Source organism: Martes martes, assembly GCF_963455335.1.
Source record: "Martes martes genome assembly, chromosome: 8".
Classification (NCBI taxonomy): Eukaryota; Metazoa; Chordata; class Mammalia; order Carnivora; family Mustelidae; genus Martes; species Martes martes.
Window position 1 is genome coordinate 20,904,620 of NC_137895.1, and position 144,179 is coordinate 21,048,798.

General features: G+C 38.0%; 2 protein-coding genes across 9 annotated transcripts; both read right to left on the minus strand.

Annotated features, from left to right (window-relative positions):
* Positions 1-802: 802 nt before the first annotated feature.
* On the minus strand, positions 803-36,884 carry GAS2L3 (growth arrest specific 2 like 3). The gene is made up of 9 exons (XM_080811923.1): positions 36,825-36,884; positions 23,367-23,414; positions 17,924-18,092; positions 16,281-16,396; positions 14,120-14,261; positions 9,039-9,102; positions 7,987-8,125; positions 3,667-3,774; positions 803-2,121 (listed from the first exon to the last, which is right to left on the minus strand). The coding sequence occupies exons 2-9, from the start codon at positions 23,388-23,390 to the stop codon at positions 814-816; spliced, it is 2,070 nt and encodes a 689-aa protein (XP_080668049.1). The 5' UTR covers positions 23,391-23,414; positions 36,825-36,884; the 3' UTR covers positions 803-813.
* A 7,862-nt stretch (positions 36,885-44,746) lies between these two features.
* Positions 44,747-111,627, minus strand: NR1H4 (nuclear receptor subfamily 1 group H member 4). Of its 8 annotated transcripts, none has more exons than XM_080810328.1 (11): positions 111,491-111,627; positions 99,055-99,185; positions 98,221-98,342; positions 82,185-82,550; positions 66,797-66,937; positions 64,750-64,883; positions 62,988-63,086; positions 62,555-62,654; positions 58,447-58,593; positions 47,276-47,389; positions 44,747-45,361 (listed from the first exon to the last, which is right to left on the minus strand). In XM_080810328.1, the coding sequence occupies exons 3-11, from the start codon at positions 98,297-98,299 to the stop codon at positions 45,123-45,125; spliced, it is 1,419 nt and encodes a 472-aa protein (XP_080666454.1). In that variant the 5' UTR covers positions 98,300-98,342; positions 99,055-99,185; positions 111,491-111,627; the 3' UTR covers positions 44,747-45,122. The 8 variants fall into 8 exon arrangements, with proteins under 8 accessions (XP_080666454.1, XP_080666451.1, XP_080666456.1 ...); XM_080810325.1 differs by having other exon boundaries at positions 66,785-66,937; XM_080810330.1 differs by having other exon boundaries at positions 66,785-66,937; positions 98,221-98,376.
* Between the last annotated feature and the right edge of the window lie 32,552 nt (positions 111,628-144,179).

Here is a 144,179-nt window from a genome sequence, read left to right on the forward strand (position 1 = left end):
TGCACAGCATCCATCTAAAATATAAGGTGTAGATTCTTATAAATAACATATAAAAAGTCTTGGGTTTGTTTTTCATTTTTTTACCAAATTTCAATTTATATTTCAATATCTTATGGGTTTTTTTTTACCAAAAATATTACAAATTATTTTTAACAAAAATATAATAAAATATTAACAACTTTAATATAAGCCAGTTAAAAATCAGTTCTTTCTGATTTGGAAAGCTTAAAAAATGTTAAGTAATAGGATTCTACCAACCCTAGAGTAACATCAAGCTAATCAGCAGCAGCCATTGGTACTTAGTATTGTTCAATCAGGTAATCCTGATCAAAAAATTAAATTAGGCGCCTTTTGTAAGACAAGTGCCAAACCGTTGCTATTTTATTAAAATGTGATAACTAATATTAAGAGCACCACTGTTGCTATTAGCCAGCATATAAACTCCATATTTAATACATATTCAAAAATTCAACAACTATAGTTATAACCCTAGTAGTGTTATTTAGCTCTACATTTCCCTTATAGGGCAGACATTAACAAAGATGCTATGTATTAAAAACCATATCAATATCTATTATTAGTAAGAACATTTTGATGATTTTACAACTGTCTGCCTCAAAAGGGTACCTCTGGCGAATTCAGAAATGTGAATTCTGATGCACACTCTACCCATCCCCAACCTCCAACCCTCACCTTCCTGTTCCTAATATCTGAACCTATTTAGACAAACACCCACAGGAGAAACTTTTAAGATGTGATGCTAACATATTTCACTCTCTTCTTTTCCCGTTTTCTTAAAGGATGCATTTGTATTTATTTTCTAGGTTTCTTACTTCCAGTCATAACAAAATAATGGTCATCGTCTTCCTTTTTCTTTGCAGTGGGTTTTTTATCTCCACTAACTGCTTCCTTACCAGATGAGGGTGGTTTCCTGGTTGAAGCTGGGGCTTTGCCAGTTTTTGGAGGCCCTTTAGCTGAATACTGGCTCTTAGTGGCCATCTGTGCTGACTTTGATACAGGTTGTGTCTTGACGGAGGACTGGGGAAGACTCATGAGAGACAGTGGGGTACGGCCAGGGGACTTCAAGGAGCTGGGTCCTATCTTCTGGGATGGACTTTTATTCTGGGGCTGCTTTTTGGCAACTGAAACCATATTCTTATCTTTTGATTCCTGTGCAGTTTTTGTAGGTACAACTGAGGATACGGACAGTGGCTGGTTTAAATTTAAGGCTGACTTAAGCTTGTGTGCTGGCATTGCCCCAGCTTGTGGGGCTCTATCAGAGGGCTGAGACCGCGTTCCTAGACTTGTAGGTGTAGTTTTGGAACTGGATTTTGTTATTTTTGCAGGGGAATGGAGAGAGGGGGAAGGTTTAGGCCTTACATGTATATTTGCCTTAGGTGGCTTTGGACGCTTTGACGATGAATCTGAATGTGCCGCTGAATGAGACTCTGCATTATCCCTGGAAGATATAGGAGTGTGTTTCAAATGCTTTGGTTCAGTTTTTCCAGAAGACTTATTTGGCACAAGTGCAGACTCAGGCACATCTCTGGGCTTCTGGGCCATAACAAGATTGGCCTGAGGAGTATTGTGTGATGAGATAAGTTTTCTCAATGACTGAGATTCACAAGGTGTGGTTCTTGATGAAGTGGGTGAAGAAGTGCTTTTGCCTACTGCTTTGTTTGAAGGAGCCTGTGGTTTCTTTGTGATGCCTTTTGAAGATTTGAGCTTAAGATGAGAAGATGATGTTGGAGAATTTGGCAATTTGGAACGGACTGACACAGAGCCCTGATTCCCTCCTTTCAGGGAAGATGCTGGCAGCAACCCATCCAGTGGATGTACCTGCTTTTCTTTGCTTCTTGGAATACCAACTGGTGTGCCAGGTTTTGATTTTTGTTTCTGAAACATGTTAACAGCTGACAAAGGATTCATTTCAGGAGGCTGAGGTGTTCTGGCAGACGAATCAGGTACATTTTCATTGGAAACTCCTTTTTGAAAGGCTAGAATTTTTTGTTCCAGTGTAGCAAACTGTAATATTCGACAAGGATCATATTTAAGCAAAAATCCTTGAAGAGTATCCCAGCCTCCACCAACACGGACCATGACGTGTTTTCCATGAAGCATCTTTTCCCCCAAAAGAAAGTAAAAAAAACAAATAAACAAAAAGCCCGTAAGGTTCACAGTTCCAATTCATTAGCAGTCACAATCTGTGATGTTTATGATCTATGAAAGTCAGAGTATTTGCCAGCAGCTTCAATATAAATTGATAGCCTATTTCTTACATTATTAAAATTATCAATTTAATTCATACTGAATCGTGCAATTAAATATAAGTCCTCTAATTTGTAAAAAAAAAAATTTTGCACACAACTTGCATCCTAAAAATCCAAATTGCAAATATACAAAATTGCAAAGGCAATATTGTTCAATAAAGAGGAAGAAAAGAGAGAGGAAAGGTGGAAGGAAAGGAAGAGAAGGAGAAATGAGGACTTACAGAAAATATGCCTCATAATAAAGAAAAAAATTATGGAAGAAAGATAAAAAAACAACTAAAACTTGTACTTTGCAATTTAATAAATTACTTATATATATAATTTAGCAATTTAACCTTTCAAAAACCTTAATATAATTTACAATTTAGTTCTTCTTTGCAGACAAGAAAATTATGGCTCTGCAAAGTTGAAGAAATTGTCTCAAATCACACAGCTTAGTCCTGGCTTCAAACATACCAGGCTGCCCAACTCAAATGGCGCTTTTGTGCAGCCAAGATGCATCCTGGGTAGGCCAGCATAGTCCCAGCTGATTTTCAGGCCCCTATCCATTCAGCAGGCAATTCTTCACCATTGTAGGAGATTGCCCTGCAAACATTAACTCCAAATCCCATGCTCCCATCATTATATCAGACTGCCTTAAAAAAACAAAGCTAATTAAAAAACAGAAAGTCTTGGAAATGTTTCTATGTGAGTTGGGCAGGGTGTGAGGAGGTAATGATAATATATGAAATTTTAAAATATGGATGGTGAAATATTTTTAAACATTTTTATATTATATTCCTAGATTGGAAATAAAAGAGCTCTTATATCAGAAGTGGACAGAATGCCAAACAGGTGAAACTTCAATCTCTTTACCAATAAAGGGGACAGTTAATCAAGTGCAGATCACAGGTGGGACAAAGGAAGGAAATGAATATGCACATCAGGATATTGGTAAATACACTGATGCTGTGTCAATGAGAAAAGATTTTATACTTAAGACCCAATCTATACATTATTATAAACTGCAACATTTCGACTTCCTTTTCTTATTACTGATATTTAATCTTATTACATGTATTGTTTTAGTTTTTTCTTCTTATGATGGGAAATCATGCCTTTTTAGAAAATTTGAAAAATGGAATAAAATAGCTGGGGTATTTTTCCCCACAATTATTTTAAATGTCTGAATAGTCTTAGCTATCCTTAGTAGTTTATTGTGTTAAAGGTGTCTACCAAAACTCATATGTACTCGTGAAAGCAAGTATTCCATATTTTTCCTGTACAGTAAAATTCTTCCATTAATAACACTCCCTATTCCAATTTTTTAAAAAGTAAAAGGGAAGCAAAAGGAATTGGTTAAATCCAATTTCAAAATAAGACCTTTATGTAAATAGGATATAAATGGTAGACTTACTCTTATAAAGAGTATTTTATCCCCAAGTCGGTACCGTCCTTCAGATAAGTACTCAATAGAGAATCGATGGGAACAACTACAGGGAGGGTCTTCAGCAATATGTTTAACCTAAGATTAAAAACAAACAAAATTTAGTGCTTATGACAAAAAATTTTAACATTAAAATGCAAGGTTTATTTGATAGATGGGAAATCAAAAGATAAAAATTTAAAGACAGTTGAACCATTTATTATTACCTCTCCTTTACTTGTTGACAAATACTGAGATTAGGATTTTTTAAAAAATAATCTCTACACCCAACATGGGGCTTAAACTCATGACCCTAAGGATCAAGAGTCACATGCTCCACAGACTGAGCCAGCCAGGCTCCTCGACAGATACTGAGGTTAGATATTAACTAATCTAATAAAAGCTGACAGTGACAGCCTTTTTTCTCTCAGCTTTCAAAGTAGGCTCCACACCCAAAGTAGGGCTCAAACTCAGGACCCTGAGATCAAGAGTCGCATGCTCTACTGACTGAGCCAGCCAGGAGCCCTAGGGATGAAGTCTGAGGCTCCCTTTCTCCCTCCCTACCCCACCTCTCTCTCTCCCTCTCTCTCTCTCTCTCTCTGCCTAAGTCTAATCAGGGTCCTAGTGTATTCACTGAGCACTGGAGGTCTGTGAATGTGAACAACAGGGAGGTCAATTCAAAACACATTCATTAAGTCATAGGAAATACATGAGTTTATTATTAAACTTGAATTGTTTTATGCCCTGGATTAATATATCTGTGTCAAGTCAAAGACAGGCCAGTCAGATAAACTTTAAGTAGGAATTCTCACTTGTCCCTTAAAACTATGTTAAACATTTGGAGGGGGGTATCTAGATTGTTCCAAAGTTACTGTTAAAATAACCAGAGGCAAATTTATATCTATTCACCAAGATTGGGTGAAATTCTAAAGAATTCAAGAGGCATTTTTCTAAAAGTGCTCACTTTGTTTTAATAGTCTGCTAAGTAGATGAGAATTGGGGACAAGTCCCTACTTCTATCCCTCAAGGAGCTTACAGAATTTTTAACTGCAGTAAACATCTAAAAAATTACAAAAATGAATACAAAAAGAAGTTTAGGAGTTCTATACTTAAAATATGGAAATTATTATAAACTGATTAAAAAATAAAAACATCTGGGGTGCCTGGGTAGTTCAGTGGGTTAAGCCTCTTGCCTTCGGCTCAGCTCATGATCCCAGGGTCTTGGGATCGAGCCTCCCATCGGGCTCTCTGCTCAGCGGGGAGCCTGCTTCCTCCTCTCTCTTTGCCTGCCTCTCTGCCTACTTGTGATCTCTGTCTGTCAAATTAATAAATAAATAAAAATCTTTGAAAAAAATAAAAATAAAAACATCTGTTGAGATGTTCGAAAAAAAAGTTGCTATCAGTCACCATGGAAAATACTTTGTTTTCCTAAAAATTACATTTTTGGAAAAAGCAAGGCCATGAATATTTTTCTCAATTGTCACACAGACTATATCTACACAAACTCATTAATTGAACTTGCATATTGATGTTAAACCAAAGTCTCTTCAGATATGCCTAATTTAGCTAAGCACTAATAGAAATCCATGACTGTCTTCATTATCTACCCAAAATGAACAGCCACAGGTGGATTCAATAGGACATGATCAGAAGGGTCCAGACTTTATCTCCCCACATCATTTATTTAACAAAATAATACGATCATAAATAGAACTATCATAAGCCATTCAATTATGTTTCTCTTGTTCATAGCCTAGTATATATGCATGTGTACACACACATTCATGCTCTCACACAGCACAGGCATAAAATGCCTAAACGTAAACTGAATGTGGGTATAGAATTGACAATTATTAGAACTATTTACACATGTTAAGCAAAGTAATCTGAAAGGAGGTATCTTTTTCAGTCACTACTTTCTATCAATAAAAGTTATCATAAGCATAAGCAAAAGTATCATAAGCATACAGAAATATAGCTGAATATAGCACTCAAAATAATGAATCAGATGATAATTATTCCTTACATTAAACACAATTGCAAAATCTCTGTAGATCATGGATGTAGACGTGGACATTGAATGTATTCAAATACCATAAACATATTAAAGTCATGTGTTCCTTTTTAGTGTTCACAACAAGAATATAGACATGAAAAGTCACTTGCTTTATTTGTTTAAAATATCCAAATACCACTTACACTCAGCAGTAAAAATTAGGATTAACTCACAATCTAAAGGAAGGAGTAGGCCTAAAAGAAATAAGAGCTATGGATAAAAAAATGTTCTCTTCTGGTTTTATCTACTGTATAATTAACATTAAACAACTAAAGGAAACAGATAAAATAATCTATAAAGGCACTAATCTAACTATTGATTATTTTCCATCTTTTTCTTACAGTTTGTCTATATATACACACTTTTCACAAAATATTTTTCTTGTTGCTACATAGTCTTCATAATGATCACATATAATGATTATTCTGTTAAGATCATGAATCCTAATTCACCTAGCCATTGCTCTGAGAGTATTCACCCTGCTTCTAATTTTCACCATTATATATAGCGCAATAAAAACTTTCATTTATTCTACTTTTTAATTCCTCTTCAATTACAAAAAAATTAAAGAGGAACATTTTTGTGGTACTTGATAACAATTTGTCAGCTGTTTTTCAAAAGTTTACATCATTTTCCACCACTAGTAGCAATCCCTAAGTATAGTTTTACAAAATTTACCAGCACTAGGTTTTATAATTTTAAGAAATTTTACTAATGAGGCAAGTTGTGTATCTTAATTCCTTGATTCTCAGCAAGACTCAACACTATATTTTCCTCTTATGTGAACAACAGTCCTTACGCATTTACCTTCTGGAAATGCTTTTCTTATCAAACTGTACATAGTCTTTCCAATTCAGTAAAAAAATATTTTGCCAATGTTTTCTTTTTTAATTATCATTATTTTAGTTTATATAAGATTTAAAGTAAGTTTTATTTTTTAACCTATTGCATTATCACTGTGTCACATATGGACATTGACAGTCATCATATAAATCAGTAATATAATATAAGTAAGTATATTTTTGCCTGATAAAGAATATTCAGGCTGACATTTTCTTAATCTGTCTTGCAAGGATATCCAAATCTTTTACTATAGACTTTTATTACATTAACAAAACAATCAAAGCAACATTTTCCAAATGTTTATCAGTAATGACTTACTCATTATTTCTTTTTTTTTTTTTTTTTTTTTTTTTTAAAGATTTTATTTATTTATTTGACAGAGAGAGAGATCACAAGTAGGCAGAGAGGCAGGCAGAGAGAGTGAGAGAGGGAAGCAGGCTCCCCGCCAAGCAGAGAGCCCGACGTGGGACTCGATCCCAGGACCCTGAGATCATGACCCGAGCCGAAGGCAGCGGCTTAAACCACTGAGCCACCCAGGCGCCCTTACTCATTATTTCTTAAATAATTTTGTATATTAAGCACTTTCATAAAATACAACAGTCTGAAAAAGACCATAATTCTAAACAACAGTGGAAGCAAAAAAAAATGTTTGCTACTCAGTTCATCTCCATCACTTACTAGACTAGAGTCACTACAGAAGATACAGCCAAGGACAACTGCAGCTCTAGTGACCTCTGCATAACAATGATCAGGTAAAGCTCAAAGACTTCCCAGCTGAGACCCGTCATCTAAAAGTCTGCAAACACTGTCAGGGGAATATTCCCCAAACCCCATCATTTTGCTCTCAGAATTTTTCCTCCTCCTATATTCTCCAAGTATCAGTGTACTATTTACTTAGAAATCTCAAAAATCATCCTAGATTTTCTCCCTCCCTATCAGAATTAGGATTCTCCAATTCTACCTTTTAAATATGTCCTGTTACTGTTCCTTTTACTTCACCTTCACTACTGCTGCTCAAGTTCAGGCTTTCATCATTGTATGCCTGGATTATTACAACAAAACCAATATAACCTCTACATGACCATGAGAGTAATCCTTATAATGTGCAAATCAGATTATAACACTACCATGATTAAAAAAACAATCCATGAATTCTTGTGGCCTCCAGTACGCTTCATGATGGATTCCAGCCTATTTGCCTCGCCACTCCTCAACTACATACACATCCATTCCTCATCATACATGAACAACGCATCACCTTTAACATATAGTGCCCTAAACTCACCAGGGAGTGGTAGTTAATACTGGTGTATGTTCTGAATAAGAAACATTCTCTTTTAAACACAGCATTACCTGCAGCAAACTATGAGACTCTGACACATCACAACTGTGAAAACACAGCGATTACTTACAGCTTCATGCAGCTCTTCATGCTGACAGCACGATTTCGGAATGCTAATGGAATCTTCGGGCCCAGAAGTATTAAGTAAGGTCTCTTCTAATTCGATTTCTTTCTCAAGTTTTACTAATACTGGTGGCTCAACCCCATATCTGAAAACCAGTTAGGAGATCTCATCACTCAAGAAAAGTCCAACTTATTCACTTACCTGCATATCACAATAGGTTATGTTTTATTTTTAAAGTGACGTCTATTTGATTCTCTTCTACCAACTGTTTCACTGCAACATTTGGAAATGCTTTTTGATATCCCACAGACCATCAAAAATTCAACATATAATCTTCACTTTACAGCACATATTGGGATTACTGGATGCTCCAATATTCAACCAGGGATCCTGAAACTCAGCCACCTTTAAAGTTAGCTTGAAAGTAAAGATGGGGCTGAGTTAGGTATGGAGGACACTAAACCTGAGCCTTCTTATCAGAACCTCTTTGTGTCCAGAAGATTTGCCTTGCCTTCAACTGCTAAGAGAGTTTTACATGCTCTTACCTTATTCTTAGTCTAAAAAATTTAAGCAACAACTTTTACAGTTTAATACTAAATAACAACAAGTTACATGGGTGAGCAGATGTTGACACATGACACAGCTCATGAAAACAGAACAAAGTTAGAAATAAAGAAAGAAAGAAAGAAAGGGAAATTAAGTTGTTTTATTTCAATCAAGAATTATTTTCTTTATTTATAAAAAATAGTGCTCTATCTAAAATAAAGTAGCTTTTAGAAAATTAATGACATTGGGGCGCCTGGGTGGCTCAGTGGGTTAAAGCCTCTGCCTTCGGCTCAGGTCATGATCCCAGGGTCCTGGGATCGAGCCCCGCATCGGGCTCTCTGCTCAGCAGGGAGCCTGCTTCCTCCTCTCTCTCTCTGCCTGCCTCTCTGCCTACTTGTGATCTCTGTCTGTCAAATAAATAAATAAATAAATCTTAAAAAAAAAAAAAAAAAAAAAAAAAAAAAAAAGAAAATTAATGACATTGAAATTCTGAAATAATGTGGAATACATACCTCGACACAATTCGACCAATTTCAAGAAGACAAAGATACACCTGTCTTGGATCTTTGTGCAAAACTGTGAAAAAATAAGACCACATATTTTAAAGGGCAAATTAAACAGGGAAATACATTTCTGGCATAGGAGAAGTAAAAAAAAAAGAATAATGAAGACAGTAGGTTTACTTGTTTGGAGACTTAGAAAAGACATTTTCTCTACATATTATCATCATCATCCATAAATTTAAAAATAACTGGCTAATAAGAAGAGGATGAAAATTTAGCATGTACCCTAATTGGTAGCATGTTAAGTCTAAAACACTAAGGGCTTAGTAACTTAAATTATTTATATTTCAGATCTCTCAACAGGAGATATTATTTGAAGAGATATACCACCTCAATTTTATTCTAAACTATCTTTAGCTTAAGACTATGTGTTAATGGCTTTCTCAAACTTTTTCAAAATCAGAAAAGTACTTCCTAACTCATTCTCTGAGGTCAGTATTATCCTGATACCAAAGCCAAACAAATACATCACAAGAAAACTAAAGACTAATATCTTTTATGAATATAGATGTAAAAATCTTCAATTTATTACTGGCAAACTGAATCCAGTAGCAAGTGAGATTTATCCCAGGAATGCAAGGTTGGTTCAACATATGAAAATCAATCAATACAATCCACTATATTAACAGAATAAAGGAAAAGAAATGTGCAATTATCTCAGTAGACAGAGAAAAAGCATTTGACAAAAATCAAATACTTCCTTCATAATTTAAAAAAAAAAAAGCCTCAACAAATTAGGAATGGAAGGAAACTTTACAGGAATGGAAAGAAATCTGAAAATGGAATCTATGAAAAACCCATAGTTAACATCATTCTTAAAGGTGAAAGACTGAGATTCTTCCTCCTAAGACTAGGGAGAAGACAAGGATGTCCACTCTCACCTCTTCTATTCAAAACTGTACGGGAGGTTCTAGGCAGGGCATTTAGGCAAGAAAAACAAATAAAAGGCATCTAGATTGGAAAGGAGGAAGGAAAACTAACTCCATTCAGATAACACTGTCCTTTGTATAAAAATCCCCTATGGAATCTACAAAAGAAAAGTATTAGAGCAAACTTAGTTTCAACAAAGTTGAAGGATACAAGATCAATATACAAAAATCATTTCACCTTATATACCAGCAATAAACAATCTGAAAACGTAATTTAAAAAACAATTCAATTTACAATGCTTCAAGAAGAATAAAGTACTTAGGAACAAACTTTACCAAAGAATTTTATGACTTGTTTATGGAAAATTACAAAATATTGTTGAAAGAAATTAAGTAAGATACAAATAAATAGAAAGACATCCTGTATTCATGGACTGGGAGACATAATATTGTGAAGATGACAAAATTCTTCAAACTGACCTACAGATACAGTGCAATCCCTATCAAAATTACAACAGCCTTTTTTACAGAAATGGTTAAGGTGATAAAATTCATACAGAATTATAAAAGAATAGCCAAAACAAGAACAAAGTTGGAAGACTCACACTTCCCAATATCAAAACATACAACAAAGCTACAGTAGCCAAGACAGTGTGTTATTGGCATAAGGACAGACATATAGACCAGTGACTGGACTGAGAGTCCAGAAATAAACCTAGACATTTGTGTTCAGGTGATTTTTAAAAAGAGTGGCAAGACAACTCAGTAAGGAAACAGCAGTCTTTTCAACAGATGGTGCTAGAACTGAATATCTGTATGCAAAAGAATGAATTTAGATCCTAATTCACAACATATACAAAAAATAATCCAAAATGGATTAAAGACCTAAACATAAGAGCTAACACTATAAAACTCTTAGAAGGAAAAAGAAGTGAAAATCTGTGTGACCTTGGATTAGGCCATAGTATTTTACATATGACACCAAAAGCACAAGTAGTCAAAGAAAAGATAAATTGAACTTCAGGGGCACCTGGGTGGCTCAGTGGGTTGAAGCCTCTGCCTTCAGTTCAGGTCATGACCTCAGGGTCCTGGGATGGAGCCCCGCATTGCGCTCTCTGCTCAGTGGGGAGCCTGCGTCTCCCTCTCTATCTGCCTGCCTCTCTGCCTACTTGGGATCTCTCTCTCTCTATCAAATAAATAAATAAAATCTTTAAAAAAAAAATAAAATAAATTGAACTTCATCAAAATTAAAAACTTTCATGCATCAAAGGACACTATCAAGAAAGTGAAAAGGTAACCCAAACACTGGATAAAAATACTTGCAAGGGTACCTGGGTGGCTCAGTCGGTTAAGCATCTGCCTTCAGCTCAGGTCATGATCCCGGGGTCCTGGGCTCGAGTCCTACATCAGGCTCCCTGCTCAGCGGGGAGCCTGCTCCTCCCTCTACCCTTCCCTCCTGCTCATGCTTTTTCTGTCTCAAATAAATAAACAAAAATCTTTAAAATTAAAAAAAAGAAAATATTTGCAAATCATATATCTGATAAGGGCCTAGTATTCAGAATAAATAAAACTTACAAGTCAACCAAAAAAGACAAATAAGCCCCTAAAAATGAGCAAAAGATTTGAAGACAAATTTCTCCAAATAAGACACACCAAGTGGCCAATAAGCCATGAAAATGCTCATCATTAGTCATTAAGGAAATGCAAATCAAAATCACAATGAGCCACCACTTCACATATCCACTAGGACAGTCATAGGAAAAAAAAAAAAAGTGTTGGCAGAGATGTGAAGTTTTGCACTGCCAGTGGGAATATGAAATTGTGTAGCCACTGTGAAAAGAGTGGTAGTTCCTCAAAAAGATAAACATAGAATTACCATACGATTCAATAATGCCACTTCTAGGTATATCCCTGAAAGAAGTAAAAACATGTTCACTCAAAAACCTGTAAACAAATGTAGACAGCAGCATTATTCATACTGACCAAAAAGAAAATACAATCAAAATGTCCATCAGATGATAGTTTTTAAAAAATGTAGTATATCCATGGGGCGCCTGGGCGGCTCAGTGGGTTAAAGCCTCTGCCTTCAGCTCAGGTCATGATCTCAGGGTCCTGAGATCGAGCCTCGCATTGGGCTTTCTGCTCAGAAGGGAGCCTGCTTCCCTTCCTCTCTCTTTGCCTGCCTCTCTGCCTACTTGTGACATCTGTCAAATAGATAAATAAAATCTTAAAAAAAAAAAAAAAAGTAGTATATCCATACATGGAATCATTCAGCCTTATAAAGGAATTAAGTACTGTTGAATGCAATGACGTAAATGAAACATGCTAAATGAAAAAAGCCAGACACAAAAAGCCACATATAGTATGATTCTATTTATTTAAAGTGTCCACAATATGCAAATCCATAGATGCCATCTATAGATGTGGCTCATCTACCTTTCTGTTCCTGTCCTTAGAGTTAAATGCTCTAGGAAACTTCTGAAACTTAACAGAATAATCGTATGTATGATGAATAACATGCACACTGACTCCCCCAATGGAAATGGCAGTTCTCCTTTGATTTATGAATATTATCTATTATATACCCAAAGCACAAAGTATACCCTCCCAATGCAATAAGAAGGCCTATATTTGAATCTTAAATTCATACCAAAAGGAATCTGTCCTGAAATTTTTATTAAACTTGTTTTTTTAAAAGTAGCTTTTAAGCATACTTTAACCATAGCATACTTGGGGTTTTTTTATTTGCTTTGATTTCCTAGCAAAATGTAAAAATTTAGAGCCTTATCTCTGAAAACCTTTAGTAAGTAAAAATATTAGCTCATCAGTTCAATGCCTAGAAAGGAGTTACTGTTATCGGCAGTGCTTTATTTAGTCCTATGCTGACCATCAGGACAGTCAGAAGATGGCTTCTACTAACAATAAGAAATATACAATTTTATATCCTTTCAGAAACAGTAAACTGGAAACTAGAGAATTCAAAGCATTTCCTCTTTCCTTTGATCTCTACAACCTATATACGCCATTAAATCAACCTCATTGTCAATAAAAATCAGCACACCTGGATTAAAGCAGGATGCAAAATGGGAAGTAGAACAGCAACCCATTACATTTTTTTTAAATTGTATACTGGATAGGAATATCCAGAGGCATATCGAATGGGTAGCAATGGGAGCAGCCAACCCCATGCGCAGGCAACAACACTGTGCACAGTCAGAAAATTTTATTTTATTTTGTTCCGTTTTTAGTTTATTTTGTCTGTTTATGTTTGGTATGGAACTGTGAACACATGGTTACCTAATAAACTGAATCTTTGCTTAAGGCAGTGAACTAGTTACTCCTTTTTTTTTTTTTTTAGCTCAGAGAATTTTCAAACTATAATAATACCACCTAAAAATTTGTTTTTTATTATTGCCATGAACCAGCAATTCTAAACAATGTCAGTGATAACATAATTCTCTCTACCAGGGTATGCTACTACTCTCATGATTTCCACCCACACTTGGTATGCTACTGCTCTTATCAAAATGTTACAAATTCTATACATGTATGTGTACAAATGCTCTAAGGAAATATATATATAGTAGTCTAAAACTTAGGTAGCTTTCAAGTTAGTCACTGCAAAGACAATTCTATTGACTTAAAGAAAACGAGATAATATGTCAATAATTCTTTGGCAGAGCATGACTTTTAAAATGAATTGTCAAAAACATGAATCTGTTTAGATGATCAACTTGGCAACTGCTGTGTACAAGGTAAATCTAAATACTGTGAGTATACACCATTTGACCTTCTGTTATTTCTGTAATTATCCAGTCAAAAAGAAATTGCTAGTAATTTAGACTTTGGTAGAGTAATACTTGATGAAAACATTAATTAGCAAAGCATTAGTCCAGAACCTTTCCTTGGCCAACTCATTTAGGAAGTAAAATATTTCTAGGGCATTCTAAATATATAAGATATTTAACTATAAATGAAAAGCTTAATCTATATTGTTTAGAATCTGATTCTCCAATTGTTTTACACATATTTAAAATATAAGTTTTTCTAGGAAAATGAGATATGGCATTTGAGTCCTTATTTGGGAAAAAAAAAATTAGATGTGAGACATACAAAAATACCCTAATAAACATTAAACACAATGATGACACCAATACTTACCTAAGCCTTCAGATTCAAAGAGGTACGTCTCATCAACCCCAATGTGCCTGCACCAGTAAAGGAAGTTCGCAGTATTATCTCTAGCAAAGAATGAACCTGAGGCAGCATCTTTCTTACAGGGCACTTTTCTCATTGGAAAATTCTGAAAAAGATGAAAGACTAATTTCAAAAACTCATATCAAGGATATTCTCACTAGATATCCATTTTAATACTACTAAATAAATGTTCAGTGTATTGAATCTGACTAAAAGCTACACAACATTAGGAGGAAATGTATCTTCAAAATTCACTTTAAGTATATTCCAGAAAATGACTCCTAGGAAGTCAAAATTAGCAGTAGGATCAAGCATCTCTAACCTCTTTCTTCTTAAAATGACAAAAGAGTCTTAATTAAAACAAAAAATGACAGTCTAATAATTCCAAAGCACATCTCTAAATGTCTCTCCATACACAGTTCAATACAACACAAAATTACTGCCATGTTAAAGGTTAATGGAACACTCATTTTTGCTTACTTCCTTATTTGCAGATTCATAAATATGGTTCTGAGTTTCTTGAGGAGACTGTCAAATAAGGAAGTAGTAGCCCATTCTTAATTCAAGTCTTTGAAATTAACAGTCTAAGTTTTATAGAATCCTAATTTTTTAACTATCTGGACCAAGAATAGTTAGATAATCCTGCTGAGACAGGGGTTTTAGTTCTGTTTTAAATTTTTACTTGAAAAAGTAATTTATGCCTAAGATTTTTTTGCAGTAGGCACAATGGAATATAAGTCTGTCTCCCATCTCTACCACTCAGTTCCTCTCTCTTCCTAGAGATAACCACTATTACCAGTTCCTTATATACCCTTCCTGTTGTATTTTCCAGAAATAAAATGGCCTTGTGAGTTCTTCTAATTGTTAACTGAAATCTTCTCACTTACATGTTAGTGGGCATCTCTACACACAAGGGTACGCATATTTGTACATACAGAATGCTACACAAACACGCTAGTCTGCAATCTGATCTGTATGTGTATGTGTGCATACACACTTAACAAAAGGCTGCAGGCATCTTTTGGGGTGAAAAATAACAAATTAAAATAGTAATTTCTAATGAATAGATAAGCATTCCACTCAGTTTAGGTATCATAATTAATTGTTAACAACTTCTTTATTGATGAGCATTTATATTGTTCTTAAATTTTTCTGCACAATCACTTTTGTGAATTTGTAGTTATTTTCTTAGAATAAATCCCTGGGAGAATTATGTTATGTATCAAAAGATATACTTTACTTTCAATGTGATATATATCACCCACTGTCTCCCAGAAAGATGATAGCAATTTATATTTCTACCAACCCTATGTGAGTATCCAGATGCCACACTCACAGACCCCAGGTCTCATAGGTGACCCACGTTCGATAAAAAGAAAGGAAACCTTATCTAGTTCAAATCATGATTTCAGGGTCAACGGAGGAACACTCCCTAAAAAAAATAATTATTCATTCAATCAAATTATAGAATTTACCACCAAGACAAAATATGGGGAATATAAAGTTGGTGATGATGATGGTAATAATAATAGTAGTAAAAATAATAACTGTCCCAGGAACCATCACAAGCTCTTTTCTCATTTAACTCTCAAAACAAGTGAGAATATGAGTATTGTTCTCAAGGAGATATAACTACTTACTGGATATTTACTTACACTAGGCACTAACCTAAATACCATTTATACATTACTTCATTTAATTTCACTAAATCCTTGCAATTAAATCTGACAACATAAATATTAACTCTCCCATTTTGCAAGATTAGGTAAATTATCTAAGGTCTTATACATAGTTGGGTAGAAGTTTGCAACTTTTCAGATATGATAAGAAATGTACAAAAACAAATTAATATGTACCAAAGTATAAAATCACTGATTGTCAGGGCACCTGGGTAGCACCGTTGGTTAAGTGTCTGTCTCTTGGTTTGAGTTCAGGTCATGATCTTGCTCGTGGTCATGAGATGCAGCCCCACATTGGGCTCTGGGCTCAGTGTTGAGTCTGCTTCAGATACTCTCTCTCTCTCTGCCCCTCCCCCTGCTTGCTCTCTCAGATGGACAGATAGATAGATAGATAAATAGATGATAGACAGATAGATAAAATCACCTCCTGTCAAACATGTTCTTACCCTGGGTTCTCCAGACTCGAAAGTTTTCACCATGTTTTGAAGAACATCAATCAGTTGGCATAATAGTACTCCATTATCAAGTTCTTCCAATAATCTTTCTGCCTTAACTTCAATACCTAAAAACATATTTCAAAGTTAAGATTCTACTAGAAACAGTAAATTCAAACAATATGGATAAATTTAATTAAATGTAATTAGATTATAGCTGAAACACAGGACAAATATTAGATCAGACTCCAAGTATTCATTCTTAGAAGTTATAGTTAAAACAGATAATGTGAAATAAAGTGAAAGACAACAGAAACAAAAATATCTGTGATGGAGAAGAAAAAATAAAATGACATTTTATTTCATTTCTTAAAAACCAGAATATTTAAATTTCAATATTAACTGTTAAGATTAAGTTTTGATTCACTGCACATTACTACTGCTTGCACAAGAAAAAGATTCTCCAAAAATAACATGGCCTTTGTTGTTATTTTAAAATTAAAGATAATAGCATAACAAATGCCTAGGGAATACCAGACTTTTTGCCTCTAAAATCCCTTCTTTAGAATGATTATTATTACATAGTAAGCTTTTAAAAAACTATCCAAATCATCAAACTGATATGAGATAATTAGAGTGTATAGTGTTTTTAATTATCTTGGGAAGGCCACAGATGAAATTCTGTATTTAAAAGAGAGCGTGGGGGCGCCTGGTTGGCTCAGTGGGTTAAAGCTTCTGCCTTCGGCTTAGGTCATGATCCCAGAGTCCTGGGATCGAGCCCCGCATCGGGCTCTCTGCTCAGCGGGGAGCCTGCTTCCTCCTCTCTCTCTGCCTGCCTCTCTGCCTACCTGTGATCTCTGTCTGTCAAATAAATAAATAAATAAAATCTTTTAAAAAAATAAATAAATAAAAATAAAAGAGAGCGTGTGGGGCGCCTGGGTGGCTCAGCGAGTTAAGCCTCTGCCTTCAGCTCAGGTCATGATCTCAGGGTCCTGGGATCAAGCCCTGCATCGGGCTCTCTGCTCAGCAGGTAGCCCGCTTCCCCTTCTCTCTCTGCCTGCCTCTCTGCCTACTTCTGATCTCCCTCTCTGTGTCATATATATAAATAAAAATCTAAATTTAAAAAAACTGTTTTTCTGGGAGATAGTCCAGAGCACTCCTAGTCTAACTGATAAAGAAATATGAAGCCAGATATTCTCCAAGCTGACACTTCCTCCTAGGTTTCACATGCCTTTGCCCCTCAATCCCTCAGAAGTAGCAATCATTTTAATTACAATATATATTCCCCTCAGAATCTCATGCTTATATGAGACGGGGGGAGCACATCAGTAATAGAGATCCCAAATCAGACCTATATACTTAAAAAAAAAAAAAAGGTTTTAACATTAACAGTGAAAATGTTGATTATTCAAAGATTACTATAGACCTTTTTTATTAAGACTCAACCTTTCTTACTATCCAAGCCCTAAGGTTCAGGGCGAATTGAAATATCTCCCCAACAGGAATATAAGCTTGCAAGAAGAAGGATATCAAATATTCCATTCACTAGAGTATCCTCAGCCTCTGGAACAATCACTCCTTAACAAAGAGTAAGATTTTCAATAAATATTTAGTAAATAAAAAACTACAATTTTGAGTATCTTTTCAAGCCTTACCTAATAAACCAGAGAGCCAGATTGACAGATCTTCCTGCATGGGCAACAGGGTGGCTTCATGCCTCACAGCTATCCACTCATCATACTGACAAACATCAGCCAAACCTGGCCCATGTCTGGGGGTCAGAGGACTCCGTGGACTTAGAGGCAGGTCTTCTCCAAACCATACCTTAAGAAAACACCAACCAAATGGATGCAACCTTTTTAAAAGTTAGTGTAACCCACACTTATATTTAAATAATGAATTATAGACCATACATAATATGCACATGTATCAAACTGTGGCAGTTCACAGAAAGGTTATAAACTAGAAGCAAACTATTAATCCAGAAACTCGAGACATTTTCAATATTCAATACTGTGGTAAATATAAATGAATCCTTAATCAATGAATGGATTCTACTATCAAACTACAGGATGAAAGTCAACAAATAATATTTTTCCTTCACTTGTTAGCTAACTTGTTAGCTAACTAATTAGCTAACTTGTTAACTAGCTAACTTGTTAGCTAACTAATAAATTACTTGAACCACAGCTTCAGCCTCTCAGCTATAGAATCAGTCAATGGCACCTGCCTTACAAGATACATCTTTGTAGCAACTAGCATTGGGGCTAACAACGTTTGTTATACAACGGATAAATGAATGAATAAATGCATAAATGGCATCTTATAACTTCTGATCATAGTAACAGTGTTATCTTAAAAAAATTCTAAATAATCTGGTATGTCACCTGATTTTTGCAAGGCTCACAATCTAAGAACGGTTTTTACATGTTGTTATCTAAGTACCTATGTAATAGCCTCAATTTTGCCTACTTACTCACAAAGCCAAGAATATTTACTACATGGCCAATCCCTGGTTAAGAATAAAAATTGACCTAAACATAATACCAAACCAACACTTGCAAAATTTTGAAATACAATTAGAAGTGCTTTAGTGTAAGATTATTTAGAGAAAAGACTTTAATTTCTCAATTCAAGAAGGGGTATTTGAGCCCAAGTGAAGTGATGAGGGATCCTCACTGGAGGGAAGCTTGAAATGGAGGACCAGAACTTAAGTGAGATGAGAGTGTATCCACACATGGGGACAGCCTTGTGCGCAGTATCAGACCCTGAGTAGGATGAGGAGGGCTTCCCCAGGGAAAGATGGGGAACATCCCAGTGCAGGGTGTCAGAGCCCAAACGAGCTGAGAAAGACATCAACTCAGGGAGTGGGTGGTAGCAACAATGGGAGATTGTTATATTCACTGGGATTTATCAAATGGAAGCCAAGTTTCTTACTGCCAGAGAAGAGAGGTCAACTCTTACGGAATAAGAGAAAACTAGAATGAATCCTGTGGTGACTGGAATATCTTCTACCAGAAAGCAAAGAAGGCTCAAAGAGTGATAGGTCAGCATGAAGGGACTTCTTCTACTGGCTAAATCAAGAGCAACTTGAGCATTACACATTGAATAAAATAGAAAACTATCAGTTCATATAGATATAAATATATGAATAAACTGGGATTTTGATGAGAAATGAGATTTGTATATAGTTTCAAAGTATTTCCCCACAAAATCCTTTCACAAAGAGAAGAAAGAGTAATTTTACAGTAGAGAAACCTGACAGACAGCAACTTAAGCAAGTGACAAAGGTAAACACAATCAATAATGGGACAAATCAAAATCACATCCCACCTGAAAGGATGCAGTGAGAAAACACAGTATCCCTCTGTGATATTCCTGCCACATATGCATAACCTGAATCTAATCATGAGAATACAACAGGCAAATCCAAACTGAGAGATATCCCACAAAATAAATGGTTTCTAATATTCAAAAGTGTCAAGGTCATTAAAGAAAGCAAAGATACTATTCTAGACAGATTAAGGGACATGACATTAGGTGGGAATACTGTACCAATGTTAATATCCTGGTCCCAATTATTTCATTGCAGTTGTGTAGGACGATGTCCTTATTTGTGAGAAATACACACTAAAGTATTGAGAGGTAATAAGGTATTAGACTGGCAACTTATTCTCAAATGTTTTGGCAAACAAAATCTCTGTTCTACACTTAACAGCTACATTGTGGGTTTGTGATTACTTTAAAATAAAGGTTTGTTTGTTTTTTTAAGATTTTATTTATTTATTTGTCAGAGAGAGTGAGCACAGGCAGACAGAGAGGCAGGCAGAGGCAGAGGGAGAAGCAGGCTCCCTGCCGAGCAAGGAGCCCGATGCGGGACTCGATCCCAGGACCCTGGGATCATGACCTGAGCCGAAGGCAGCTGCTTAACCAACTGAGCCACCCAGGCGTCCCTAAAATAAAGGTTTTTTAATTTTAAAAAAGGAGGTACGAGTATAGTTAATACCAAGTGCATCTATTCCCTTCTTGATTTTTAAATGTAGATCATTTTCCCTCTAAAATATATTAAACTTATTGGAGTGTATTTAAGGCAAGTCTTACTACACGAAATAAAAATCCATAACACCACTGTTAATCCAGACAAACTTTGGAGGAAAATAAAAAAAAAAAAGAGTTGTTTCCAAGTTCCTATAATGAGAAGCAAATCATTAAAAAAAAAAAAAAAAATCCCAAAGCGAGGGGGGGTGACATGAATACATACCACAAGAGGGAAGCAGAAGTAGCAAAATGCAATAAAAATATCAAGATTATAAATAAATAAATAACTCATTTGAGGGCCATTATTTTAGGAACTAAGAGTAGAGATTAGGGAATGAAATCCTAAATATATAAAGATATTAAAAGTTTTAGGAAAAAGACAAGATGTCTTTTTTATTTATTTCTCTGAATTCTCTTAAAATTATTTCAAAGGGAGTATAGCAAAGATTTACTACTTAAATCTTCCTTTCATAAGTATGTCTTATTTCTGTTAGCACATGGTATTCAGTTAAATATTTGTTAAATAATTGAGGACATTAGCAAATGACTCTTTGCAACATCAAAATCAAGATGCATCTTACAGTTGAAGATATTTTATAGCAAATAGAATGTTATTTGTCTTTTAACAATTTGGCTGAGCTGAAAAAAGGCAGAGCAGTTGCAAATGTTTGTCAAGGAAGGATGTGATACAGTTAGAAGGGTGGTTTTGGAAAAAATTGTTTGTGAAAATGAAGAGGCTAACATTAACAGAAGCCATTCTAATTTCTTGCCACATTAGGGAAAAGAGTACTTGGATTTCTCCTATTCTTGCCAAAAAAAGACAGTAATAACTTGGGCTAGTCAATAGCATATTCATGTTGTTAAAATTTAGATGATAATAGCAAAAACTGTATGTATAAATGTTGTCCTCAAACATGTGAAAGCTGTCATATTGCAAAGATTGCTAATCCACAGGCAATATATAGATGAACTTGAGTACGTACAAAAACTTAACTTACAATTAGGCAAACTTTTTTGCCTATACACAAATGGGCCTTTTCTCAGTTCATAGCTTTTTGTCAGATTCTCAAAGGGGACTATGTATGACCCAAAAGAGATCAGGAACAATTGTTCATTGATTTTTTTAGACTGTATGTTTATTTACTAATCAGAATGAATGATATAAAAAAAGGGGAGCAAGGAAGATCTTAATGTATTAAATTAACAAGAAATCAGCTGATAAGCTATCTACTGAATGTCTCCTCTCCAAGAGGCACTTATGAATAACTACACAACGGTCTAATATAATTAGCAGAGAAAGAGATGAAAATCCTACAAAGTTTTCACACTCATCAGAGAGAGAAGCAAAAACATCCATGACCAGATGTCAAAAGTACTCTTAGAAAAGAATTAATAAAGATGGATCTATAGACTCTAGATCAGAGAAGGTTTCATGGAACTATAAAACAAAACTATAAAGAAAAATCACCAAGCTAAGAAAATATTAATGACAGAGTAGAATGAGAAAAACATTGTCAATACAGCAATTATAAAAAGCACCCAATAAAGAATCAAGAAAATATAATTAACATGAAACTGATGACATTTCTGAGACTTAGATAAAAAGAGAACAAATCAAAATAATTGGATAAAAAATAGTTTTGAGTAATAAAGGAGTTTTGAGCATACTCAATGGGGATTTGAGAGGACCCAAAGAGCAAGCATAAGACCTTTTGGGAGACAGCCATGGACTCCCAAGTCCCAAAAGGGAAAGACTATAATAGAACTCTTTATTAATACAGCTGCATAGCACACATAGGAGGGAGTATAAGCAGGATCATATTCAGAATTGTTGTTAACATTTGATAAATAAATCATCTTTAGTCTTCACCACTGTCATCTTGATAAGCATTCTTTCGAAAGAAAAAGAAAGGAAGGAAGGAAGGAAGGAAGGAAGGAAGGAAGAGTTTCATGACATAGGTATAATCTCCAGTTTTATATGTGAAGAGTTTGGTTATACCAAAGATACGATTAAACTACTTAAGTGTCTACTATGCAACGTACATTCTAGTAGGTACTTTGCTCATGTTCTCTCATCGATTCCATTGATTTCCTGAACAACGACCTCACCTTGGAGGTGAGGATACAGAGGTAAAATAAACTTTCAGAATCTTACAGAGTTGGCAGAACCAGAACCGGAAATGATTGATTCTGAAGTTCTCACTTCACAAAGCAAATTTTATTATCAGCATCTTTATAGGTAGATTTCAATGTGATTTTTATCTTTAAATTAAGATTCAAGCATATTCTAATTCTATCAAAAGAAAACTTTTAAAAGAATATAAGAGTAATATAGCAAATACCAATTCTGGAAATCATTCAAATGTAAGATTATTCTGGTTTGTCTAATTATCTCCATCTTGCTTCCCCTCACCCAAAACAAATAAACAAGCAAAAAAACACTTTAAATTTTAAGTTTTAATGTCTGGTCATTTATAGGCATTACAGAGCACAGGCTTAATTATCTAAAATAATTTATAATTGTTTTCATTGAGAACTCTTTTAATTACAAATACATACTAAATTGTAAGGAGAGGAACATTATAAAATGTTCCAATTCTCTTCCCAGGGTAGTAGAGTGGACACACCAATTCTAAGGAATTTTTGACTTTTTAAAAAATTTTATTAACATATAATGTATTATTTGCTGCAGGGGTACAGGTCTGTGAATCATCAGTCTTACACAGTTTACAGCACTCACCATAGCACATACCCTCCCCAATGTCCATAACCCAGCCACCCTATACCTACCCCCACACTCCCCAGCAACCCTCAGTTTGTTTCCTGAGATTAAGGAATTTTTGACTCTTATAATTTGTATAAGTGAAAGCTTAAAGTCTTTTCAGAACTAGAAAGTTAAAATATAGTCATTTCTGTTATTAAAATTTCATGCTTAAAAGAACTAGTACAGTAAAAACATTTGGGGATAATTCTAATATTCTAATTATTATAATTTTATATAACCTCACATAATTATTATCTCATGATTTAAATACATATTTTCCCAAGAAAAACACTTACTTGAGTTGCAGGTTGCATGGTCATCTATATTGAAATGAAATTGCTTTTCTGAAAATAGAACAAAACATTAATATGCAAAAAATGGTAGCTTTCCTACTCCCCAACCCCCAAATTTTAAGGAATCTGCTTTAGTCTCCTATTTGACTGAAAACTTAAAACTTTTTCTTCTATTTAGAACAGTGTGACTATAGAAGAAATCAATAATCACTCCTAGCTTCTCACTTATGAAAGTATTCCTCATTTAAAAGAGGAAAACCTGAAACAGTTTCTGGCCTAATATCAAGGTAATTCTGGAAGCATCTGGCTAGAAAAATAAAACTGACAATAAAACTTAGCACATATAAAAGTCTCCCCAATATTTCCCCTGTAAACATAATGTAAACTATAACGCAAACACCAACAGCACAACAACTAATACGGAAGTCAAGTATCTCTCATCTGATTTTTATAAAGAGATCATAAAAATTCATCTGGACTTTGCAGAAATTCACAAGCTTAGCCATTAGCCTCTTCTGCCAGACAACAAGGTAGTAAAGACAGATATCAACTTTAACTATAAAACAATACTCAATGCCTTCCCATAATAATTTTTCATAAGGTGTTTTCTACATAAAATACTAAAGACAAAAAAAAGAAACAGCAATTTTAACTCCAAGTACTATTTTTGAAATCTATTGAAAAAAAAATACAATTTTAATTAATTAGGTTAATACAATTATTTAATGTAATTTTAGAGGGAAAAAAGGTGAAGAGCTTAAAAACACTCAGAATAAAAGAGACTATATAAAACCTAGGATTTTTTATTGCTTATGGCAGCATAATATACTAGTCTATTTTTTATTATTAACTACCATTAAAACATTATAAAAAAATTAAAATGGTCTATAATGTTGTCAATTTCCAAGAAAAAGTTACTTTCTCCTCTAAGTTTTGCCAAACATACCTCATGCACAGTATCAACTACACATACGACTTTCCTTTCAGGAACATTTCTTCTGGTACCAAAGTTGAACTTGAGCTAAATCTAACTGAAAAGTCTAATATTACATCACGTTTTCTTTGCGGGAAGGCAAAGGACAGCAGAATGTCCTTTTTGATGTCATTTTTCCTTCTCTCTACCATAGCAAAAGGCCAAAGTACAATTGAGCATTACTAATGAGCTTGTTATGCTTCCCACGAGCTAATTCAGTGGGGAATACATTTTCCTTTGGCATAAATAATTCTTTGTCCTCAACAAAGATCCACAGTAAGAAGCTTCCGAGACTATTTTTTAAAAATGCAGCAAAGAAGCTGCTCCCATTAAAATAAGGAGTCCCACATAATCAGACAAGAGCTTTAACAGTTGGAACTGCCAACCCAAAACAAAAGAAGGCCTAAATTATAAGGCGTGTGCAAATCAAGAACAGTGACACATTCACAAAGAAGCTATCACAAAAATGTTTCGTAGTTGCATTTTATGGAAAATCCAACAAAATTGGTTTTACGAAAGAAATGAAGAATTTGTGCACAACCTTCAGTCACTTGAGCTTTAGCAGAAGAGTCTTTTTTATACATATTTTTCAAAGCATTCTTCTTGTGTAATACAAAGAACTACTTTTAGGATGACAAAAATATAACCATCTGTATTACCTTTAAAAAGAAATCTTCTAATAAATTGTACTCAAATAGGCAATAATGTAACTTCATATATGAAAAACTATCACATATACAAATACATGCTTTTATTGGGAAACTTCTATAAACTGATGAGATCGTATCAGTGAATCAATTAATTAATGAGTACTCATCATGTTCCAGATCCTAAGAGCCAGTTATTGATATTTTCTAATCATTTACTATTCTTTTTCTAAACCATTTTGTGTCCTCAGGTATTTAATCTTCTACAGTTACCCCTATCCCGAGTCTGCACCACAATCACAATTCTTACCTCCCACTCATTTTGTTACTACCTATTTTCCTCTTTTCTATCCTTCCCTAAAAGTCTCAGTCTCTATTTTTCTCACATAAACCAAATATGATGAATCAGCAACACTCCATTTTTGGAGCTGCATTTTAATCAGCAAATTATTGCCTTTATTTTGTTTTGCTTTTGTCTTTCTCTCTTTTGGGAGGAGCCTATTTCAATTCTTTGACAACTTGAGGAAGTCTTTTCCCTTAGATTTGGGCAAAAAGATCTCTGATTTGACCAAACTATACTATAACCCTGCTGGGAATCATTCACAAGACCAGGAATTTATACAGAGATCTTAAAGGAAGAGAACTAAACTTTTACAGTCCGAGGAAATCAGAAACGCAAAAGGCACTCACTCACCCACCTGAAACCTGAACAGGATTTGGACCTAACCCACTCATCTTAGAAACAGTTTCAGTCATGAGGTCCTCAAGATCATTTACGGTTAGCCTCTTCATACCAATTTAACGTAAAATCATGATGGCAGAAAATGCCAACCTGTTGAACAGATCCTTCTTCCCACAGCTGTAGGCTTTGAAACTGAGTACATTTTTATCCCCCACCCACATTATAAGATATGACGGGAGAGCATAAAGTGGAATAGTACATTCCTGGTACAAAAGGGGGAGGGGGAGTTTGGAAAAAAATGACAAAAAAGCAAAGAAACAAGGCAAGTTTTTTCAAGAAAAAAATGCCATTAACTGCCATCATACCACATTTAGCACTCAGACACCAGATTATTGCCAAAATACATAAACTTCAGGGATACGATAAATGCCAAAATTGGGATAGTGGGATAATGCTTACTGTTGAGGAGTGGGAGAAAAATGAGACTGGGAAGAAATGCCCAGAAGCCTTTCAACTGCACTGGTAAGATTTTATTTCAAGATAAATGGTGAGAACACAGGTGTTATTATACTAGTCTGTATGCCTTTCTGTATGTCAAAAACCATTTCATCATTTTTTAATGCTTCATTTAGAAAAACAATCGTAGAAGATATCCAGATTTTTTTCAGGGTGGGGGGTACTTTCTTAGCTTTAAAGTTTGGGCTAAATATTTCCTAATTGCCTAATAGGGAAAATAGAAATGCTATAGTCATACCAAAGATATTTCATTTTTTTAAATATGTACTAAAATAACACATCATAAAAGCACCAGCTCTGGTAGTAGAAAGTAGCAGACACATCTGGTTTGAATTCCAGGTCCAGCACATTAGCTATATGACCTTGGGGTGCTTAACTTTTCTGATTCTCAGTATTCTCATCTGTAAAATGGGATACCACCACCTCCTCCACATGGTTATTATAACAACTAAATGAGATGACACACATGTAGTACCTGACACATAATTACCACTTAACAAATGAGTTGATATGATTAATATTTTGACAAAACATGATTATAGTTCATTTAATATAACTTACCAAATTAAAAAGAGATAAGGCTAGTAATACCTAGAAATCATTAAACATAATATGGGAAGCTTCTTTTACTAATAAATAAATATAGTTATAAGCGAAAGCAAAAGCTTTAAAATAGCCATGTCATCATGGGGAGGATACTCAGATATGAATTTGTGACTCACAGTTCTCTTTGCTAGAATACAAGTCTTCAGGAACTTATCTAACATCAGCCCTTTGCTCCATTCAGTCTGTCTCCTCGTTGTCCTCCCTCAGTTTTGTTCACTTCCGTGGCTACATCACTGTTCAGTCTGCTTTTCCATGGGGTGAACACTCATGCATTGATTCAACAAGCATTTACTCTTCCTCTTTAATGAACTAGGACCACAACCAAGAGACACAGTAATGAACGTAACAGACATGTGACTGCTCTTATGGAACTAATACACCAGTCGGGAAATTTTTAAAAAGCAACCACACAAATGAATACACAGAGTTAAATCTTGATCATTTTACTTTGAAGGAAAAAATGGGGAAGGAAACAGCAGGGCCTACCTTAGACTTAGATCGAATGCTTAGAAATGGTTTAGCTGAAGGGAAAACATGAATGTGAAGAATGGTAAGAGTCAGGGAATGAGAGGAAGAGTTCTAAGTACAGAGAATAATTTTTGCGAAGACTCTGAGGAGAGAACGTGGCATATTCCTAGAACTGAAAGAAGCAGGCATGGCTGCAGCAAGGACAATGTGTGGCTTGGGAGGGGGCTGAAAAGTTAGGCAGCAGCCCCACCCCACTAGGCCTCCTGAAGAAATTAGATTTTATTCTAGGTGCAGTGAGAAGCCATGGGAGAGCTTTAACCAAGGGAGAGACAATCTAATTCCGAGTTTCAAAAGAGCTCTTTGAGGGGGAGAGTGGAACACGGCAGTGAAATAGTGATGGGTTTAACAGAGAAAGGGGAAAAGAAACAGAAAGGGGAGTGGCTAGAGATGTGGGGAAAAGAACCAGGGGAAACAATGAAAGAAGGAGCCATAGAGAGGGTAGAAACAGTGAGACCATATAGGAAATGGGAGCACACAGGTAAAGAGATGGAGAGGAGCCTGGCAGAGGAAGAGTTAGGAAATCTGCAGGACTGCAGTAGTTCAGTGACAAAGTGAGTGAACTAGAACAGTGACATTATCTCCACTTTAGAGAAGTGGATGGAGTTGATACCCACTTTAGTCAGAACCAAGACCTGGTAATGGTTAGAGATGAGGGGTGGAAGCGAGGGATGTAAGGGCAGAGTGAAATGTCAAAAGTGACTCCCAGGTTTCTGACTTAAGCAAATGAGCAAATACATAGTGGGAGCATTTATTGAGGTGAGGATGATAAGAGTGTGAACAAATCGAGGCAGGAAACACAATACAGGCAGGTCAAAAGCACTGTGTTTTGATCATATTTAATTTGAGAAGACTTTAAAGACATTCTAATGGAAGTGTTTGTCTGGCAGATGGTAATACTAATCTAGAGCTGAGAAGAAAATTTAAGAGAAGGTAGAAATTGTTGGAAAATACTTGGGAGGTAAAGCTATTAAGAAGAATGAGATAATTCTTCTTCTGTCTTGAGAAAGAAATGGAGAAAGCAGTAATAAGGGCTTAAGAACAAGAGAAAAAACTGAGAAAATCCAGTATTAGTCCTGAGAAGGAGTTAGCATAGGAGATAGATAAAGAATAGTTGAAAAGATTCTTCATCATCTTAACTAACCCAGGCTTATAATTTGTTTGATTAACCTCCTCCCAGTAGCCCTTCCTGACTGGCCTGAATTACTTCTGATTCTATCTTTAGCTCTTGAATTCACATAGCATTTCCCCAATATCTTGTCTTTACACTAGTTCATACCATCTTGTGTTATTTCTGTGCATTGCTTTGCCAACTATATTGTAAGTTCCTGGACTACTGCTAGAAGCAGTATTGAAAGAGTATTCAAGCCTAAAGTTTAAGAAACACTTTTGGTAAATCTCTAGGAAAAAATGGGTTGTCTCTCTTCTCCACAGTGTTTCTATCGTGGAACAAAATGTGACAGCAGCTTGGAACCAGCGAAATCATAGACACGTATCTATTGGGAGACCTTTTTTTTTTTTTTTAAATTTTTGGTATTCTTTATTATTTTCATGTGACATGAACTGATAAATTATTTTGCCTCTCAGCCAGCATGTCCAAGATGGAGTATGTACAATGGTTACTAGTCAAAGTACCAGCAGGTCAAGTGAGATGCCTGATAACCAAAGGAATCACTAAGAAAAAAAAAAAAAAGAATGGTGTATAGGCAGAGGGTCCAAGTGAAAAGCATAGAATAGCTGTGCCGAGGGGCATGGATTCTGGAAGCAATGAGCTACTTAGGAACTTATGCCTCAGTGAACAAGTACAATTTTATCCCATCTTTAATGAACTCTATTTGTGGTAGACAGAATGGTTCCCCAAAATGTTTACATCCTAATCCCCAGAACCTGTGAATACACTACTTTGTGGGCAAAATGGGCATTGCAGATTGAGTAAATTAAAGACTTTGGGATGAGTGATTATCTTGGTAGGTCAAAAAAATCACAAGAGTCTATGTAAGAGGAATGCCATGGCCAAAATTCCTGATGAACACAGATGCAAAAATGCTCAACAAAATATTAGCAAACTGAATTCAACCATACATTAAAGGGATCATATACCATGATCAAGTGGGATTTATTCAGGAATGCAAGGATGGTTCAAACCCACAAAGCATTCAACATGATATACCATGTTAACAAAATAAAAAACAAATGATCAGCTCAATAGATATAGAAATAACATTTAACAAAATTCAACACCAATTTATGAGACAGATTCTCAACAGAGTTGTTACAGAGGGAACATAATTTAACATAATAAAGGCCATATATGACAACCCCACAGCTAACATCATGTGGTCAAAAGCTGTATATCTTTCCTCTAAGATCAGGAACAAGAAATGGATGCCAACTCTCACCACTTTTATGCAACATAGTATTTGGCAGTCATGGTCAAACAATTAGACAAGAAAAAGAAAAGTATCCAAATTAGAAAGGAAGAAGTAAAACTGTCATTATTTACACATTACATGATATTATATATAAAACATCCTAAAGACCACCAAAAAATCTTAGAACTAACAAATGAATTCAGTAAAGCCATAGGATTTAAAAATCAATACATAGAAATCTATTGCTTCTATACACTAATAACAAATTATCAGAAGAAGAAATTTAGAAAATAATGCCATTTAGAGTTACATCAAAAAGAATAAAATACCCGGGAATAAATTTAACCAAGAAGGTAAAAGACCTGTACAAACTGAAAATTGTAAGACATTGATGAAAGAAATTGAAAAAGATGCAAATATATGAAAAGATATTCCATGCTCTTCAACTGGAAGAATCAATTAAAATGTCCATATTACCCAAAGCAATCTACATATTCAGTGCAATCTCTCTCAAGATTCCAGTGGCATTTTTCACAGAAACAGAGCAGAACAATCCTAAAATTTACATGCTTGCTCATTCTCTGTCTCTCTCTCTCTCTCAAATAAATAAAATCTTTTAAAAACACACAGCATGGTACTGGCATGAAAACAAATACATAAATCAATGGAAAAAATTAGAGAATCCATAAATAAACCCACACATTTATGATCAATGTATAACAAAGGAGCGTAAAATATGTTATAGCAAATGGACAGTCTCTTCAATAAATGCATTGGGAAAACTGGACAACCACATGCAAAAGAATGAAACTGGACCATCATCTTATACCACACACAAAAATTAACTCAAAATGGATTAAAGACTTGAATTTGAATGTGAGACCCGAAACCATAAAACTCTTAGAAGAAAACATAGGTGGTAAGCTCCTTGACATCAGTCTTAGAGATGATTTTTTGGATCAAATTCCCAAGGCAAAGGCAACAAAAGCCAAAATAAATAAGTGGGACTACACAAACTAAAAAGCTGATGCACAAGAAAGTAAACCATCAACAAATGAAAAAGCAACCAACAGAATAGGACAAAATATTTGCATATCTTTTATGTGATAAGGAGTTAATATCCAACTCAACTCAGTAGCAAAACAATCTGACTAAAAAATGGACAGAGAACTGAGGGTTGCTGGGGCCTGTGGGGTGGGAAGGATAGGATGGCTGGGTTATGGACATTGGGGACGATATGTGCTATGGTGAGTGCTATGAATTATGTAAGACTGATGATTCACAGATCTGTACCCTTGAAGCAAATAATACATTATATGTTAATTAAAAAAATGGACAGAGGACCTGAATAGATATTTGTCCATAGTAGACATACAGATGGCCACAGATACATGGAAAGATGCTCAAAATCATTAATCATCAAGGAATGCAAATCAAAACTACAATGAGGTATCACCTTACACCTGTCAGAATGACTTACCAAAAAGCCAAGAAATAACAAGTGTTGGTGAGGATGTAGAGAAAAGGGAAACCTCCTGCACTATTAGTGGAATGCAAATTTATGCAGCCACTATGAAAAACAGTATGAAGGTTCCTCAAAAAATGAAAAACAGAACTACTATGTGATCCAACAATTTCACTTCTGGGTATTTATTCAAAGAAAATGAAAACACTGATTTGAAAAGCTATATGCATCCCCAAGTTCACTACAGCATTGTTTACAATAGCCAAGATACAGAAACAACCTAAGTGTCCACTGACAGACAAATGGATAAAGAAGTGGTGTATGAATACAATGGAATATTACTCAGCCATAAAAATGAATGAACTCTTGCCATTTGTGACAATATAGAAGGACTTAAGGGCATTATGCTAGGTGAAATAAGTCAGATAGGGAAAGACAAATACCATATGATCTCACTTATATGTGGGATCTAAACAAACAAACCAACCAAGCTGATAGATAAAGAGAACAGATTGGTGGTTGCCAGAGGTAGGAATTAGGGGGTGGGCAAAATGGGTGAAGGGGTTCAAAGGGTACAAACCTACAGTTTATAAATCATGGAGATGTGAAGGTCCCCATCACAAGAAAAAAAATTATAACTATGTATGGGGATGGATGCTAGCTAGATTTTTCATGGTGATCATTTTACAATATATACAAATATCAAGCATGTATGTTGTACATCTGAAACTAATATGTGACATGTCAACTGTATCTCAATAAAAATATATTTTTAAAAAGAGGGAAGAAGAAAAGTCAAAGAAGTAGAGAAATAGATTTGAGTAGCATCACTGTCAGCTTTAAAGATGGAAGGAGGAGACAAGGAACACAGGTGCCCTCTCAGAGCTGGACAGGGGAAAGAAATGGGACTTCCCCCTGGAGCCTCCAGAAAGAAGGAAGCCCTAATAACATCTTTTTTTTTAGCTCATTTCAGATTCGTGACCTCCCAAACCACAAGATAACAAATTTGTGTTGTTTGCAACCACTACAGTTGTGGTAATCTGTTTCAGCAGTAATAGGAAAGTAATAGTGGAGAAAGGAAGCTGTGCCCAGAGGGTCAAGATATTTGGCCCCAAGAAAGCAATATGCACCCAGAACATGACTGGAAGATATAGTGATCCAACATATTAAAGCAATGAGAAAAATGGCACCAATCTATATAGTATGCTAAAAGATAAATAAAACCAACCAACCAAACAAACAAACAATGCAAAATTTGTAGGTAAAACCCATTGTGCTATGTGTTCTCTATCATCATCTCATCATCATCATCATCATCACCACTATCATCAAATGGCCCTGCCTTTGTATAACTGAGATTACTTATTCATTTCCTCACTCATTTACATATTTACAAAGGCTTCCTATGTTTATTATTTCAGGGAATAGCACCAACAGTCACCAAGTTAAATAGATTATCCATAATTCCTTCCTCTCCCACACCTTCACTGAGGCCTTGCATTCCTCAGTTAAAATAGTGACCACATCTTTGTTGCTTCTACCTCTAAATTTCCTCTTCAATATCTATGGCCACCCCGCTAATTCAAGTCATCATCACCCCTCTCTCTAGGTTTACTGAAACAGCTTCCAAACAGTCACCCTCACCCAGCTTTGTAAGCCTCCAACCTGTTCTTCATGTGCTGCAGCCAGATTGATCCTTCAGAAACCCTCATCTGAGGATACCTTTCTCCTTCCCTACTTAAAACCCTTAATGACCCTCCAATGCCTTCAGGATAAAGCCCCAACTCCTCAACAAAGCTAACAAAGCCTGATAAATCCCCTCTAGTCTCTTCTCTAGACCCTCACACTCCAGCCGAAATGAACTTCTTTTAGACCCTCCAAGCATGCTCTTTCATCTCTGGGACTTTGCCCGATGATCTATCTACATGCAACAATCTTCCTCCTCCTTTCTTCCAGACTCATTCCTACCTATTTCAGATTCAATTCCTCTATTTAAAAAAATTTTAAAGAAACACCTCCCAAACTCCCTCCCTAATTTAGGTTACACAGCAATATATGCTTTTATGTTACTCTATACTTTCTAAAATAAGACCCTTATAGGGGGAACATTCTCTACTTCTACTACTGTGTAGAAATTAGTGCTAAAATTCGTACCAGAATTACTCCTAAATACAGTAAATGTTTCATTTATCACTAAAGGGAATATGAAACAATAATGAAGTAAATCTGTGGTATACTCATTAAAGGAAAATGCAGCTTCCAAAGCAGATAAAGATTTTTCAAGAGAAAGAAATAAGATTCTTACAGCTTCATAAAAACATCACATGTTATTTGCAAAATTATAAAGACTACTCATTTGTTGGGAGTCTTTGCTTTTCTATTTGAAATTTTCCTTTTGCAATATTTCATAGAGATTCAACCTAAATAATTTTATGTTCAATAGAACTATTCATTCATCAAAAAATTTTTAAAGAACTTAAAACACTTTGCCTTTATATATGATAAACTAAAAGACTCTATGGAAAACATACCCATACACAAACACTAATATAAAGAAATGTAAAAACAACATAAAGTATCTATTAACAAGAAACTGCTCAAATAAGTCGTCATACATTCATACAGTGGATTTATTCAGCCACTTGAAAAAATAATAGCTATATCTACTGATATGAAAAGATGAAAAAGCAACCTGCAGAACAGCATGTATAATTATGTTATTGGGATCACAATGTTTTCTAAATTGGGGGAGGGAGGGTATAAAAAAGAACAACTTCTGAACACAGTCAAACAAGTTTTTCAACAGCCAATTTTATTTTTAGGATCCAAAATTGTAACATGTCACCCATCAGGGGAAAAAAAAGTCATTATGTTTGAAACTACATAAAGTGAGCTCTTCAACCATAGTTAACTGTATACTGTTACAGAAAAGTATATGTTGTGTGATAGTGGGCAGAAATTTCCATCAGTCAGCACTTCAGCAATATCTACCATATGACTAATGGTCATAGTACTATAAATTCCTAAGATGCTTTCAACATCAAAGATGAAATTAATGTTTTCTGCATATGCTACATTTTATTACATTCTAGTTCTTTAGAAATTAGTAATTTATTGATAAAATAAATGGCAACTTTCTGTTAAAACAACCTACTATGTAACAATGTAATAACATTTGTATTTTTAGAAGGAGAAACACTAAAGAAATACAAATGCAATGACTGCCTTATCGTGTAAACCTGTAAACATGCCTTCCGAGGCATTTCTTTATGGCAGTTAAATTTTGATTAAAAATTGTGAAACTGGAAGTGAGATAAACTTACTGACAGACTCAAGTTTCCTATTCTCTCAAATTCTATGTACATGACATGGTTCTTTAGGTATGTAAAGGTGTATCTGATATCAAAGTATAGAAAGCAATAGGTAATAAGGAAATAAAACACATAAACACAGACATACATGGACATGTTACTCAAAGTAAACTATAACAATACATATTAACCTTAATCCTTTACTTCCCTTCTCAACAGTCGGCTTGAGAAAAATTATTGAAATAACTGAACTTTCTTAACTCTAAACTTGAGATTTACAGGGGGATGGGGAGGGGATAATAGAAGAGTGCTGCATAGTAAAAATATAGTGAATACACCAAAGCTAAATGGGAAAATACAAATTAGGAAACATTACTTCTGAACTGGTCAATTCTCCAAATACCATTAGACTCATTTAGTTTTTAGTAATAGCATGTATGTTGCTGACATTCTTCTCTTATCACACACTTTGATCTACCATCACAAATTATTTCTTACTATTTTTTTTATTATGAAATATTCAAAAATAAAACTATACATGGCAGAAATGAACCTGGGCTATACAAACAACTCTGTGCAGAGAAGTTATGTAACACCAGGAATATAAATGAAGGGTAGTGTGACACACACAAAAAACGGGGTGGACTGAATTCTGAGTGGACTCAGTAGGTTATTTACTTTCTCTGAGCTTAAGTTTCCTCACCTATAACGTGCAGATTACACCAACAACATTACAGGATTACTAAGAGGTTTAACATTAAGATAAGTAAAGCACCTAAAACACGTAGCACCATCTAGGTAATAATGTGTTTGATATATAGCAACAATTACTATTTTTAGTGCTTACAGGTATTAAATTAATCAGTGAATAAAAACTCATCACTGTCTTCAGCACTACCTTTACCTGCTGTGCCTCTCAGTCCTTTGGGTGTAGCTTGAAACTTTTAGTCCAAATTAAATAGCAAGAAATAATAATAGCTATATCTCAGGCACCGTACTAAACTATTTACGTGGATTATTTATTTCATTTAATCCTCATGACAGTCCTCCCATCAATAAGGTAGGAGCTATTGTTAACTTTTTTTTACAGATTAGGAAATTTAGGCTTAGAAAAATTAAAAAACTTGCCTAAGGTCATACCCATGGTAAAGCCTGATTTCAGAACCTGCAAGCTTAGCAACTTTGCTATGTTAAAAAGAAATATTACTTTTAATTCAATAATGTCAAAATAGCAGACACCTACTATCCAAAGCCGTTAATGAATTTTTGAAACAGATGAATCAGACAATTTATATCAGAATATATGCTAGAAGATTCTCACCAGTTTCCACTTTTTCATTCAAATCCAACCCAATCTCCTCCCAAAGAAAATCTGAGGTGGCTGGAATTCCAATTCCTAATAATTTAAATCCCAAGAAATGTGATCACATAGTAGCTCACCAACTGCTTATCTTCTGATAAAGTAGTTATCAGCGCTCTTCACGCGAGCAAAACAAAACCCAAAGTGTAACTTGGACTGTGCCTGCAAAAACCCATCTCTTCACTTAAGGACTGGATCAGCAACTCCGCCATGCATACCACAGCACTCTTTTTTTTTTTTTTTTTCCCCCCACAGCACTCTTAAATCCGTAAAATTCAACTTGAAAAGATTAGTTAGGAACCAGGAGTGACTGCGTGAGGAAGGACACCTTCCAAGAGCTTCCCTCAGATTTCCAGGGCAATCTACAAGCCTTCCCTTCCTTTTACCCCGCAAGGCAGCCCTCTAAACTAAAGGATGCAGCTGGGAAAGCAAAGCCCTGCCCGGACAGGAGAGAACAAATAGGAACGAGGCTGTAAACTTTGCCAGACGAGAAAATGACCGTCTGTGTCGTTCTCTTTCCAAGGTCTGTGACTTTATTAATTCTTCCAAAGGGTGGTGTTGAGGAATCAAGTGACCCTATATGCGCTAGGCGCTTGAGGATAAGGGTGCCCCTAGAGACCTTCAACTAGCTTCAGGTTCTGATCTCCCTCTCGTTTTCTAAAGCAGACCAGTAAGGGCTTGATACCTCTTCCCCAACCTACTACGTCCGCACCTGCTGCGCCCCCCGCCCTGCACACCTGTTGCCCCTCGCGCCGCACCAAGGTGGGCAAGACAGGGCTGGCAAAACGTCACCTTGACAGCCCCAGGGACCAATCAGAGGACGCGGCTCCCGCGGCGGGCCAATCGCAGAGCGTCTTGGATTCCGCGGAGCGATCCAACCAAACCAGCGCTTCGACTCGGCGGAGCGGCGGGGGTCCTCGAGCCCGCAGATTGAGGCGCGACAGCCCCAATAAGGCGAGGAAAGGCTCGCGAGGAAAAGAGAAAGCAAACAGGGAAGTACTCACCCGCCCAGGCGCGGGATGGTCACTTCTCCCTGCCGGGTGACATCTCGGTTCATTCTGTGCGAAGTCGGCACGCCCCTGACCAACCGCCGCTGCCTCCGCCTGGTTCTCGGGTCTCGCCGCGGTTCGCCGCCTGTTTCGAAAGGACCAATCAGAAAGCGGAGGGAGGGCGTGGCTGGAGGCCCCGCCCCAGGCCGCGGAGTGCACGCGACCCGCGCGCGCGCTTCAGTCAGCCGGGCCGCCCAGCCTTCCACGCCCTGGAGCCTTCCAAGTCTGGTGGCCAGCCCCGCTTTTCATGGGAAAGGGAAGTGGCTTGGTCACGAAGGAGGTCCCCCCCATCTGGCACCCCGGCGACATCAACAGCCCGGAAATTTGTCCCGATGGGCAGAAGAGGTGAATCAACCTCGCTTGTAAACATCTTGGAGAGTTGCCGGGTAGAGTGCAAGGGTGTTGCCGAGTCGTACCCAGATCTGTGAAGAGCCCCTCCCAACTGTAAGCCACTGGAGATCCGGCTGTAGTGCGGGCGCCACGGTTTCCGGAGACAAACTGTCACCCATAGGAATAGGAGTCCTAAGCAGAAACCTTCCCGAGAGAGGTCCCTTTTCCTGTGAGGTGTGGTGTTGAAAGATGGAGAGCTCCCGGCCACAACTGGAAGCAAACAGGATGTTGGCTCTTACTTCAGGAAACAAGAGACGGGGGAGAGGGGGGTAAAAATATTAACCTCATCACAATGAGGGATGCTTACTAGCTCGGAGGGTTGAAATCGAGCAGGGACTGGACTTAAGTGTAGCAATGAAAAGGTCTCTGATAACTGTAACTGTCATGTGACTTGTTAATTGTTGGGGGGGGGGGGTGGGGCAGTAGTCAAAAGCCTGGAGGCCCAGACCCTTCCCTCCTAGTTCGATTTGGTCAGATCGTGTCACTTCTCTGGCCCTCAGCTTCCCATCTGTAAAATGAGGGCGTTGATGTGGAATGATGTTCTCTCTCTCTAGAATTTATTCCTTCATTCACTCATCAAAATCAATGAGGATGGGGCGCCTGAGTGGCTCCGTCCTTAAGCGTCTGCCTTTGACTCAGGTCATGATCCCAAGGTCGTGGGATCAAGCCACATGTGGGGGTCCCTGTTCAGTGGGGAGACTCCTCCTCCTTCTTCCTCTGCCTGCTGTTCCCCCTACTTGTGCTTGCTCTATCAAATAAATAAAATCTTTTTAAAAAATGAGATTCTGCTGCTGCATTGCTGAGGAGACTAAAATGAAGAAGACAATGCCTCCCTTCAAAGTGCTGAATACCTTGGTTAAGGTTTAATGGAGGTCTGCAAAGGAGGGAACACCTAACAGTCTTGGAAGGTGATGGTCAGAGGTTTGAAAGGAGCTGAGTTTTGAAGGTTGATTAGGAATCTGACAAAAGTGGGGTGCCTGGGTGGCTCAGTGGGTTAAGCCGCTGCCTTCGGCTCAGGTCATGATCTCAGGGTCCTGGGATTGAGTCCCACATCGGGCTCTCTGCTCGGCGGGGAGCCTGCTTCCCTCTCTCTCTCTCTCTGCCTGCCCCTCTGTCTACTGTGATCTCTCTCTGTCAAATAAATAAATAAAATCTTTAAAAAATTTAAAAAAAAAAAAAGGAATCTGACAAAAGCAAGGATAATTGGGAATAAGGAGCCTTTTCCAGGCAAAGAGAACACATGGTTCCAGAGATGTGAGAGCACCTGGAATGTTCTGGGAATAGTAGTTCTTGAAAGACTAAAGACTGGAGATTGGGAGGTAGATCAAGCTGAAAGAGTAGGCACAGATGAAAGGTCTGGTAGGTGCTGAGGAGTTCAGAATTTTTCTTGCAGTCACTTGGGTTTGGTTATAAAAAGGGAATGATATGATGGTGTGTTTTAGAAAAAAAATTTTTTTTCAAGGATTTTTGAAGAATGGAGTGAGATTGGCAACAATTCCAAAAACTAGAATTTAACAATTACCTAAACTAAATTCAAAACGGTTGGAGAGGAAACAGTCTCTGGAGATAACCTGAGAAGCTGACTTATCTGGACTTAGTAAGCATGTGATAATGGTGCCAATCTAAGGAACACAAGGAAAACCACCATTGGAAAAGAAAACTACACTTTGGTTTGCGGTGTGTTCAGGTTGAAGCGTGAGAGGAACATGCAGGTAGAGGGGCTCCGAGGGGTTTAATTGGTTGGTGCAGGAAATACAGATTTGAGAAGTTAATTCAACAAATATTATTGAGTACGTGCCCCACACCAGACTCTATCCTGCACAAAGGGTCCTGTTCTCACAGAGTTTACATTCTGAGGTGGGTAGATAAGATGGTCATCCAAAACTTGACATATAAATGGTAATTGAACCTGAAGCCCTATAGTGGGCCTTCCTTTTTTACTGCAGTTGGTCCCAGAAGCCTTTGGTGCCCTTGGCTACAATAAATCAATTTTTACCTATTGTTCAAATAAATATATGTTTTATAGTGTTTCTGTTTAAAACTAAGGACAATTTGTCATATTCATATAGACAAATTTCAAAGTGGAGTTGTAGCTTTACATTGGGCTTTACTAATATCAAAATCTGTACGCTTCTCTACAGAAATTTAAGAGTTGTTTGATGAGTCATTAGTTAACAATTTTTTCTTACATGCATACTATGTGCCTAAATATTTGAATACCACTTATTAAAAATTGAAAGATGCTATACTTATATATGTATATAAACACTCTCTCTCTCTCTCTCTCTCTCTCACACACACACAACACACACACACACACGCACACACACCCCACCTAATATTTCTGAACTATTTACTGAAACTTTGACAGCAAGGCATTTTATGCTTGCTTTCTTTTTATTCTCATTGTCTATGTAGTTTGTCTTGGTAACTTCTGTACCTTATAAAGATACAAGACAGGAGGAAAGTGAATCTGCAACCAAAAAGTCCAAGCAAATCACTTTTCTTTAAGTCCATATCCCTCACTGGTTAAATGTGTACATTGGGTGAGGAGTTCCTTCTAAATTCTTTGATTCTTGTTGCTTTTCCCTTCTGTATTATAAATAAGAAAGTTCTCTTGTTGCTTTCTTAACCTCATTTTTACATTAGTTCCCGGTTAGTACCCCACTCCTTAAGTGCACTCACCATCTTACCTATCTTGATTTTAACACTACAATTAGTAATTGAGGGTTCCACCTAATGAGGTGAAATCTACTTTCATGTGTAGGTTTTCTAATTGGTGGTTAGGTTAATAGCTATATTTTAGAGGTTCTTACTTTACTTGAAATTGCCACGGTTGCAACATGCAGAGCAAGTTTCACCAGCCTGTTTTCATCAGATGATAAAGTCTATTAGTTACGGCTTTGCCAGAATTGTGAAGATGTGCCCCTATTTTAAGAAAGCACCATGCCTGGAAATCTAAATATTAAGTTATTACATTAGGAATAATCACTTATCTGACAAATCAGACAGAAGAGCCTCTCAAAATCATATACCCCTTCGATGTAGAGATATGATTTGGCTTTTTCACAGCCCTGCAAGAATGCTCTATTGCTTAAAACATACCGTAGTTACAAAAATAAACCCAAAATGTATTAAGGACTTAAATGAGAGACCTGAAACCATAAGACTTCTAGAAGAAAGAACAGGCAGTAATTTTTCTTACATTGGCCACAGCAATATTTTTCTAGATTTATGTCCTGAGGCAAGGAAAACAAAAATAAACTATTGGGACTACATCAAAATAAAAAGCTTCTGCACAGTGAAGGAAGCAATAAAACTAAAAGGTAACACATGAAATTGGAGAAGATATTTGCAAATGACATATCTGATAAAGGGTTAGTATATAAAGAATGTATACAACTCAACACCAAAAAAATAATCCAATTAAAAATGGGGAGAAGACATGAACAGACATTTCTCCAAAGAAGGCATACAGGTGGCCAACAGACACATGAAAAGATGTTCAACATCACTCATCATCAGGGAAATGCAAGACCACAATGAGATATCACCTCACACCTATCAGAATGGCTGAAGTTGTGGTGTCTGAGTGGCTCAGTTGGTTAAGCATCCAACTCATGATTTTGGCTCAGGTCATAATCTCAGGGGTTGAGATCATGCATCAGGCTCCATGCTGGGTGTGGAGCCTGCTTAAGATTCTTTCTCCCTCTCCCTAACTCCTCACCCAAAGCCCCCTCTCTTAAAAAAAAAAAAAAAAAAATGGCTAAGGTGAAAAATGCAAAGAACCGCAAGAAATACAAGAGGCAAGAAGTGTTGGCAAAGGTGTAGAGAAAAAGGAATTCTCATGCACTGTTAGTGGGAATGCAAACTGGTGAAGCCCCTGTGGAAATAATATGGAGGTTCTTTAAAAAATTAAAAATATAACCACCATATGATACAGTAATTACACTACTGGAGATTTACTCAAAGAATACAAAAACACTAATTTGAAAAGATATATCCACCCCTATGTTTATTGCCGCATTATTTATAATAGCCAATTTATGGAAGCTGCCCAGTGTCCATCAATAGATGAATGGATAAAGAAGAATGTGATAGATGATAGAAGATAGATAAATAGGTAGGTAGATTATACACACACACGCACACACGTACACACACACGCACACACACACAGTGGAATATTACTCATCCGTAAGAAAGAATGAAATCTTGCCATTTGCAACAACATGGATGGATCTAGACAGTATAACGCTAAGTAAAATAAGTCAGAGAAAAGACAACTATCAGATGATTTCACTCATATGTGGAATTTAAGAAAACAAATGAACAAATTAAAAAGAAACAAACCAGGGGCGCCTGGGTGGCTCAGTGGGTTAAGGCCTCTGCCTTCGGCTCAGGTCATGATCCCAGCGTCCTAGGATCGAGCCCCGCATCGGGCTCTCTGCTGAGCAGGGAGCCTGCTTCCTCCTCTCTCTCTGCCTGCCTCTCTGCCTACTTGTGATCTCTGCCTGTCAAATAAATAAGTAAAAAATCTTTAAAAAAAAAAAAGAAAGAAAGAAAAGAAACAACCCAAAAAACAGATTCTTTAACTGTGAGAACAAACTAATGGTTACCAAAGGACAGGTTTGTGGGGGGTTGGGTGAAAGAGGTAAAGGGGTTTAAGAATATACTATTCTTGAGGAGCACTGAGTAATATATAGAATTGAATCACTATATTGCACTCTGAAACTAATATAACACTGTATGTTAAGTATACTGGAATTAAAAAAAGAAATAGTTCTTGATTGATTGATTGATTGATTGATTTTTTTTGCTTCTGATGGGTTTATTAGTTGTTTTGTTCTCCATTTTGTGGCTGCTGCTGCTGTTGCATTTAATGTCTTGACATTACTGAGTGTCAGTCTATGGATTATACCTTGTGTGAAGTATTGGATAAAACTTGGGGGCAACAGAGGGCTTGATTAATTCATAATTAACTAAACTACTCATTCAGCCAATAACCTACTGAGAGCCAACTACATTAAAAACAATACTAAGCTGGGGTGCCTGGGTGCCTCAGTGGATTAAGCCGCTGCCTTCGGCTCAGGTCATGATCTCAGGGTCCTGGGATCGAGCCCCGCATCTGCCTCAGCATCCCTGCTGAGCGGAGAGCCTGCTTCCCCCTGACTCTCTGCCTACTTGTGATCTCTCTCTGTCAAGTAAATAAATAAAACCTTTAAAAAAAAAAAACAATACTAAGCTTATCTTAAAGAAATGTTACAGATTTACATTAACAAATATAATGTATAAGTAATTCAATGTTATGGAACTTTATAACAACAGTTGTAATTAATAGTGAAGTGTTATATCTATGTAATGGATTGAATACTGTCCCCTCTCCCCAAAATTCATGTCCATCTGGAATCTCAGAATGTGACCTTATTTGGAAATAAGGTCTTTACAAATGACCCCCTCCTCAATTTTGATAATTTGCTAGTATGGTTCATAGAACTCAAGGAAACAGTTTACTTACTGTTACTGGTTTATTATAAAGGGTACAACTCAGTAATAGCCAAATGGAAGAGGCATGGGGTAAGGTGTGGGGGTGGGGGAGAGGACGTGAGCTTCCACGCTCTCTCCAGCACACTGCCCTCCCAGCACCTCAATGTGTTCATCAACCCAGAAGTTCTCCAAACCCATCATTTAGGTGTTTTTATGGAAGATCCATTACATAGGCATTATTTGATTAAATACTTGGCCATTGGTGACTGACCTCCATCTCTGGGATCATCTTTTTTCCTCAGATTCTGGGAATGGGGCTGAAAGTTCCAGCTCTCTAATCACAGGGTTGATGACTCTAGCAATCACCCCCCATGCTGAAGCATCCATAGTCCCACCCCCATCACCTTGTTAGTATAAACTCAGGCCCAGTTGAAAGGAGCTTGTTATGAATAACAAAAGATGCTCCTTTCACCCCTATCACGAAATTCCAAAGGCTTTAGAACCTCTGTGTCAGGAACTGGGGACAAAGAGCCTATATATATATTTCTAATTTTATCACAGTTTTCCACATAAGAAGCATATTATTTCCTATTATAAGGTCTTCACTATGTGAATAAATCCACACCTACGCTGTAAACTCCTAGTTGTGTCTACAGCGCCCCCTCAGTTCCAACTCAATTCCCATCAATTTCCCTACAGATGGTTTATAATCTGGGCAACACCGACCCACATTCAGTTCCTCAAACTAGATCTCCTCCTTCAGGCATTCAGAAATTGATTTCTCCGTCTGAAGAGTCCTTTCTTTACCACCCCTCTCCCTTGGTGGGCCTGCAACTTCCCTTGGTGGGCCTGCAACTTCCCACTTTTCATTCATTAGCTCAATCCCTAGAGATGGTGGTTGCTGGTATCTTCATCTCACGCTGGCGAAACTGAGGGTCAGGAAGGATTGTGCTAAGGGTTGTCTCTCTCCAGATTATTTGTTCCTTTTCAACAGTTGCACAATTCACCAGCCTCTGCTTTTGCTCCTGCTACCCCTTTCACCTTGAATCCCCTTTCCTCTCACCCTGATCCAAGTCTTAGATACCCTTCCAAGCCCAAGGGAAATGTCACGTCCTCCATGAGAGTGACCCCACAGAACTTGCCTCTGCACTTCTTTGTAAACCCCTCCAGGCAGTTACCGTGTCCCTTTAGGCATCTTGTAATTAGTGAGGACTCAAGTCTACCTCTCTATCAAGTGGAATACAATTAAGGCTAGCTTCACCTTATTCCCTTTTTTACTATATTTAGGACTTTGGGGTTGCTCTAATATTTTAATACAAAAAAACCTTTTTGCATGCTTAGCTAGCTCCATTTTGTCTGATTCCAGGAGAAGGGAACATATAAGTCCATTACATACAGAGGGTATTTTATCTTATTCACCAAAGACTAATGGGGAGAAGAATGCAACAGTATAACAATGAATGAAGGAAATGAACTAAATTCCTGCTTTGGGGGAAGTATACAACAGCTGTGCAGCCAGCTGTAGGTTTGTTTTCCAAAAACAAAACAAACCAAAAAAAAGAGAGAGAGAGAGAGAGAGATTAATTATAAACACTGAAGCCAATAGCGAATACTTTTAAGAGAGAAAAGAGAATATCCCATCAAGGGAGTTGTCTGCATTTGAAAATGCTGCTTCAAGACTCTAACTGCCTGTGAGAGGGTTTGCTTGAGGAAATGCTTTATGTGAGAATCATTAACTTTTCTGCATATTATCTCCTTGAACTTCAAAAAAAAATGAACCAATCCAAGGGCTATTACAAATAAATGAATATTCACCAGGACTTCTCCAGGGACAAGAAAAACACCCTTTGTGTTGTGAGAGTTTATCTTTTTGTAAATTACCCTTCACCCACCCTACCACCCCACCTCCCAGATACACACAAGGCCCATTAGGATGTCATTCACCATTTAAAGAAATGAGTTTGTATATTTCTCACATTTTGTTCCAGAAGAAAATCCTGTTGCCATTATGTTCAGTTTATTGCCAAAATTGAAACCAGCTCTTTGATAAAATGTACGCAAATAAGGTAAGATAAAGAGCAAAATGAAATTTTGCCTATTTCAACAGATAGAGGTAAAGAGTGATCAATTTAATTAGGCAAACAGGGCATGCCAATTAGAATGAAAGAGTCCCTGAAGCCTCATAAAATACAATGTAAAGAAAGTCATCCTATCTAGCTCTATATTTACAACTGTGGAAGTTATGTAATTACTGCATAAATATTTGTCAAAATTCTTGTGTGAGACAAGGTACAAATGAAATAAAAGAAAGTTGTACATAAGATTTATATTATGAGGAAAATCAAGAGCTAAATGCTGTTGCCCCTGCAGTGTTCATCACTGCACATCCCAGATTTCGCAGAGAAGTGGGGTAAACTTGTGGTCATTTACTCTCCAGGACATCAGCATCTCTGCGTGGTGATGATTAAATGTCCGCAGCTCAGTCAAACGGCCCAGGAGACAAGCAAAATGTTGAGGATTTTCAGGCTGATAAATCTTACACAACTTCTGGAGCACATCAAGCAGTGGTTCCTGGAGCTTCTCTACCGCTTCTCTGTCCTTTATGTATTGTCTGTCTGTTTTGAGGTTTAAGTAAAAAGACAAAATTAAAAAGTGGGGAAGTATTAATTTGGCATAATTTTAGCAACAGTAACTTGCTTGCAGTGTAACTTAGAAATGTGCACTTTAAAATGTACAAATTAGGGTGGTGGGGATATGGACATTGGGGAAGGTATGTGCTGTGAAATGTGTAAACCTAGCGATTCACAGACCTGTACCCCTAGGGATAAAAATACATTATGTGTTTATTAAAATAAAAAAAATAAAAAATAAAAAATAAAAAAAATGTACAAATTAAGTGTTTAACTTGAATTTTCACACACACAGGTATGCATGTAATCACAACTAGATCAAGATGTAGAACATTCATTGCCTCCGCCTACCAGAAGCTTCCCTAAATTCTTCCAGTCTATGCCCCCAAAGTTAAACCATATGGTGGACATACACATCATTTCTAGTGGGTATATTCTAAGTAGCGGAATCACTGGGTCATAGAGTATATATGTGTGTAACTTCAGTATGTATGGCCAAAAAGTTTTTCTTTATTTTAATTATTTGTTTTATGGTAAAATAAAGTAACAACTAGCTTCTGTCTTAATATTATGCATAAAAATGGCTTAAGGCTAAACCATGCTTTACAAATCATGAATGTGGCATCTTTCTCAGATAATTAAAATAATCCAAAAATATAGACAAAATTTATGTGCAGAGATATTTGTTTTGACATTATTTAAAACAACAACAAAAAAGGAAACATCCTGAATATCCAAACATAGTAACCAGTAAATGATTGTACATCAATATGATGGATACATATATTTCAACAAACTTTTACTGATATAATTATTATTTTTTTTTGAGAGAGAGAGAAAGTGAGAACACATGCATGTGCACACAGGAGGTAGGGGGAGAGGCAGAGAAAGACTCTAAGCAGGCTCCATACCTAGCACAGAGCCTAACAGGGGCTCGATTTCACAACCCTGAGATTATGACCTGAGCTACAATCAAGAGTCAGATGCTTAACCAACTGAGCCACCCAGGCGTCCCATTGCTAATATAATTTTTAATGACATGGGAAAATAAACTTTAAAAAAAGACAATATGTGCTCTGTTGTGTTAAAAATATGTAATTCCATTTAGGTTCCTGTTCAAATATCAAACCCTTAGAAAAGACCTTCCTGACTACTAATTATAGCAACATCCTGCTGCCACTTTCTTTCCTTATATCCGCATCTTTACATACATATAAATATATATAATATAAATATATTAATAAATGTCTAATATATAATATAAATATATAATAAAGACATAAAACATATATCTTTATATATTTTATATATAAATATTATTTATAAATTTTATACTATTATATACTTATAACTTAATATATAAATTAAATTATATATAAGTATGTATTATATAAAATATATACTTACATATTTTATATATTATATATAATAAAAATTACATGAAAATACATATATAATTATAATTTGATGTATAAATTAAATTATAAAATTTATAATATATATTATATATATTTAACATTACCACCTCCTGAAAATTATTTTTGTCTCCTCATTTGTTATCTTTCTCACCCTGTTGGAATGCAAGCTCCATGCAGCTGTCTCCTGCCTGTTTCTTTACTGCTGTATCCCCCAGTGTCTGGAACCATGTTTAATGCATGGTATGTGTTCAAAATGCAATTATTCAATGAATGAGTGCTATGTTTAGAAAAAAGGTTGAGAAGAACTACACTGAAATATTAACAATGATTTCATTTGAGTGGTGGGATTACAGGCCATTTTCCTTTTCTTTGCACTGCTGTGTCTTCCAGATTTTCTTTAAAGAAACATTATTACTATTACATTGGAGAGGGAGTAGAACAAACAAATGGCATAAAAATAGAAACGTAGCAACAAAATTACCTGGAGAGAGGATAACAATTGCTGTAAGCAGAGCATACTCTTCTTGAGTCATTTTCAATTCTGCAACGCTTTTATAAAAACTAAACATAGGTGTTATGTATTCATCAGAGATACCTATGGGGGAAAGATGAAAAATTGCAGAGGCATAACAAAATTTTTGAATGATAAAAGGTGTAAAACTATAGACACCTTGTATACACACATACATGTTAATATTTATGCACAAATGTACAAATAATGACTGTATATTATGTGTCCAGTCAAAGGCAGGTCATTGCAAAGAAGGTCAATTAACAAAATCCTCAAAATATCACCTAATCAGTGATTTGTGTGTTCCTAATTTCAGCAGTGCCTTTTTTTTTTTTTTTTTTCCCATTTACTTGAGAGGGAGAGCGCGCACAAGCAGGGGGAGTGGCAGGCAAAGGGAGCAGGAGAAGCAGGCTCCACTCTGAACAAGGAGCAATGTGGGACTCGATCCCAGGACTCTGGGATCATGACTTGAGCCAAAGACAGACGCTTAACTGACTGAGCCACCCAGTTGCCCTCAGCAGAGCCTTTGTTTCAGTCACTACTATTTGACAATAAATGACAATATTCTCAAATTGCCCAAAGAATCTCCCAACCATTTTCTAGATACGGTTTAATCTCTTTAATATTAATATCTATAATCAAGGTATAGGCAGCATCTTAAACAAGGAATAAAAAATTATTGTTCTTAAGCCCAGAAGTATAAACATCTCTACTTAATACATCAGCTAGGGTTCTTCTCAGAGTTGTGTTGCCTACTAGGGCATTGGTACTTGGCTGTTCTCTTCAAAGTCAATACATCCAAAATCAAAAATACCATGTACAGAACTAAACTCCTCATCTTCCTCCAAATCCATCCCCTTCCTGGTATTCCCATTCTCAATTACTGATACTGATGAGGGAGCAGGAGGCTGGCTGAGGACCAAGCAAAAGCTGGCACCTTGCACCCCCTCTCCACCCGCTCCCCTTGGTAATATGTGTGACATTCCTCAGGCACCCCTGGCTGCCCTAAAAGAAAAACAAATAGTTAACTTGCAGAGATGACAATCCTGCAAGACAGGAGTCTCCTTTGGTCTACAAATGTCCTAGTGATTTACAACAAAGAAGCTATCTTAACAATAGCCCAGTTTCCAGAGACAAATAACTCAGTTCCTCAAGCCCTAATGTCGCCCTCCCCTCCATAAAAACTGATGGAGGCTGAGGCAGAAGGAAATGTAAATAAAGTTAAATTTCTTCTAAACTTAAATCTCACTAACAAGGACACTTGATGGGAGAAATGTGAAACTTTATCTCTAAACCTCCAAGATAGTGTCAGCAATCATTCCCAAGCATATGACCCACTGATATACATCTAAAAGGATTCACAAGAAGATTTTTTACTAGTAATAAATAACCTTTCTCCCAACAATAGCTAGCCCCTCAAGGTCCTGGAGACCTTGCTTCCAAAATTCCTTAGAGACTAACATCATCCCCTTTGTCCTCACCTACCCAACTCCTACATATATAATCAGCCACTCCTCAGGAGAGCGGGGCAGCATCTCTGTCTGCCCACGGGTCCTGTCCCCGTGCTTTAATAAACCACCTTTTTGCACCAGAGACGTCTTAAGAATTCTTTCTTAGCCGTCGGCTCCAAACCTCACCCCTCCGAACCTCACCTAGGTTCTAGAACTTCATCAACACCTTCACCCACCCAGCTGCCCCTGCCTGACAACTGAGACTAGGTCCTCTCTCTTAGCTCCGGCGGGTGTGAGTCCTATGATTCGACCTGCTCCCTCTCCCGGGGTGCTCTCTCTTCTTTCCGTGGCACCTGGAATTGATTTTGTTTAAGTCCTTATATCTTTTCATTTGGATTACTACAACTGCCTCCTCACTGGTCTTCCTGTCTTCAGTTTAGTCCCAGAATCTTAACATTTAAATCACATTTTGTCCCCCCAATTCAGTCTTCCTAATGCCCCATGAGATAGTCACCAAGAAGTTACATAATTCGCCCAAAGACACACAGTTGGTGAGAGGTGGAAACGGGATTCGAAACTAGCAGGCTCCAGAGTCCTGGCTCTTAGCTTTCACGAAGCTGCCTGACCCTTCTATCACACAGCCTTTACTCCAGCCACGTGTAGCCACTCAGAGCTCCCTAAAGAACTCCCATCGCCCAGTTTTCATATTCTCTCTACTTGGAATATCCTCCTTCTCCTTTATCTAGCTGGCACTTCTTTGTAATTTAAGACTCCTTTGTGTCACTTCCTCCAGTCGTTCAACAAGTATTAATTTTGTGGCTGTTCTGTGCATGGCTCCACTCCAGAAGAGTTTTGACTAGGGAATTACAGAGAAAAGGAGGAGGAAGAGGACAAGGAACAGGAGGAAGAGAAGGGGAGGAGAAGGAGAAGAAGAAAAAGAAAAAGACCGTGGGAATTAAAAAAAAAAAAAAAAGAAAAAAGACTGTGATGTGACTTATGGATGAATTAAGATGAGGATGAATTTCCCAGAATTGGTCCACACTAAAATGGACTCCTCTATTCCATCTCCAACCAGACCTGGAGCCATACAGCTTTGGCCAAACTAAACCAGAACGTAACTGGATTCCAGACCCTAAAGAGTACAACTATCATCTAATATTATGCTTCGCAGAATCAGAAAGTCCAAATCCTTGCCTTTAGAATCATCTAAAGAGTCTTCCCGAACTGAATCCCTGGCCTTTCTCTCTTTAATCCAAACGCCACTCTTCTTTCCCCTGGACTTTTGACTCTTTAATCGACCCCAGTGGGCTCTCTTAACAGTGGTGTCTTTGTTAAGCAACTTGGGTATTGCATCATGTGGAAGATCCCAGCTTTTACAGATTGAGCTGAATACCCATGACTAAACTAGATACAACTTAAAATCCAGAAGGTTGAAGATTGCGAGCCAGGGAATACCAGTCCTGGTTAAGAATTAGTGAGGAGGTTAAGAATTAGTGAGCCAGCTCAGTTTGAAATCTGATCTATGACTCGATGTTGGTCACAATACTTAAATTCCATAAACCTCAGTGTCTTCATCTGTGAAATGTGAATTATAACAATAGCATTATATGAGATAATATATGTGGAGTGCTTAGCATAATGCCTGGTTGATAGCAAACCCTCAATGAATGTTAGAGCAAATACTATTATTGTTATTTAAGAAATTAGATCAATATTAGTTCATTAATTCATTTTTATCTCAGTTTATCTCAATTTTTGTTAGATTTACCTCATTTACTTTTGTGTTTACAAAGCTAAGTTTTTGTTTTATTTTTACATTCTGGACCTCCCTAGAGATTAATATAAATTGGCTGATCAGTGATTTGCTTCAGTGTTTTTCTAGGTGTTAAAGCTAAACTAAGATCTATATTTTCCTGGTCAGGATGTTCTTTTTTACTTTAAAAAATAAAAATGGCAGTCTTTAGGCTTTCCTCAGCATTCAGGGACTACATCCATCATTTGTGGCTACCTGAAATAGTAACTCATGACCATGCTATATTTTAAAATAGCATACAAAGATTGGTGATAATATTAAAGGTGGTTGATTTGAAAATATTTAATTTTTAGAAAACATCTTTGACTACCTAATTTCCTATTTTGTCTTTCTAAATACCCATTAACCTTACAAAAATGTTACCTCCATTAGCTATCTAACTATAGCTAATACTTTTGAGGAAAAAAGAGGTAAAGATATTTGTTATGATTGTTTATATTGTATATATTGTACAAGCTAACAGTGAATATAGTGAAAATATAGAAAATAGTAGAATTAAAAAAAAATTTCCTAAGCATAGATCAAATATAAATCTGCTTTTAGAATTGAAGTTAATCAGAATTAACGGCAGCACCATCAACAAAGGGGTGTTTTAAGTTTTATGAACCAGCAATTTCTAACTTAGGAAATGTAACAATAATATCATTCCGAAGGGGCAATCTTTTCTTGTTTTCCTGCCTCCTCCTTTCTGGAGATTTGCTTTAAGTTTATTTCGTTTTTTGTTTCTATGCCCAATTAGCTGATTTTTGGCCACAAGGTGGGGCTATTTTCTAATTTAACAACAAAGACTACTTTGGAAAAGGGCAAAGTTGTAAAAAAAAAAAGTGTGTTTCTGCTTCTCTGTTTCTTGTTTTACCTTTTTTAGAGAAAGAGGTATGTAACTGAACAATTAATTGTTCAATAATCAGAAATAGTCTTTGAGAGAAAAACTACTTGATAGAATCAAGTTAAGTTATTTTAAGTTATTATAAGTTATTTTGAATGTAAATGTCTTTTATTTCCTAATTAAACTTCCAAATTTTAACTGGGGACAAAAAATAAAGCAGAGAGGGGTGCCTGGTGGCTCAGTGGGTTAAGCCTCTGCCTTCGGCTCAGGTCATGATCTCAGGGTCCTGGGATCAAGCCCCGCATCGGGCTCTCTGCTCAACAGGGAGCCTGCTTCCTCCTCTCTCTCTGCCTGCCTCTCTGCCTAGTTGTGATCTCTGTCTGTCAAATAAATTTTTAAAATCTTTAAAAAAAAAATAAAGCAGAGGGATATGTGTATGTGATACAAGATAGTATATAAGACACCATTCCTGGTATTTTAAATACCTCTATCTGATTTATTATAATTGATGGGATCAAGATAGACCAAGAATCTTACTAAAAATGATGCTTTTTGCTCAAAACCATGTAATTTGACATTTTCCTAGAAAGGACACCACCCCATAGCATAGAAGTTAAGGTATAAGTCTCTGACATGCCCTACAAAGCAATGGTTGCCTTCTGCTTTCCTTACAAAGCTCTCTCCATCCCAGTAGTTTCCCTATGAGGTAATGACAGAAACTCTTGGTTCCTGGAGCGGAATTACATCAGTCTACACTTCTCTAGCTCTCCTCCCCTCCCCTCCAGTGCTATGGCCAATGTGCTATGGCAGAGGAAAAGACAGAAGCTCCAGCCCAAGGTCCAGCTACTGTTGGTATAGTCAGCGACAGTACAATTCGGCCAATGAGGCAAAGGGGAGTCTACTTGGGAGGTCTCAAGAAAGATTTCTATACTCAGGAAGAGGTCATTAATTTCCTTTCTTAAGTTTCTTTTTCCTTTGGGCACTGTTGTCCCTGGATGTGATGCCTGGAAATGCTGTGGCCAGGAAGAGAATCAGCCTGAGGGGTAAAGCCAATACACCAAGGATAGCAGAGCAGAAATTTTGAAAAAGACCTGTCTTTCTGATAACCTGCTGAGCTCCTTAATTAACCAGTTCTGCTGCCACCCTTCCTCTGGGTTTCTCATTTGAGCTAATGTCCTTACTTTTTAAGCCATATTGAATTGGATTTTCTATAATCATCAGCCAAGGGCATCCTAACAGATAGTTCCTCTAACAAATAAGATACATTTTTAGTCTTCATGCTTTTTTGCCTGAAATATAAGACAGGATCCCTATTAGGCTAGGACACACCACTCATGTTTTAAGATGACGCTCAGGGACGCCTGGGTGGCTCAGTTGGTTAAGCAGCTGCCTTCAGCTCGGGTCGTGATCCCGGGGTCTTGGAATCGAGCCCCGCATCGGGCTCCTTGTTCAGCGGAGAGCCTGCTTCTCCCTCTGCCTCTGCCTGCCTCTCTGTCTGCCTGTGCTCACTCTCTCTGACAAATGAATAAAAAAAAAAAAAAAAAAATCTTAAAAATCTTAAGACGACGCTCAAATTTTGCTTCCTCTGTGGAACTTCCCTGTCATAGTGAAGCAGAATTAGTTGTTTTCTTCTCTACGTTCATTTCTAGGTATGTGTCACAATTCATATCTCTACTTCCCAAAGGAGTGTGAAATACCAGAAAAAATCTATGAGAATAGGAACCAACGCCGTACTCCCTGTGCCTGACACACTGCCTGACCACTAAAGGGTGCTCTACTCAGTAATCAGCATCCTGCTGGAGACATGATAATGATGAACAAATGTTTGTTAAATTGGGCAATATTCTGTTTTGTTAGTTCCTTGCAACGAAGGTGACATTGTTGTGAGACATCATGGGGGCAAGGGATGCCCTTAGGACAATGGAAACATTCTCATGGTGTTAAAAGCTTAGACCCTAACCTCTATTTCAACTGCCAAATTCTACCCTGTCAGTCATTTGTGCCATGCTGTTGGCCTTAAGTAAAAAGTTGCCATCAAATTAGCAATTCAAAAAAAATAACTACTTTCAAAATAAAATATTTGAAATGTTTAATAAATAACATGCTTCCCATTAGTCCTAGTGGCTGAAGGTTACTTGGCTAAATTAGATTTCACTGGTGCTTAGGAGTTGCTAGGGTTTGGATTGTCAAGTTCCAAATCATCTCAACAAAATTCACCAATTTTTGCACAACAATGGTGCCCCAGGCACTGTGATAATGCTGGGAATAACCTTCTAGCAGTCAACAGATTAATGGAAGAAATAGATACATAAATAAATACATATTGTCCAATACTGGACAAGTATAAAAGGCTTACTGAATACAGCTGAGAGCCAATGAAAATGCTGACTCCTATATTAATTTAATACTTTCTTTTATTTTGAAAATGCCTTTTTCCTACAGTTCGAACCCCTATTTGTCTATGCCAAAATTACATAATCAATTTGAAAAGCAAAATGTGGTGTTAAGAGCTCCAAATTTTGATTTATGCATTTTACTTTTCTTATAAATATTGTCATTTGTTCTTAACATTTCCAGCCCTTTCTTCAAAATCAGTATCTCAACTGACAATCAGCTTACATCAGCTTCTTTTGAAAAGTTAGTTCTTACAATTGTTTCCATTTGTAGCCGAAGCTAAGGCAATGAAATTGTGTGTAGTTAAAGAGCAGAAAAATAAGCACAGTATAGAGTACACTTGACCATGCTACTGTAAACCAGCTACAACTCCATCATGCTGATAAGGATCTCTCATTTCTCTGACCTCCCTGATTCTGTTCACTTTATCATTTACCTAAAAACCAATTTCAAATAGCTACCTGCTCCTTATTCTCTCTCAACCAAAGGGCAGGAACTGTGTTTTACTAGGTCTTTGCATTCCCTACTAGCGGATAGTAGAGCAAATATTAGACCATGGTGAGTGACAGGTGCAACATATAGAAAGAGCACCGGGCTTTGAGTTGGATCACCTGCATTCATTTTCTGGCAATATTTTGATTGGCTGTGCGACATTGTGCAGGTTAATTAGCTTCTCTAAGCCTGTTTCCTCATCTATAAAACAGGAGTGTAAAACCCACCTTTAGGGGCCATTGACAATACACGTAAGATGATGTGTATAAAAGCGAACCACTGCAAAATCCTAAGATATACTGTCATCCTAATAAACACTTAGGAATTGAATATTTCATTTATGTCTGTTATGGGAATTAAAAAAAAAGCCAAAAAAATATGTTTCAGAGGTTATATTTGAAGTTAACAGAACAAGTTCCATGGTCTGTGAAAAGTTGTTGCTAATTTCCTTAATGTTAAAATGTAAACTCATTCAATGTTAGCAATTTCAGTGCTGTTTTTATGGTATTTTATGGTATCTTGTGATTATTTCTAGTTTTAACAAATATTTCAGCTTTAAAACCTAGTTTGCATAATAGTACATTAGGAATAATATAATTGAGGCACTAGAATTATATAGAAATAACCCAACCACAAGTTATATCAGATATAATATTCTGAAGCTTCAATTAATATAAATAAGCATTATAGCCCTCATTAAGTAAATGTATCTCAGGAGACAGTACTTTTGTGTATGTAATTGGGATTTAATAATAGCAAAGAAAAGAGTATGAATTTGAAGAACAAGAAATGAAATTTCACATTATATTCTTTAAAGAGTTCTGTAGGCATAGTCAGGGCAACTTTGAGACGCTATGTTTCTCTAGAATTAAATGTACAATAGAAGAATGTGTTATATTTGCATAAGAATAAAAAGTTATTCTGAAAGGTCATCTTGCAAGATCAGGTTTTTATGTGGTGTGTGGAAGAGGCAATGCTCTGAAAATCCACTGGGAGAAGCAAATTCATAAATATTAATAAGTGGAAGCATCATTATAGATAATAAAATACAAAGCAGCATGTGAGTTTCGATGGTTTTTATTGTCACAATATGTGGTTGATGTTTGGGTAAAGTAATCTATTTATGAACCAGAGACACGCATAGTTGTTTATATAGTTCGTATTCTAGAAAACTTCATTCTTGAACTTTTCTGAAACTTGCAAAATCACAAGTTCTGAAACCCACATTAATCAAGCAAGTTTTTTTCCCTATTTTTTACCTGTTTTTAACCTGCAAGATCCTCACCATTTCTCACCTAGTTATTGCATTGATTTCTTTATAGACTTGTCTCAATCCCTGTAAAATTTCCTTCATATTACTGCTTGAAAGACCTTTCTACAGTACTGCTATGGTCATGTCATATCTGCTCAGACCATTACAAAGCCTCCTCATTATATAAGAACTACACTAAACTATTTTTGTGGTGTTCAATGTCCTTAAAAACCTAGCATTATTATATTTCACCTTCAGAAATACTATTTTTCAGCAATGTCACAGTATTTGTGGATCCAACACATGGATGCTCTCACACCTCCACATTTTTGCACTTTAAATTTCTGTATTATTATTTAATGGCTATAGCTGTTGGAGTACCCTCCTCAGACTTTTGTGGCTTGATGAGTTCATAACTATCCTCCATGGTTCACTCGTCAACTTTGTAAGCCTTTTCTGACTCACCACGTAGACTCAGGGAAGGCAAGCACATCTTTCTGCTTCAATTTCATTTTGCATATACATCCCTCATAGTCCCTATTACACTGCACATTATTTTGGAATCCTTGACTTATACATCTTCCCCATTAGTTTGTAAGCTCCCAGGGGACAAAGATCATAATTCCTCACCTCCATACCCTCAATAATTGTGCAGTGCTTGGCACAAATCAAGTATTCAATGTACATTTGTTGGATAGAAAGATCTCCTTTATTGTGCCTACTAATTAGTAACTCATTTCCCCCTCCTACTCAATGGGCACAAATTTTCAGTTAAGTGAGATGAATATCTGCTCTACAACATTGTACCTATAGGCAACAATGCTGTATTGTACACTTAAAATTTTGCTAATAGTGTAGATCTCATGTTAAGTGTTCTTATCACAATGAAAAAAATCAAGATACTTAAGTAGCTGCCCAAGTGACTGGTTAACCTAGCAATCAGAAAAATTGATTGGTTAAGAACTAACTAGAACTGGATGGTACTGTGGAGGTTACCTGATTCAACCCTTCTGCCTTACCGCAGCTGCCTGGACAGATGCACAGATGTGAAAACACACACACACACACACACACACACACACACCCACTACATTCCAGAAAATGTAAAATAAAATCTGTCCAGAACCAGAACCCATGTTTCTTACTAATATACTGTCTTTCAAAGGGCGAAAATCTCTGACAATGTATTTCTCAGACTCCTTCCCTTCTCTCCATTTCTTCTGAGAGCACATTCTTGAAACCTCTTGCCTCCTGAGAGGCATCTCCCATCCTGGCTTATTCTAACATTGCTAGAAGATTTGTAAAGCATGACTGGCATTTTTCCTCTCAAGCTCAAAAATCTTTAATGTCTCCCTGTTTCTCAGAAAATGAAGGATAAATCTTTTAGCCTAGCATTCAAGGTCCTCAACCATTTGATTCTGACTTCTAAAAAATTCCATTTCCCTTTGATGTAATCCTTAATCTAACCAAATTCAAATATTCATTCTTTGTGTGCATAACCTGAACTTCCCTGCCTTGGTCCTTTGTTTCTGCTGGTCCTTCTCTCTTGTACCTTCGCTCTGAATATTCACATAAAATATCATTTAAGGTCCAGCTTGCCAATGAAATCTTTCCAGAGCCTTACCAACAAGAAGTCACCCCATCTCATTTTTCTTCCATATTTTATTGTAACTATCAATGTACAGTTCATGTCTCCCTACTAGACTAAAAGCTTCCTGAGAAGAAAGATGCCTGATTCCTCTCACTACCCCCACAGTATCTTGTCCTTAAATATATGTTAAACTAATAAATTAGTGGATTTATATGAATAATGAATGCATCTTTTTAAAATATGTATTCTTTAAATCTAACAATGATGATAATTATGCTTTCAGTGTTTACGAGAAGAAAACACAACAATTATGGGACGGCTGCTTTTTTAAAAAATTATTTTCAATTATTTTCCTTATATTGCAAATGCAGAAGTTCCTAAAAACTTCCCTTTCAATCTCTATTCTAAAACGCTAATTTTATAAATATTTAAACTTGTTCTAGTAATTCATAAAAAGATAATACTTTGGGAAGAAAGATCTTGAGCCATCATTTCATCTCATTCATCCTTTCCTCCCAATCCATATATAAAGTATCTCAGGTAAATGAAAAGTTATACTATTTTAAGACTCAGATTCTAAGACAAATAGCACAGAATTCCTGGAAATTCATTCCAATATCTCTTAATCCTTTCTGTATTCCTCTGTAATAAGTTCAATTCATACTATTATTTCATTTTGTCGCTTGAGAGTCCGTGTAACATAGTAGTTTAGACACATGGCTTCTAAAGTCAGACTTCCTGTCTGTCGCTGGGAAAGTTATTAGGCACTCTCTGTGTCAGTTTCCTTATCTACTAAATTTGAATAATACTAGTACTTATTTCAGAGGACTTTGCAAGGATTTGATGAAATCATATATGTAAAGTATTTAGAACGTGTCTAAAACCTAGTAAATGGTGCATAAATGTTGTTATTAATAATTCCTTTTCTTTTGCTTTGAATAGAGATAGACAATAGTTTGATCCATAGTCATTCATATGTGAAGGTTTAGAACAAATGAATCTTTTTTGGACTGAATAACCTCAGCTCCTGCATGCTGTTTTTTATCAGACTAATTTTCTGAACTTTAAAAAAATTCCTCCTTTGACCTTTAATCTTCATATAGGGCAAAGAGTATTTTTGGTATTTTGCTAATACAACAAGGATTTTTGAACCAACCCTCTAAAGGCCTCATCTATTTAACACATATCTTTTTAGAGCCATTCTCCATACTAATCACAATGGACACATAACTTTGCATAAGACAGGCAAGAAGCCTATCTTGTGGGATGTACAAATTCTTACTTGCAGGAACAAACTCTTTACCATTAGCCAAATCACTTACCACTCTTCCGAATTCTTTCTTCCAATAAGTCAGCATGTCCAGCTGGAAGTTTCTTATTAAAAATCTCAGCTGAACGCAGGAACATAGCTTCAACTGCAGACCCTTTTAGCAAAGCAATTTGATCTTCATGGTCCAAAGTCTGAAATCCTGGATGAAGATGATAATCAAATCAGTATGAGGGAATTGTGAATTCCATATAACAATATTTCATCATCATTATCATTCCCATTGATAAAGCATTTGCATAAAGCAATTTTATAATTGTTTTAAGGTTGGGTAGGTTGAGTCATTAAATGCTTATTGTTCTCTCCCAAATAGATGCTGACTTTTATCTTTATTGAGCAGGATTTGTTGAGTAAATTGGGTAAAAAAGGATGTCAGATCCACACCAAAAATACATATTATGGCAGAGCAGACTGATCCAGATGAAGCAACCATCAGAAATTAAAAGCAAACTGATTCTCTTTGAGCCATTATATTAGTCACATCTGGTGTCATAGAGTTAACTCTGCAGAATGGAAGCATCCACAAAACAGAAAAAATCTTCAGGGGCACCTGGGTGGCTCAATGGGTTAAAGCCTCTGCCTTTGGCTCAGGTCATCATCCCAGGGTCCTGGGATAGAGCCCCACATCAGCCCCACGTGGGGCTCTCTGCTTGGCAGGGAGCCTGCCTCCCCCACCTCCCCCCACCCTGCCTGCCTCTCTGCCTACTTATGATCTCTCTCTCTGTCAAATAAATAAATTAAAAAGAAAAAAAAAGGAAAAAAAAGAAAAAAATCTTCACATATATGCAGGAATTTAAGGGATTATTTTTCTGGCTCATTAGTCAATCTGGAGAATGGGGGAATTTTCAAAAAAAATAAATAAAACAATCAAGGTCATGTAAAGATATCTGCTCTGAGCTCAGCACTCTATCATGCAGGGTAGAAAAAAATTAGAGAAACATGGGAATGAGTTGATAACCTGAAGGAACATGTCCTTATCCTGGCTTATATGCCATAGTCCCCAGCTACCTCTCTGACATCATTTCTTCCTCCTCCTTCCCCTCACTGACTGCACTCTAGTCACACTGACCCCTGGCTCTCCTATGAACATATATCTTGTTTTGCCTCAAGGGTAAATGTCCTTCTCCAGCTATCCTCACGTCTCACTGTATGCAGACATGTACTGTATGCAGATCTCTGCTTCAAGGTAATCCTACTAAAATAATATTCCCCAGAATTCACTGGTTCCTACCTGCTTTATTTTCTATTCATAGAGTTTACCACTACCTCACATAATAAAATTATTCACATATTTGCTAATTGTCTGCCACATCTAATAGAGTATAAACTTCTTGGGGTCAGAGACTTTGCCATTCTCTTCATTTTTGTATTCTCAGTGCCTGGCACATAATTGACAGAATTATCTGCTGAATAATTGAATAACTGAATAAATGGAAAAACAACACAAGCTCCTATGCACATGTATACACACACACACACACACACACACACACAACACATATAAAAATAAACTAACATCATCAGGGTCCAAATGGCTTAGAAAAGTATTAAATAACAGTGGAAGTTTAGAAAAGAGAGTAATGTGAAGGATTAAGAATCACTATCTTAGTGAATCTAAGAGTTCCTTTTGAGGACCGGAGCCAAGCCTGCAGGGTCTCCAGCACCCTGGACAGTGCCTGGCACAGCTTATGCTCAATGAACTGCAGAATGAAACAATTCATCTATCTCTTTCACAAAACCCCTTTCATTTTTGGAGTTACAGCACTATTCTTACTATCTATAATAATGCCATTTCCATTATTTTTGTTAAAATATTAATTTTAACTATATTGTTACTATTGCTAAAACTTCTTTCTCACGAGTTTTGTGTCTTTTATTTCCTTCTGTATTTCATTTTTTTCCTTTTTAAAAAGTTTTTAATTTTTTTTCATTTTTTAAAAATTTATTCTTAAGTAATCTCTACTCCCAATTTGGGGCTCAAACTCAAAACCCCCAAAATCAAGAGTCACATGCTCTCTCGACTGAGAGAGAGCCAGGTGCCCTTGCTTTACCCATTAAACATACATTAACTGTAGTCTTTCCTCCCCTCAGGAACTAGTCTAAGCATGGGGAATAAAGAGATGTGTCAGTTATTGCTGTTGCCTTCAGAGAAGCTACATTCTATGAAGAAGATTTTTTTTCTTCAATTATTTTGTGGTTCAAGACCAACAGACAATTTGAGCTGAAAAACTCTCTTTTCACAAACAACCAAAAACATTATATTTCTCCTTTTCCCCCAATTCCTCCTCCCACACTTTCCACTCCTGTATACACTTGCTTTTGATCAAGACTGCCCTAATTAGCATAAAACAAATTAAGTCCTTCTTTCATTGTTAATAAAGAAATGAGAGAATATTAATGTTAAAATGATAATGAACACTTTCTCCTCACATTTTATGAGTTTTATGTAGGCTTATGTCTATCCATGACACTTTAATAAAATAATAGCATAATGTCAGCAAAAGAAGACAAATTAACCTAATTAAAATCTTACATCAGAAGTTACCTTCTGTAGTTTAATATTACAAGGTTATGCTCTTGTACAAGGTATTAATTATACGGTCCTAGATCACGGAATTCTATTGTACTAATATATTTTTATTTTTTTATTTTTATTTTTTTTTAATTTATTTATTTGTTAGAGAGAGAGAGCGAGCGAGCACAGGCAGACAGAGTGGTAGGCAGAGGCAGAGGGAAAGGCAGGCTCCCCGCCGAGCAAGGAGCCCGATGTGGGACTCGATCCCAGGACGCTGAGATCATGACCTGAGCCGAAGGCAGCTGCTTAACCAACTGAGCCACCCAGGCGTCCCTGTACTAATATATTTTTAAAACACTGAAACAACTTAAATGTATTGGCTTAGATAGCATTGGTAATGTTGCTGGAAGAATTGGGAAGCTGGGAGATAAGAATCTTGAATTCTAGTTTCTGTACTGGCACCATCCAAATGACTACGAATAAGTTCCTCTCCCTCATTTCACAAATATAATTGTTCATTAAGCCCTATCAATTTCTACATCTCTCTTCATTTTGTTTTCTCTTCGGTCTCCCACTGCTGTTGTTTTATTTCAAGCCCTCTGCCTTGACCACTGCAGTAGCATCGTAACTGATCCCTCCTCCTTGATCCCTCCTTATTCAAATCCATCTTATATAAAACTGATCAAGTCATATCTATACAACATAAATCCATAACTTTCCTGTCAACACAAACAACAACAACAAAGAGGCACCAAAAGCTCTCTATAATTCAGGGAATGATGATTTTAATCCTTAGTTAGGCCCTTATCAGTCTGGTACCAACTACATTATGTCTAACCAAGGAACCCACCACATTATGCTGTAATCCCATTGAATTTTCCTCTTTCATCTCTAAAAATCCTATTTTTGTTTATGTCTTATATTTTATATTTTATATTTTCACAAGCAGGTCCTTCAATTTGGAAGTTTCCTTCTCTTCTTTGCCACAAATAAAATTGCTTTATCTTTTTTAAATTTTTTTATTAATTATTTTTATTAACATATAATATATTATTTGCCTGAGGGGTACAGGTCTGTGAATCATCGGCCTACACACTTCACAGCACTCACCATATCCCATACCCTCCTCAATGCTTTATCTTTTACACCCGATTAAAATATTATTTTCTTTGAAGTCTCCTGTCTTTCTCAGATATAATTAGCAACCACTTCCTCTCTGTTCAAACAGCGCTTTGTATATAATTTTTTTTTATTATAGCCTTTGTTTAGTCACCCCCCTGGAAGGTAATAGCTAGGTACTTAGCATGAAATAGGTATCAACAAATGCTTATTAAATGAGTAAATGGATGAATGACAAATCTGTAAAGTCTCAATTTCTTAGTCTATCGATTCAGAAGAATTATTATAAATGATTTCACATATTCACATATCTTATCTGGTTCTAACATTTCATGTCTATAATTGCTAGGCACATTAATTTAAATCAGATGTAAAATAATCCCTACTCTACAATAAACAGACCCGATTCTCTCAATGTCACAAGAATATGACACAGTATAACAAAAAAAGTATCTACATATAAAAATACCTGGCAGTTTTTTTGTGAATTCTACGAGAATCTGTACATGACTAGTTGCCATTTCAGTTAAAATGAGAAAGTTTTCTTCTGCACTGAATTCTTCTTTCAACTAAATTTTAAGGAAAAAAAATCAAATGATTAATAAGTAGATAAAAAGATAAATAACACAAAATCATTAGACTAAAGAACAAGATTTGGATAGTAAAATTTAAATTTCAGCTCATATTTTTCAGATTGTCAGAGAACAATTACTATCACCTAGACAGATATGAGACCTCTTATTCTTTGTTCAATGCTGCTAAAAGTTTAAACATATAAACTAAATTCTCAGCTGTAATCATTTAGAAATAACAAATTCATATATAAATTCTATCTCCAAAATACTAAAAGCTCCAGAAAACATTAACCTTAAACCCATGTATTTTCAGATATTTGTACATACAATTTTATTTGTTATTTCCTGAGGCATCCTCTGTTTGCTGTATGAGTCCATAATATAATGCAGAAGATTCTGTTGATCTGGGGTGAGTTCAGTTTTCTCCTACACTGGCAAAAAAATAAAAGGTGTTAGGGAAGGTGGTTACACGACATCTTTCATATATGTGCATCCATCTGGAATAAACTAATTTCAGAAATTGTTGATTAAAAGCCTTAAATGTGGCAGGAACTATGCATTCTGATATAATGTGTACTGTAATCGCTTACTCTGGGTCCTTGGGCAAGCCATATACCATTTCACTAAATGTGTCCCAAGCTGTTGAATTTTTTTATCTGTAAAATAGGGATAACAAAATATCCATTTCATGTACTTCTTGGGAATATAGGATAGTCTGGATATGAAGTCTATCAAGCCCATTCATAGGGAAGTTCAGTGAAAGTTCAAGGTTTAGCCACTAAGGAAAAGGTCCCACACTTAAGAACATTCATATAGAGCAGGAGTTGACAAACTGTGGCCCATCTACCAAATCCACCTGGTTCTGTGACTATTGGAACAAACCACACTCACTTGTTTATGTGTTACCTATGTTGCTTCTGCAAGAAAATGGCAGGGTTGAGTAGTTGTCATGGAGACCTGTGGCCAAAGCCTAAAATATCTGACTCTTTATAGAAAAAAGTGTTTGCCTAGCCTTGAAGTAGAGTCATCAATCTGGACAGTTCAGACCCTGAACATCCCTTTCTCCCTACTAGCATCTTTTGAAGAGTATAGCTAATTTGTCAACTCTTTGCTTCCTTATATCAAAGTGTGAATGTACTATGGCGAGATAATATGAAAGTATTTTTTTCTGAAGTGAATGTGAAATACTGTACCTGGAAAACTAATTGTGGATGAAGTTTTCCTTGTCAGTAGTATAATAAGCATTAAGAAGAGTGTGATTTAAACAATCATGGATTTTTGTTTTCTCAGCTTATGGCAAATTAAAGCTCCCCTATATACTCTGTGGATCATCACCATGTGTTTAACCAATCATCCAAAATGTTGTTCTGTTCCTCTATTTTGTCTCAGGTTGCTCAAAGGATTTCTTGCATAATTCGTGAGATCTATGGGAAAGGCTTTTCTCTATTGTTCCACAGATGTGTATCAACTCAATTTGTGGGGACTAACCCACAAACCTCTACTGCATACACATCCTTCCCACTTTAAAGTTTCCCTCCTTAATGAAAGAAAAAAGAAAATGGTCATCAGAACTCAACCTGAGGGGTGCCTGGGTAGCTCAGTCAGTTAAGTGCCTGCCTTTGGCTCTGATCATGATCCCAGGGTCCTGAGATCCAGCCCCACATCCCACATCAGGCTCCCTGAGAGCCTGCTTCTCCCTCTCCCTCTGTCTGCCGCTCCTCCTGCTTGTGCACGAGGGCTCTCTCTGTCAAATAAATGAAATCTTTAAAAAAAAAAAAAAAAAACCTTCAACCTGAAAAATCCATTTTCTACACTGAACCATTTCTACTGGGAACCTCTTGGTAGTAGGAGTGGAATGGAGCCAGGGGGACAGAGAGCATTCATTTTGCTTTATCTACTGCTAGTATTTGAATTTCTACAGCAAAGCAGATTTTACTTTCTCCACTAAAAAGAAGAAACGCATTTAATGCACAACTGGAATGAAATTCTGCTTACGGTGGCTCTAATTTTAAAGCCTCTCAGCCAGGTCACTACAGGCCTAGAAGCTCAGTTGCTGTGGGCTTCAGCGGACACCATTGCATGTTATTACCCTGCATGACTTGGTTGTCGAGGTCACTTGTCGCAAATCTCGACCTTCGCTGTCTTCATTAATGGTCTGATCTGCATGCTGCTTCACGTTTTTCCTTAGTCGTTTAGATTTACACTGAATTTCAGTTAACAAGCCTGAAAAAATAAAACACAGAGAGTTCACCCCAGAGTCCTATTGGGCCTGTGGTCATGAGGCAGCTGATGTGTAGTCGGCTCACATCTCTGCAATTTGGCACAGCACTAATTCTATTGCTTCTGAATTTTGAGACTTGGCCTTGAACAAGAAATTTATCCCTCTATGAATCTCAGTTTCTTCATTGATAAAATAGGAAAAATATCTACCTCAAAGAGTTTTGTATAGATTAAGCATAATTGGGTCTTTTTTAAAAAGTTATATTTTATGTAAAGAGTTTGTAACACAAAAGCATTGTACAAATGCATGGTATTCAGTCAATAAAAAAGTGAAGGATACTGTCCCCATTCTTGGTCTAGGGGACCCTGAGAGCTAGTGTTTCATAACATAATGTTAATATTATTTCTCATCCATGTTTATGTAACTGTATCTTAAAAAGTATATTCATGTCACATTAAGCACACATAAGTAAACACATGCTGAGCAAAACAAATGTCAACATCCTTTAGGGAAAATTTTAAATCTCTTCATTTTTCAGTACTGTGTACATTATTGAGAACATAGAGATGAAAATAACTCAAAGGGACTTTGAAATTTCCTTTTGAAGAATCTTATAACATCATCATTAATTTATACTAAAACAGAGCTACAAAAAATTATGCAGAACAATCTTCCATATTCCCATTTAACGTCCTTATCCTCTCAATGTTAATGAAACTAAGTTCTGGGAACTTCTTTGTCCAGGAATTTATTTTGTAAGATCACATGAAAACTCTGCATCTGTTATTGGGCAAGTTTGCATTAATAATAGTATAGACTCTGGTAGGCGGAATCACGAAAAATGTCCTCAGTGCTCCCATTGGAACGAGCTCATATTTAAGTGATGAGCAACATGAACCCCCCAGTATCAAAGTAAGCGTTTCCATTGCAAGATTGGATTCCAGCAGACGTCCCTACTGCAGTCTCTTGTTTCATATGCTAAGAGGAGATAGTGATCATCCACTATAAAACTTTCATCTACCCAGAGCTGGATTATTTACACTGACCTATTTTTCCCCCTCTTGCACACATTATTTCTCTGGGTCCATCCCAGTCGCCTGTACAGTGTGGAAACAATAGAATTGGAGTCACCTTCCAAAGGCTTTTATTCCATGTGGCATTCCCTCCCTGAATGTTATCATCCCCTTGGTGACATTTGTTTGTCATTTGTGTTTTGAGGAGGAATAGGCCATATCTCAAAATCTGAGTGGTCTGTAGAATTTGCAGAATGAAAAATTAATATGTTATATACTAGCATGCATTCCAAATTGATGAAGATTATGGTTCCTCACAAAACCAGCAGTTAATACAGTGTCTCTTTATCAGATCAAAGGGCCAAATTATATTAAAACCCACAGTAGTTAATTTCCTGTGTAAACCTATACAAATTGGTTCAAAGCCGCACTAAGAGAAGAAGGACTTCTAATAAAATGACTTGGTTTAAAACTCTATTTAGATAATTCAGAGGCAGTTATACCTTATAAAACATTCTTAATCTTTCCCACAACTGTGAATTTTTATGCTAATTAAACAATAAGAAAGATATTAAATCAAATTTGGAGAAAATTTTTAGCCTGTTTTTATTCCTGGTAGCTTCTTACAACATGCTATTTTCACTGCAGATTAATGCCATTTTACTCCATATATGATTCCTTGCAACAACGAACAGCAAAAAGCTGCTTCTTTCAGGGGAATAAAATCCTCTTTCGCTGACACTTTGGCCAATTTCAGGGGTTCCTTACCCTTTTCCAGAACTTCCATGGTTTAGGTCATCCCTTCTTTAGTACCATTCTAATCAGACGAGTTACCTGCATCTGCCTCCTTAAGAGATTTTAAGTGGAATTTAATTGCTTGATGTGAATACCTGTATACATACATTCAGCCAACATTCCCATCTCTTTGCATTTCCTTAGGCGACATTCTTGGCACTTTCTTCGCATGTACATGTCCATCACACAGTTGCCCCCGTTTTTACACTTGTACACGGCATTTTTGGTAATGCTTCTCCTGAAGAAACCTGTGGAAGAAACATAGAAAGGAGTAAAAGGACTCATAACAACTCCTATTCAGAAAAACACATTAGGATTAAAGGATGACAGAGCATTTTCTCAAGAACCCCTGGAGAGCATCCAGGCCACCCTTGAGTGTACGGGTTTCAAAGGTACCTTCAACCTCACTTCATCATCCAGAAGATGACTATTGTTAATTTCTGTCTCAAAGACAAAGACATGTTTGAATCATAGCCTCTCTTAAGAAAAATCTTAATTTGTGGGGGGTAGTTAGAGATTTATTTATTTGTTTGAGAGAGAGAGAAGTGGGAGGGACAGAGGGAGAAGGAGAGAGAGAATCTCAAGCAGACTTCCTGCTGATTTCAGAGCCAGACACAGGACTCAGTCTCAGGACCCTGAGATCATGACCTGAGCTGAAGTGAAGAGTCCATCATTTAACCCACTGCACCACCCAGGTGCCCCTTAATTTGTTTTTTAAGGTAGGTTATTTTCCTTATATCTTTATTGGGAGACAACTGTGTGCCAGTGAGCTCAAGGTGCCAGTAGTACAAAGGTGAAGAAGTCATCCCTGCCCTCTTAGAGTTTATAGCCTGGTTGAGGGCAAACCCATGCAAACAACCAAACAAGTGAAATTAAGTCTTCCTGGGCTGGGCTGGGCTGAGGAAGCAAGGAGAAGGGTCAGTTCTGGGTGAAGAGACCAGACCCCGAAGTAAGTGTTGAGCTAAGCCTTGCAAAACAAGTTGCTATTTACCAAGCGTACTGGGAGAGGTCACATTGAAGGCTTCCATTCAGTATTTAAGATGCCCAGCCTAGTGTAATAATAGAGATGCCAATCTTGCTTTAAAAGCAAATATCTATATAGCCACAGCGGCAGCCTACCACAATTAAGCTACAGGCAGGAAGTCCTTTCTCTTTTTCCCCACTTACCTCTTCTACTCTTTCTTCTCCACCTGGCTAACTGTAATTTCTGACACTTCCAGAGTCAAGGTGAAGTGGTGAATAAGGAAAGGATTGTGGGAGGCAAGGGGAAGAAGTAATAGGAAAGTGCTCCGTTGCCTGTACTGCTAGAAGTTGGCTTGTGCCCAGCAAGTTTCTGAAATTGACTCCTTCTCTCCTGGGTTGGGTTCTTTAGAGAATGCCCACCATTGGGACATGCTCCTTTGCAATTCCTCAATGGGGGCAAATACATCTCTATTCTAGCCCATGATTTGTATCCCCTTCTTCTGCATCTAGGAATTTAGCAATTTACCACCATCCTCTTTACTCTGAAGTCCCTCCATGTGGCCTTCTTGTCATGAGCTTAAGATAACCCTGTGCCAGCTTTCTCTGGTGCAGCAAACTGTGGGGTGGGGGGGAATCTCTCCCACTTATTCATAAGCAGTCGCCATACCTCTGGCCCTTTCAGCTTCTCAGGTGAAAGTCAGATGCCAGTCTCCTGTGTTCCTGAGCTGTAGGGGATACTTATCTATCTCCTCAAGCGATCCTGTTGAAGACCCTTTCATTGGGAATGGGGCAGCAGGGCCTCCTTAGTGTATAGATTTCACCTGGGGAAGGGGGGACACATTTTCCTAATCCTCACAAAAGTACCATACTTTCAGTGGTGGTCCCCAAGACAGATACCTGCATCCCACACCCTTCCCCCTCTGCATTGGGGATATGGGATTTATGGTGCACTAGTCACATGCTCCAAAATCTTTAAAGACTACTCTAGAATTTCCAACTCCTGACCACTTCATACCCTCAAAGTAGGTAAGGTTTTAACTATTTCTTAACTACCCACTGCAAGAAGGGCTCACTTTGGATATAGCAACTAGTCTTCAAGAATGCCGAAACTGAGGCAGCAAGAGTCCTTCCTATTTTAACAGCCTGTTGGAATAATAGCTAACATTTATCAAGCACTCACTGGCTGTTGTTCTAACCACTTCACCTGCATTTAGTTATTTAACCTTCATAACAATTTTATGATGAAGATATATTATATATTCCCATATTATAGAAGTGGAAGAGAGGCAGAGAGATTAAGCATCTTAGCCATGATCACATGGTTAATAAGGGGATTAGGAGGATTCAAACTCAGGCAGCAACTTCATCACAGACATGGAGATTTGCACATCAGTTATGGCAATTTTTCTCCAGCAGAAGGCAATAAAAATTGTTCTGGTAAAATAAGTATAATATGACAATGTCCCAATAGCTAGAAATTGAGTGTCTTGAGGAAAAGGCATTATATGGCTAGGCACGGCCCTGATTAATTTTGAGGGGAAATCAGAGAGCACTTCATTAAAGAAGTAGAATTTAGGCAGGCTTTAGAAAATAAGTAGGGTTTTGAAACATGGACTGTGAGGGAGGAAGGGCATTCTGGGAAATGAGAAAGTTATGGAAATACCAAGGAGGGGTAGATGATCTATTTTGGTAGGAGGGTAGAGTATAGGGAGAATTAGTGGGAGGTGTGTAAGAGCATGTAGTGGGACAGAATACGGTTAAATGCCCTTCAACACAAGGCAAAACTGCTGAGTTTTTACCATGCAGACAAAGAGAAGCCATTAGAGGGTTTTGGCAGAAGACGGTAACCTGCATCTTGGGGAAGATCCTTGGTGCAAGGTGAAAAATGTAAAACAGCTGAGAGGTGATTGGTGCCTGAACTAGATGGTGAGAACAGGGAAGAAGAAACGGGAACTCAGAACTTGTTAACTAACTCAACGTAAAAACAGAGCCTGAAGAAAAAGTTAGAGATAGCAAGGTTTAAAAAAGTCATAGACTTGCTTGTGAATCTGTCAGCTGGTATAACTTTCAGTAGGAAAGATCTTACCATTTTCCTAAATGTCAAATCCAACCACACAAAGTCTAAAAAAAGACTTTGTGCTTCAGATCAACATTGATACAGGAAGTGCAAATACCAAAGCATGCATTTTAAAAGAGCCTCTAGGCAAGAAAAGGAAAGAAGGAAGGAAGGAATAGGAAGGAGGGAAGAAAGAAAAAGAAAGGAAGGGAGTGAGGGAGGGAGAGAGAGGAAGGAGGAAAGGAGGGAAGGAGGGAAGGAAGGAAGGAAGGAGGGAAGTAAGTTAGGAAGTTAGGAAGTTAGTTTTCTTCATTGTACCAAATCAGTGAGCTCAATGATGTTCCTTAGTCAACCTGAGTCAATCTTTACATGAATATTTAGCCCCTCCCAGGAATGATTCCGTTTAAAACCATCATGGGGAGTGGTGCCTGGGTGGCTCATTCCTTGAGCATCTGCCTTTGGCTCAGATCGTGATGCCAGGGTCCTCGATTTGAGCCCCACATCAGGCTCCCTGCTCAGCAGGAAGCCTGCTTCTCCCTCTCCCACCCCCCCTGCTTCTCCCTCTCCCACTCCCCCTGCTTGTGTTCCCTCTCTCGCTGTGTCTCTCTCCGTCAAATAAACAAGTAAAATCTTAAAAAACAAAAAACACAGCACAACACAAAACAAAAAAACCCACAAAAAACCCAGCGGCACCTGGGTGGCTCAGTGGGTTAGAGCCTTTGCCTTCTGCTCAGGTCATGATCCCAGGGTCCTGGGATCAAGCCCCACGTCAGGCTCCCTGCTAGGTGGGGAGCCTGCTTCCCCCTCTCTTTCTGCCTGCCTCTCTGCCTACTTGTGATACGTCAAATAAATAAATAAAATGTTAAAAAAAAAAAAAACATTGTAGATACCGATAGCACAATAGTTAACAGAAATAAACCTCCTTATTCCAAGATGAATCAAAGGAACAGTACTAGGACAATTCTGCAGGTTTGTTTTTTTTTCTTGAACTTTGGTATTAACTGAGAAAGAAATCATTATCATCTCAATAGCTAGCTGAATTAATTAGCTTTCATTCTGAGATGGCAACACAATATTATCATTATATCACTTAAATATGGGTACATATACTATATTTATACTTATGCAAATTTATCCATACACGTACCTCTGACTCTATCTTGAGCATATTCAACAATGCCCAGAAAAGTAATTTGAAGATGAATGGAAAGGAAATTCACTGAGGAACAGAGACTCCCTGATAATGAAAGATGAGTAGACAGGGCTGGCATTGTCATCTGAGGAAGGTGTAGCACTAGGGGAATTCCTGTGGTGGCAAGAGAATGTCTATAGGATAGGAAATGGATCCCTCAAGTCTGCAAAATATTGCATATCCTGTTTCTCTGCTTCTATATACAGACATAACTCATAGACCATACCCTATTTCCAATGCATATATACATATATGTGCACACACAAGCACACATGCACACATCAGACTCGAGTGACTGACAGTAACTACTGTTTGAAATCAGTAAAATATTGGTTGTTTAAAATTTTCAGTGTCTCGAGGTGCCTGGATGGCTCAGTGGGTTAAGCATCTGACTCTTGGTTTCTGCTCAGGTAACGATCTCAGGGTTGTAAGATCAGGCTCCATGTTAGGCTCCTTGCTCTGCAGAAAGTCTGCTTGAGATTCTCTCACTCTGTCCCTCTCCTGCTTGCGCTCTCTCTTTCAAATAAATAAATAAATAAATCCTAAAAAAACATTTTCAGGGTCTCTATACTTTTTAAACAGCAACAAATACACATAGCTGAATAACTAGTGATCTTTACATCCAATATAGCCTAAATAGAGTCAGTCTTCCCGACTATCTCAGCACATTGTCAATAAAAAGGACTCCATCACTCACTTACTTAGAACTTACTTTGTATCAGGCACTGTTCTAAACATTTGCATGTGGTGATTCATTTAATATTCATATCAATCCTATGAAGTAGATTTTTTTTTTTTTTTGACAGAAAGATCACAAGTAGGCAGAGAGACAGGCAGAGAGAGAGAGAGAGAGGAGGCAGGCTCCCCGCCAAGCAGAGAGCCTGATGCGGGGCTCGATCCCAGGACCCTGGGATCATGACCTGAGCCGAAGGCAGAGGCTTTAACCCACTCAGCCACCCAGGTGCCCCTATGAAGTAGATTCTATTATTATTTCCTTCTTACAGCTAAGGAGACTGAGTTACACAGAGATGAAGCACTTTGCTCCAAATTCTATAGATAATAAATGGTAGAGCTTAGATTTGAACTCTGATATGCTCACTGGCAAATTCTATGCCTTTAATTAGTGCATTAGGCTATCCTTCTAGTAAGGAGCTTACATTGCTAAAAACTGTCTTTAGACATTAATCATTTTAGAATTTGTTTATAGACTCCTGATCACCTGGCAGAAGCTGTTTCAGACTATTATTTTTGAAAAAGCATCCCTCAAACTTCTGAGATGAAGTTGATGAAATTTACTATTTTTTAAGCTTTTATTTTAATTCAAGTTAGTTAACACATTGTTATATTAGTTTCAGGTGTACAACATAGTGAGTGATTCAACACTTCCAAACAACAGCAGGTGCTCATCATAATGCGGGCACTCCTTAATCCCCATCACCCATTTGACTCATTCCCTAAACCCCTTCCCCTCTGGTAACCATTGGTTTGTTCTCTGTAATCATAAGTCTGTTTTTTGGTTTCTTGATCTATCTCTCTCTCCCTCTCTCTCTTTTCCCTTTGATCATTTGTTTTGTTTCTTAAATTTCAAATGAGTGAAATGATATGGTATTGGTTTTTCTCTGACTGAACTATTTTGCTTAGGATAATACTCTCTAGCTCCCCTCAAGCCATGCAAATGGCAAGATTTCATTCTTTTTATAGCTGAATAATATTCCTTTGTATCCGTATACCACATCTTCTTTATCCATTCATCTACCGATGGACACTTGGGCTTCTTGCATATCTTGGCTATTGTAAATAATACTGCTATAAACAGGGGTGTACGTATCCCTTTGAATTAGTGTTTAATATTCGTTAGGTAAATACCCAGTAGTGCAATTACTGAATCACATGATAGTTCTATTTTCAACTTTTTGAGGAACCTCCATAGTGTTTTCCACAGTGGCGGCCCCAGTTTGCATTTCCACCAACACAGCAAGAGGGTCCTGTTTTCTCCACACTCTCACCAATACCAGTTGTTACTTGTGATGAAAATTATTATTGACTATTCAGTGCCTGCTGATAACTTTGAGGTTTTGAGCCACAGACAGACAAAAAAAAACTTCACCTGACTTCTCTAACACTTACTTTTATCAACTATAATCCATATTGATCTTTTTTTCTTAAATACATTTTAAAAGGACTGACTTTGAATTATTTTGAGAAGTTGCCTAACATCCTCTCAGAGTAGACAAATCTACAAACAACTTAGTAGTCAAAGGGCATTCATCAAACTTCTATACTCCCTTCTGTCAAAAAAAAATACCACAAAATAAGAGAAAAGTTCATGGAAACAGCATAATCTCTAAGAGTTAGAATACAAATACCTCAGTGTATCAAAAATGCTGACTAATCTCTGAAAGCCAGGGAACAGAGTAAATTTGTGAAAAACATGCCCAGGATAGGTGCAGAGAATGCAGGATTAGGAGCAATGGAGGAAACTGAGTTCAGATACAAGATGCTGATGGCCTATAAGCGTTCAGCGGGAACATTGTGTTACGCCAGGAGTTGGCGAACTACAAAATGCAGGGCAAATTCCACCCCCTGCTTATTTCTGCATGATCTGCAACCTAAGAATGGTTTTTACATGTTTAGTGAGTGGAAAAAAAACTCAAAAAAAAGTTATTTTGTGGTATGTAAAAGTTGTATGACATTCAAATTTTAGTGTCCATAAATAAAGCTTTATTCGAAAATAAAGCTCATTCATTTACATGCACATCTGCTTTCACACTACAATGGCAGTCAAGTAGTTGTGCCAGAGACCTTAATACCTACAAAGCCTAAAATATTAACTATTTGGCCCTTTACGAAAGTTCACCATCCATCCAAGCCATGGAGAACAGTGTATTTGCATGTAGTCTCAAGCATTGAATATAAACCGTGCAGGGCAATGCCCAGAAGGAATGGGGAGTCTCCGTGCCTAGAAGGTAAGGACCGAAACATTCTATCCAGCCACACGTCTTGTCCTCCCTCCAGATTGCTAAAAGCAGGCTGCGCAAACACAAACAGCATCTCAGAGGAGTGAACAGGGAATCTCAGAGGCTACTTAATGAAACCACTCTCCTTCCGAAAATCATTCGAGGATCACCTTTGTGGGAGTTTGCCTGGGAGGCAGCTCTTGGTCTATTCCTACTTTCACCATAACCTGTTAATACAAGGTGCAGGGTCAAAGTATAAGACATTGCAAGGTAAGCTCCCACAAAGGCAATTCTTAAATTATATCTTCTAATGCTCATATATATCACAATTAGAAATGAAGATACTTAGATGCCTCATTCTTTATTTTTAAAAGTGATATGACTAGTGGTTGTCATTTCTATGTGTGAAAGTGGCTGACGACCCTACTTAGTTATTAAGAAGATGGTCTATTTTGTACACAAATGAATATTGTCCAATAATTTATGGTTATGCCTGCTCCTGTGCCAGGAGATCATTCTGTCAAATAACCAATGGGTTTGGATTCACCATCACCTATATTTTGTTTGTTTTTCTCTTTGTTGGTGTGTTCTTTCTCTAAACACAGAACTGTAAGGACCTATTTAGCAAGAGGCTTTCATTAAAGTTAAACTGTCCCTGCTCCCTTTCCCGAAGGGGATTCACTTAAAAACAAGTCGGGGAAACCAGCTCCAGGTAACAAAGCCCAGATACAAGGGTGGGTCAGGCCAGGTGGAGACATCCCATCAGTGGGGGGTTGCATACTATCTCCCTAGCTACCAAGGAGTATGCCCCCCCCCTTTGGGAGCCTTTTTGGTGCCAATCCTAAATCAGGGTGTAATAGGCTGGTTCAAATGTCTACTAGGGTAAATTGTAATACAGTTGGTCACCCAGCATCACTGTGGAGTTTCCTGTGTGTGTTACAAACTCATTGGCCACCTATGCGTAGCCAGGCCCGACCGCATGGCCTTTGCCCTTAAAAGCTAGTCTGTGAAACAGAGAAGGGTCGCCCTCTCTTGTAAGAGGTGCGTCCCCTGAAACGTTCGGTCTGATTCTTGATGCTTGGCGCGAAATAAAGCTTTGCTTGACCTTCACTTTATATCAGTCTCGCTCCTTTAATCACGGACCCGTTATTGGGGCATAACAAGAACCGACTTTTAAAACCCTCATTTTCCTTGCATATGCTTTAGTGCTGTCTTTGGAAAGTCATTGACAGAAGGATACAAGAAAAGACAGCACAGAGATAAAATATAGCTCAGGAGTCCTGATGATCTGATGATCAATTCTACTCCATTCTTTCATAGCCATGAGGCCTGGACAAGTTTTTGAGTATTGGTATCTTTATTTGAGAAAAAGGAGATGATAATACCATCTACTGGAACCATTATAAGATAAACGAAATAAACAGTCTGTGGTGGGAATTGACCAGCCCATAACAGAGACTCATTACCTTCCCCAATTATTTGAGTCCATTAATGTGTTTTTCAATAATTTTAGCAATGCTAATATGAAAGAATAATTTATTGAGTGATTCGTGTATGCTTTGTTGTTTGTTCTTTTTCCTATTTGGGGGGTTAACCTTTTCTCCCCTCCCCCCACTTTTTTTTACTTTTCTTTCCCATCCCAAGAGGGTAGCCATTTTTCCATGCTCACTTGATAAAACAAAACAAAAGCGAGAGTCGTCTACCTCTAAAAAAAGATAACTCTAGCATTGGGCCTTTGTTTTCAACCCCTCATTGAAAGGGTTATACTGGATCATCTCAAAGATGCTGGAGGTGGAGGTCAATGCTTTTAGATTGGGAAAATGAGGGGAGGGGTAATAATGCTCTGTGTGAGCTTGATTTTGCATCTCTTTAAGAGCCATTCAGACTCCCAGGTGGGCAAACTCCCAGGAGTTGGAGGCTTAAGCAAACTAGAGTTTTTTTCAGTCACTACTTTCATATTTACATATTGCTTATGTATTTAGTTTAAACATGCCTTCTTGTTTAAATGTAATTTTTATGGTGTCTATTTCTCCTGCACATTAACTGTATATTTATTTGAAATTTCAATTTTTATCCACTGGAAATCATTCTTTTACTATTTAATTTTTCTGTATTTTTTTTAAAGGATTTTATTTATTTGGCAGAGAGAGGTCACAAGTAGGCAGAGAGGCAGGTAGAGAGAGAGAGGGGGAAGCAGGCTCCCTGCCTAGCAGAGAGCCTGATGCAGGACTCGATCCCAGGACCCTGAGATCATGACCTGAGCTGAAGGCAGAGGCTTAACCCACTGAGCCACCCAGGCACCCCTGTATGTTCTTTTTAACAGTATTTCATTGCTTTTATATTTTTTAATCTTTAATTTTTTGTCTTACTGTTTTCTCTTTTTGTCTATTTTAGCTCAGTTATATAAACTGTTTCCCTGCTTTGCTTTAAAATGGTGACTAAGAGAGCTGGAATTTTGTCTGTTTTGTTCACTGCATCTCCTATGCTTAGAATAGAACCTGGCATATGGTTGGTACCTAATAAGAGTTGCTGAATAAAGAACTGAATTAATGAATTCAAACTCTCAGGAGCTGGAGGCTTACTTAATTAACTAATAGGAAGAGAGAGAGTTTCGAAGACTGTGTATGATCAAAGTTTGAGAGGCTGGATGAACAGAAGAATAACAACAATAAAATAATAAGAATTCACCAACAAAGGAGCAAAAACTAACGCTTACTGAGCATTCAAGTGTGCCAGGCATAGAGCTAGATGTTTCAAAAACAATGTCTCATTTTTTTCTTCACAGTAACTTAATGATAATAGTAATAATAATGGACATTTAGTTTTAAATTATTATTTTTTAATTTAATTTAATGTATTTTCAGTGTCACAGAATTCATTGTTTATGCACCCCACCCAGTGCTCCATGCAATACGTGCCCTCCTTAACACCCACCACCAGGCTCCCCCAACCTCCACCCCCCGCCCCTTCAAAACCTCAGATTGTTTTTCAGAGTCCATAGTCTCTCATGGTTCATCTCCCCCTCCAATTTCCCTCAACATCCTTCTCTCCATCTCCCCATGTCCTCCGTGTTATTTCTTACGCTCCACAAATAAGTGAAACCAATAATGGACATTTATGGAAGGACATTTATTGAGTACCATAAGCAAGTACTATGTTAATTGCTTTAAACATATTATCTTCTTTAATCCTGCTTTAAACATATTATCTTCTTTAATCCTCTCACCAACCCCTAGGTACCTACCTTAAAGCATGGTCCTAAGGATTAAATGAGCTAGTACAGGTAAAGCCCCAGATAAAACCTGTGCATAATAATCATTTGATATATCTTATCTGTCTCTCACCAGCATCACCATCATCCTCATCTCAACCTCAACCTCCCCCTCCTCATCTTTATTACTATCCTCACTTTATAGGAGAGAAGTCTGAAGCCCAGACACATTCAGTAACTTGGAACATCTGAGAAGAGAATCAGCAGCACAGGAAGAGGGTGTTGAAATCTGATCAGAATCTGATTCCTCTTGCCACTTTGATAACACTTAACTACAAAAGGCTTCCAATGTGGTGACATAGTTTAAGCCCCACCCCCTTGCATCCAACTCCAAGATAATTGGACCTATAGAGTTCAGTAGGATCATGATCAAATTTTATAAACTCAGACCTCAAAATCAAATAAGATTTCAGGAAGTTCATGTGTGAGTCAGGGCGCCTCAGCCCTGACGCGTAAACAAAGAGCCCACTGGAAACACTCTGCATCTATTCCACACACCAGAATAGACTCAACAACTATGGAGTCTTTTCTAGAACTTCAGAACTAAGTCAGAATATGTTCAAAAAATGCCCTTTTTACTCATTAAAATGCCCTTTTAATTTACTCATTAAAATGCCCTTTAAGTATTCTACCATTCTCTCGCTGACAAGTGTAGACTCTCCCGGCCCGGAGATGGATGTGACTGACATTGACCTATTTGGAAATGCAGCCATTTGAAACTTCCAGTCAGATGCAGATCAGTTTTGTTAGCTGAGGTTTGAAGTTTGAATCAAAATTCACCCACACGTGAGCACATTTTCATATGCTCCACTGATAAGAGGGAGAAAAGAAAGCTCTTGATGTAATCTGATGCTGAGCAAATGGCAGACACTGTCAGTGTGTTAAGCTTGTGTTCTTAGAATCATTGCTCTTTAAAAATGTATTAGAATTTCTCTCACTGATGCCATAAGTGTTGACAATAAAACATTCATTATAATTAGAAATAGATATGAGGGGATCCTGGGTGGCTCACTACCTTAGAACCTCTGCTTTTGGCTCACATCATGGTCCCAGGGTCCTGGGATCGAGCCCTGCATTGGGCTCTCTGCTCAGCAGGGAGCCTGCTTCACCCTCTCTCTCTGCCTGCCTCTCTGCTTACTTGCGATCTCTGTCAAATGAATAAAATCTTTGAAAAAAAAAAAAGAAAGAAATAGATATGAGACTAATGAAATCAGGATGTTTAACTATGATCTTTGTTTTGTTTTTAAGTTTTTAAAAACTTTCTTCTGTGTGTATGTGTGTGTAAGTATCACAGGTCTGACGACATGCAGTGAAGTCCTAAAGAAAAAGAGCTGCCAGGATCTTTACATACAAAATTAAGTTAATTCTACAAAGACCCCGTGAAATAGATATTACCCTTTTTTTTTTTTTTCAGGGTGAAGGCTCAGAGAAGCCAAATATTCCACAAACTAAGAATTGGCTGGCCGGATATCCATGGCGCCCACTTCTACTCTAGGGTATGTTCTCTATTGTAAAGGCAGAAAAACTGGACACCTTCTTTCCCAAAATCCCTTGCAGCTAACGTTGTGGATATGATTTAAGCTCTGCAGGACAGACGCCCTTGTAAGACTTGTTTCTGCTGGCAAGCAGGGCTGTGGAATTGTGCTATGGCAGCATCTTGGTTTCCCGTTGCTAACTTCGAGGGCATCGAAAGTCAAGACACAGGGTATTTGTCATGGGTGTATTAAGTTTAGCTGGCCAACCATTGCTCTGGAACCAGTAATTATGGGGGAGGCATCTTTTTGATCCCTAGATGGCAGCTATGGTGGTGTCTTTCTGGAGCCATCAGCTCTGTGTTAGCTTCCTGTTTCCCCATCTTCTTGACCATAGCAAGTCCTTGGCAGGCCAGATCCTCAGGGTGACCCCGAGCATCCTCTTGGAGACTCAGCACAGAACCTGCTCCTCTACCCTTCCAACTTCTCCTGTATTAATTCCTTACTGCTTGAAATTTTTATTTGTTTTATTTCACTGAACTCGGACCAATATATTAAGTAACAAGCTTATCCAGCCAAGAATGACAGTCTAGATTCAACGCATGCCTGGGAAACCCCAAAATCCACACCCTTCCTTTGATGAAAAGCTACGGAGTAAGACGCATTCTGTATTTGGTAAGCACAGATATCCAAGGAGTGTGGAGTGGGGGGCCAAGTTTGGCCAAGGAGGCCTGCCTGGCACGGGGTACTGGTTCTTTCCCTTGTAGTCTACCCTGTGTTGTGAACCTCCTTCCTGTTCACTAAGCTAGGATAATTTTCATTTGTTTCCTCAAGAGAACATATACAAAGGAGCTCATTATTGGCTTTTCCATCACAAAAGCCTAAGCGTCAAGATCCCAGACACTCAATTTTCCCAAGTTGGAATAGATAGACAAATAAAGAGAAACCAAAAAAAGCCAAGTCATGTTAAGTTCATGAGAAGGCCCTGAGTTCTGTCCCTCCCACCTTCATGCCCAGACTGTACCCCGGGATGTGTGTATTGAAAGAATATAGCAACTCCATGTCATTCAGGAGTCCTAGAACAAAAGAATTCTTGTACCCTTTCCTGGAGACAGCCTAGAGAGGCATCTGTGTCTGCTGGTACTCAGGGCGGCATAGGAACAGGTGAAATGATCTCTCTGGGCAGCCAGGCATGTCAGCCCCCCACGGGAGGAGCATCAGGAACCCACCCACCTGAGCTGCAGAACAGCAGGCAGAGCAGACAGGAAGGAGAATTGTGCTCAAGACCCCAGAATGGAGCCTCAGAGACCCTTCCGACTGGTGACTGAAGACCAGCTAGAATAACACCCAGCAGATGCCGCACCACATTAACAATGGTGAAAACTAGAGCCTCCCCCGCAATGCCCAATCCCTGCAGGAAACTGCATAATCATAGAATTTAGACAAAACCCCAGAGAAAGGTAGGGGTTTTTTGGGGGGGGAGGAGGGATGAGTAGAATAATCCTGAATTGAATGAAATATAGTTTCCATGATTTCAATCCAGCTATACAATTCAATCCAGCCATACAAAATGAGTTTACGTGTCTCATATCCATGCCCTGAGTGTTGTACTCTCTTGCTACCCAGCTTCCAATTACTTCTCACACTCATCCTCCATAGCCTTTGGTCTAGAACAGGGTCAGCAAAATACAGCCAGGCCTATGGGCCAAATTCAGCCTAATGTCCGTTTTTTTGTTTTTTTTTTTTTAATTCCTTGCCTATTTTTGTAGGTTAAAGAAAGCCACAGTTATGCCCCTTCTTTATGTGGGTGTGTTTGCAAAGTTGAGTAATCACAACAGAAACCGCTATGGTGCAAAGCCTGAATTATTTACTCTCTCTTTACAGGGAAAAAACATTGCCAACCTCTGATGTAGAGCACAGGTTCTTCCTCGCTCCGTCTCATCTTCTCCCTGCACTCTGGTCCTTTTGCTCCCACCATGGGGGCAAAGTCTCAAGGCAGAATCAATGAAAAAGCTCAACCTTTCTCTGCTCTTAAAAATTATTATCTGCGGGGCACCTGGGTGGCTCAGTGGGTTAAGCCTCTGCCTTTGGCTCAGGTCATGATCCCGGGGTCCTGGGATCGAGCCCCACATTGGGCTCTCTGTTCAGCAGGGATCCTGCTTCCCCCTCTCTCTGCCTGCCTCTCTGCCTCCTTGTGATCTCTCTCTCTGTCAAATAAATAAATAAAATCTTAAAAAAAATTATTATCTGCATCCAGATCCAGCTTTTCCTTCCTGAATTTCCCCAAGGATGGGTTCTCTCCTGAGTACTTTTCTGTCCCCTTGTGTCCTGTGATCCTGTACTTTCCTGGTCTCCTCCCATTTCTGGCTTCCTGTATATCTTTTAGGGGCAACTCTTCCCTTGCCTGCTTTTATTTTATTTTTTAAAAAGATTTTATTTATTTATTTGACCCAGAGAGAGAGAGAGAGACAGCACAAGCAGGGGAAGAGTCAGGCAGAGAGAGAGGGAGAAGCAGGCTCCCTGCTGGGCAAGGAGCCCGACACAGGACTCAATCCCAGGACCCTGGGATCATGCCCTGAGCTGAAGGCAGCTGCTTAATGACTGAGCCACCCAGGCGCCCCTCCCCTGCCCACTTTTAAAGTCAGTGTTTTGGGGGGTTGTCTTAGGCACACTGATTTCACTCCATTCACCCTGGATGCCCCAGAGTCTTCTTGGGAGGACCAGGTTTCACAAAGTGTTCAGCTGTAAGGAGGTGACCTGACTCAGATTACTGACTTCAGAGGTTTATTCTCTGGCCCAGATTATACCAATAGTTTATCCATTGATTTAGTCAATATTAGTCTTGAGCAAATAGCTCAAAGAGTAGAATGACCACTCAGTAGGCAAGGATCAAAAGATAGGATAGGCTAGTGGTTAACTCCAGAGCAAAGGCTCTGGCATTAGGCCTATCAGTTATGGATTGGAAGCTCCACCTCTAATTAGCTGTGAAGGCTTGAGGAAGTAACCCACTTTCCTCATCTCTAAAATGGGAATGAAGTATTAGAACTAATAAGTTTACTATTGAGGTTGAATAAATACATCAACTAATAGAGTCTTATTCTCTTTGATCTCAGTTTTAAAAGAGATGAGTTCAACAGTTTCTCTTTCTTTTAAAAAAACAACAGGGTAGCGTGGGTGGTGTCCGATTCTTGATTTCAACTCAGGTCGTGATCTCAGGGTTGTGGGACTGAGCCCCACATCAGACTCTCTGCTGGGCATGGAGCCTGCTTGGGGTTCTCTCTCTTCCTCTCTCTCTCTCTATCCTTTCCTCTGCTTGCTTTCTCTCTCTCTCTCAAAAACAAACAAAAAACCCATAATCATTTAATTTCTTTAACCATATGTGAGGTTGTAACTAGAAAATATTTTACTTATATATAAGCTAAATACACTAAAAGGCTTTTCCTAGAGATTTATAACAGGTAGGCATGTAGGAAGAGAAAATGGGAGGTTATCTGGAAAAAGGGAAGAATTCAGTCTGAGGGATTTCAACAACCAGTTCAAAGAGTAAAACCTCAAGGAGAGAATGGCCAACCAGAGGTGCTTACCTTTGCAGCCCTCACAGGTCAGTGCATTATAATGGTAACCAGATGCTCTGTCTCCGCAAACAACACATAATTCATCCCCTTTTATTCTCCCTGCCGATGCACTCATTCGGGACTTTTTTGTTACAGGAATCTCTGCTACCTCAATCTCTCCTTGGTAGAGAGTCTCAGCTGGCATTCGCCTGAGTTCATATATTCCAGGAGAATACCACTCCTCGGGCTGCTGGGGATAGAAACCCAGGTTGGAATAATAGGATGACGAGGAAATCTGTGGCTGAACTTGCGGAAACGGAACATTGTTGTATTGTGAGTATGGCTCTACTTCTAGATTCTGTCCCAAAGGTCCTGCTGCTTGCTCTGTTAGTACACCTGAACAAGAGTAACAAAATTGGAATTAATGTCTAAGAAAAGACCAAAATTCAACTATATAAAAATTGACAACTTCTTTACAGCAAAAAACAAAAACAAAAACAAAAAAAAATTAAAAAGGATTTAATGACAAATTACAAGCTCAGAAAAATATCTGCAACATAAAAGACCAAAGACTCATATCACTAACAGGTAAAGAGCACTTGCAAACCAATAAGAAGAATTCAACAACCTCATGGGAGATAAAGGATATGAAAGGACAGTTTTTAGAAATACAAACAGAAAGTGTTTTATAAACACACAAAAATGCACTCACCTTTATCAACAATTAAATTTAAATTTAAATTGCAATATAAAATGACCATGTTCATCCTCAAATAAGTAAAGGTTAAAAATGCTCAATAGAACACTTTTAGAAAAGCAAACATTCTTAGAGGACAATTATTCAGTATCCTTCAGCATTTGAAACTCAAATACTCTTTTAATGCAGACATTAGGCTGCAAGGAAATTTATTTTAGAAATAGGCACGTATTTGTGTGAAAGGCTTCTGTAAAGATATCCATGTGTAGGAAAATCTGTAAAAACTATAAATCAGGAACTAATTTAAATATCCACCAATAGGAGTCTTATTAAATTGCATTATGTCCATGCACTGAAATATTATGTAGATGTGAATTTAAATCTATATGTGTTGATAAAGAAAGGTTTCTATGATATGATGTCATTTGAAAATATTAACTTATAGAATAATGTATATATTTATGTAGGTATTAAAAGAACAATGTGTGTGTCCACACGCATGTGTACAAGGCAAGTTTCTGCATGATACAAAAGAAACTGGATGATGGTGACTGGAAAGTGAGATTGTTCCATTGTTTTCTGGGGTGGGAGGTTGCATGGTGTTTATGCTGTTTGTAACTTTACCATGTAGATTAGTATTTAATCATGATAAAACAAAGAAGGAGCTTAAAAAAAAAAGAATGTAGTGCCTGGAATTGTGAGTATTGTTCAAATTCTAGTCCTGTTACTTATTTTCTGTGTGTATCTTGGCAATTTATTTAATGTCTTTAGGGATCAAATTTCTCTTCGTAAAACAGAGAATAATAGCTACCTCATTAGGTTGATGTAAGAATTAAACAAGATCATGTATGCCAAGCACTTTGCTAAATGTTTGGCACACAAAGAGTGCCAGATAAATTAGAGTTGCCATTAAAATAGTAATAATAATCATTATTCCTACTGCTGTTATTACAAAATGAACCTTTTATCTATAAAACCTCTAGGTGTTAGAAAACCATCAGGTTGTGCAAGTGCTTCTATTTCCTAGGAACACAAACAATGACTCTTTAGAAAATAAAAATATTTAAGCTATGCAAAACGCTAAAAATTTTAACAAACATAAATAAGATATAGGAGAGTGTACAAATGTGTCTGATTCTTCAAAGCATGGTCAGGCAACCCTAGACCAAAATTCCAACTCCACCTCCAATGAACAGTGGAACTTTGGGCAAACTGCTGAACTACTGATGAGCCCAGTTTTGATGGCAGCAAGCTTGGGATGAAAATATCTATCCAGAGTTATGTTGAGGATTGAATGAGATAATACAATTATTCCACAATTCCTTATGATAGTCTTGGAGTCACATGTATTTTGGAATTCAGAACTGATTGACTGTGTTTTAGAACAGAACACAGTGTGTGATCTGGGACAGAACTCGGAATCAAACACAGCAATCTTTTCCATGGTGAAATGTATAAATATTCATATGATGTGGAATAAATAAATAAATAAATAAAGGCCATTAATATCCTCCCATCCATTCAGGTCAGGTTTTTGCCACCAGAGAAGTTTGTGTCAAAACTTTGGTTAAAATGTTTCATTTTTAAAGCTTTTGGAATTTAGAACTGTCCATTAGGGATTGTAGATCTACGCATCTATACATTTGCAGTGCCCCCAAAATTGCTGTGGTCGTTATTATTGCTACTACGACTGTCAGAAAACTCTTAGAAACTCCATCCTAGTGCCAGGAGCTTGTATATTTGCAATTCTTCTCGCAAAATCCTAGGAAATGGGTAACATTAGTATCCTCATTTACAAATGAGTAGCCTGAGGCACAGAGAAGGGAGGCAACTCTACTCCTACATTCCTAAATAGCTGAGACTTGAGCTTTGATAGTCTGACTTCAAAACCATGTGCTGAATCACTCCTCTCTGGGATAATTTCAGATGTGTGATGCTTTAAAGCATGAGAGTACATGGTTTTCTCTTCATCCCTCTGTGCCTCAGCTGGTGAGTCCCTTCAATACCTCTGCTTGCAGGTAAGCTACAATCAGGTGTGCGAGGTGCCACATGATCCTACCTTTTCTCTTCCAGCCATTTCTCATGTTTTGAGTTACCTAATCCTTGAATCTGCATTGCAGGTTCCAGACTCAGAACCTCCCTTCCCTGCCCCCCCTCCACTGCTTCCTGAGCCTGGAACTTTCTACAACACAGCCATTTGCTCACAGAGCTTCATCTCACTATTCTCCACTTAATCTATCTCTAAATGTCCTTTTAAGTATAGCTTCTTTTGGGAAATCTTCCCTGACTCTAGGTCCCTGGGTGTTCTGAGTTTAGTTACATGGTACTTTACCTATCCTCCATGGGCTGCCCTTTGCTCATCTCTAAAGAAAAGACTTCATGCTGGATGACGTGACAGTTCTTCTTTATATCTAAAATCTCCATAAAGAATGACTAAAAGACTATGGGCATGAGAAATCAAGGCTCTTCTACAATGGCCAAGTGGAATATATGCATACCAAAAGTTTGTTGAAAAGAATGCTTTCTGCATTGATCCAGAAAAAGATTGTTGAAGCACAAAGTATATACTATCTGGGAAAAAATTAACTTCCTGTCTTCCATGCCTGACTTCTCCATATAAAACCATCATTAAGTGATTATATCTGAAAGACAAAGTTTTGGCAATGGTGCTTTGTCTTATTACCACAAAATAGAAGAATATGAAATAGAATATGATTACAACAAAAAGAAGAGATAAAATATAAGCAAAATCCTGATCTATTTTATAACCAAATATGACTAAAATTTGTGGAGTGAATGGGTTTGAAAAGAACTGAAAAGCATTAAAAGCATTACTTTCACTTATTCTTATTGCTGGATTTTATCCCCCAACCTATCTTACCCTGTCAATTACTGGTTCCCACCCCCGGCCCCTGCAGATCCAACAAGGTAAAGCAACTTGCCTGAGGTCAAACAATTAATGACAGAAACTGGATTTTACAAAATCCAGGGAAACGTGTAATTTTTCCCTCCTCACGTGACAATTCCAAGATCTCAAATCATTGTTTCCATTAAGCTACTTTTCTTATGATCAATAGATAGCATGTAGTCCTGACTGAAGTCAGATCATGGCATCAAAATCTTATTGGTCCTTTGGAATCATTTCAAGTAAAATGGAAAGCTTTCACAAAGACATTGACAATATAATATGAAAGCAAGAAAACATGGTAAGAATATGAGAATAGCACATAATATTATTAAATAATGCTTCTATCCTCAAAGCACATCCACAAGCAGTATTTCAGTGTCCCCACCAAATCTCCGCAGTATGCAGGCAACTTATAATAAGAAGGCCAGCATGGTCAACAGCACCGAAAATAGTGGGATTAGAACAACTTCCATCGTGAATTGACTGTAAGACTTTGAACAACTGCCTAACATTTTTTCTGTTTTAATTTCTTCTATGAAATGGAACTATTAACAGCCAGTCTTGCTATCTTATAAGGTAGTTCTGAGTATAAAATAAAGTAGTTGAGAAAACATTTTGATAAGTTGAATGTCATGAAAAGACATGTTTGTTCCCTAAAGAACCTAGCAAAATCCTGATTTTAATAGTTAACTGATAATTAATTAGTAATTATCTTGGTCTGTTTTGATAACATAAGTTATAGGATACTCCTTTCATTTATAAATATTGTATTGATACTTGCTATTTTCCAGACAATGTGTTAGGCTCTGAGGATACAAACAGTGAACAAGACAAAAGAAACATACAAAAGACCGCAGTCATTCCCTACACATGAAGGCATGTGCATGTGTGCGTGTGTGTGTGTGTGTGTGTGTGTGTGTGTGTGTGTATGTATAGAGATATCAAGGGCTGGGACAAAAACAAGCAAACAAATACCAGAACTTTCTGATAAAGCACAGATGTGGAAGAGCAGAGGTGGGTCAACTTTAAAATATGATTTCTATAAAAGTAAATTTATTTTTACTTTAGTACAATTTAAAGTAAATAATAATATATTAATATATATCTATAAATTTGGATTTATCAGTGCTTTTCCAGAATCAGTCTATCCCAAAGTGGGGGGATTTAGATTCCTTTATGATGGGGAATGCTCCCTGAGAGTTTAGGAAGAGTGTTTTTTTTTTTAATATTTATGTATTTATGTATTTATATTTAGAGAGAATGTGTGTGAGCAGGGAAGGGACACAGGTAGAGGGAGAGGAAGAGAATCTCAAGCAGACTCCCACTGAGCACAGAGCCCAATGCAGAGCTCAATCTCACGACCCTGATATCATAACCTGAGCCAAAATCAAGAGTTAGACACTTAACCAATGATCCACCCATGCGCTCCGAGGAAGAGCTTTTAAATGGGAACACATGAATGTACAGACACCTGGGAAGTCTGAGACCCCTGCAAAGGAAAGCAAAATTCTCCTGGGTAGAGTCTCTAGCATTCAGTAATTTCTCTAAAGGGGTACCATCTAAGGGAACTTCCTGAGGTGATGGAAATATTCTATACCATCGATATGGTAGCCACTAACCGTATGAGACTATGGAACACTTGAAACGTCATTAGTGATACTGAGAAACTGAGTTTTAAGTTTTATTTAATCTTTTAAAGATTTTATTTATTTATTTGACAGAGAGAGACACAGCGAGAGAGGGAATACAAGTAGAAGGAGTGGGAGAGGGAGAAGCAGGCTTCCCACTGAGCAGGGAGCCCAATGCAGGGCTCGATCCTAGGACCCCGGAATCATGACCTGAGCCAAAGGCAGATGCTTATCAACTGAGCCACCCAGGCACCCAGTTTTATTTAATTTTAAATAATTAAAATTAAAAATTACACAGCCACCTGTGACTAGTGACTACTATATTAGACAGTATAGCTCCAAGGAGTTTGTGATGTGTTTTTATTGCTATGGTTAGTCTGTGAACACTTTGGGGAATATATTAGGTTATATTCCACCCCCCCCCGACCTTTTTTTATTTCATTCCTGGTGCCTTACACAAAGCCTGATACAGTGTGCTTAATAAATGCCTATTAAATGGAAATGATAGGGGGCGCCTGGGTGGTTCAGTGAGTTAAAGCCTCTGCCTTCAGCTCAGGTCATGATCCCAGGGTCCTGGGATTGAGCCCCGCATTGGGCTCTCTGCTCAGCGGGGAGCCTGCTTCCTCCCCTCTCTCTGCCTTCCTCTCTGCCTACTTGTGATCTCTCTCTCTCTGTCAAAAAAAAAAAAAAAAAAAAGAACAATTTAAATGGAAATGATAGAAAGATTTGCTTTTCCTGCCTTCTAACTGATTTTGTAAATACAGTGTCAATCACTTTTAAACATATTTAAATAAAATAGTATGCTGCTAACTCTACAATCATATATTCAAAATTATAATTATTGTAAAAATAGAGTTCCTCTTTTAACTGAAAATTTAAGAGGTAAGATTCTGTTTTGAAAAAATATTAAAATAGACAATATTACATGATATGGTCTATGTTTTAATTATGATCTATGTTTTACTTCAGAGAAAACAAATAGTGTAAACCTAAAACTGAACTCTTTACTTATCTGATTTTCCGTCAATTGGGGAGAAATCTGCTATGAAACTAATTCAGTAAATCAGTATTTCTCAATCTCTCTTTATTTTTCTCATCACAATCCATAGTTTGAAATACATCTTATATCATAACTCCCATATACACTTAAACATATGTAGAAGTAACTGAAATAAGATTTTCACAAAATAACACTTATCCTTACATTTCTTGAAGAAATGTACTCTGACATTTCTATGCTACTCTACTCTTATTCTATTCTATTCTAAACTATTCTAACTTTTTAATGGTGGTGATAGCCACAAATAGACTTCGTGACCCACTGGGATCTGAGACGTGCCATTTTTAAAACACTGCATTAAGTACGTACTTCAAAGTACTTTTTCATGTGTCTACAGGCATTAATTAGAAACTTTCAAGTGTTTAACTTGAAAAAAGCTTGCTAATTTTACATAATATTTAATGAACAATTTTAGGGAAAACATACTTAGATTTTATCTCAATGAGATACTCACCTCCCTAAATCCTCAAAAATCACCCCGCCCCAACTTCTCACCCCAGCCTTCTGGTTCTGACTAAGACATCTTTGACAGACACCCGTTGCTAAAATCTCAAACAAAAGCCCTCCACTTCCTCAGTCCAGTTGCAGAAGTTTGGCCAAGAGCACCTGTGAACAGTGTCTTACCTTTATCAGGCTTCATGTGCATCATTTCCATAATAAATCCTGATGATGCGTGTCTATGGCGAGGACTACTTTGAATTGGATTTTCTAACCCCTGAAACTGCATTACCATTCTTAGCTTACTCACAGCAACTGAAAATGAGACCAGGTAAGCAGCGATAGAGGCCAGAGGTTGTGTGGTTTACTGATTAACTTCATTACAGAGCAGAATATTTGTAAATGTTTATGAGAAAAGTCCTCGATGCCAAGTTGTCTAGTACCTGGAAACCAGTCTTTTAGCTAAATATTTTGGGGGAGCACTTTCGAATTTTAGAACTTAATAGGTAGAGTAGATTTCTGTTCAGTGGCTCTAAAAGTGGATTTGGGGTCAAGTGCCATACTCTGTGTCTTGACATTTGTTCCTATCAAAAGTCTACAGAATAATATAATTTTGTTATGTCAGAAAGCACTGAAGCATAATGCTTAACAGTACAAGACCAAATGATCTGGGTTTATATTCAATGTTAGTGGAATTGTGTTCCCCACCCCACCCCCAAATTGGTATGTTGAAGTTCTAACCCCCAGACCTCAGCACGTGACATTATTTGGAGACAGGGTTTTTATAGAGGTAATCAAGTTGAAATATTCATGAGGATGGTCCCTAATCCCATATAACTGGTCTCCTTATACAAATGGGAAATGTAGACACTGAGACAGGCAGACATAAAGAGAAGACACTATGAAGAGATAAAGGGAAGAGGCAGTCATCTATAAGCCAAGAAGAGGACCAGGAATAGACCCCCTTACCCCACAGCCTTCAGAAGGAATCAACGTGCTAACCCTTTGGTTCTGGACTTCTTTCTAGCCTCAAGAACAGTGAAACAATCCATTTCTGTTCTTTTTTTTTTTTTTTTAAGATTTTATTTATTATTTATTTGATGACAGAGCTCACAAGTAGGCAGAGAGGCAGGCAGAGAGAGAAGAAGGGAAGCAGGCTCCCTGCTGAGCAGAGAGCCCGATGATGCGGGGCTGGATCCCAGGACTCTGGGATCATGACCTGAGCTGAAGGCAGAGGCTTTAATCCACTGAGCCACCCAGGCACCCAATCCATTCCTGTTCTTAAAGCCACCCAGTCTGGTCCTTCATTACAGCCTCCTTAACAAACTAATACTTCCAGACTCCCTTGGTACTCACTAGCTGTGGATATGGACAAATTCCTGAACCATTTTATTTCTCCATTTCCTCACCTGTAAAATGGGGCTGATAACCATACAACGTCACAGAGTTACAATGAGCATTAAAATAAGATAATATTTATAAAATGCTTAGCACAGTAGATGGCTACCCACCGTCACTACATTGATGTTATGATTACTCGGCTTTGGACTCAGGTTGTAGGGTGGCTTGCTTACTGAGTAGGAATAATTTCTGCAGCATAATCTTTGGCTATCAAGCTTGTGACTGTTGGTTATTTTTTGGAAAAGAGGGCTTTAAAATAGGATTCGGTAGGTCCAGGGTTAAGCTCACACTTAATGCAGCCAGACACCCTGTATAACCTTGGGCCTCATTTGTCTACCTCAACAGATGGTAAAACATAGATAAGACCTACATGCTACAGCCTTCACACTTTTACAAGTGGTTCCATATGCATTACATCATTTGATCCTACTTGTATCCTCTGAGGAAGGTATTATTTATGATGCCCCCTATCTTCTACCATATTTTACAGACTCCACAAGGCAACTCAGTGACACAAAGTGATTTGTCTAAAGTCACGCAGTTAGTGAGGCATTAAGTTAGGACTTTAACCCAGGTCTTCTGACTCAAACCCCGTGGTTGAAACACTAAGGCACAGTTGCCCTCATTGCCAAGAAAGAGGAAAAGAGTGATGGTCCATGGTTATTTTTTAGTTTGGATTGTCAAATCAAGGCTTACCTTTTGCAAAGCTATTCTCAATCCTCAGTCTACTTCTGACCTCATTGTCTTCTCCTCACAACCCCAGAGCTATCCTTGCCTTATGAAGATCGTGAGTGAGAGAGCTACCCAGAGGATGTAAACCAGGATAAACTATCTATGAATTTTCCATTTTATTTTTTAAAGATTTTATTTATCTATTTGACGGAGAGAGAGAGACCACAAGCAGGGTGAGCAGCAGGCAGAGGAAGAGAGAGAAGCAGGTTCCCCACTGAGCAAGGGGCCCAATGTGTGGCTCAATCCCAGGACCCTGGGATCATGACCTGAGCTGAAGGCAGACATTTAACCGACTGAGCTACCCAAGCATCCTAATAAATCTTATTTTTTTTTTTAAAGGAATTCTCTACTGACTTTCTCAATGGTCAAACAAATAGACCTCTTGTCCTCAGAAATTGCTATACTAACAAGAAAATGAGTAGGACAATTTAGCTGATCTAGGAAACTGTTGTTCCTGAGTAAAATTCACACAAGGATATTCTCATAAGATGCTTCTCTTTGCTTCTCTCTCAGTGATGCCCAAAAACCTCATGCTTTTTTTTTCTAAAAATACATTTTCCGGGGCACCTGGGTGGCTCAGTGGGTTAAAGCCTCTGCCTTCAGCTCAGGTCATGATCCCAGGGTCCTGGGATCGAGCCCCACATTGGGCTCTCTGCTCAGCGGGGAGCCTGCTTCCCCCTCTCTCTCTCTGCCTGCCTCTCTGCCTACTTGTGGCCTACTTGTGATCTGTCTGTCAAATAAATAAAATCTTTAAAAAAAAAAAGAAAAAAGAAAAAGAAAAATACATTTTCCTCTGCCATTCTGTGCACTGAAATAATAGCCACTAGTCAGATATGGCTACTTAAACTTAAATTAATTTAAACAAATTAGAATAAATTCCTTAGTTATGCTGGTTTTATTTTAAGAGTTTGATAGCCACATGTGGATAGTGGCTATGGCATTTTGGACAAAGTAGATCTAGAATATTCCATCATCATGGAAAGTTCTGCTGGTCCTATGCTTATGGTACTTGGGAGCAATATGAATGATGCATCATTTGTGGTAAGTGGGAGCATCAGCTATGAAGCCATGAAAAAAGGGAAGTCCCAGAGCAAATGTTGGCAATGCTTTTCTGAAAACTATCCTTGAGAAGTTGGCCAATAGACTTTGAGTAATGTAATCTCATTGGAAAGACTTTTTCCAAAGAGAAGGTTAAGAAGAGTGTTCTATTTGCCTGGATCCTTAACCATCTAATTCTAATTGCTTGTCTTGATTATATTTTGGATGCCACTTATACTATAGAACCTTAAGCAGATTATTGAACATTGTTAACTTTCTACTTTCTCACCAGTAGAAGGGGAATAATAATGGTATGTACCTCATAGGAGTGTTGCAGGAATTAATGTCAATGGCAGATAGTTATAGCACACTTATGATGTGCCAGGCATTCTTCTGAGAACTTGATTAAATAAAGCAAGTCACTCGTGTAAAGTTGAGGAATTTGCCCAAGACCATGTGCCAGTAAATGACAGAGATGGACCTGAATGCAGGAAATCTGCTAACAAGTCTAAAATGTGCTTAAGCATGATATCTGACTATTTCTTGAAGCACTCAAGAAATAGTAGTTGTTACCATTATCACAATTTTTTTATCCCTGTAGATGTATAAATTTGCAATCTGATTTCATAGTCAACCTTTCTCAGCTTGGTTAAAATGTTTAGTTTTTAAAGCTTTTGGAATTTAGAACTCTCCACTGAGATCTGTTTCTTAGTCTGCAAGGTTGAGAGCAAGGACATGGATGGTATTATCCACCAGCTGGCCACTTGCCTAAAATTCTTCATCTCTCTCCAGCCTTTTCCAAACTATTCATGCCTTATCAAAAGAAGCAGTAGTCCATTTTGTCATAAGTAAAGTCTCTGTCCATACTTCTTTACCTTCTTCCATTTCTTAACTCCACTAACAAGGGTTACCAGATCTGAGATTCCTGGGAGAACAAAAACCAACCCATAGTGAATTAATAAGAATCTTATATATTGCATAAATCTGTGGAAAGGATGTGGGTAAGGAACAATATTTAAATTATGCTAAAACAAATCTCCTATTTTGTCTGAGCCAACGGTATCCTTCCATCTTCTGGAAACTTTTGTTTGTGATTTACCCATTAGAACAGAACTACGTTCACTTGAGTTGAACCCAGTGAGATAAACCTAGTGACTTCAGATACCTGAAGTCAAATTCAGAAATATTCCACAAAACCGCATCTCAAGACCTTTAATTGTATTTTAAAACATCTAGCTGATTCTGTAACATCTGAAAGGTTCTTTCAATTTAAGCAAAAGACATAAACAAGAATCAGATTCCAAAGTGAGTATCTTCTAATAAAAATAAAGCTTCACCCAGAGAAAACAGGCATAAGTAGCTGAGAGAAGCACAAAGTAATGAAAAAATAGCTAAAGGAAAAGGATTATGGGAGATAGGCCTCCTGCCACTTGCTGGACTTCATTCAGAATGGGTTTTTGGAAAGACTATTAGATGCCCTAATAAAAAATGATATAAAACTATGGATTCCACAGCTATTGTTAGCAATGCCATAATACCAAGATGAGATAGAGTATGTGTTTCCTTTCTTAGGGCATCCACACATTTATTTCCATACTGTCGGGTTTTGTTGGCTCCATGAAGATTCTTTGCATTCAACAATGTTAAAATAAATAGAACTTCCTTCTCTTAATAGTTAGAGTGGTGTTTGTCATTTCAATGATTTAAGTAGCAAAAACTACGCTGCAAACTCTGGATTAATTATGTTATGTGATGCCTTCAGAACACTTTCCCAGACAGCCATTCAATTCTCCCAACAAGCTGTGACATGTCATCATTATCCCTGTTTACAAAGGACAAAACTAAACTTCGGAGTGTCTCCATGGCCTCCAAGACTATTTCTTTCAATTTCATTGCTTATTTCCACTCACATTCAGTGAACTTTTCCCAATATCACTAAGCTAAAAGAACCAGGACTCATTGTACTGGGAACGATAGATATGGGAGCATAAGACAGTACCTTCTATTGCTTATTCTGTGCTATTGTTAGAATGCTTTCCTATTAGTCTGAAATTCTGTGATTTTTTGAGTTCTTAAAGCACAATTTGCTAAAAGAATACATGGGTTGTATTTAACATACCATATCTTACCCTATTCACCATACCAAACCATAGGAAACTATGGACTTTGCCATTATTACCTTTTATTATGCACTAATTGCATAAAGGCCCTGCCTTCTTCACTCATCAGGGAACTCTTTCTCAATTCACTAAATTAATCTTTGACCAAGCTTCCTGGCTTGCAGGATGTCCCAAAGGAAAAGAGACTTATCTCTTTTGGGTCACCATGTCCTTCCATGCTGAGTCCTGTGTGTGGATTGAGTTACCAATGAGCTAGATTCCCATCTGAGTTTGTCAGGGATGTGTGACAGCAGAATAAATTAAAGGACCTCACAAGGTCATTCCAGCCTCTTCTCTACAACTCCATTCTGTCTAGGCTTCTTTCCTTTTTTTCTGCAAACAGCAGCCTAAGAAACAGAACTATAGAGCAAATCTGTACCATTCCCCCTCAAAATCTTAGCCTTCCTTTGAATACTTAAACTGATTTTGGGGGAAATCCCATTTATATAGTGTATGGCAAACCCCTCTGGTGGCAGTGTCACATCCTTCAGCCCACTCCTCATTTCAGCTGTAGCCACAGCAAATGATCACACCTGAGTTCAGACTCACCTCATATTCAGTCTCTCATTTCAGGAGCATGCCACACATCTTTTTGCTTTCTGCCCAGAACTTCTCCAACATCGCAGGAGACCACTTGGCCTGATTCCACTGGGAGTAATAGAAGCACAACCCAGAAGTGCTGGAGAGCTTGTGTCTTCAGGGGTGATCTTCAACCTATTACTAACTGCCCCAGTCCCTGGTCCCTCGGAAGACAATTCTCTGTGCTACCCCCAGGGGTGTCAGGTTCCCTCATCCACAGCAGTGACCCTCATAATTCATCTTGTCTTGGTTTTCCTCTTTCCCTGTCTCATGACCCCAGTCTTTTGCTTCCACTATCCACGATCACCTCTTACATAGATTACCTCCATACAAGTCCCTGCTTTGGGCTCTTCTCTTCAGGGTTACCATTTATACATGTGGAGCTGCTTCCCCTTCACCTTAAGCAAAGCCTTCAGAGAGTGAGGGGTTCATAGCCATCTGTGGAAGACACTGAAAGTCCTCACTGCAGAGGTCATCACTGTCTCCAGTGCCCATTAGTGAGTACTCATCAGTATTTGCAGAATAATCTTCATATCACCTTCCTAACGTCCCAACACGGGGATTTCATTATGGCCCTTATAATCACCTGCAGGGAGGAGAGCCATACCCAAGGCCACCTTAAAAGTCACATCGTGTGCCAGATGAGTACCAATGAGTCCAAGTCACCACTTTCTGACACAACTGTAGCAATTTGTGGACTCAAATGTTAAAACTATACAGCGGTTCCAGAATATGTAGTCTAATAATCTCCCATTACCCATGCTAGTTGGGAACACAAGGGTCCAATGAGAATACAAGGTCCACAGCCCGTTCTCTAGACCATTTCAACTGCCCTAAATAAAAATGAAAAGACAAGGAAATCCATTCCAGACTTTGAGCTTTTTCATTTACTATTTCCTCCACCTAGAATGTTCTTGGTTTCTTGCCTTTCAGTCTCAGCTCAGTTGTCAACTCCTCAGAGGCATTTCCCAACCACAGAAGTTAGGGCAACCCCATCCTTCCAGTTACTCTGATATCACCCTGTCTTGTTGTTTTTATAGCACTCACCATTACCTGATGTTATTTTGCTTATTTATTTATTTATTTGCATGTTTATTGTGAGTCTACCCTCCACTAGGATTTTGCCTGTCTTACTCCCCGCTTTCTTCCAATGCCTAGTATATAGCTAGTACTCAACTTTTGGGTGGAAGAAATGATAGCTATCCATATTCTCTACCATCAGCCTCACTTTCCTTTGTTGTAACAACATGATAGCTGTTATTCATTACACAGACCATTAGAAAAGCATTCCACTCTCCAGCTAGTTGGGCCCATGGGTTAACAATTGCGAATCTCTGGTATATCTCAAGATCCAGGAGTGGTGAGTTGGGCACTGCCAGTTACTCATCCATGGGCCACAATGTTTTCCCTAGTGCTCTGCATCCTAAGCTCAGGGTGGGAAGCCCAAAGAATCCATCAGTGTCATCAGGACACAAAAGAAGATGAAGAGGAGGATTAAGAAATTAAAATGCAAGTCTTTATCCACCCCTTTGGCATACGTTTAGCTCAGGTTAGTTAAGCAGAGTGAGATCAAGGGCCTGGGAGGAAAGACATGTAATAATAATGCTTAGAGCTAGCTCTAGAACTTAATGCAGAAAAGGAAAATGTGCCCCCATGGCCACACCAGATACTGGTGTACCAGGAGAGAAGATCAGATGAATATTTGAGAAAACTGCTCCAGCCAGGAATAACAGCTGTGCTTATAGCATGTGCAGCCTGTGCTCTCAGGAATCTTAAATGACACTGTTAGGAAACAAGATGAGAATATGGTCTAGCAAAGGAGAGCTGAAGGAAAAGCAACACTGGAGGCATGAGTCACAGTGCTTCCTTAAACAATCATTCCCAGATGCTTCTAACTTGACAGCACCCCCACAATTTTGCTCTCTCTGCTCACATCTTTTTCACTTCATGGCTGATGAGGTTAGCCTTCAATCTAATGTGCTTGCTTGGGGATCTTACCACGGAGTCATAAAATTTCAGTGAGGTGAAAAATAATCTTATGTGAAATTTTCCTTAGTTTATGATATGCACTTATAGTTCTAATTATCCTGAGTTCTGATTAGTAGACAAGAATTATGAAGATGTCCATGCACTGTTTCTTTTAAGGACTAATAGAAGGGTAGACCAGAAGCAAATAATCAGGTAGCGGGCCATAAAGGTAGGGCCCATTGGCCTTGAATGCATGCACATGATGAAGAAAAGCCAAATGGAAGAAATAAGACAAGTATGTCTAACAATTGGCATTTCATAAAAAATACTACTGCCTTAGGTCTCTCTGAGAGTTACTTATGAATATCTCTTTTTTTCCTCTAAACCTCTTTTCTCCTTCCCTTTTATTATTTATTACTTGATTCTTATTTATCAAATGCAACCTAAGGTTAATAAAATATGGTCACTGCCTTTAAATGCTTTCATACTGCATGGGGCAGGTAGATATGTAAGTAGGTAATACAAATAAAAGAACTCTCCTTGGAAATGACCCTCTAAACCACTCTACACTAAGATACTAATGAGTAGTAAATAAGAGCATAAGCTATTAATTAATTTCTTTCAAGGATGTCTGCAACCAAATAGGGGATCATCTCTTCAAACAATGAATTTTTGTGGAATTTCAAATGTTTGCATTTTCACTATCATAGTCTACCATGTTCCATGCATTAATGGAGAGTAGGAGAGTAGAAGCCTGGGAGCATCTAAGTCTCCCAGCAGCGTTATTGTACAAAAGGGAAGTATTTTATAGTGGCAGGCGGCTTCCCTACCCCATCCCAAATATTGCTGCTGTTGAGTTTGCTGGTGTTCCCAATTAAAACTCTTTATAATGACAGTTTTTTCATAAATGCATAAAGCAAAGCAATATATCATTTTATGGTATCATCTAGTTACAGATCTACTGAAAACAACCTAGAACAGTTTGTCCTCAATCCAATTTAAATGACTAATCATGACACTATGCCATATATCCCCCAGCATGAGATGAATAGTGGAAACTATAATCTAAGTAATCTCAGCTTTTTATAGGTATAATATTAAACCATAAGAAGCGTGATTTCATACTTTAGTACATGCTATAATAATATCAGAATTAGCCTGTAACAGGAATTCATTTCTACTCTCACATCTGTTAATTATCTAGCCTCATGGCCTTGGGCTAGTCACAAAACTCTCAGTCTTGCAGTCCTCATCTATAAAAAAGAAGACCATTAGGTTCAATAAATCCAAGGTCTGATCTACCTCTAATCTGGCATAGTACCTAATGTTTACTGAGTACGTGGGAGGAACAAAAACATTTGCCAGTCTCTATTGGATTCATCATCTAGACATTTTCCCTCCTATATTTCCAAGTTGCCTTTTTTGCTTATTTAAATTCAAGTGAACTTGACAACTTACCAAATAAATTGTCAGAAAGAGAAAATTCTTCTGTGACAGGTAAGTGGGAGTGTTCAATGAGATTCATTTTTGATCCCATCCAAATCGTTCTATTGGAGAGAACGCCCCTTCGTTATGGTAGTCTTCAAAACAAACAAACAAACAAACAAACAAACTCTGAAAGACAAATCAATAAGTAGAGAGTTTGAGGAAGGATTGGCAGTGTAGATAGTTGAGAGATAGAGAGAGGGAAGAAACAAAAACTTACACACAAAATAGCAAATAGGTACCTTTGTAGACATTTTGCCATAGCCTTTCAGTACATATCTGCTTTCAATATTTATCATTTTTACACCTCATTTGGACTCACAAATGCCCAGGATATGTACCTTCAAAAGAGAGACTCTAATGTCTGGGAAAACACCATATGTTTTCATTTAAATTTCAGCACTTGAGAAATTTGGGCAAGATTTGATGACATTTTGGTTATCTCTTTATTTCTTTTACAAGTAGAAAAAATAGAAAGAAATAGAAAGTCATGGACAAAAATGTGATAAATCAATGACTTATTATCTTAAACCTTTTTCCAAAGTTGAGCAGGTATTTACAAAGACACAAAAGTGATTTAAGACCACTTCCTGCTGGAATCTTCTTGAGTAGGCACTATGTTAGCAAATCAAAAATTCAGAATCTTAATTGTCTTATTCAGAATCTTAGTTGTCTCAGAATCTTAATTTTTGCTTTTGTCAGAAAATTTCAGAGGCTTGCATTTTCACTCTCAGGGTCTCCCATGGTTTATATTTATGTGAGCTAAAAAAAAGATATGGTAAAAAGAAAAATAATGGTAGATCTCACCAAAGTGTCTGAAGTTTCATCCTGAGGAAATGTCCAGAATGAATCCAAGAACCCAAGAGAAGCAATGTCTACTCTTAGTTATATTTTTAGGTCTTCTTTTCCTCCTGCCTTCCAATATTTCTCCCACTTTCCTGCAGAGGTAATTTAAAAGGTCAAGTAATGAAAACTTGTGTTATCAGAATCTCTTTTCCAAGGCTGTTTTCCAAGGATGATATTCAAACCTCTTTATCTTTTCTCCACCAAGAAATCATTTTGTTTACAAATAAGTAACTATATTTGCTATTCAGGAAGATAATATAGGGGTTCTGTTGAGCAAATATTTATTTCTTTAGACTGTCCCTGCTATTTATGTCTTTATTTATTTTTCTTTCATTCATCAGAATGTTCCAGTTCAAGCAGAAGTGAGATTCAGATACACTGGGCTACTGGTAAGGTAGTCTACCAGACTATGCTGCTGCCTTCATTCCATTATTCATGCTTTCAAAAAACATTTATTGAGAACTTATTCAGCACTAAATTCTGGGCTGGATCTTTGGAGATAAAACAGTGAAAGGAAAAAGAAATGTCTATGACTGATGACATCAAGCTTAATAAAGAAAAGAGACATTAAAAATAATCACACCGGGGTGCCTGGGTGGCTCAGTGGGTTAAGGCCTCTGCCTTTGGCTCGGGTCACGATCCCAGGGTCCTAGGATCAAGCCCCACGTCGGGCTATCTGCTCAGTGGGAAGCCTTCTTCCCCCTCTCTCTCTCTGCCTGCCTCTCTGCCTACTTGTGATCTCTCTGTCAAATAAATAAATAAAATCTTTAAAAAAAAATTTAAACAAATCACATGTATACACAGATGATTACAGATTGTCATTACAATGACCCCAAGATTAAGGCCCTAATAGAGAGGTTTTAGTGTGAAGTCAAGATAGGGGAAAAGCTGACGAAGGATGTGGTTTTAAGGCCAGTCAAGACTAGGGCACATCTGAGTTGATGAGAAGACACTAGAGAGGGGGTGGTTGAAGACAAGAAAGAAAGAGAACCTCCTGCTACAGGACACAAACCATGCCCACTATGGGAATGCAGACAAATCTGGGCCCATCTAGTGAACCAATGGCATGCCCTACCAGAATCTATTCTCCAGGAAGCCAAGGAGCCTGCTGGGAGAAAACCCATTCTAAAGGCAGGCGGAGCCAAGAACCATGACCTTCACCCTTAGTCATTTGAGAAATGTGTGATTCTCACTATAGCACAGTGTTTGGCCAATCCATACTGGATTCAAAACTCCTTCCTACCACTATAAACTGAAAAGAAAAGCTATCAATAAAAATGAAACCTAGAAACATGGATGTATCAAAGTAGAGGTAGACCCTTCCAACAGAATCCTTCCAACAAGTCGGAGAGAGTACTTGTTTCACCACTCTGCCACATGTCACAGTGGAACTTTGACCCCAAGAGGACCAGGGCCTTTCTGGGGAAATTGTGTAATAGGAGCAGCAGGCTGGGTCTCACCATAACCCACAGAGAAGCAGAGAAATCGTGACCACTGTTCTCACTCGTGGGTACAAGAAATAATGGAAGCAGCAGCCAGAACAAACCTGATCACGAACAAACAGGAGACCCTAAGGCATTTCTGAAATACTTGGACTTCGACAGAAAGCTAAAGGTACTGAGGAATAAACCAGTAAAAGTTGAGTTGTTACTGTTAATGAGACCTCATTCAGACTCACAAGACAGTTGCAGACTAGGGAGAATCAACATGTAATATGTGTATATAAATAATATAGGTGTACATTCACTGTGTATATATTGATATATCAACAAATTATGTGTAATAATTGTGTGTGCATGTCTGCATATTGTATAATAAATGGGTTGAAAAGCCTCCCCCAAATTCAGACAACTATTATTCTGGATAGCACTCCTCTTCTGGAATAGAAAATTCCACAGTTTCCCAAAATAATAATTTCCAGGAACCCAAAATGTACAGAGACTCCTATTTTCCTAATATTCAATCCAAATGTATACTCTGTAATTTAAGACCCATATCCTCTAATCTTAAAAAAAAAAAAATAGGAGATTTCGGTTCTTTGTCTCTTCATTTGGGTTTCCTTCTGTGCTAACTTTTTCTCACACTTGTCTTTTTTAATCTTTAGTCATGTCCATCAAGCTCCCTCATACTTCTGTACCATATGATAACTCTGTAGTGTTTTCCAGGTATACTCATCTTCATTTTGGATTCCTATATTTCCCTTTATATGTTCATATAACTTGGTACCTTCAAGTGCCTGGCACATAATAGGCCCTCAAGAAATGTTAGCTCAATTAAATAACTGTTTCTCCTACTTAGTTCTGCCCAGTTCCCTTCCATTTGTCATGCTCTTCCTGGAATGGCAAAAGATAAGGATATGATTCTCCTATTAGCACAAAGGACATAATTTACCAATATCTTGCCCAAATGAAAGCCCAATTCCTCTAATTCTATAGCATTTGGGTTATTACCCCTGGCAGGAGATCCATTATGTAGGTTCCCCTGATTAGCTAACAAGAAAGCCCTCAGATCCAGAATCCATGGCAAAGTCTGCTCAAACCAGGTTTGATGGAGTTATGATTCCTGACGGGGCTTAAAGAAAAGGAAACTCTAATTTTTAAAATGGTAACACAAGCACATGGTAGGAAAAGCAAACAGTACACTTAAAATTTTCCCTTTTGCTTATATATCTATGGTTGTCTTCACACAACAGCAGAGTTAAATAGTTTCAACATAGTCCACATGGTCTGCAAAGCCTAAAATACTCACTATCTGGTCTTTATAGAAAACGCTTATGATCCCCACTCTAACCTACAGAGACATGTATGGAAGTGTTGAATCCATAGTCAGAATAGTGTTGTAGAAGGCCTGGGTGGGTACATAGGAAATTTCCATAGCATCTGTAATACTCTCCTTCTTAAGCTGAAGGGTAAATACAAGGAGGTTGATGATATTACTCAATGTTTTTGCATGTGGGAAATATTTCATGATGAAAAAGATTGAATTAAATTATGTATGTAAAAATCTTCCTCATCTGTGAAGTTATGCAAGTTCATACATGATTCTGTCCTCCTTACACATTCTTAAGGCTCTGAGGAGAGAGTATTCCTTTCTTTTAAAAAAAGTATTTATTTATTTATTTATTTATTTATTTGACAAAGAGACAGAGAGAGGATGAGTGGGAGGGGGTGGTGTGTAGAGTGAGAGGGAGAAACTAAGCTCCCCACTGAGCAGGGAGCCCAATGTGAGGCTCGATCCCAGGACTCTGGGATCATGACCAGAGCTGAAGGCAGACGCTTAACTGACTGAGCCATCCAAGTGCCCCAAAAGTATTCTTTTCCATAAAATGTTTGGGGACTCTAACTGTGGCCAGTGAGGCACTACCGGAAACACTGAATGGCACAATGAGATCTATGTTTAAGAGTACTCTAGTGAGAAGGTGGGATGGGAAGGGTAAGCAGTGAAAGGCAGAAACTTGTGGCTGAAGTGAGGGGATCTCGTGTTTCACTTTGTGGGGTCTGGGGAAATGGAAAATAGGGGTCTTGAATACAGCAAACATAAAGAGGGGGCCGGGAGAAGAAAGCCTGATGATTCAAAGCTTAAGCCCTGGGTATCAGTGGAAGCAGGAACAAAATGTTTATTTTACTTCGTGTTTATTTGTATGATGCTGTACGCTAAGTCTTAACTTAAGGACCCAAGAATAGTTTCAGAAATCGTTCGCACTGTTTGTTTTTAATGTGATAAGACACATAGCGACTGGTAACTTAGACTCCAAATTTCTGGTTATCAGTTTTTACTTGTTTAGATACTTTGTGTCACTGGAAGTTCATGGTGTGTGGATCTCCTCTGATGTAGCATAAACCATCTGCAAACAGAGACCTTGGAGAAACCTTGTTCCAATTAAACAGCTTTGACTCTGATTTAGAAGAATCTCAGTTCTCAGAAGATGAAGATAAAAACCAGTTACATGTGCTGGTCCTCTATAAACTGTTCACACCCAAGGACACCATCCTTGGTGATGCTTTTCTCAGATGAACCCAGTGGTTGATGGCAAAGTTAAATATGTAAATTTAAAGAACAGTAAAAAAGTAGGCCTTTTCTAGCTGTCATTATTTCATCCCCAGGGGAAGCTCTGAATTCAGCTAAAATTTGGAAGAATGTACTTAAGAGAAAAGAGAAAGGAATTCTTAAAAAAAAAAAATCTGGTCTTCCCAGAAGCACTCAAACTGAAGTAATTCTTTTCAGGGCAAAAATACAATTTAAGGTACATAGATCCTTCCCAAAGTCCAGAGAGATGTGTAAGATGATGTTCGGCCAGTACCAACCACAGGTCAGGAAGGATGACCTTGAGCCAGTGTGGTCATTGTGACCACCTTACCCTGAAAGTGGTGCCCTATAGGAACAAGACGGTATTTATTACTATCACTGTAAATAGTACATATCTGGGGGGAGATAGACTAAAATAATATCTACCATTTTATGAGTACTTATTATGTGGCAGCATCCATACTATGTTATCTCATTTAATCTATAATTGGTCAAGTAAGTATTAACATACAAACTTTATAGATGAGAAAACTGAAGAGATTCAGCAAACTTCTCAAGGTCACGCTTCTCAAGGTCACTCTGACACATTGACATTCTCACCTAGTGGTAAGCAGAACAGGGATGTAAACCCACATCTAACTCTAAATTCATGCTCACTCATGCAACTCTCTCACCGAGACTGTAACTAACCATTTACTAATCCCTAGTGAGGTGAATCAGCAGTTCTGCAAAGTCACTTCTGCCTAAGGCAGTCAATGTGTTCATATGTACAAATTAATTAAGCCTGTAAAGGGTTTGCCTGTTATATTTATATTATATTATATTATATTATATTATATTATATTATATTATATTTATTATATTGATTCTTCTTTCATGTTTCTCAAGTCTCCATTTAAAAGTAGATTACCGTCACGTATTGTGAACCAAAAATACCAGACTTCTACAGCCTCTACAGCCCTTTGAGTTTCTGCGCATGGGAGTTATACAATGGGGCTTAAAGAGTGGCTGAGCTTTATCTCCAACTGGATAAAAAAGTTGAGGCCCCTAGGGCCATGAACCTGACAGTAAGTGTTGCTTTTATTCTGTACTTGTCTCTTATTTGTCTTGCTCAAGCCCTAGCCCAGCTTCTCAACCACCTTGACTAGCGCTACCCTTCAGGAGGTTTTCATACCACTGAGTACTTCTTGTCACAGTTTTAACTCTATCTTTTTGTTTGTGGTGATTGATTGTCTGTCTCCCCCACTGTACCATCAGTTCCAGGAAAGCTCACCCTGGATCTCCAGTGCCTAGCAGACTGCCAGACACATAGTAGATATGCAAGAAATATTGTTGATTGAGTGCATTACAGGATGGATGAATAAACTAACCGAAGGCACAAATGAAAAATGAATAGTGTACCTTTACAGATAACCACCTTTAGAATCAGTCTTACTTGGACCACAGGATCATTAGTGGATTGAAATGTCCAAGAACACACATAAAAACTGAAGAAGGATTTTTAAAAATCACATACAAAACCTGATAACTGAAGCTGTTTTCCCACAATGGATCCCTAATTAGTGAACTGTATCCATTCCTGTTGAAAATCTCTTAACCATTTTACATATGGAATTGAACACCCCAGGAAATAGTTTTAATAACCCTCCCAAATCTCCTTTTGTTAATTTCTCTTCCCTGAGAATTACCAGAAATAGTGTTTTGTCTTCTTAATATTTACTTTTCATAGTCAGGAAAGTTGTCTCCTTTTCTCCACAATCTGCTATATTCAGAATGGTCAAGAAGTTGTTTATGGTTTCTTTATTACTGACCTATCATCTTTTTTTCTCAAATAATTCATTGGTTCTCCTAAAATTTTGCAAAAGTAGGCACCATACATTCTTCCATTCTACACACACTTTTGCAATGTGAGTTTGCTACTACCCTTCAATAGATGATGTCTATTCCCCAGCCCTTGAACTAAGAGAACTGGTCTGGTAACTTCCTTGACAAGTCGAATGGTGGATGCAGTGCTATGAGACATGTGAGTTAGGCCATAAGAGGACTTGGAGATTCTTTTCCTCATCTAGGAATGTTGCCCTGAGACTGAAACACTCTGTGTAGATGCTCCCAGATATAAAACCTCTTGGACAGAGAAGTTCAACTCTCCCAAACGTCCCAGCTGGCGGCCACACCAAGACATCAGACCTGTTCATAAGGCCATCTTGGACCTTCCATTCTAGTTGATCTTCTATCTGAATAAGCCACATGAATGAGTCCATGCAAAACTAGTAGAGGGGCTACTCAGCTGATTAATAGAAATATGAGAATTGATTATGAGTAATTATGAGAGCTAATTATGAGTAATTACTCATACTCTTTTAAGTCACTATGCTTTGGGGTAGTTATTACAAAGAATAAAATAAGAAATATAGAAAGTAATACCTGGAGAAGGAGGATTTAAAAAAAAAAAAAAGGCTAAACCATAAGGCCATATGATTTTGGTATCTGGGAATTGGGCAGAGCCTAAAAGAACAGTGAGAAGATTGTTCTGGAAATCAGAAGAATGGTGAAGAAATTACTATAGGAAGCTGGAAAGGGGATGGGTCATATATTGTAATCATGAAACAATTGGCAATACTCTCACCTGTGGTAACTCAAGATGGAGAGTTTTCTAGTGGACTTGTGGACCTGATTAAGGAGATTTCCAAGGAGTATAATGAATTTGTTGATATATTTATCTGCACATGATGAGGTCCATAAAGAAAGAGATGAGTTGAGGAAGACACTACTCATTTTGTAAGCAGAATTTAAAGTAAATATGAAGGGTTCAAGACATGCTAAGTTGAAAAGTAAGACCATTGCATTTTTGGTCTCTCTATCTGACAGAAGATTCTCAAGAAATGGCCCCAGGGTAGATATCACATCATGGGTGTGGCTATAAGATCCTTTGCTAAGAGCTCAAAAAAATTTAAGGAGGTGCTTAGTAGACTTTCACATCTAGGTTAAAGGACTTCTAAGAATGTCAGAGGCATTATCACACAGTATTATTCCACAATAACTAGACATGTCCAAAGGAGGAAGGAGTCTGTCTCAAAAAATTATGGATGTAGGTTTTCAGGCACAGAATGAGTCCTAAAAAGGCTCATAATAAAACCAGAAAATGTTACGCAAATTGCTGTAGTGATACCAATGTCATCTTGAACCAAAAACTGACTTCGCAGTTTTTCCCACTATGCAGTGAAGTCTATTTCCCCACCCCTTTAATGAGTTGTTACTATTATGATTTGCTTTGTCCAACAGAATTGTTCTATTTCAAGGCTAAGCCTCAAGAGACCCGTGGCTTCTGTTTTCGCCCTCTTGGAATGATGTCCTGAGACCATCACACCATTAAGAGACCAGGAATGAAATACTCCAGGCAAAAGAGACTTAACCATTGCAAGCATCCCAACCAACAGCAACATCAAGGACCCAGTTATGGAAGTAAGACCTAGTTGATCCTCCAGTTGAAATCAGTTGCATGATTGAGCCCAGGAAAAAGCAGAACCACCTAGCCAACCCATAGAATTATAAGAAATGATAAATCAGTGTAGTTCAGTCAGTTAAGAGTCTGCCTTTGGCTCTTGTGATCCCAGGGCCCTGGGATCGAATCTCACATTGAGCTCCTTGCTCAGCAGGGAACCTGCTTCTTCCTCTGCCTCTGCCTGCCGCTCCACTGGCTTATGCTCTCTCTCTTTCAATCTGACAAATAAATATATAAAATCTTTTTTTTTAAGTGATAAATCATTATCTTTTTCAGCCATTAAGTTTTGGGGTAGCTTGTTACATAATATTAGACAGTTGATTATAATCCCCCAAATGAATAATATGATATGTTGGCTATTGTCTCACTGGCATCTAAAGAAAGTATTTTCTTTAAAGTAGCTTGTTTACTCTTTTAAAATGACATCTCAATGTCAATTTCCAATGTCAATGCCAAGTGAATTCATTTACGCACTTATTTATTCAGTCAATATACATTTATTGACTCTGTGTCAGTCACAGAGTCACCAGGCATATATGCACCAGGCATATAAAGATGAAAAAAAATCATGATCCTTCAAGAAGTTCAGTGGAAATGTCCAGCAAGGAAAACCCAATTAAAATAGTCTGGGAGTTGTTATGACAGAGGTAAGCACAAGTCCCTTCAGGAGCATAAGCAAGGATATTCATCGATTCATTCAACATAGGGGAAGAGATGGTTAATTTTCAAATAAACAAAAAGTGAGACTTCCACTGGTGATAATAAGAAAATAAAGGGGACAAGGGATAGTGTGATGCCATTGGACACTATTTTGGACAGAGTTAACCAAGAAGAACTCTGTGAGGAGTGGACATTTGAGCTGAGAAGTGGAGGATAAGGAGTAAGCCATGCAAGAGGAAATTAAAACCAAAGGCAGAGTGGTCAGCAAGTGCTAAGAGCCTGAGCTTGGAGTATGGGAAGAACAGCAAAAGCCAAATGAGGCGGGAGATGGGTGACAAAGGGACAGTATAGGAGATGAGGCCTGAGATAAGACAGCTTTCATACGGCCTTGTTGACTGTGGTAAAGAGTTTTGATTTTATTCTAAATGGGAATCATTGGTGAGTGTCAAGTACACATGTGACTAGGAAACCTTTCTGAGGGTGGAGGGCTGCCTCTTGAATTTAATCTTGAGTAGGCATTAGACTAGGCAGAGGGCATGCAGTGGGGATGGCTATAAGAAAGGAAATCACATGCTATGTTCCAAGCACCCATCTGTTTTCTCTGCTGTAGCTGGTGGATTCAGCAGGAACCAGAGGGGGAAGGATGACCTATTCAAGAAATAGTGTCCAGAAAATTGACTATTCCTTTGAGGGGAAAAAAATTAAAGATGTTTATCTTGTATCATTCTTCAAAATAAGTATCAGGTGGATTAAAGATTTTAAAAATTATAAAATTAGGGGCGCCTGGGTGGCTCAGTGTGTTAAGCCTCTGCCTTCGGCCCAGGTCATGATCTCAGGGTCCTGGGATCAAGCCCCGCATCAGGCTCTCTGCTCAGCGGGGAGCCTGCTTCCCCCTCTCTCTCTGCCTGCCTCTCTGCCTACTTGTCATCTCTCTCTCTCAAATAAATAAATAAAATTTTTAAAAAATTATAAAATTATTGCGAAAAATATAGGAATACACATTCATGATCTTTGTGAATGAAAGGGTTAAGAAGAACTTCTTAAACAAGAAATAAATAGGAAAGGAATAAAGTTGACTATATTAAAATCAAAAAGAAATCAAGACACCATAAACAGAGCTAAATATATAAAACAAACTGGGAGAAAATGTTTACAATATAAATAGTAGCCAAAAATTGGTACAAACAATACATAAATAACTCCTATAAATAAAAACAGAAAAGATAAACAATCCAGGGAAGAAATTGGCAAAGGATATAAAGAGGAAAATTCACCAAAAGGAAAATAAAAGTGGCCAATAAACATATAAAACATCTGAAACTAATTAATAATCAGAAAAATGCAAATTAATATAACTAGATACCATTTCCACCTATCAGATTATTGAAAGTTTTTTGCATGATAATACGGATTCTCAGAGACTACTAGTGGGGGCATAGATTTTCATCTTTCTGGAGGGCCCTTGAGCAGTATGTATTAAAGTAAAATGCAATTCTAACTCTTAAATATCGTTCCTGGATAAACCTTGGCACATGTGCACAGTTTGTTCACGCAGCATTGATTCTATTTAGAACAGGAAGTAAAAATCTCAAAGTTTTATTAGGATTTTATCTTGAAAAATAAAAATTAAACAAAACTTATTTATATTCCTATATATTCATTTCAGTCAGAGCTCTGTTGTAATACTTAGACCTAACAACAACAAAAAAAATTGCTTTTTCTCTGCAGCGTTTCACTTCACAATCAAGTTGTGTTAGATCAGCATTGTATCGACAGAAACTTAAAGAAAGGGGAGAGAGGAAGAATAGCAGACACTGTTTTATTACCAAAATTGGAAAGGGGCAAACTGAGGGAGAAAATAACTCTCTGTGGAGGGCACAAGGGTTAGGGAATTACAGAGTGGGATAAGAGAAGAGAGTAATGGGTGGATATTTTTATATAAGGACAACTTTTTCCTCCCCATGCAGCTGGGTAACTAAGGACTCACGTATAGCGATGCCTTGTGGCCACAACTCCACTGGCAGCAATAAGAAATGGCTGGGAAGAAGAAAATTGTTCCTATGTCTCTTAGCCCCTTCACGCTCTCTGCTGCTAGGATGAAAGAGGAAATGAGACTTTAGAAAAACAAGGGGAAAATTCTCACTATCAAGAAAAGAACATATACTTTCATGCTATCCTTCGTCCACCCACCTATGGACAGCATGAGTCTGTTCGAATCTGTCACATGGTGACGTGTATTCTCCTGGCTTTCATAACCTTCAGACTCTGTGAACCACAGCAGTGCTGAGCTCTTCTCGGACATCCCTAATCATAGCACCATGGTGGGCTCATGGAGTCTTTAATTAAAATGCTTGCGACTGAAGTCTCCAACCAGTGCTCCCAGACTAATCTCTGGGTTAAAGCAAATACTGTTGAAAGTTTCCAGTTACCCCTGCTAATGGCGCAGCTACTAGAAAACACTCTACAAGGCTTTAGGACTTCTCACAACTGTGCTAGGGATTAACACGCGTCACCCCTTCCCACTAAAATGTTTGCAGGCTGCTCTCCCTGCTCTCCCATTAGTCCTGATGTCAACTTTTCCCAGTTTCCGACAAAGTCAGGGTAGCAAGGAAAGGACTTTGGAGTTAGAAAGACCTGCCCTCATGTTCAGGACCTGTGGCTTGAATAACTGTGTGGTCTTGAATAGGTTATTTGTCCTCTGAGGGGGCGCCTGCCTGGCTCAGTGGGTAGAACATGTGACTTTTGATCGCAGGGTCGTGAGTCCTAGCCCCACATCGTAAGTAGAGTTTATTCAAAAAACAAACCAAAAAAATGAGTTGTCCACTTTTTGCTCATCTGTTTGCTCATCTGTAAAATGAATATAAGAAAAACTCCCAAGCAGGCTCATTGTGAGAAAGAAACAAGCAGTTTAGGGAAAGCCTGTGACATGTTAGTAAGACGCTCAAAATCAGCGAACTCCGCTACACACTCATGGACACACATATTTCTTTTCCTTTCCTTACAAAGTACTACCAGGTGTTCCATCACAATCTGGCCAGATTTGGGAGGTATGGAAGGTGTGGGAAGACCAGAGTACATTCCTTTCCCTCTCAGACTCTGGAAAGAGGGCAGAGGAGTCTGGAGGAAAACACGGCTGCAGATACTGAGGAAGGGTCTCAGAACAAGTGTGTGTTGTCCCTAAGTGGTAATTATCAGCTACCTCTAAGTTGCATCAGCCACATTGCAACATTCTCAGCAAAACAGTCAAGAGTCCATGGTGCAAATGGCATAGGTCCATCATTTGGAGGAGGGGGTGACTCAAAGATGAAGTGTTTATCATTTCATAAAATCACAGCTAGAAACCCAGTGATGGCTCCCTCTACTTCTCTTGTTGATACTCTGAGGTCCCTTTATCTAAGGCAGCCCCAGAAGAAACATCAGATTTCTTTAAAACTCAGGTGAGTTTCCCAAGGAAAGAATCCAAAGTGAGTCATGAGTATCCCACCCCCCTTCGAAATAAAAACTCGGTAAAGAGAAACAATCCAGGATCACCTTATAGTTAGTTGCCTAATTCACTATGGCAGTAAGCAGTAAGGCAATGTCTTATCTGTAGATTCAGACCTTGGACAATTTTAATCTCAAAGTTCTTCCTAACATTTTCCATCTTTTTTAGTGTTTCCATCCAATATTAATATGATAAGTGGAAACCAAGTGTACAACCAAAATCAAAAGAGAAAGCTTTTTAAACCTACTCTTCTTCTAGGAAAAATTTTATTTCTGTTACGCATGGCTTAAACATCGTCCTGTCCCTAGGTCCCAAGTCATTTGAGATTAGCAGTATTCCCAAACTCACAGCAAGATTTGATAAATCACCAAAATAGAACATACTATTCAGGTCAAATTGTCTATGGAATCAGAACAGAGAAACTTCTGAAATTCACTGTCTCTGTGATTCTCTTGTATAACCACAATGTTTAAAAGATATTCCTAAATAATTTGTCAATAAGGTAAGCAACTGTTAGACCCATGAACTCCTGCTTCCTCTTATTTGTTTTTAGAGTTTCTTTCCTTTTCTTTCCCTTCTTGTTTTCAGGATTTTGCATTAGACTCTAGTAACTTAGAATTCATTCATCAATCAAACTTCCTGATATTAAAGAGAAATTTTAAATGATAACTTCCCCTCTGCTGCCTTCAGATGGATACCCGGCCCCAGAGGAATTAGGTACTCACTTAGATTGTCTCAGGTTGGAGATGAACTTTCAAGGCCCTTGGAGGATTCTGAGGCCAATCTTCTTCTCCAAATCACAGCACTTTTGCTACAAATGCTCAGAACCTGGGTTTGCATTGGGGTGAGTCCAGGAGACAGCAGGGTGAGGAGGAGGAGGAGAAAGAGGAGGGAGTTCTAGTAAGAGCTGTGGATGATCACAGACGGCCTTCCGGCTCAACAGCAACATCTCTTCCTTGGCTCTGTGCCTCATGAACACAGATTAGTCATTAACAATCCTTTCCCTGATAAATGATATAAACATAGAAAGGAACCTTGGGAGGGCCTCAAGATTCCCAGGACAAACTCCCACAGCCCCAAAGAAAGGAATGGGACCTGTCCGAGGAACCCTGAAGCTCGGCTTTTAAAGCAAATCTCCTCAGGCTCCTTGGTAGGGTTCTGAGTCCCCAGGTTTCTGGTCTGAAACTGAACTGTCCTCTCCCTTCCCCCCTAATTTCTTTTAATAGCTCTACCACCTCCCAGGGACTGAAGTTAGCAACTGAGCCTTCTTGACCCTTCCCTCTCCTGGGCCTCCTATAACAAGTAATAACAGATCCATGTGGATTCTATCTTTGGAATGTCTCTTATTTCCAACCCACCCTGTTCCTCTGCTAATTTGGGCCTACCACAGCCTCCTTTCTGAAGAACAGCATTGGCCTCATACCTCTTTTCTCTTTACTTTTTTTCCCCTCTGTTTTTCAAGTTGCATGGCCGTATAAAGCATGGGCTCCAGTCAGATGCCTACTTGTTTGTCACAACCCTGGGCAAGACACATAGCCTCTCTGAGTCTTAGTTTCTTCCTCCATAAGGTGGAGATACAGTATCTCATGGGCCGTGGTGAGAATTATATGCCTTGATAAAAATGTGCAAAATGTTTGAAAGGTGCCTCACCTACAGCAAGTGCCCAATAAGTTTCAATTTTGTTTTATCAATTGAACTAATTGTTTTATCAATTGAACTGATGTTGAATGGTCAGCTGCATACTATGTACCCAGCAAGCAACTTCCTAGGTGTTCTGCTAATCAAAATCCCCCAGTGGTTTCCCACTGCCATAAAAATAAATTTAAAATGCTTTGGTCTGACATTTAGAACTCCTTTCACCCTCTGACAGTCTAGCCCTAATCCACCTTTCTAGCATTTTCTTATATCCTGTCTCTTCAAGAGACCTTAACCTCTTACCCACCTATGCCAACCTTTCCTGGCTCCGTGCCTTTGCTCAAGTTCCTCCTTTTAGCTAAATCACCTTCCTTTCATATCCTCAGATCTGGCAGTTTTACCACTAGTGCTATGTTCTCCCTGAAGCCATCCCCATTCCTCATCTTCCCCTACTCTGCCGACCAAACCCTCCTCATCCTTTATTTGTAGTTCTCTCACTGTCCCTCAATTCCTCTGATCTTGTATATAATAGTTACTTACTTACCCCTTTAAAAGAACAAAATTTCTGGAGGAAAAGCATGGTAGTCCACTTGCCTTTGTATCCATCCCTGGTCTTCTCATAGTGCTCTCATGGAAAACTATTGCATAATTATTTGTTAGCAAAAATCAATGAGTGAGCTGAGAAAAGAAGAACTTTCCAAGGCAGAATGTGCACCTATGGTTGTGTGTGTGTGTGTGTGTGTGTCCATATATGCACATCCACCAATGTTCCCTGTTGTAAAGTTAGTGGAAGGTCTACATTCAAACCCCTTAGTAGTGCTACATTTTACTTCTCTTATTAAGTAGCCTCTGTAGGTCCTACAGGCTCACACTCCCTATACCCATGGGCTCCCTATGTACTGAAGCATGCCCCCAGACACACCTTTCATCACAGGAAGAGGGGGAAACCAGCCCCATAAATTCTCCCCTCTCATTTGAAGAGTCTGTGACGACACTCACCCTGCTCTGCAGCTCTGGGATAACCGAAGGACTCCTGCATGACTCCCGGACCAATTCTTCTTGGATGGCAAGAGCCTGTGTTGTGATTTCATTCCCCCTAGCAGCCATGGAAGCTGATGGTTAAGGATGCAGACTCAGGAACGCATCACTAGGGTTCAAATCTCAGCTCTGCCACCTGTGAGCTGTATGACCTTAGACCTTAGGATTTTATTTAACATCTCTAGGTCTCCTCATCTGTAAAATGGACATATAATTACTACCTATTTCACAGGATTATTGTAAAGATTAAATCAATTAATATGTACAAAGTGCTGGTTCATATAGAGTGTCTGATACATAGACATGCCAAATAAGCATTAGTTATTACTCTTTTTCCCTGGGCATTTCACGCTATCATATCTGCCTTACCAGACTAGATCTGAAGGATCTCAGGCATTGGGAATGAAAGGTATTGAGAAGGAGAAAATTTCAGGGTAAGAAAAAGGCAACAGCAAAAGCTCTGAGCCTGGAGGTAGCTTGCAGAATCCCATGAAGGAAGGAAGTCCAGTGTTTTTCAACTAAGAACACAGAGGAGTTGTGAAGAAATATGGATAGGGGAGGCAGGTGTGCCAGGGAACTCTCTCTCAGAGAGGGACATAGACACACACACACACACACACACACGCTCATGTTACTTTTTAGATATTAGACATGTGTAACATATTTCACAAATAATAACATAACACAAAGTTTTTGTATATTATAAATTCCATGTAGCCCAATTGACCCTCAAGAATGCTTTCACTTAGCTTTGCCGAACTCTCGTATTGCTCGCCGATTTTCAACCATGATTTCATCAACGGAACCGCATTCTGTTCCACGAATGCTTTTCCCAATGCATTTGTTGTCATGAAATCACATGTGTGATATACTGTTGAACTGCTACCCTCACACAAATTATATCCATTAAATCGTACCCTCTTTCAGTTCCAACATATATGTTGGAAACTCTTTCATTAATCAGTAACATGAGCAGCTTCTTGGCTGAATCAGATAATAGTTTTCAGACCTTGGAAGACGTGCCTTCATTTTTGTGTATGTGCTCCTCACAATGTAAAGCTACAAGCAGGACACACTTCTAAGTTTAATCTTTATTCCACCTAGCCCAGAGATGGCAAACTTTTCTTGCAAGGGCCAAAAAATAAGTATTTTAGGTTTTGCAGCCACATCTGGTCTCTGTCATAGTTTACAATCTTTTAAAAATAGAAAACCTCTTCTTAGTTTGCAGGTTGTTCCAAAATATCAATGGACCAAATTCTGTCTGCCAGCCCTGCTTGCCTCAGACAATCAACAAAACAATGAATCAAATCCTGATTCACGGATTTTTTGCTCATTTCTGTCATGTAAATATTCTCATCATGGCCAAACTATCAACCAGATGGTACTTAATACAAGGTTGGGAAGACAGGTTCAGTGGTACACCATTACTTAGCATTTCCACCTTATGGGTACAATAGATGTGAATAACCACAAGAGCATATATAATTGCAAAATACAGCACAATAACCAGAAAGTGAGGAGTTTTAAACATTTATTATATCTTTTTAAAAAATATATTTAGGGGCGGGTGGGTGGCTCAGCAGTTAAGTGTCTGCCTTTGGCTCAGGTCATGATCCCAGGGTCCTGGGGCTCTCCGCTCAGCAGGGAGCCTGCTTCTCCCTCTCCTTTTGCCTGCCGTTCTGCCTGCTTCTGTTCTGTGTGTGTGTGTGTGTGTGTGTGTGTGTGTGTCAAATAAATAAATAAATAAAATCTTTAAAACGATGTATTTAATTGTAAGTTTATATACTTTAATTTTTTAATGTGGCTATGTTTACCGACCCGCTCAGAAGTTTCTGAAAATTTAACAAATGGCTCTTATGAGCCAGGGAAAGCCAACTCAGCAGTCCACCAAGGGCATGAGGGCCTCTTCCATCTAGTCCTTGTAAGTTAGAAGCTAGAAAGTGTTATCTCCATTTTACAAATGAGGAAACCAAGACCTAGTGATCAGTGACTTGTCAAAAGCAACAAAGCTGGCACCTTAAACTTAGACTTGTTTTCTCCAAAGCTAATATAGTTCCTCCTTTACTTTATTCCACTATTACAGCAGGCAAAGTGAGATCAAAATATTTATGAAATGCTTATCAGTATTGGGATATTTTAATTAATTGTTTAATAAGAGAGAGATGAGAGAAGTCATTAACATATTGTTAATGATCAACTCTGTTATAGTGTTAGATGTGTAACATAAAAGCCACTCTGCCAAAAAAAAAAAAAAAAGCTCTATTCCTAGAAATTCACATTTTTTTTTTTTAAAGATTTTATTTATTTATTTGACAGACAGAGATCACAAGTAGGCAGAGAGGCAGGCAGAGAGAGAGGAGGAAGCAGGCCCTCTGCTGAGCAGAGAGCCCGACGCGGGGCTCGATCCCAGGACCCTGAGATCATGACCCGAGCCGAAGGCAGAGGCTTTAACCCACTGAGCCACCCAGGCGCCCCAAAATTCACATTTTTTAATTAATGCTTTGACTTCTTTATCTTCTCAAGGATTCCTTTTTTTATTTTTATTTTTTTAAATATTTTATTTATTTATTTGACACAGAGAGAGAGAGAGATCACAAGTAGGCAGAGAGATAGGCAGTGAGAGGGGGAAAGTTGGCTCCCCGCTGAGCAGGAAGCCCAATGCGGGGCTCGATCCCAGGACCCTGAGACTATGACCCGAGCCGAAGGCAGAGGATCAACCCACTGAGCCACCCAGGCGCCCCTCAAGGATTCCTTTTTTTAATTGAAAATTCCCCCACCCACCCTAATGAATGAGTTCCTCATAGATCAAAGGCACCAAAGATCCTGAAGCAAATGGGAAGCAGAACAGGTAAACTTTGAATGTTAAAATAGCAAAGGTCTGACCTAACCTAGGAGCGGGAGGCATGGGTGACCACCACAGTCAGAGAACAGAGACAGGACACACAGCTTCGCAGGGCAATGACCACAAGGAGAACACTAAAATAGAAAGGGAGGGAAGGAAAGAAAGCCTGGAGAGTTGAGTTAGTCTCTTTCTCCATTGGCTCAGGCCTGGCTATTAGTGAATCTTTGTCCCAAAACCAAGTCTTCTAAGAAGTTTGTCTGCAGCAGTCCTTATACTACCGCCTTACGTAACTTCTTTTCTCTGGTTAGGCACTACAGCCCTAAAGAGTCTGTGCTCTCAAAACCAGAGAAAATTTGTAAGACCGAAGACAACATGGTAGGGGCAGTGCCAGAAGTGTGGGTATTGGAGTCAGGGACCTGGGTATGAGTCCTGACTCTGGTCTCGTCACATGACCTTAAGCAAGTCAATCTTTGGGTCTTAGTTTCCTCCCCCAAAATAATATAATGGAAAACAATGCCCGACTCTTAGTGTTATTGTGAAAATCAACATGAAATATCACATGAAAATGGATGGCATGAAAAGAGCAAAGAGAAGCACTAGCCCCATAAAATGTGAAATCTTCTGGAAACTAGAAACCATGAGAGTCTGACCCATCTCTCTGTAATCAACTTTTAAATGACTCACTAATTCACTGGGTCTACATTGCAGGGATAGCCATCCTATAGATGGTGAAATACACAGCAAGACACTCACCCAAACCTGGACAGCCAGTCTTGATGATCAGAACCTTTTAAAAATAAAATATTCATAGTATTACTCAGCCATCAAAAAGAATGAAATCTTGCCATTTGCGAAAGGGTGTATAGAACCAGAGGATGTTATGCTAAATGACATAAGTCAGTCAGAAAAAGACATATACCATATGATTTCACTCATATGTGGAATTTAAGAAGCAAAACAGATGAACATCGGGGAAGGGAAGGAAAAATAAGATGAAAGACAGAGAGGGAGGCAAACCAGAAGAGACTCTTAACTATAGGAAACAAACTGAAGGTTACTGAAGGGGAGGTGGGTGAGGGTATGGGGTAATTAAGTGATGGGCATGAAGGAAGGCACTTGATAGAATGAGCACTGTGTGTTATTTAAAACTTATGAATCACTAAATTCTACCTCTGAAACTAATAATATACTATATGTTAACTGAAATGAATTTAAATTAAAAAATTTTTTAAAAAGATATTTATTTATTTGAGAGAGAGCGAGAATGAGAGAGAGAGAGAGAGAGAGAGCATGAGAAAGGGGAGGGTCAGAGGGAGAAGCAGACTCCCTACTGAGCAGGGAGCCCGATGTGGGATTCGATCCGGGGACTTCAGGATCATGACCTGAGCTGAAGGCACTCGCTTAACCACTGAGCCACCCACGCACCCCTAAATTAAAAAACTTTTAAAAAGAAACAATATTGGTTCTTCAAATAAAAATATATATATTCACAACCTGTTTTAACCCATAAGATAGAACATTACTATATTGTACTTTAGAAGCTGGTTTCTCCACTCAACCTAGATCAAATCCACTTTGCATTCTATATCTTCCCTCCCCTCCCTTTTTTGGAAAGGTCCTTTATTATTGTTGTTTTTAACTGATAAGTAGAAATTGTCAGTGTAGAAAAACAGAAAATACAGATAATCATAAAGAAAGAAATAAAATTTACTTATATTCTTACAACCCATAGAATCATAGAATAATCTATTAACACTGATATATTTTCTTTTTAATTTTTAATGCAAATAGATATATCACATCTTCTCTTTTCATAAAAAAATGATACCATGTGCTATATACTGTTCTGAATCTGCTTTCCTCTTTTATTATATCAGAAATACTTTAATATCACTAAATCTTTCATTATGTATATAACATATTTTAATGGCAATATAATATTCAGTTCATAGATATAAAGCCCTCATTGATCAATTGCCTACTATTGAAACTTTGATTTTTTCCCAATTTTCCTCTATTATAAATAATATTGCAATGATCATCCTTTGTAGCTAAATCCTTGGCTATATCTAAGATTATTTCCTTAGCCTGTTTTTCTAGAGGTGGAGTTAATTGTTCAGAGTGAACACATTTTTAAGATTCTATAATAAGCTTAGCAAACTGCTTTCAGAAACATCGTGCCAATTTATATTCTCCCAACAGTATCTCAATATGTCTATTTCTTGTCCTTCTTCAACACTTGGGGGCATTGTGGATGCTTCTTTTTTCCAGAGGAAATGTCCTATGAGATGTCTTCCGTCCTCACGTACCCCTCCCAGTACCGAAGCAACATGGACATTCAAGCAGTGCCTTTTGAACTGTGTGACATGTCCTATTAGTGGTTCATAAAATCAAGTTAGTGGGTGATGACCAGCATTTGCTTATTTTCAATGAAATAGCGTATGTTTTAAAATAGCATAGCGAATATTTCCATTGTAAGTAGAAAAGTATGTACCAATTAATGGAGCTTTTATTTTACTTACATATGTGTGTGTTGATGAGGCCTATATATGTAATATATAATATACACACACACTCACATACACACACACACACACAGTGTTGTAAGATCACAGAGTAAATCAAACTCAGCACTGGTTAGATCTAGACTGAGCACTACTTAGTCAAAAGATCATAGAATCTGGGCTGATGAGACTTGGATTCAGGGCATAGTTTGGTGGGGAAGGAAGCCCGGGGAACAGAGAAAGGACACATATCCCATTTGTATTCCCTGGTAGGAAAATGCAATGGACAGAAATGTGATAGAACTCTCAAAGGTACACAAAATTAGCTACTTTTAAAAAGTATAACATAAATCATGGTTTTATGGGAGATGAAATTATAAATTTCAGGGTGTGACAAGTAATCTGTACCTCTCTTCTCCACATATTTTAGGCACATTATGTCTATAGGTCTATAGTTACAGATCGGCCTCTGCTTTTACCTACCGGTATTTTGGGGGCAACTCATCTAATCTCTCTAAACCCCAGTTTCCCCACCTACCAAATGAGGATGTTCAACCAGATGATAGCCAAGTTCCCTTCCACATCTGTGGCCCCAGGGGTCTGTGCTGACCCATTGCAGATTCTTGAAGTTCATTAACAGGGCTATTTATGAGCATGTAACATTTGCAGTCACAAGGGGTCCCTCACTTAGAAGGCCCTGTGTTTGTTTGAATGCTCTATTGTTATTGTTTTGAAAATTCTTAATAATTATTTAGCAAAAGGTCTCATATTTTCATTTTCCATGGAGCGCCACAAATTATGTATCTGGTCCAGTCTATTAATGCAGACATGAAGTATTCCTGTTAGGAACATGGCATTCTTTCACTCTTGGTGGATAAAGTACAAGCTGCTGAGAAGGTTTATGACCTACACTATTTCAAAAGTCTGCTGTGCACTAGGAACAACACATAAGGGAAGCTGTTTAGAACTTTTGTTCTGCCCAAGGCTTGCATTCAATTGTTCTAGCCCCAGCTGGAGTGGATTGTCCAAACTGCATTCAACTCTTACCAAAAAAATAGTCTTAAAATAGGATGACCCATTTAATGCCATGTGCTGCTATATGGGTTAATTGGATGTGAAATATTCGCAGCAGTTTCTCAATAAAAGATATAATAGAAAGATGAAGGTCAGTGTTGGGCCTGAGTGTTGGATTATGCCCAACCCACATTTTAAACCCAAAGGTTGCTAAAAGGATTATTAATAGGTAGAACAAAGAACACATTTGGGGACATGGCCCATTTTATTTTGAAAAGGCCCCCATCTGTTGGGGAAATTCAGCTGATGGCTCAATGGTAAGCTATCTTTCTTCAGTGGGGACAAGGCTACTTATCATCAAGAAGGCATATTTTCAGAGCTCTACAGTGGGGGTGATACTGTATTTACACTATTCCTTTTGTGTTTCAGCAGCTGAACATAGGCCATAACTATGAAGCAGAATCAGATATGACAAAAATCATGATGCTGGTCTCCTCAGAAATGATTCTGAAACACAGGAGCCAACCAGGTACTTAAAACTCCAGTCTTCACACATAGAACAATCTTTTATTAAATATCTGCTATTCAAAGGCTTTGTTTACCCTTTGCAGAGTTCCCTAATCAGCATAGTTCATATGAATGTTATCTCTACTCTGTACCCTCAAAGCACCCCATGTTCACCCCTCTCAACGTATTTTTGTATTCATTATTGCAACTGTTTACTTCCCTATGTATGTCCTTCACTAGTTTGTAAGCTCCTTGAAGGCAAGTCCTGAGGTGATGTGTTTTGTTTTTTTTTTTAAATCTGTCTCCAGTCCTAGCACAGAACCAAGCCTACTTATAGGTGCTCAAAAAATGTCCATGGGCAAGTAAGCAAATGAATGACATATGATATATGAAGAGCTCCTACAAATCCATTAAAAAAAAATCAACAACATGGAAGAAAAATGGGTAAACCACATGCAAATATGATACATGGAAAAGATGTACACAGGAACATTACACATATAAAATGACATTGAAACTCAATCATAATAAGAATCATAATAAAAGACAAAAAATGACATATAAATGGCCAGTAACACATAAAAAGACATCCACACCCAGTTGTGATAAGAGAAAGGCAAGTTAGGGGCGCCTGGGTGGCTCAGTGGGTTAAGCCGCTGCCTTCGGCTCAGGTCATGATCTCGGGGTCCTGGGATCGAGTCCCACATCGGGCTCTCTGCTCAGCAGGGAGCCTGCTTCCCTCTCTCTCTCTCTGCCTGCCTCTCTGTCTACTGTGATCTCTCTCTGTCAAATAAATAAATAAAATCTTTAAAAAAAATAAAAAAAAATAAAAAAAAAAAAAGAGAAAGGCAAGTTACACTGAGATATCATTTCTCACTCATCAGATGGGCACAGATAAAAAGAAGTCTGCTAACATACTGTACCAGTGAGGATAAAGAAACAAGCACTCCCATCTATTGCTGGTGGGAGTGTAAATTGGTACAATCTCTAAGGAGGACAGATTGCAAGTGTGCATAACCCTTTACCCAGTAATCCCATTTCCAGGAATATATCCTAAAAGATACTCATGAACGTGTGAAATGATACTTAAACATAGAGCTAAATTCACCTGGTATGCTCCAAATATGCTGTACTGATTGTTAAAATACTGAAATTCTTCCTGATGTATTGGTAAACACAGCTGCCCTGAGCCCACCCAGAACCCCACTTCTGCCCTGTCATCCAGCTCCTCCTCTCAAACCCCCAGACCTTGCTGCAACAGGGCAACTCAAGAGGTCATGCCCTATACCGCAGGGACTGCCAGGACCATGCATCAGCCCCGTGCCCAGCCTCATTCTGATTGACCTGTGCTCGTGCTGGGAGGGCTGTTAGATACTTGATCTCACTCCTATATTCAAGGCTGTTCACTGCAGCATAGAATCCAATAGCAAAACTTGGGAAACAACCTAATCAAAAGCTAATATTTACTGAGAGCTGACTATGTGACACACACTGTTCTAAGCACTTTACATTGATTCTCATATTTAATCCCCACAACAGCCCTAGGGAGGAAGTACTATTGTAATTCCCATTTTACAGACAAGAAAACTGAGGCACAAAGAAGTTACCGAACACCATATAGCTAATCAGTGATGAGCCAGAACTCTGTCAAGGTAGTCTGATTTTGAAGCCTATGCTCTTAGAACAAAATGTGCCTCAGTAGAGACCAATGACATTAATTAGGGTCTATCCATGGAATAGAAACTTATACAGCCATAAAGAAGATGGGGACACTCTTTATGAACTCATAATGGAACAGCATCCAAGCTAAACTACTCATTGAAAAGAAAGTACAGAAAAATGTTTGTAGTAGTTATCCAATTTGTGGATCCACACACATTTGCATATGTAATTATATACATACACATACATGTTTGTGTGTGTATATATATATATGTATGTATGCGTACACACACATATAAAACTACAAATTGGATACATAGGATGTATCTGGAACGATACATAAGAAATTGGTAACTCTGGTTGCCTACCTCTGGGGTACAAGATATTAGGGAAAAATGTTTGCAGTGTGTACTTCTTTGCACCTTTTGAATTGGATACTACGTGCACATACTGCCTGTTTTAAAAATTAAACTGCAAGTTAGTGTTTTAAATGAATGATATATACACAAAGATTCTGAGGCAGAAAGTCAAAAGAGCTTACAGAGAAATAGAAAATAGAGATGAGTGAGAGTCCACTCTCCTTGTCATCAGGCAGAGCAGAGCCTTTAAAGAAAGGGAGAGTTGTGAGGCTATTTGGAAAGCAGGAGAGGGCACCCCCAGGGAAGGGGGCACAGCTAAGGACACCATGATAAACTTTAGCACCCAATGAAGTGAAGGTCACTGGAGATCTCTGTGTCCTCTATGGTTGTGAGTGCCCGCTTAGGAAGCCAGATCTGGGTGTGGACATTCTGGGAGGGGCCCCTGAGGTTGAATGCAGATTAGAAATCAGGCTTGTGGTGTCCATCTTAGGGAAATTCAGAGGAACATGAACTAGAAGTGCCTGAACCTCATCCTGGCTCACATCCAGGGCTGGTAAGGAGTTAAGCTGTGGAGCCATTCTCAAAGAACTGAAAGAAACAAAGAAGTAATTGAAGGTTTGGTGGAAAATGGGGCTGAGGAAAAATGGTTCAAGGAGCTGATATTGTTGGTTCGGAAGGAGGACAATGACTGTCCCCTACTTGACGGCATATCATTGTCAGTGGGATGGTGACCAGCTGTTCTCTGCCGCCACAAAGGAGACAAAGAGGGAAAGGGCTTCAACTGCGGCATGAGCAATCTAAATGAGATTCAGAGAAAATCTTTTCATCAGGAAAAATACGAAGTTGTTAAACACTGAGGGAACAGACTCTGAGGGAAGATAGGGTATCAATTTCCCTCCCTCTAAATTAGACCTGATGGTGTAGACACCAAGCTGCATCCAACTTAGTCACCCTTCATGTATCCAGGGTCTTCACCTTAAGCTGTAGGCAATAACACCAACCTCATAAAGTTGCTATAAAGGTGAAATGAGAGCCTGCGTGTAAAGCATTTAAAACAGGGCCTACTCTACAGTAAATTCTGGACAATAGCAGCTATCATCCTTTATGGTAAGATAGACAGTGTCTACTAACCGTGAAGGTCTTCAGTGACTTCGATGATTCCTTGGGATGATCCCGGATGGCCTTTTTAATTCAACCAAATATCCCAAGTGATTCATCAATAGTTTCATGTCCACAGCTTTAAAAGATTTTATTTATTTATTTGACAGACAGAGATCACAAGTAGGCAGAGAGGCAGGCAGAGAATGAGGAGGAAGTAGGCTCCCCGCTGAGCAGAGAGCCCAATGCGGGGCTCAATCCCAGGACCCTGGGATCATGACCTGAGCTGAAGGCAGAGGCTTTAACCCACTGAGCCACCCAGGTGCCCCTGTCCACAGCTTTATAAGGAAATTCTACCTTTCTGGAATAAAGAGGAGACTATTCATCTCATCTGCTTTGGTTGTAAGGAGTTCTGATGCCAGCCATTCCCAGGAGTCACATTTCTAACAACCTTATTCTATGGGGGAGTATAGACAAGAGTTTTTCAAATATTTTGGATTGTGACCCATGATAATAAATAAATTTCATACCACAATACAGTACACAAATGTACACACACACATTCATGCATGTGTAACTGAAAAGGAAGTTTGAAAAAAAAAATGCTTAGGCTTTCTATGTGTTATCTATTCTGATATTTTCTATTTTATTTTATTCTGATTTTTATTTATTTTATTTATTTTTTTTTAAGATTTTATTTATTTATTGGACAGACAGAGATCACAAGTAGGCAGAGAGGCAGGCAGAGAGAGAGGGAGAAGCAGGCTCCCCGCTGAGCAGAGAGCCTGATGTGGGGCTCGATCCCATGACCCCGGGATCATGACCCGAGCAGAAGGCAGAGGCCTCAACCCACTGAGCCACCCAGGCGTCCCTTATTCTGATTTTTAAAACACTGACCTTGACCCACTAGATTGATTTCATGACCCACCCATGGATTGTGACAGTTTGAAAAACTATGTCAAGTCTAAGACCATTGGGCAAGTTCCTGACCTGCTCTAGAATCTACTAGCACAACTATGAAAAGGGGATTAAATTAACAGTATCTTGGTGTCTTATAAAGTTTAATTTAGAACACTAAGTAACACTGGGCCTAACATTTATTTGATAGACCCTCCTCAATTAAAGTTGACTATGCCATTAAAATGGTCACCCCGAAGTTCCTGTGTTAAAGTTGGGCAGAGGGTCTGGCCCAGAGCCCATATGCTCTTACTTGGTAGGTATCCAGTCGAGGTCCTTGGTTTCCCTTCCAATAACAAATGTTCATCAGCAAACCTGAAAAGAACAGAAGAGCAAGGTGAGAGGTGAGAGATGGCCACAATGCAAGAAACTGAAGCATTCCCCAAAACATGAATGGACTGTGCTTAATACTAAAGCCCAGATGAGAACGAGTGTGCAAGAGCTGCAAAGAGAGGTATGTTATGTCCTCTTCTTCCATTTAAAAGGCAGGGTAGAGAAGAATACACTTTAGGGGGAAAAAAAATTCTGTTCCAAGTGGCAAAAATACAAAAAAAATAACTAAACATATTGTTTCTTAAAGAGTACATCTTGGGTGCTGAAAAAATTAATGAAAAGATCTCCTCCTTCAGCTAAGACAAATGAAAGAAATATCAATGTCATTTGAAATTAATTTGCAGAAAGAAGAGATGCACATTTCACCTGTAAACATACCCCTCTTTAACCTGGCAGTTATAATTCTTTGCCTCGATCCCAAAAGAACTAAGTATAAACAGTTGTCAAATTTTGCTTCTATCATGATTATAACTTCTTACCACGACCAGAGAAGCAGGATATTAACAGAATGATCATTTGCGTGTGTTGTCGCTCTATTCTCCAGTCCCTCCAGAAAAGCCATCATTCTACTAAGGAGATAGATCTCATGCATTTCCTTTTCTTTGCCTATCCACTCCTAAGCCCCCTACATATCCAACTGACAAGAAAGAAGAATATGCCTGGAGGACCTCTTCAAAGAGATTTTAATGGTAACCTGAGAGAAGAGAGACAGAAAAGTGGTTTTGGGGCAAGATTAAAAATTTTAGACATCCTGACTGAAAGGAATATGGTGCCAACATTACCATCCTCCAAACATGTATCAAAATAGAAACAATAATAACCCATAACCTCCCTAAAGAAGAAATCCACTTGATTTTAGATTTCTTTTGATCAATAAAATGATTTTTTATAGTATCAATTATTTTAAAAGTGTATGTGTGTGTGTGTGTCTGTCTGTCTGTCTGTCCAAGTCCCTGCATTGCAAGTACCCTAACTGACTATTCTACTTTTGGGTTTATCTAGCCCTTAATACTTGAAAGGAAAGATATTCCCAAGACTGCAAAGTAGAAGATTAGTAAGAACCTCCACTCTGCGCTGAGTAGTAGGGGGACTTCCAAGAAAATGGCTCCAGTGCATTTCTAGAAAGTTTGGGCTCTAGGCCCAGGCGTTCCAAGCCCTTCCAAAGATTCAGGCACCATTACTGTGGTGCAGGAACCGGGGAGCTGCAGGAAAGGCCCCCGCAGGCTAGGACAATGGGCAGACCAGTGGTGAACATCACGGATGGTGTCCCATGATTGATGAAATTTTACTGTGTGGGAGAGCTTGACACCACACTGGAGTAGAGTCCCAATAATGACCAGGATTGAATATCTTTCCAGCATGGCAGAATGGAAAATAGGTTATTTTCATACACTTGAGTTTCTGGCCAGCAATTTAAACTTCCTAGTCCTGGACCTGACACTCTGGTGGCACCTCAGCAGATGTGGCTGAAAACTTCCTTCTTGGACTATGGACTATGGAGCCTATAGCCTTTGAGAACACTTCTTCTACCACATCAGGCAATTTTCTCCCCTTGTCCAGCTCAGCAAGTCAGACCTAATACCTTAGGTATAAGCTATCAGGTTGGTGTCTTACAAGCAGGACTGGGGCAATAGGCAAATTTGGGCTGAAAATCTATACCCATCTCTGGGATTTTACATTTCAGAAATAAACTCCTACTCCTACTACAATAATACATCATCATCCATTATATGAAGAGGATATAAGACAAGGTAACGCATCTCATTGCAAAATGATAAATTGTTCAGACATAAGATGTTGTCAGCCCATCCCCCTCTTTTCTATTTGCAGGCAGAGGAAGGGAGTGTGTCCGTATCAGATTTGGGGATCAGATATCACGGATGAAGCTGAAGAGAGTGAATGCTTTGTTACTTTAACAAAGCCCATTTTCAAAGCTTTGTCCCTCTCTGCTACTGTACTTATCAAAGAGAATCAGATTGTCATCAGAACGAGGCCCAGCATAATTTTATAAAGAAAAATAGATAATTGCTCATTGGATTTTAATTACTAGGTTTAATTTTGTCAATGCCACCTCCTTTCATTTTTTTCCTCTAAAACACATCCTTGGATGTTCTCCCATCCTTTCTCATTTTATGATTTCCTATCTATGAGTATTAAATTCCTGGTTTATTAACATTTTTTCTTAATTGACTTTTAAAAATCAGTTCTCAGCATCAGTCTCTATGAATCACTTTGGTTAATATCTTCTCTGTGAAGATAATGGATAGTTTATTAAAGCATAATATTAATAGCATATTATAGTTTGTTATAACATAATATTAATAGCATAATATTAATATCCACAAATGTAGGCTTCCTTCCCTGGGCATAATTGCTGAATGCACTATATTGAAAAAGCAAAGCTACTATCTACTTGATAAAATAAGCAAAATGTGTCTATAACAACTACATATGAAATCTAAAGTTATAACCAGAGCTGGAGTTCCTCTTCTCCCTCCTAAATGTAAAAGGAAGTAGGACAGAGAAGGTGATTATGAAAATCAAAGAGATTTTCAACAATAGTAGAAAAAGGGAGCAAATGAATATCACTCAGACCCTTGAGATCTCAGGGAGGGTTCAGACCGCTCATCCTTAAGCACAATGTGATATTAGAAAGATGTTTTCCAAATCAGAAGTCTTGATGCATGGTGTAATGAGGATAAGTGTAGTTAGGGGCACAAGCACTCCCCACTTCACCCTAATTCATTCATTCATTCATTCATTTATTCAATCATTCATTCAATACATATTTATTGAGCCCCTGCTCTGGGCCAGTCTAGGCATACAACAGTGCACAAGAATGAGGCATTTCCTATCTTAACGAGATATATTATCTAGCAAACTCCGAATCTACTTTATATAAACAAACAACATGAAAAAAAGTATAAACACAAAAGCAACTGAAACAAATTCAGGCATCCATGGCTGCAAATATTAATTAAAAAAACTAGACTATAATCATCATTCTCGTTATGTTCTGACCTGCCATTCTGCATATAATTACCTTGATACTAAAAAAACTTTCCAAAGTAGATCCTGTTACCTTCTTTATAGCTAAGGAAGCTGAAGATGGTTAAGAAGCTTACTTAGAGCTAAATGGCCAGAAAAGTCCAAGTGGTGGGGTTTGAACCAAAACCCAACAGCCTTCCAATACCACTCTTTCCCTGTATAGCAACATCTTCTCTGGGCAGAGGAATTTTCCTCTGAGAACCAGAATCATTACATTAGAATACAAGAAAGAGACCTACCTAGAGCATATTAGCTTAGCTCCTTCCATAAATGCTTCATAAGGATTTATCGTCTTTTTAAAAAATACCATTAGAAAAATAACTTTTATATATAAACCACTTCTTTTTCTTCTAAAATACTGTGGTTGAAGATATCATCATTTGTATTTACCCTGTTACTAAAATCCACACAATAACTTGTTTTGCCAAGCTTACATGTTTTCTTATGTTAGATATATAATTCATCATGTTTCTCTTTTTGCTCTCACTTCTAGGAACTCCTAAGCTTAAAATTTCTGATTTTACTTTAATTCACTCATTTGTTCATTCAACAAACATTTCTGGAAAATCATTATTTTAGTGTGATTATTTGTCCCTGCCTCAAAGGGCTTTTGATTTCCTTTTTATCTTTATTGTAATTGCTTTGCTATTATGTTTATTATATGTATTTTATTACATGGGTTTTTGGAAGTAGTCAGGAGAGTATAAAATGTAAATGATAACTAAAATGGTTTTACTGTAAAAATGATGGGATCTGGGGGGCGCCTGGGTGGCTCAGTGGGTTAAGCCTCTGCTTTCCGCTCAGGTCATGATCTCAGGATCCTGGGATAGAGTCTCACTTCGGACTCTGCTCAGCAGGGAGCCTGCTTCCCCCCTCTCTCTGCCTGCCTCTCTCTGTCTACTTGTGATCTCTGTCTGTCAAATAAATAAACAAAATCTTCTAAAAAAATGAAAGGATCTGGGATACAGATCCTGTGGCTGAGAGCACAGGATTTATAATAATGCAGACTCTGGGTTCAAATCTCAGTTCTGCCCCACTCACTGTGTAAACTGAAACAAACTACACTTTCTGCGCCTCTGTTTCATAAAATGGGACTAAGAATTCCCACACAAGATGCCTATAAAGATTAAATAATATATACAAACCATCTGGCACCGCCCGGCACATAGTAAATGTTTAATAATTCCTATTTGGGATTAAAGCAGGTAAATAGACAACAAATAATCCTACCCATAAATACCCAGTCTCTGAGGTGGGGTGAGCCTCATTTCCATGGAAAATAAATGGACATTTTTAAAACCTCAAAATTTAAATTAAGGTTAAACTGCTTCCCTTTGGTCCTTTCCAAGATTCTCGGCAATGTTCCATCACCCCTGGTTGTTGAGCCCTCTTGTCTAATTATAAACTAAATTCTGGCTTGTTAGCAGAAAAGATTTTCTCAGGCTCTGTTCTATAAACAATACCAGAGAAATCACAGATGCTTTGAAAACTGGGAGGGCCCTCCCAGTCTGCACTTTTTTCATCTTAAAGACCCCACAAATGACTCTGGCTTTAAAAGTTGTATGTTTGCTATCAGCAAGCATAGCACCTTATGCTTGCCTCATTGATGACATAAATCACACTGTCTTATGGTTTATTTCCATGTCTGCTTCACCCATAGGAAACTTCTTGAGGGTTGGCAGTATTTCTCATTCCCATTCATTCCATTTCCTACTCCAGTGGCAGGCACATAGTAGGTGCTTAATAAATATCCACTGAATCAATGAATGATCTAACCAATTAATGAAAAGCTACATGAGGCCAAGGACCGTATCTAATGCACTGTGTTATCTTCCCATAGCACCTATCACAGTGAATGAATGATCAGCTGAGTCCACTTGAGATACAAAGAACGTTTAAAATAATAATAATTTAAATATAATTTTTAGCTTAAGCCACAAAATAATAACTTTTTTAAATCCCCAGAGTTCAATTTTTTAGAGGACTTTCAAAGCCATGACCATCTTTGTGACTATTTTCATCAAAATTCTCAAACAAACCTTGTGAAGTTCTCACATTGGAGTCTTTGCATTGCACTATTTCTCTCAGTGACAGGGAAAGCTTGGACAGAGGCGGGTGAATGGACTTTCCCAAAATCAGACTGAGTTTAGCAAGGCCTGCAGGTGGAGACTGAGTTGTGTTCTTTCTAGAACTCATATCTACTTCATGTCTAGAAGACGTGAAAGAGGCCTGCCAGGGGTCCAATAACTATGAACACCCAGGAGACTCTTGGGAAATAACTCTTCCAAAATTGGGTTTGAGGACACCATGCCCATGGAAAGTTGTGTGTGGGGGGGGGAGGTGATGCTAAGTACTTCCATTCATGAATTGTTCGCTTTCTCAAATGGTCTCTCTGTCACGCACAATATCAATTTGCATGTGAAACTCAGTCCCTTCCCGGATTCCCACTCACACATAACACCCAACCTCGAAGAGCCTTTCTTTGAGTAACAACCTGATAAAAGTTTGGGGAGTCTAGACTTCTTTAACAAGTAACTTGGTACCCCTCCCTTTCTCTTCTTCCTAATACCTTCATTTACCTATGCAGAGAAATATCCAAACTCCTTTTATTTTACCTCCTCCTCCTAGTCTTAGCCCTGATGCTTATATTTTCAAACTCAAATGACTCATAAAGATATTTCCCTTCATAAGAAGAATCTTGAACCAGCTATTAAAGAATGATTTTCAAAAATAAATAAATAAATAAATAAAATAATGATTTTCACCACTTGGACCGAGTTGCCTAATTATTTCCCAATATCCAATCTCCTTTTATAAGCTTAAAATTAGACCTCCTGAAATTTAGCTGTGTACATGGACACACAGAATAAAGGCTTTCTCAGTCTTCCTTGATGCCAGGTATAGTCATGGAATATGAGCAGAACTAATATGAGCAACCTCCTAGTACATCCTTTGTACCTGCTTCCTATTGGCTGAAATGTGGACATGATGGCAAATGCTGGAGCAGCCATCTTGAACCATGAGAGAAGGTTGTGTGCTGAGAAAGACAGAGCAACAGCATTGAAGGATTCTGGGTCCTTGATACCACACAGCTGCTATTTCAGTCCTGAACCACTTACATGAAGGCTATTATGTGATTGAACAGATAGACTTTTCCCTTGTTTAAGCCATTTTTATTTTGGTTCTTTGTGACAGCTATTAAAACTATATCCTGCCCAATACACCTCTTTATACAGATATTGGCAAACATAAGCCGCATCAGTAAATACTGTGACAGGCATTCTAATCAGATTATGCAATAGAGTAAGCCCTACTCATTTCCTTTCTATTGCTTTTTTTGTTTTGTTTTCCTTTTTCATGTAGAATCATTCTGCCAACTCTTATCAAGTGGACAGATCTCTATTGTTTTGGGTTATAAATAAAAAGTTCAGCATTTTATATGCAATGGGATTTTTTTCAAACTTTTCCAATTAACACAGAATGCTTCTGAATTTAGCTTTAGTTTACATTTAAGTTAAATTTAAATTTTCTATTTAAATTTCAGTAAGCTTAAAATTTTTATTTCTTTCAGATTTTTTTCTCCTGTAAGTGTTTTTGTATGAAATCTTCAACTCTACAGAGAAACAACATATCTTTTTAAAAACCCCAAGAATCACTAACAAATCATTCTCAAGAAATCTTAAGGTTTTTTCATCTTTGGTTCATTTAAACTTTGTACATATTCTCCTACAACTTGCTTTTTCTTTAAACATTAGGCTCTAGTTCATTCATTTTCATTCTCTTTTATAATTATTCTGCAATGTATCCATTCTCCCACTGATGAACATTAAGGTTGCTTTCAATTTTGAAATATTCCAATCAATGCTTAAGTGAACATTCTCACATCTAACTCCAGGGGCACAGGTTCATATGTTTTCTAGGATATGTCCCTGCAACTGAAATGGGAGCATTGTACTGTATGCATACTTTAAACTTTAATAGACTTTATTGAATTGCTCTCCAAACTTGTTCTACCAATTATAATCTCATTTCTTTACATCTTTGCTAACATATCTTGTCAGCTTTCTTACTTTTTGCCAATATCGTGAGATTGAAATAGTATCTCATTTTAATTTGTATTTCCTTGATTACTGTTTAGGTTTTTTTGCCATTCAGTTTTCCTATTCTGTAAGATGCCTCTTTATATTCTTTGCCCATTTTTCTATTGGGTTGTTTGGATTTTTCATTGATTTATAACTAAATATTCACATATTTGGATTCTTGAATTTTTCTAGTTATATGCATTACAAATATGTTCTCTATAGGCTGTCTTTTAAACTCTCATGCACAGAATTTGAACATTGTAGTGTCAACTTTTTTCTCTATAAATTGTGGCTATGTCTTAAGAAATCCTTTCCTACCTGAAACCATAAAAATATTTTTTTCAATATTTTATTCCATTAATTTTATAGGTTTTCTTTTCAAATAGAGGTCTTTAGTCCATGGAGAAGTAAATCTAAATTTAAACTTAAAAATTTTTAACTCTAAGAATACCAAATTGTAGCTTTTATGACAACTGAAGGACTAGTGAAAGAAAAAAAAAAATTGTGAAAAAGTAGAAAGGACACCCAAGAGAGTCCAGAAAAAAGATCAGAGGTAGCTGAAAGAACTCTGTCATACGTATATTTTTTCTTTTTACATCACTTTTAAAGGACTCTTCAGAGTCCTTCATCCATTTCTCATGCAACATAGGATCTTCAGCTTGTGTATTGAGCTCTGTTTATGCTCCGCTCCAGATCTGCTCATCCTCACATACCCTGCAGCCTTGGCCACTTGCCTTTCTTCCCAGGCTGGAGCAATCCCAGAGATGGCTCACATCCCAGCTGCTGCCACCATCACCTCATATTCCAACATCTCCAATTTTCTCAGCCTCCCCAGGGATGAGGGCTGGGCTTAGCCACAGATTCCTCTCTGCACCAGCTGTATGGTTTAGGGTGCAGCCCCAACCTGATTATCCCAGCCAGTGGTTGCTGAAAAGGGCAACATCAGGCAAGCGAGTAAAACTTGGTGCCCTGTAGGGCAGGCTTTCCCCAGTGAAGCAGAAGACGGAAATAGGCTTGCAGATAAATGCCATGCCTTTATTCTTCTTCCACAGTGGACTATTCTAAGAAATCATGAATCCATGTGGCCACTCAGGAGATGTCCCACATTAGCTAGCCATGTATTCTTGAGAAAGTGTGTCTAAGTGTGGCAACATACCAACTTTAATTGTTTTCCCTCCTTCCCTGTCTTATTTCCATTTTTCCCTCCCTCTTGCATTCTTAGGATTGCACCCTCTTCTCCAGTAAGCATTGCATGGAAATTTTGCTTCATACTCTCTTTTCCAGGGATCCTACACTGAGAGAGCTTGCTTAAATTTTTCAAACATGTATTATCCATCAGTAACTAAAATTTATTTTTTATCAAAACTGGTAAGCAGTTTTGAATCTGCAGATATTACCCATTTTTAAGGAGAGGGAAGTCTACTGGGGAATTTCTAGGAGGGATCTTTCTCCCTGATAAAACATAAAGCAGCATGAGAAGAAAGCTCTCTTCTGCCTTCAAAACCCCCTTCCTTCCCACTCTAAATGTGTTATGTGGGAACCTGAGGTTTGGCGCTTTAGCTGCCATTTTGAAACTCTGAGACAGCATTTTTCGAATGGCAGAGCTGAAAGGTGGAAAGACCTTTGTACCTGGTGACACCTCTGAACCCCTGAACCAACCCTGGAACAGACTACTTCCAGACTTCTTGTTCTGTGAGATGACACTTAAAGTTCATCATTATTCAGCCATTATTGGGTATTCTGATGTCTGCAGCCAAAGTCTCCCTAAATAATGCAGATATAATCTGCATACCCATGCATATGATATAATCTTCAGTTACCCATGGTAACTGAAGCCCTAGGAGTGGATGAGACCAGCGCCTTGGGCAGGTCTCTGAAAAAAGCCAGTATTAAAAGTACAGACAGGAGGGAATGGAATCTATCAAGGGATGTTTAAAAGACCAGCTCAGACATTAACACTCTCAAATAACAACAGCAACAGTACATAGTCTAGCAGCACATGAGGAAGAAATGTAAGTGAAAACTGTCGATTTAGCTCTTTAATTGCCAATCTGTTCAAATATTTGACAAAGATAAGGTGGAAAACAGGAGCCACAGGTTTTTATCTAAATAAACTTTTTTTTAAAAATTCTGATAACTTTAACTTTATTCTTTTTTTTTTCCCCACCCCATTATCCCAATCAAGAATTAGTATGGAGACATTCATTGATAGATAAAGTGAACATCTTCAAATTCCTTGCTTAAGAGTTTCCTATGGGGTTGGGTCATGAAATTCACTTGGCCCTGGAGAAATCATTGCTTGTCAGCATGAAGCCAGGCTGATGAATAATTCTGACAACATCACACACCAAATTAGCGAACTGGCCAACTTCAGATTTCTCAACTAGCTACTGTTTTTGCCAAGTTTTTAATTACGAATGGACACAATAAGGTTATCTCTCTCCCTTCACTTAGAATAAATATTTGTACACTTACTGACATTACCCTGTCTATATAATGCATTTATTTAGTCATTGTGTTTTTGGTGGTTTAAGGGGATAATACTCTGCTAGACCTAGCGTAAAAGATGAGGTCAGGGAATACTTTGTGGGAGATAACAGTGCAATTTTAGAAATGTTTAAGGTAAACTAATTTAGCAGTAGAAAGAAGAAAGGGCCTGGGAAAGAGCTCAGGAGTCAGAGTTGCTGTTGAATTTCAGCCTGTCACTTAGAAACTGTGAGAAATTAAGCAAGTTAGTTAGACTCTCTAAATCTCAGTTTTTACTCTGCCAGAGAGATAATAATATCAACTCCCTAGGGTTGTTCTGAGGATTAAATCATGTCTGGAAAGAGCTAGCACAGTGCCTGGCTTATAGTCCATTTTAATAACTAAAAATCCTAAATGAAACATTTGCAGGTTGTTTTTAATATTGGAAAAGATTATTGAGGGTAACTATCTATAACTACATTGCAAAAACATTCTCCCAAGCATTCTTATGTTTCTTAACTTTGTATATAGTGTTTTACTTTGGGCAAAAAATTTCCACTTTTATGTAGTCCTGTCTGTCCATTTTTTTTCTCTTTATGGCTTCTCTGTTTATGTCTTACTTAGGAAAGCCATTCTCATTTTTAAGATTTAAATATGCTGCTCCTTATTTTGTCCTAATACTGTCTTACTTACATATATGTAATAATCTGAGACTTTGTTTTAGATTATGATCTAACTCTTTTCCATATCAATATCCAGTAATCTTTCTTTACTATTGAAATGACCTTACCATAGATTAAATTCTGTAAATGTATGCCTCCATTTCTAAACTTATTGTTTAATTGATCAGCTTATTTATTTCCACATAAGTACCACATTGTTTTCATTAATACTGCCTTATAATATGTTTTAATATCTGGTAAGGCAAGATCCTCATTATTCTTTTTTCTCAAAATATTTTTTATTCTAGCCCAATTTTTTTTCAACCAGATGAACTTTGGAATCAGTTTATTAGCTTTCTTTCAAAAAAAATATCCAACTATAAACATTATTGAGATTGGACTGAATTGACATGTTTATGAAATTCAGTCTTCCCTTCCAGACCTATTCAAAATGTCTTTTGTATTCTTGAAAGAGTTTTCTGCACCTTTCTTATTAGTTAGGTTTATTCATATATGTATGTATAACAGTTTTTAAGTCATAAGCACAATTCTTATTAGGTTTTTTGATGCCCCTTTTATAGTTTTATCACTAAGATAAACAGGAGTTTTATGTTATGCTTTCTAATTGGTCCTCACTGCTATACATGAGAAAGCTATGGTTTCTAGCTTTTTCTGTGATCATGTGTGATCTTCTGAATCTTCATATTAGTCTGCCTAGTTTTTCTATTGGTTCTCCTGAATCTTTAAAAATAGTACATCAGATTTTTATGAAAAGTGACAATTTTATCTCTTCTAATCCAATATTTATACTTTCTTCTTTTTCTCATTATATCATATGTGTTAAGCCCTCCAGAATAATGTTGAATAGTAGCAGTGATGATGGGCTTCCTTGTCTTGTTTCTGACAGAAGCAGGAATTTTTCTGATTTTCACCTTTAGGTATAATGATTTTTTTCCAATCCTACTTTTGCTGAGTGGTTTGATGAGATACAAACATATCAAAAGCCTTTTCAGTATCTATGTACTTTTTACCTGTTAGTAAACAGCTTTTCAAATATTGAAGCATTCTTGTCTTCCTGGGATAAACCTTATTTTTTTGTGAAATATTATTTTTCTCTACATTGCTGGATTTAATAGGCTAGTGTTTTATTTAAGAATTTTTCATCCTGGGGCACCTGGTTGGCTCAGTGGGTTAAAGCCTCTGCCTTTGGCTCAGGTCATGATCCCAGAGTCCTGGGATTGAGCCCCGCATCGCATCGGACTCTCTGCTCAGCAGGGAGCCTGCTTTCCACCCCCCCCATCCCCCCGCCTGTCTCTCTGCCTACTTGTGATCTCTGTCTGTCAAATAAATAAATAAAATCTATGGGGAAAAAAAGAATTTTTCATCCATTTATCAATGGGTGGGAATAAATTTCCCTTTGTGTGGGTGCTCTCTGTGATAGTTTGAGTTACTGTCACTCAGGTCCAAGCCTACCCTTCTATACTTTGATTCGTGGTGCTAGAACTCTGCAAGCCATATTTCTGTGCTGCCAGCTAGCTTTTTATTAGGCTCTAACAAAGAAGACTACAGGGCTAGAAGAGGAAGAGAGGATTTACTCCTTCCTGACAGCTTGCTGTGGTCTTCCTGTTTGCTCCTCTTCCTGTGTGTGGTATCCTGGCAACGCTTCTTGACCCAGACAGCAGCAGTTCCTTCCCATAGCAACAGCTGACTCCAGTTGGTAGGGTTTTTTTCAATACTTGCAGAACCAGCCTCAGCGTGTTCCACATCTCCACTCCACCGCATCCCAGACACCAGGACAAGTGGGGCAGTAGCTTCTCTTGAGAGATCTGAATTTCAGTTCATGGAGATCCTCCTCTACACTTCTGTAGTTTAATAAATTTAAGTTCTTCCCTTTATTTCTTCATGCCCTGGGGTGGAACCTGCTTTCTGCTGTAGCTACAATGCTAATAGTTCTCTTGCTAGCCTTTTGGTTACCTGGGTAACAATTTTATATCAAGTTATCCATTCTTTTCATTATGTAATCATTTTTATCTAACTGGCAAGTTTTCTATCCCCCGACTGGACCTTCACCGGTCCACTATCCTGTCTGGCTTTGGTAACAAGGTCTGGTCACCTCTTTGAATGAGTTAGAAAGTTTTCCTTTTTTTCATCTGTTCCTTGAAGTTTAATAAAACTATTCTATAGATACTTCTGGGCCTGGTGCCTTTTAAGAGGTAATAGTTGAAATTAATTTTTAATTTATTTTGTAAATATAGTTCTATTCAATTTCTCTATTTCTTCTTGAGTTAATTTTGCTAATCTATATATTCTTTTTTTCTTTTAAAGGAATTTTTTTTTAAGATTTTATTTATTTGCCAGAGAGAGAGAGAGTACACACAAGCAGGCAGAGAGGCAGGCAGAGGCAGCAAGAGAAGCAGGCTCCCTGCTTAGCAAGGAGCCCGATGTGGGACTCGATCCCAGGACCCTGGGATCATGACCTGAGCCAAAGGCAGCGGCTTAACCAACTGAGCCACCCAGGCATGCCTAATCTATATATTCTAAGAAAACTGTACATTGCAACTTTCTTTTCAAATTTGTTCCTATTAAGCTGTTCACAATATTCTTTTAAAATTCAGTTATCACTCATATTTTAATTTGCCTGGGTATAGAATCTTAGATTCAAAATCAAATCCTGTCAGGCCTTTGAAAATTTGGTACATTGTTTTCAGCATTCTGCCAATGAGAAGTCTGTTACTACTTAGCTGCTATCCTTTTTGTAGAGAAAGCCTCCCTTTCTATTGTATTCTTTCTCCCCCTATAAAATTTCCTAATTTTTTCTTTATTCTTTTAGAGTGAGGAATTTTCACCAGATAGAGTTTGTTACAAAAATTTTTTGTTTACAATTCTCTGTAAGAATGTCTATTTCAATGTAACATGTCTATTCAGTTTCAGAATTTTTTTATTGCCTTGATAATCTTTGATTATCTCTTTTCTCTGTCTGGTAATCTTATCAGATGAGTGTTGGACCAGCTTCCACTCCTACCCATGATTGGGTAACAGGGACTGAATTTATGCTTTTGCCTTAAACAACTAGAAAACTGGACAAAATATCAGAAATGGGTATTAGACATTGGATAATGGAATTTAGGACTATCATCCCTGAGAAAAGTGAAACAAATGAGGTGAGACTTAGGATCAGTCCAGCTTACTGTTGGGAGGCAATTTCCAGGCCATAATGCAGGGAAGTTGCTGCCAAACAGAAATCACTTGGCAATCTTGTTGAGTTAAGGATATAGAAATCACATTTTAGGGAGGCATCATTGCTCAGTTATCAGATGGACAAAAGTTAAAAAGTATGACAAGACTGGGGAAATGGATACAGACACCGTCATACATGCAGGTGGAATGTAAACTGGTAAAACTCTTCAGGAAGGAAATTTGGCAATATATGACAAAACTATGTGTGCACTTAACATTTTTTTTTTTAAGGTTTTTATTTATTTATTTGACAGACAGAGATCACAAGTAGGCAGAGAGGCAGACAGAGAGAGAGGAGGAGGAAGCAGGCTCCTTGCTGAGCAGAGAACCTGATGCGGGCATTGATCCCAGGACCCTGGGATCATGACCTGAGCTGAAGGCAGAGGCTTTAACCCACTGAGCCACCCAGCCCCCCTGCACTTAACTTTTGAACCAGCAATCTCACTTCTTGAAGGTAAATCTTCAATTATATGTATGTTCACTGCATCATTGTTTACAACTGCAAATATATGGAACAACCTAAATGCCCATATATAGGGGATTGGTTGGGTAAACTATGATACAACCACACAACAGAATGTAATTTCAGTATAGGAATGATAAGATTTCTATGAGCTGATAGGGAGCAATCTCCAGGATATTGCCAACTGAAAAAAAAAAAGAGTATAAAGAGTGTATATAGTATGATATCCTTCCTGTAAAAAAGAAAAGTACATAAGAAAATAAATGTTTCTGCTCATCTGTGCAAAAGAAATACAAGAAGGATTTACCAGAAACTAATGAGATTACTACCTGTGAAGAGTGGGTGAAAATGATATGGAAAGAATGGGGGAGAAGGCATGGGGTGGTCGGGATGACAAGGGTAATGACATTTCTCTGAATACACCTTTTGGATAACATTGACTCCTAGAATCATTGTCATGTTTCATATGCCAAAAGAGAAATAACCAATTAACATCAACTGAGATGAATGTATGCAGAGGGGAGGGGAAGAGGAGGACCCAAAATGGGGTGTAAACAGTACGAGAGAACCTAACTGTATTGGGTAAATAATAGAGCCACACTTGCTGGACCTCTGCGAGGTCAAATCAGAGTCCAAACTGTACAGCAAGGATCCACTGAACAAGCCTGAGACTGCCTCACAGCCAGAGACCTAACTTTGTTATGCTTTTCCTTGCCTGCATATTGGAGCCCTCTGTTTTATTGGGTTTCAGTTATTTGTCATAAGGTTGTCATCCTTAGTGACAACCTTAGCTAGCATCTGAAGAAGCCATAGGTTTAGGAAAATGATCATTATCTTTAGATTCTGCTCTTAGTTTTAGAAATATCTGTTATTGGGATCAGGAGCACGCCCTACCAAAGAGATTGATAGGCATAGGCTTGGTGGAAAAGGAAATTCTTCTTTTATGAAATCAAGGGCATGATGCTGGATGAAAAGATTTAATTATCATCAGTTTCTACATGACTTTAGAATGTTCTTCATGTTCGTTAACAAAGATTAATTATAGTTAGCCTTTTCAGTTTAATCAAAAGTGGAAGAGGGACAGGTTTTAAAAGCCTGGTGAGACACTGAGTAAGTGAGTGCTTAAACGATTCACTGTTGGGGACCTTAACTCTCAGCTTATCATGATGTGTTTGGTATAATGCTGAGAAATAATCAATAATCAAGAAGTCATTTTTTTTAACCTTTAAAAATATTGACCTGCTGATTTTACACTCAACAGTTTCTCACAAGGAAGTCATCAGAGACACACCAAGTGTTTACATACACAGATTGCAGCATAATTTTTCATAGCACAGTAATGGAAGGTACCTAGACATCCAACTATAGAGAAATGGCTAAGGACGCTATATTACAGCTGTATTGTGGTATATTATGCATCTATTTAAAATGTTTTCCAAAATAAATAAATAAATAAAGTGTTTTCCAAAACCATCTAATTACATGGGGAAATACTCAGAATATTAGAAAATAACACTATAGGGAAGTTTGTCTTCATAATACTGTCCGCTAGCAGAAAAATTTTGGGTATCAATAGCTCACATATATTTTCACTATGTTTGTTTGTTTTAAAAATGCAGGATGTGTGTGTGTGTGTGTGTATACCGGTTTATATATATATTTATGTATTTTTGTAATTAGGTATACATGCACACACAGGAAAAAGCCTAGAACAGTAAATAAGGGAGGAAAAAATGACTACATGGAAATACCAAATTTTTAACAATGTTTATCTTTTAGGTAATAGGAATTTGAGGTAATTATTGTTTTCTTACTTATATTTTAGATATTTCCCAGATATTCTGCATTAAGCATGAGTCACTTTTGATAATTTTATTTTTCCTGTTGCTCAAGCCAATAATCTTGGAGCTACCACAAACATTTTTCTGAAAGATCCCATATCCAATGCATCAGCAGATGTGTCATCTCTACCTTCAAAAGAGTTCTGAATCTATTTGCTTACTTACAACCTCCCCTTATGATGATCAAATCACTGTCATCTGGCACTTGAATTCCCACCCTAGCCTTCTTTCCAGTCTTTTTTAGTTTCCACACTTGCTCTCCACTTCTACCCCCATCCCTAGAAGGACCAGAGGAGGGGTTTTCAGAGAAAATTATGGAAAGTAAAATGAGGTTCGATTTTACAGAACAACAAGCCAAAGTCTAAAGAGGAGCATTTTTAATGGGGGAATTGCAGGAAATGTGATACATTTCAAGAAATACCAGAGTCTGACATTGCATATGAAGTTATGTTCCTACTTCCCATTATCCACTCAAAACACACAGTAAAAATCTCTTATCCATAGTAACCTTCAGTTTGTTGTGCTTTGGGTTGCTTGTAATAAATCCATTCAGATCTAGCACAGTGAAAGTACGAGACAAGAAGACAAATGAAGAGCAGGAAACAAACTGGAGTTAGACGTGACTACCAGGAATCTTCAGAAAGCACTGAAGTAGGGCACTGATTTCCCACAGTACATGTGATGGAGGTCTGAACCATCTTATTACCATATGAAGAGAAAAGGGCCCTCTAAATTCTAGAGAACATGGGGCACCTATGCGGTGTAGTTGGTTAAGCATCTGACTCTGGTTTGGGCTCAGGTCATGATCTCAGGGCTGTGAAATCAAGACCCAAGTTGAGCTCTGTGCTCAGTGAGGAGTCTGCATGAGATTCTCTCTCCCTCTCCCTGTGTCCCTCCCACTCTTGCTCTCTCTAAGATAAATAAATCTTAAAAAAAAAAAAAAAAAGAAAGAAAGAAAGAAAGAAAAAGTCTGGAGAACTTAAGTACAGCCACTCAGGCAATTATGTTATAGTAACACAATATCAGGGGAAAAAATGGGTTGAACAGATGCCATTTCCACATTGCTTTCTAATTGGCTTCATGTGAATATCTCATGAGCTGAGGCAGTGCCCCATCAATCTTCATATATCTGACACTTCCCACAGGATCCTGCCGCAAAACAGGTGTCAGAAAACAGTCATAAAATGAGAGGATTAGTGAATTAGGAAGGAAGAAGGAAGGGAGGGAGGGAGGAAATATGGAGAGACAAAAGGAAGGAGAGACAGAGGGTAGAGAGGGAGGGAAAGGAGGAAAGAAGAATGAATGAATAAATTTATAGATAACAATAAGAATGGTTAATGCTTCTGAAGCATTTACTATAGCAGTGCTATTCTAAGCACTTTCATGTATTAACTCATTGACTCAAGATTAGAATTCAACTCCCTCTGGCTTTATGTACCTTGTGTATTTTCATTATCAGCTTCACCAGTGATCAGACTCATGATGCAAAAAACTCTCTAATGAGACTGATTTTAAAAAGCAGACATCCTTAATTAAAAAGAGGATGCTCATCAAATCTGTTCTTATGTAAGCTGTCCAGGTGCTGTTGACTTATGAAAATGCATATGAGCACCAGAAGCTAGAAATGCTGAGGGGATGTCCTCATTATTCCATTATATGAGCAACTAGAATTGACAGGCTAAGTCAAAACAAAGTAATTATGCTGTTAATTCCGGCCTCCCCCAAAGCTACCGGTCTCGGCAGTTGTCTTAGTTCACTAATAACAAACCTAACATAGATTTGTACAGTTTTCCCAAAGGTCTTTGAGTACATTCTCTTTCATGTACTCACTCAACAAGTATTTATTGAGCACCTACTATGCACAAGGCACCACTCTAAGTGCCTGGGTACAGCAGCAATCCAAACACTGACATGGCTCCATGGAGTTCACATGATCTCACCACTGAGACAGCAGGACAGTAATCCCCACTTCACAGATAAAGAAGTTGAGGTTCAGATTGCTTAAAAGACTCTGATCATGATCAGAGATAATGACACTAGGTTCTAAGTCTTGCTACTTGAATTTAAAACACAGTAACTTGAGTGGGGGAGGAGCAAGATGGTGGAGGATTAGGAGATTGAAATATCATCCAATCCCAGGAGTTCAGCTAGATAGTTATCAAACAATTCTGAACACCTACAAACTCAACAGGAGATCGAAGAGAAGAGCAGCAATTCTAGGGACAGAAAATTGACCACTTTCTGGAAGGTAGAACATGTGGAGAAGTAAATCCGAGGCAACACACAGGAAGATAGACCACAGGGTGATGGGCCGGCTCCTGGCAAGCGGTAGAGCAGCAGAGCACAAAATCGGAATTTTAGAAGTCTGCTCCACTGAGGGATGTCACTCCAGAGGCTAAGCAGGGAGTGGAGCCCTCACGGGGACTGTGTGGTCTCAGGACCCATGGGGTCACAAAAAAAAAAACAGGTATCAGAGTGGGGAAGCCAGCTGTAGAGACGGAACTGAGAAGTAGGCTCTCAGGTAGGAGTTACCTTAAACCATGATCCAAGGCACACTCAAGCCACTGTTTTTCAAGCAGGGACCCCACAAGTAGCAGATCCAGAGAGACCCCCTCCTTCCTCCTCTGGGAGGAGCAACACAGGAGGGTGTGGCAGGAATCTGCTGGGTTTGGAGACTCCTAACTGGGCCGTGGGCCAGAGATAGAAATGTTCGGTCACACCCTTGGTGACCTTGGAGTGTAGCTGGAGACCAGGGAGATAGGAATGATTGACTGCTTTTCTCACTAAGGAGTGGGTCCCTGAGCTCTTAGCTCCTACAGGACCAAAGATTGGGAGGCCACCATTTTCATTCCCATTCTCCAAAGCTCTAGAAAGTGTTAAGGGAACAAAAGCTACCTAGAGCAAACCCGAGCAGATTACTTAGCCTGGCCCCTGGCAAGCACAGTAAAATTCTACCTCAGGCAAAGACATCTGAGAATCACTGCAGCAGGCCATGTCTCCATAAGATCAGCAAGAATAATCCAGCCAAGACCAAGTTCACCAATTGATGAGAACTGCAGAACTCCAGAGCTAGGAGAAAGCAACACATACAATTCATGGCTTTTTTCCCATGATCCTTTAGTCTATCAAAGTTAAATTTTTTAAATTTTATTTTTTTCTTATTATATTTTCTTTAATTTTCACTCTTTCCTATTTTAATTTTTTTAACTATTTTATCTTATCAATACCTTTTTAAAATTTTTTAAAAATTTTCATTGTTATAGTCATATTTTATCCCTTCATTGCATTTAACCTTGTTTTTTGTATACATATAGGTTTTTTTTTTTCCTTAAAATTTTGGGATACAATTTCTTCTAATAGACCAAAATATACTCTAAATCTACCCCATGACTTTGTTCGAGTCTCCAGCTTGATCACATTCTTTCTTTTTTTTCCTTTTCTCAACCAAATTCTTATCAATTCCTTTTTTAGAATCTTTTTAAATTTTCATCATTACAGTCATATTCCATCCCTTCAGTGTGTTTACCCTCATTTTTATATATATGTAAGTTTTTCTTTCTTTAAAATTTTAGGAGGTAATTTCTTCTAACAGATCAAAATAGACCTCAAATCAAGTGTGTGGCTCTGATCTATTCACCAGTCTAATATATATACATTTTTCATTTT

Excerpts from the sequence above, each read along its gene's own strand:
- NR1H4 (XM_080810323.1), bottom strand. The coding sequence starts at position 89,180 with ATGGTAATGCAGTTTCAGGGGTTAGAAAATCCAATTCAAAGTAGTCCT. Across the intron at positions 66,938-82,184 it reads GACCTGTGAGGGCTGCAAAG|GTTTCTTCAGGAGAAGCATT; the intron begins GTAAGCACCTCT and ends TTTCTTCCACAG. Across the intron at positions 47,390-58,446 it reads AGAAAGAATTCGGAAGAGTG|GTATCTCTGATGAATACATA; the intron begins GTAAGTGATTTG and ends TTTCCCCCATAG.
- GAS2L3 (XM_080811923.1), bottom strand. The coding sequence starts at position 23,390 with ATGACCATGCAACCTGCAACTCAA. Across the intron at positions 16,397-17,923 it reads CTGGCTCTCTGGTTTATTAG|GTATTGAAGTTAAGGCAGAA; the intron begins GTAAGGCTTGAA and ends ATATGTTTTTAG. Across the intron at positions 2,122-3,666 it reads ATAAAATACTCTTTATAAGA|ATGCTTCATGGAAAACACGT; the intron begins GTAAGTCTACCA and ends TTGGGGGAAAAG.